The sequence below is a fragment of the Cryptomeria japonica genome, chromosome 5 (assembly GCF_030272615.1).
Source record: "Cryptomeria japonica chromosome 5, Sugi_1.0, whole genome shotgun sequence".
In the NCBI taxonomy this organism is placed as follows: Eukaryota; Viridiplantae; Streptophyta; class Pinopsida; order Cupressales; family Cupressaceae; genus Cryptomeria; species Cryptomeria japonica.
Window position 1 is genome coordinate 514,333,092 of NC_081409.1, and position 144,179 is coordinate 514,477,270.

The following is a 144,179-nucleotide window of genomic DNA, read 5'->3' on the forward strand; positions in this document are numbered from 1 at the left end:
ACCTCCTCTAAGAGTGGTTTCACTGTTATGCTCAGTCAACTTGGACTCTCCTTGATTCCTTTGCTTATTTGCCTTGCTTTGGTAACCACCTCGGTGACTCATTTGATCTCTACCTCTGCCTCTATCCCTATTGTTGGAGTCTCCCTTCCTTTTGTTTCTCTCTTCCACCTTAGCAGCAAGCTGATGACATTTTTGGACAGTGGTAGGAGTCCATAGGCTTATCTCCTCTTGGATGTTCCACTTCAGGCCACTTAGATACCTAGCCACCTTGATAGATTCCTCTTCTTGGACTTTGGATCTAAGACAAAGCTTTTGAAACTCCTCTGTGTAAGAGGCCACATCAAGATCTTTCTGCTTCAATCCCTGTCTCTTCTTATGAAGTTGGACACCATAATCCTCTAGCAAGTAGTTCTCCTTGATCTTACTCACCATGGCCTTCCAGTTTACAATAGGTAGCTTCCACATGCTAATTCTCTCCTCTTGCAAGTATTTCCACCATGTCAAGGTTACTCCCCTTAGTCTTGATTTGGAATCCTTAACCTTTTGGGCTTCTATCACCCCTTCACACTCAAAATGGTTCTCCATACCCTCAATCCATTCCATGACAGTGTCAATATCCATTCTTCTACTGAAAAGTGGTAATCCTTCAAAAGATTTTGTATTCAAAGCCTTAATGGCCTTTACAAAAGGTTCTTCATTGATTAAGGGGTCTGGTTCAGGTATGATGTCATCTAAATCAATAGCTTTCTTGCCTCTGTCATTGGTGTCCACACCCCAGAGTTCTTGTGCTCTCTGATCAACCACTTCTTGCAGCTTGTTCCTTATCTCACTCATAGCATCTTCAAGGAGTCTATTTTTCTCCTTATGTTCTTCTACCTCCCTAGCCAGCTCTGCATTAGTGACCATTATGTTCTCCCCTACTAATTCACTAGAATATAGAGACATGCACGGTCCACCAAATCTTTAACTTGCTCTGATACCAATCTGATGGGAATGGGCTTGGGATAGACTAGCCTAGTCTATGCTCTTTGATCCTCTCCTTGGATCACCAGGTGTTCCAACCACACCCTAGGGTCTCTAGGACTTCCCTTGCTTGTGGGATCCCCTGACCTTGACCTATCCACCCACCAACAACATGTGATTCTTCTCCTAAGCTCTCACCCACTCACAAGCTTCAAAAACCCTTACTTAGGCTAATAAGGGTTTAACTCTTCCTACACCTTCTCAGGTCCTAGCAAGGATAGGATAGGTCTTTGACATGTTTCTACAACCACTCATGTGCCCCCAAGAGGTTTTGACTTTCCTACTTGTTACCGATCTCACTATTTTGCTTTTTTCCTACAAAATAGGGCTACAAGGAATGAGCCCCTATTAGGCCTCCATTCCGGACTTTTAGGGCTTCCTCTTGCAAACAATGCCAAAACTTGTAAAACTTCCCAAAGGGACTACTATTCATTTAGCAAAGGCTCAAGGACTTTCCTGGTTTTGGGCCCCCAAGTGTCCTTACACTGCCCTAGGCAAATTTAAGGGTTTTTAAGGGTTTTTAAGGCCTGCCAGGGTCACATAGTTGGTTTTTTGTCTTCACCACCTTATCTATATTGGTGGAAGATCCTCCTTCTCACCAATTATGCTCCACCCACTCCTCTACAACTCCTCCAAAGGTTTCCTCCTTCCTTGTCATTCCTTGCTCTCATAGACCTCTGCAACCTTGACCCTTCCTAGCCGGGCACAGACTAGTCTCGCCTAGGAGTGGGTCTTTGAAGGGGTTGCCTACATTTTCTAGGGCCCTGCTTCCTTTGAGACATTGTATAGGGTTTTTACTCCTATACCCCATGGTTTCATGGTGTTTCCACAATGGGGATAGGAATTATCAACCCATTTTCACAAAATAGTCCAAAACTGGACAGTGAAAGAGTAACTCAGAAAATATTTACAAAGCACACAAAACCTGCACAATAAACCTAACCTAAATGCTCAAAATGAAATTATAAACACTATACAAGACTCTCAACATAGTTTAGTTTTCATAGCAATCCATTTTCAATCTTTTAATGCTCCATTTGTGCTGACTGGCAACAAAAACACAGTCACGGTCAAGGTCTTTTTCCTTTGGTCATACAATCTGACATCCAACCCCTCATTTTAGGGTTTGTACCAATTTATAATGTCTTTGCCTTGGTTTGTGTGTTAGGGTTAGGGTTCCTAATGCCAAGCTAAGGTTATGGCCAATTTGGTGGAAAAGTTGCATGACAACTTTGAAAAGTTGTCATGCAACTTTTTGCAACTTTTGAGCAACTCTTGCAATGTTGCTTTTCTTGGATTTTAGGCCTTCTTAGGCTATCTCATGGATCAACCATGCCAAAAGGACCCCAAACTCATAAATAGGCTCACATACCCTCTACTCCAAGAGAAAACTCAACCTAGGACCTAAACTAGGACCTAAACAAAACCAATGAGCTCTTGGCTCTTATTACATTACATGGCTTCATGAAGAAGCAAAAGCACAACAAAAAAAATGGTGGGAGCCCTTAGAAGGGTGCTCCTACACCACCACACCCCCCCCCCTCTCATTTGCCTTTGGGACCTAACAATTGGTATCAGAGCCTATACCTCTTTTTGTAGAAGTTTAACAGCTTGAGGAGATCCAATGTCTACTAACTATTTCAAGAAGGATAGTCTGAAGCTTGATGGAACCAACTATGGTATATGGAAGATCAGGATGGAGACACATTTGAATTGCATTGGAAAGGACATATGGGATGTTACAAAGAATGGCTATATTGTTCCTACTCAAGGTCAACCTAATCCACCAACCTTGGCTAAAGATGAGGAAAATGATTGCAAAGCAAGAGAAGCATTTTTGAGTGTATTGTCAGACCAACAAATCATGGGATTATCAGATAGATCTACTGCTAAAGCTATTTGGGATAAATTGAAGACATTGAATGAAGGTGATACCACAGTAAAAATTGTAAAACTGGAATGCTTCCAGGTTAGGTATGAAAATCTGAAAATGGAAGAAGATGAAAGGATTTCTGCTTTTATGAAAAGAATGAAATTGTTTTGGGTATATAATGTTATGGAGGAACCTTAAGTGAAGATGAAATTGTTTCTAAAGTTTTAAGAGCTTTTCCATTGGCATATAAAATGAAAGTAACTGCTATTAATTAATTGATAACAATGCCTAATGCATCAGTATCTAGACACACTTTGGTTGGAAAATTTTCAGCTTTTGAACTTGAGGAATTTGGTCCTGTTACTACCATTAAGACATATTTATCTTTCAAAGCATCATCATCATCTGAAAAATCTGATTGGAAAGCCTTTTATGCAAGAGAACTTGAAGAAATTAGAAAGGAGAATGAAGAAATGGAAGAGCTTGAAGCACTATTTGCAAGGAAAATGCCTAAAGGTCTAGTTGGAAGTAAGTATGAAGGTAAAGCACCATTTAAATGTTTCAACTATAATAAGATTGGTCATATGGCTTCTAGGTGTCCTAATAGACGTGCAAGATTGAAAGAAGAAGCTAAAAGAACATACAAGCCTAACCCTGAATATCAAAGGTACAAATTTAAGAAGAATAGAGACAAATCATGTTACTATGTTGATGAAGGAGTCACTGATGATTCTGATGAGGAACCGACAAACAATGGATGATATTTTGTTGCTATAATAGAAGATCAACCGACACCTACTATTCAACCAGTAGAACAAGCCCTAGTAGCTAAAATTGAAGATAAAGATGAATGGATTATTGATTCCAGATGTTCACATCATATGACTGGTGATAAGAGTAAATTCTTAACCTTTCAGGAATACAATGGAGGTCTAGTAGGATTTGGAGATGACAAATCTTGTTTGATTAGAGGAAAAGGCACTATATCTTTTGATGGTAAGCATAATACTGATAATGTTTACTTTGTTGAAGGTTTGAAGCATAATCTTTTTAGTGTTGGTCAATTAGTTGAAAAGGGATTTCAATTACAATTCAAGAACGGTAAATGCAAAATCATGAACAAAACTGGTTTAGAAATTGCAACCGGTAATCAGACTAGAGGTAATATCTTTCATTTGAATAACAATGAGAAGACATGCTTGATTGCACATATTGATGAAAGTTGGCTATGGCATAAGAGACTATGTCATGTAAATTTTGATTGCATTGTGAAAATCAGTACAACTAAGGCAGTAAGAGACTAACCTAAGATTGTTAAACCTCACAATCCGGTATGTAAGGAATGTCAATTTGGAAAGCAAGTTAGAACAACTTTTAAGAGTATACCAGAAAAATTCAATAATGTTCTTGACTTAATTCATACTTATTTATGTGGTTCAGCAAGAACTAGAAGTTTACAAGGAGATAGATATTTTATGCTAATCATTGATGACTACTCTAGAATGTGTTGGGTTACTTTTCTCAGGGAGAAATCAGAAGCTTTTGGGAAATTCAAACTATTCAAGGTCATGGTAGAGAATGAAACTGGTAAGAAAATCAAATGCTTGAGATCGGATCAAGGAGGTGAATTCACATCTAAGGAATTTATTACATTTTGTGAAGTGAATGGAATTAAAAGACAGTTATCAGCACCTCGAACACCCCAATAGAATGGAGTTGTAGAAAGGAAGAACAAAACTATTTTGGATGCAGCTAGAAGCATGATATCATAAGAAAATATACCTCATGTGTATTGGAGAGAAGCAGTCAATACAGTTGTTTATACATTCAACATAGTTCACATCAAAGGTGAAACCGGTAAGACTCCTCATGAAATATAGTTTGGTAATACTCCTACTCTTAAATATTTCAGAATATTTGGAAGTAAATGCTATATTAGAAGAGATGAGTATATTGGCAAATTTGATCCTAGAAGTGATGAAAGAATATTTCTTGGTTATTCATCTAAGAGAAAGGCATATAGATGTTTTAATAAGAGATTGCAGAAAATCATTGAAAGTGCAAATGTGAAAATTGAAGAACAGTTTAGAAGGTCTATAGACTCTGAACTGGCAGTTGAGATAATCACAAATGAACCTACTATGAGAACAATGGTATAGAATGTTGATCCAGTCACACTGACATCATCTGAGAATTCCACGGTGACTGAAGAACAACAACAAGTAAAGACACCCCGGTATGTAAGATTGAATCACTCTGAAAATCAGATAATTGGGAACAAATATCAAGGAGTTATGACTAGAGGAAGACTGTCAAATGAAGAGGTATGTCTTATTTCTCAAATTGAACTAGCATCTATTAATGAGGCATGTGAAGATAAACACTGGATTAAGGCTATGGAAGATGAATTGGAACAAATTAAAAAGAATAACACATGGACATTAGTTCCCCGACCTAAAGACAAAAATGTAATTGGAACTAAATGGGTATTCAGAAATAAACTTAATGAAGATGGTAAGGTAATCAGAAATAAAGCAAGATTAGTGTGTAAGGGATATTCACAGAAAGAAGGAATTGCTTATAATGAAACCTTTGCACCGGTAGCTAGAATTGAGGCAATCAGATTATTCTTAGCTTTTGCAGCACATAAGAGCTATAAAGTATATCAAATGGATATTAAATGTGCATTTCTGAATGGTGATCTAGAAGAAGAAGTTTACATTGAACAACCTAGTGGATTTTCTTTGACAGATGACAAAGATATGGTTTGCAGGTTAAGGAAAGCTTTATATAGATTGAAGCAAGCTCCTAGAGCTTGGTATGCTGGATTAGACAAATATCTTTTGAAGATTGGTTTTACTAAAGGTAATGCTGACAACAATCTATATTACAAAGTAACTAATGATGACATCTTGGTTATTGAGGTTTTTGTTGATGATATAATCTTTGGAGGAGAAGATGGATTGTGTAAAGACTTTTCTAATAAGATGCAGGAAGAATTTGAAATGTCTATGATTGGGGAGATAAAATTCTTTTTAGGATTGCAGATCTCACAAACTAATAAAGGTATATTCATAAATCAATCAAAGTACTTGAAGGAATTACTAAAGAAATTTGGCGTGGAAACCTCTAAACCGGTAAGCACACCTATGACTACAACTGATAAGCTATCTTTGAAGGATGAATCAACACCTGTTAATCCAACTAGGTACAAGTCTATGATAGGAGGTTTACTGTATTTGACACAAACAAGACCTGATATTATGAATGCAGTATGTATTGTTTCAAGATTTCAGAGTAATCCTAAGGAAAATCATGAATCAGCAGTGAAAAGGATTTTCCGGTATCTACAAGGCACAACAAATCTTGGCTTATGGTATCCTAGAGATGAAAACTTTGATTTATGTGCATACACATATGCAAATTGGGTAGGAGATGTAGATGACAGAAAAAGCACCACCGACGGAGCATTTTTTCTTGGTAGCAGGTTAATCTCTTGGTTGAGCAAGAAACAAAGTTGTACATCTTTATCAATAGCAAAATTAGAATATGTTGCAGCAGCAACAAACTGTACACAGGTATTATGGATTAAGCAAATGTTGAAGGACATAAAGGTAAAATGCAAAGAACCTATAATCATTTACTGTGATAATATGGCAGCAATTGATATATCAAATAATCCGGTATTTCACTCTAAAACTAAACATGTTTCTATCAAATTCAATTTTCTAAAAGAGAATGTTGAAGCAAAAGAAGTGAAATTGGTTTATGTGAATACTAAAGAGCAGATTACAGATATCTTTACTAAACCTTTGCCTAAGGAAACTTTTGAATATCTAAGAGAGCAGCTTGGAGTTATACCCTCACCGGTAGAAACTTAGACAGTTGGAGCATGGCATCATATCGACAGAATCAACAGAGAAATATTTTTTCTGGCTTTAATGAGGAGAGCTACTTCTCAGGGGGGGGTAGTTGGATAAATTGATAAGTTGGTATTTTGTGATAAGTTCTTTTAACTGATTGTATTTGGTTTTGTATTGCTTTGGCATTTGATCTCAAACGGGGAGAGATATCTATGGAAAAACACATTATCTTTTGGGGAGAGATTATTCATTGGGGGAGAGATTGTTACTCTTTGTATCTGTATTTTTGATGATCTCTTTTTGAGATTGATGGTTTTTGGTTTTTGGCATTTCTGCTTTGGCACTTAGATGGTTTTTCCATCTTGTGTTTCCATCAATGCCAAAGGGAGATATTGTTGGTATTTTGAATATGTTGATATGGTTTTGTCATTGATGTCAACACTTGTCAACACTTATCAGCACTTGGAGATCTTTGGTTATGTTCACCGGCATGATCAATGCTTATACACAGTCGCCAGTATCTGGTTAACCGACAGGATTATATTGTTCACCAGCACTGAGGATGATCTGTTATCATCTGGAGATCACTTGGTTATGTCGAAGACATCATTTGGACACTTTGTCTTGGTGATTTGATTATTGATCTAATCGGGTTTGCATATTTGTTGTTACTGGCAAATAGGTCCAGGATATACACTGGCAAGCTTATCTATTCCAGATCAGCACAACACGTCATGAAGATGATTTATTATTATTGTAAATGCATTGATTTGACATCATGCATCGCATATTGATTCATTTTTAATTGATTTTAATGTAATAGCTTTTAGTGAGCTGACCTAAATTTGATCTTAGGTTATGGTATAAATGTAAGATCTCATTTATGAGATTATGGGGAAAAGTGTGAAAAAGGATTGTAATAAGGTATATGTGAATATAAGCAGAGCTATACATGCAGACATCATTCAATATTGAAGGAAGGTTTAAAGAAGGAAAATCAGAGCTTAACCGGTACCGAATCCAGCATATGAAGATGCTATTTTGAGCAGTACATTATCATTAGATTTAACCATCCAATTGTAGTCAGTGTGACTCCCATTTTGTGATTGAGCAGTGAGCTCTAGGGAGTTGGTCTTTCTGCATGTGCAAACTCCATATTGTACACACATACTATCTAAAGTAGTACCATTTGATTGTGGGTAAGGTTTCCCATCGTGGTTTTTCCCCTTACAGGGTTTCCACATACAAATAATTGTGTTATGTGTTGTGTATGTTATTTGTGTTTTTGTTTCATGCATTAAACTTTAATGGTACTGCAATTAACTGTTAAAATGTCTACCGACATTAAAGTTTGGTTTACCGTCACTAAGCATTAAGTTTGATTAAGTTAAGTTTGGTTTTATTAGACAACTGATTCACCCCCCCCCCTCTCAGTTGCCTTTGGGACCTCACAGCTAAAACTACTGGTACTGCACAAGCACTCAAACTTTCTCTAATCAAACCTTTCTTCAATAGATCCTGCACTTGTCTATTCAACTCCTCATTCTCTATCGATGTCATCAGTGTGCAGCTTTGTTAGGAAAAATAGCCCCGGGAATGAGGTCCATGCGATGACTGATACTTCTCATAGGTGGAACACCATTAGGCACATTATCTGAAATGATGTCTTCATATACTATTAGCAACTCTTTTATCTCTTCCAGTTCTTCTTCTTCATGCTTTGGATTCTTAGTCTTCTTAGGAACTATGGCAAAACACACATTCTCATGTCTCATTCCATCCAATAATTTCCTTCCATCCATCAAATAGATTCTAGCATTCGTACATACTTAACTCTTCAAAAGCTCCTCCAAGGGCAAAAAGGTTTGCTTCATCCCATTGGCCACAATAGTGTATGTATTCTTTCTCCCATCCTGTATTGCATGTCTATCAAACTGCCAAGGTCTACCCAACAATTGGTGACAAATATCCATAGGCATAATATCACACAAGACTTCATCATGATAAATTCCAAATTTCAATTTCACCAAACATTGCTCAGTTACCAACAACTTATGTTCATCCTGAATACATGCTATTTGATAAGGCTTAGGGTGTTTCAATCTTTCCAAATTCAACTTATTCACCATCTCTTCTGAAACAAGATTATCTGAACTACCACTATCAATAACAACTTTATAGCACTTACCGAATACCTTACATATGGTCTTGAGAAAATTCTTCCTCTGAAAGGGCTCTTAATCTCCTCCGATATGACACAAATCTCTCCTCATCATCAACAATTCTCCATCTTCTAGTTTATTAGCCGATCTGATGGGGTTTTCTTCCACCACTTTTGTTCTTTCGATATTCTCTATCTTCTTACACTCGAAGGCATGATGTCCTTCTCCTCCACATTTATAGAAAGTTCCGCTAAACACTCTCGTGTCTTGTCTTCTGTCATCTTTTCCAAAATTCTCATTCCGGTAACCATCCAGTTCTCTCCTCTGATAGAAATTTATGTCATCCTTCCGGTATGAATTACCTTCTTTGCTTACTTCCTTGTCCTTGTTCTAATCCATACAGGTTCCTCTACCTTCGGTATATCCTCTTCCTCCTTGAAATCTTCTTCCGGAAAACCTTCCACCTCTACCTCTCTATCTCTTCTCTTGTCTTTTGTTCAACTTCTCTTATGCTTTCAAGGCATACTGGTAAGCTTCTTCAGTGCTCTACAATTTGATCAAACTGAGTTCATCTTGTATAGATATTCGCAATCCATTCAAATATCTTGCAACTTGTTCAACTTCATCATCAACATATTTGGATCTGGTATTCAACTTGTAAAATGCTTCAGTGTACTCTTTCACACTAGATTCCTTCTGCCTCAAATTCTGCAACTTCCAGAACAAATTCACCTGAAAATCAATTGGCATAAATTTTGATTTCAACTTAGCAACCATCTGATCCCATGTCTTGATCTTCTCTTTACTTCTTCTCTTTCTATCAACCTACAAATGCTAGCACCAAAGCAATGTGTGACCTTTCAACCGGGTACAGGCGTATTTCACCCTTCTTTCTTTTGTAGTGTTCTCAAAATCAAAATATTTCTCCATCTCTGAGATCCAATCCATGAATTCATCTGAATCCAACTTTTCATCATATTTCAATGGGGTAAAATAAGGTTTAGTATTCACCTTACTTAAAACCCTCAAAAACCTCTCTTCATCCAAATCAATCACCGATGGGTTTACTTGTTCTATTAGGGATTCTTCTCCTTCATCTTCACTCATATCTTCAATATGTCAGCCTCTTCTTCGGGTTGTCTCAATGGCTTCCAACCAGGCTGAAATTCCTCGCAACATTTCCATCACAATAGGGTTTGCATTCCCATGCACTCCACCATTCATATTTGCTCTTCGCGCCATCTTCACGCTAGTCCTCTGTAGCTGTAGGTTGGATCCATAGTCCGCCACCCTACAACAAAATTCTCAGGACAATGCAATCTCCATAATGAAAACTTTCTCTAATACCACTTGGTGCAGTCATCGGTTAGGAGGGACCTCAAAGAGATCAATCTAGACCTGTCAGCAAAAGTAGACACAATAGAAACACAAGGATATGATGGAGGAAATGTAGAACTAGATGAATTACATCATGAAAACTATTTACAATCAACCCATAACAACCAAGTTGCAGAAACCGACTCACTAGCCTGCTAAAACATACTTAATTACAGAACAGGTCACAACCGGGACCTGAAGTTTTGAGATCTATCTTCTATGTTCTATCTCCAAACTTATCTCTACTTATCTACATTTTAATGCTCAATTACAATAATTTATAAGATCCAAGGGGATCCAGTCCGCCCAAAACGGGATCAAATTTTGAAGAAGAAGACCTAACATGTAAAAAAAACAAGGTCAGCCTCTGCCAAAGAAATTCCTCCGAAAAATCCAAAGGATGAAGTGTAGATCAAAGGGAAGGTCGTCCACATGCCAAATAACATCGGAATCAATGCTCAAGGCTCTGCAAGCTACGTAAGGGATTTGGTAGATCCTAGCAGATTACAAATGCAAATAGGTCTAGGCAACCAGTACCAGAAAACTGTCTCGCAAACTGGTAGCGATAACATCAAAAAATGATCCAAATGCTTCATAGTTTTCGAATAAGGTAGATGATCAAGTCCTCAAGAAAAATCCACCTCCTCAAGATCTAGTGTGCCAATTCCAGAAAATACAGAATGAAATGCTGAAACTGCAAAAGAGAAGGCAAAATAGAAAGGAAATATTTTTGGTTGATGCAAAATTGCCAAGAATCGGAGATGCTCTTGCATCAAAGATTCACAAATAGCAAATAGGTCCAAGCGGTTCCGATTGTAACGACCCACCATAATTAATTCAACAAAATTGAGTATTCTTTTTTTTTGTGAGTTTAATTTAATCATTATGTTTTATTCAATTCCATACTCTGGACATCCATCCATTAGGATTAGGCATTCATCCAACCAGGATGAGCATCTAACCATATAGGTTAGGCAATTGTCCATACGGGACATAAGATTTCATCTATCCAATACGGGATAGGCATCTACCCATACGGGGTAGGCATCTATCCAAACGGGATAGGAGATGCTCTGGCTAGAGACTTAGACTCATCGGGACCATTTGAGTCCTGAGCCACTCACTAAGTACTACACTCTTTTAACAGAAGTGCACCAAGGTCGCCATCCTTAGGAGTAACTAATAACATAATACAAGCCTGAATTCTACCTCAGAATTTGCCTTAAAGCCTCGGGAAGTCAAGCGAATCCATACGGGATTCCTTCCGAGTATGCATTGAATTACTTTTTTCCAATTTAATAATCTTATCTTTCAAAATAGGATTCTTACTCAACCTTTCTATACCAAGCCTAGACCCCACCCACGAATGCCTGAGTATGAGGGACAACTCTGTCCCAAGACTACCTACATACCCGCTTTGGCATGGGATCAAGGCGTAAAGTATGTAGTTCTATTTTCTATTCTATGGTTTAATGTAAACTGATTTGTGGGTACGCAACTCTTTCTAGGGTCAATGTCCCAGACAGTTTCTCTGCGGTTGCTACCCACGATGGTAGCACTTAAACAAAGGCTCAAGATGGCCTATTGCTTGTGGCCTAACAACTACATCCTAACACCTATCATGAGCATCACCCTTGGCCAAATTGCCGATCAACAACAATATCTCTTCAAAAATTAATCCCATAAAAACATTTCACTCATCATCCCTATAGGGGTTTACTATAGTTTAACTCAGTGGATGAAAGTTCATTTAAAAGTTATCTTATTAAATTATCGATCCAAGGGGGATTACCCACCCCTTGGATTTTATCTTCCAAGTGACCCTTATTACTCCCTGACGATTTATAGGGACGATGCCACAGAAGTCGTTGATGTAGCTTTATTAGGCATTAAGTGTAGTAGTTCAACACAACGACATTACCCGTAAGCATGACCCAGATGCACTGTATATACCGAACGCTACTTGGTTTTGGTTTTCCAACTTCCTTTGTTTAATTTTCTAACTTATGATAACATCATGTTTAAAAAATAATTATGAATTTAGACATTGCAAAGCCAAATTAATTGAAATAACTATGGAATAAAAAAAACCATAACTAGAATTATTTATTCAAAACTTGAATATAATTTGCATAATAATGACAGTTAGGTAACTTGTATACTAACAATTAAATGTATAATTTGCATGAAGATGGGAACACCAATAATTCAATCAACGTAAAGACATTTGCATGAAGTGAAGGTAAGGTAAGTTGTATGCGAGAATGTCGCTTATAAAATCACTAACCCCAACATAGAATTTAGCTTAAGTCATTTAATTGCTAAGTGGATCTTGAGAGGACCTAAGTATCACTTAATATAAATTTGTTAAAACTAGTTATAAATTTTAAAAATTACTTAAGTTTAAAAATTTTATTAACTAAAATTTATTTACATATATAAAAGAAGAAATTTTAAATAAACTAAAATTTTAAACATATATATATAAAAGAATTTCAAAAAAAAGTAACATTGCCATCGAACTAAGTTTGATTGGCATTCATAATGGTTAGTGGGAGTGGGACCCCACGGTCCCCTCCACTACCCTGTGGCCACTACCGTAGGCTAGTGGAGGGTACCGTAACGGTACCACTTGCCCTACGGAGTACTATCTCCGTCCTCCACCTGCGAGCCGGTATGCACAATACCATGTCGTGCGATGGAACATTTAAACACTTCGCATACCAATAATATCATATGCATTTATATATATACATACATATATATATATATGTATATATATATATGTATATATATATATATGTATATATATATATATGTATATATATATATATATATTATAGTTCATTTCAAATATTAATTTGTATAAAAGAGAATACATAAATAGGTATGTAAAATTAATATTAATGTAAGAGAGATTATCATATTAAACCTAGGGACGAAATATAATAGAGAAATAAGATAACCAGAGAAGGATTATTTATTCTTTCACAGAGAGATTTGTTCTTTACACAGGGAGATTTATTCACAGAGAAGGGAGATTAATTTATTCATACACACAGAGAGATTTATTCACAGAGAAAGAAATATTAATTTATTCACAGAGAATTTACATAACCAAATAATGAAATCAAATGAGATTATCACAGAGGAAATAATCACAGCGAAAATCTATCCTTTCATTTCAATTAATTTTTACAGAGAAAATATATATATACAAGATAATGGAAAATATGTATAGAATCAAATGAGAAACACAAAGAAATATTCACAGCGAGATCTATGAGATTCAGAATTTTTTTATTAAAAAATCAGAGAAATGAATTAGAGGGATAAAATCTAGTTCTTCAACAAGAAACTGAAATAAAATGATCTAATCTAATATTTTTTTTAACAAGAAACTGAAATAAATTGATCTAAATTAATTCTTCAACAAGAACTGAAATAGATTGATCAAATCTAATTCTTCAACAAGAAACTGAAATAAATTGATCTAATCTAACTCTTCAACAAGAACTGAAATAGATTGATCAAATCTAATTCTTCAACAAGAAACTGAAATAAATCGATCTAATCTAAAAAAAAATTCAACAAGAAACTAAAATAAATTGATCTAATCTAATTCTTCAACAAGAACTAAAATAGATTGATCAAATCTAATTCTTCAACAAGAAACTGAAATAAATTGATTAAATCTAATTCTTCAACAAAAAACTGAATAAATTGATCTAATCTAATTCGCAGCAAGAATAAGATGCATGATTCAAAATAAAATAAACTAAATAAGAAGAACCTAGATACTTGCAATTGATGTAGAATCCCCTATGAATCCTTCAATTAGCCTCCCTTGATCCTTCAAACTTGAAAGAAATCCTCCAAAGCAATCTTAACTATTTTCAAAAGAATGAAATATGACTACAAAAAGAATTTCTTGAGAGAAAAATTTCTCTATGGACTAACCAACTCCTATCCTTGAAAACTTGCATATCATTTATAAGAAAAATCCCTATATTCCACTATCTATAATTTTAATTAAAACCAGATTCTTTCCCAATTTTGGATTTCATACGAATTGATTAGACTTAGTGGAAGGAGTTACATGCAAGGTGGTGGAGAATCCTCTAGAAGCTTCTTATTCTTCCTACAACATGTGCCATAATTGGATGAGGAAAACTAAATAAATAATTAAGAAAAATGTATATTTTACATGTGTGTGTGTGTGTGTTTTATTATTTTATCCCTTTATAATATTCATTCATTCATTTAAATAGTTTATCAAAAAAAATATAATAGAGTTTGTATTTTAAACCCAAAGGTGATAAGGGAGGGTTGTGACATCCTCCCCCCCTTAACTTGTGCATCGTCCCGATGCACTTATTGAATGCATCCAAGAGTCTATAGTTTATGATTAAAACAAAAAAGGAAACAACTGCTGCATCTCCTTAGTATCTTCCCACGTGGCATTCTTTTCATCATACTGGTCCCATTTCACTTTGCACTGATCAACCTCTCTATTGCACAACTGGCACTAGCGCCTCTCCAAGATTCTGAATGGCTCTATCATTATTCCTCCCATTTCCTAGACCTGTAAAGCATCCCAATTCAAAATGTGTTTCTCATCAGGTACATACTTTTTAAGAAGAGATACATGGATTCGGCTCAACTGGGGGGGTAAGGCCAACCGGTATGCAACTGGATTAATCCTTCCCAATATTTCAAAAGGTCCAACATAACGAGGTGCAAGCTTAGTCTTCTTCCCAAATCTTATGGAACTCTTGTGTGGCCTAACCCATAGGAAGACTTTCTCTCCTACCTCAAACTCCCTTGGTGTTCTATTTTTGTCTGCATAACTTTTTTGTCTATTTGAGGCTTCCTTCAATCTTTGCCTAATTTCCTTAGTTTTCCTCTCCATCTCTTTCAACATATCTGGTCCAATACTCACTCTTTCTTCAAGACTATCCCAACTCAAAGGTGTTCGACATGGTCTACCATACAATGCTTCGAAAGGTGTCATTCCCAAAGATGTTTGATATGTAGTATTGTAAGCAAACTCTACCAAAGGTAGGTACTCTTCCCATTTCCTCTGTTGGTCCATGCAATACATGCGAAGGAAGTCTTCCATAATCTAATTTGTCCTTTTTGTCTAACCGTCGGTCTCAGGATGGTATGCGGTGCTAAAATTTAGTTGAGTTCCTAGAGCTGATTGAAGAGTAGTCCAAAACCTTGAAGTGAATCTAGCATCTCTATCTGATATGATTTTCTCTGGTATTCCATGCAACCTAAATATTTCCTTAACAAAGCACCTAGCCAAGGTAGGTGCATCATCCGTCAGATTCCTTGGTATAAAGTGTGCCACCTTAGTGAGTTTGTTAATTACCACCATTATTGCATCATGCCTAGAAGGTGACATGGGTAACCCTTGTACAAAATCCATGCTAATAACTTGCCACTTGTGTTGAGGTACATCGTGCAATTGCAACAATCTAGTTGGATGTCTATGTTCTGCCTTTACTCTTTGACACTCCAAACATTTAGCCACATACTTGACAATGTCATTCTTCATCCCTTGCCAGAAGTATAGCTTCTTTAGATCTACATAAAGTTTGTTAACTCCTAGGTGTCCTGAATAAGGGGCATTGTGAGCCTCTGACAAGGCTACTTGCCTTAAGTTTCCTGAATTAGGAATATAGATTCCATTATTGTATCTGAGCAACCCATCTTCATCTAATGTATACCCTTCAATCTTACGATCGGTTGGATCGTATTCTAAAGTCAATTTGACTTGCTCATACCATGGGTCATGTCCTTGTTCATCCATTACTTGCCTTTTGAAAGAAGTTTTGAATGTTGCTATAGTCATCAAGTGTCTCCTCCTACTTAACGCATCTGCCACCCTATTTTTCCTTCCCCTTAATATATTCAATTTCAAAATAATATTCACTTAGAAACTCTAACCACCTTCTTTGTCTGGCATTTAAGTGGGGTTGGGTAAAAAAGTACTTTAGTCCTTGGTTATCTGATTTTAACTCAAAGGGCTTCCCTAGTAAGAAGTGCCTCCATTTTTGTAGGGCATGCACAATCGCTGCCAACTCTAAGTCGTGGGGTGCATAATTGACTTCATGAGTCTTTAGCTTTTTAGATTTGTAAGCTACTACCCCTTCATTTTGGACAAGTACTCCTCCTAACCCTTCAATAGAAGCATCAGTTACGACTGTGAAGTGTCCATTCGAATCTGGTACCTTTAGAATGGGTGCTGAAGTTAGTTTCCCCTTCAAAATTTGGAATGGCTTATCACTTTGTTCTATCCACACAAACCTTTTACCCTTCTTTTGCAATGAGGTGATGGGGTTTTCTATCTTAGAGAATCCTTCCACAAACCTCCTATAGTAACCTGCTAGCCCCATAAAGCTTCTTACCTCGAAAACATTTTTAGGGATTGGCCATTCTACTATTGCCTTTATTTTATCTAGATCAACTGCTATTCCTTCCTTTGATATTATATGCCCAAGGTAGTGAATCCTTTCCTCAAAGAAGACACATTTTGACAATTTCCCATATAACTTATGTTCTCTCAACCTTTACAAAACAATTTGTAGGTGTACTAAATGTTCCTCTTCATTCCTAGAGTAAATCAATATGTCATCCAGAAATACCAAAACAAATTTATCCAAGTAGTCATGGAGTACACTATTCATTAGGTTCATAAATGCAGCTGGGGTGTTGGTTACACCAAAAGGAACTATTGCGAATTCATAATGCCCATATCTAGTCCTGAAAGCTGTTTTTGGAATGTCTTCCTCCTTAATTCTGAGTTGATGGTACCCTGACCGGAGGTCTATCTTTGAGAAAATTGTTGCTCCTTTCATTTGGTCAAAAAGATCCTCTATGTGAGGTAAGGGATACCTATTCTTTATTGTGACCTTGTTCAACATCCTATAGTCGATGCATAGCCTTAAGGTTCCATCCTTCTTCTTAACAAATAAGACTGGTGCTCCCCATGGTGATACACTTGGCCTTATTAATCCCTTAGCTAAGAGTTCCTCTAATTGCATTTTGAGCTCTTGTAATTCAGTTGTGTTCATTCGGTAAGGTGCCCTTGATACTGGTTCAGCTCCTGGAAGTACTTTGATAGAAAAGTCAAACTTCCTTTTAGAGGGTAAGTCGGGTAATTCTTCTGGAAAAACATCCTTGAATTCCTTTAAGAAGGGGGTATTTTCAAAGGTGGGTGTATTTTCCTCTTTTCCTTCATCAATTTCAACCATATAGATTAAGCCTCCTCTTCTCCTTTCCTTCTTTAATTGCATGGCTGAGATGGTTTCTATATTAATGGGTTTAAACTTTCCTTGGATTTTGACCTTTTCCCCCCCATCATCCAAACATTCAACAACTTTGTTATAGCAATCTACATTAGCTTGATGGTCTATTAACCAACTCATTCCAATAATTATATCATATAATCCTAAGGGTGCCACATAGAGATCTACCCTTATTTCAAACTCAGGAAATTGTACCCTTGCCCTTGGCAAACACTTAGTTACTTCCTTAGTTGCCTTATCCCCATATTGAACCGTCCATGATGACTCCATTTGATTAACTTTTAATGCATATTTGCTTACTAATTCAGGTGAGATGAAACATTCAGATGATCCAGTGTCAATTAGAATTGAAATTGGTTGTTCAAATAGTGTACCTGTAGTTTCCACAGGAACATTCTGGTATCTTCCTCTTCGGTTCCTAACCGCTGTATGAATCCTTTGTTGGGGCCCTTGTTGGGGTTTATTGTCCCTAATTTGTCCTTGCATCCTGGGGCACTCTCTAGCAAAATGGTTTCGCCCACACATGAAGCATCCACCTGGAGGACCCCTCCTACCTTGATTTCTAAGGGGATCATTCCTTGTTTCATTGGCCCTGGGTGGATAAGTTATCATGTTCTGCTGGTCATTCCTGTTATAGTTGCCTCTGTTATTATTGCCCCTATTATTATTATTATTTCCATTTCTCTGATATTGATTAGGGGGTGGCCTTCTTTCGGAAGAATTATTCCTTTGACCCTTGTTGAAATTAGTGTTCCCATTGAATTCCTGCTTCCTTTTAAATGAGTGGTTCCCATTATAGTTCCACCCTGCTAGTGTTTGAATCTTCCTCTCTTGCCTTAGGGACTTTTCAAGTACTTCATTCATGTTTCTGGGTCCATGCATGTCAACCTCTGCCCCTATGTTGGTATTTAGCCCCAAAATGAACTTCCTTGCTTGGCCTTCATCATCTTTCTGGTACATAGGTACATATTTAAGCAACTTAGCAAACTTATCTCAATATTGTTGAATGGATAGGGGCCCTTGACGTAGATTATGGAATTTTGTCACCTTCTCATCAAAGAACAATTGGGGGAGCTACATATCTCGGAAGTGGTGAACAAATTGATCCCATGTGACCGTAACCCTGCTATACCCATTTTGTTCCTTGGTGTTGGTCCACCAACTGGCTGCCTCCCCTGTGAGTTGATAGGAACCCCATAAGGCCTTGGTTGTTTCGCTAAAATATCTTAGCTCAAAATACTTTTCCATCTCATTTAGCAGTTCTCAGCCCCTTCACCAATTTGCCTCCTATCGAACTTAGGAGGGGTGATTTTCTTTAAGTCCTTGGAGAGTTCCAATATGTTATTTTCCTTTCTATTACCCACCATATTCCCTTGATTTCTACCAAGGTTTCCATTTTTGGTACCACTTCTATTTTCAAAGTCATTCTGCCTTTCCCTAAGGTCCTGCATTGATTGTTCCAAGAAGTTGATTTTATCTCTTTGTTTGGTTAGAAGGTCGATTATATCTTGGACCCCATCTTCGTTATTTCTTGGATTGTGTCGATCCTCTTCATGGTCTCCCTCATGGTTTTCTTCATGGTTTTCCTCATGGTTTTCCTCATGGCTTTCCTCATGGTTTTCTTCCCTTTGACTCCTAGTACGTCTTCCATTACCCCTTCCTCTTGCCATTCTAGGTTTTTACATGAAAGTTAAATTATGTAGTTAGTTCTTGATTTAGGATTTTAAAATTTAATTTCTATCATTGCAAAAAATTCCCTCAATTGAATAATTTGAAGTGAGCACAAGGCCTAGATTTGAACCTTTGCTCTGATACCACATGTAACGACCCACCATAATTAATTCAAAAAAATTGAGTATTCTTTTTTTTTTGTGAGTTTAATTTAATCATTATGTTTTATTCAATTGCATACTCTGGGCATCCATCCATTAGGATTAGGCATTCATCCATCCGAGATGAGCATCTAACCATACGGGTTAGGCAATTGTCCATATGGGACATAAGATTTCATCTATCTAATATGGGATAGGCATCTACCCATACGGGGTAGGCATCTATCCAAACGGGATAGGAGATGCTTTGGCCAGAGACTTAGACTCATCGAGACCATTCAGGTTCTGAGCCACTCACTAAGTACTACACTCTTTTAACAGAAGTGCACCAAGGTCGCCATCCTTAGGAGTAATTAATAACATAATACAAGCTTGAATTCCACCTCAGAATTTGGCTTAAAGCCTCGAGAAGTCAAGCGAATCCATACGGGATTCCTTTTGAGTATGCATTGAATTATCTTATCTTTCAAAATAGGATTCTTACTCAACCTTTCTATACCAAGCCTAGACCCCACCCACGAATGCCTGAGTACGAGGGACAAATCTGTCCCAAGACTGCCTACATACTCGCTTCGGCACGGGAACAAGGCGTAAAGTATGTAGTTCTATTTTCTAATCTATGGTTTAATGTAAATTGATTTGTGGGTACGCAACCCTTTCTAGGGTCAATGTCCTAGACAGTTTCCCTGCGGTTTCTACCCACGATGGTAGCACTTAAACAAAGGCTCAAGATGGCCTATTTCTTGTGGCCTAACAACTACATCCTAACACCTATCATGAGTGTCACCCTTGGCCAAATTGCCAATCAACAACAATATCTCTTCGAAAATTAATCCCATAAAAACATTTCACTCATCATCCCTATAGGGGTTTACTATAGTTTAACTCAGCGGATGAAAGTTCGTTTAAAAGTTATCTTATTAAATTATCGATCCAAGGGGGATTACCTGCCCCTTGGATTTTATCTTCCAAGTGACCCTTATTACTCCCCGACGATTTATAGGGACGATGCCACAGACGTCGTTGATGTAGCTTTATTAGGCGTTAAGTGCAGTAGTTCAACACGATGGTATTACCTGTAAGCGTGACCCAGAGGCACTGTATATACCGAATGCTACTTGGTTTTGGTTTTCCAACTTCCTTTGTTTAATTTTCTAACTTATGATAACATCATGTTTGAAAAATAATTATGAATTAAGACATTGCAAAGCCAAATTAATTGAAATAACTATGGAATAAAAAAAACCATAACTAGAATTATTTATTCAAAACTTGAATATAATTTGCATAATAATGACAGTTAGGTAACTTGTATACTAACAATTAAATGTATAATTTGCATGAAGATGGGAACACCAATAATTCAATACACGTAAAGACATTTGCATGAAGCGAAGGTAAGGTAAGTTGTATGCGAGCATGTCCCTTATAAAATCACTAACCCCAACATAGAATTTAGCTTAAGTCATTTAATTGCTAAGTGGATCTTGAGAGGACCTAAGTATCATTTAATATAAATTTGTTAAAACTAGTTATAAATTTTTAAAATTACTTAAGTTTAAAAATTTTATTAACTAAAATTTATTTACATAAATAAAAGAAGAAATTTTAAATAAACTAAAATTTTAAACATATATATATAAAAGAATTTCAAAAAAAAGTAACATTGCCATCGAACTAAGTTTGATTGGCATTCATAATGGTTAGTGGGAGTGGGACCCCACGGTCCCCTCCACTACCCTGCGGCCACTGCCGCAGCAGTGACCGCAGGCTAGTGGAGGGTACCGTAACGGTACCACTCCCCCTCCGGAGTACTATCTCTATCCTCCACCTGCGAGTCGGTACGCACAGTACCATGTCGTGCGATGGAACAATTAAACACTTCGCATATCAATAATATCATATGCATTTATATATATATATATATATTTATTTATTTATTTATTTATTTATTTATTTATACATATATATATATATATATATATATATATATATATATTTATTTATTTATTTATTTATACATATATATATATATATATATATATATATCTATATATATTTATTTTTATTATAGTTCATTTCAAATATTAATTTGTATAAAAGAGAATACATAAACAGGTATGTAAAATTAATATTAATGTAAGAGAGATTATCATATTAAACCCAGGGATGAAATATAATAGAGAAATAAGATAACGAGAGAAGGATTATTTATTCTTTCACAGAGAGATTTGTTCTTTACACAGGGAGATTTATTCACAGAGAAGGGAGATTAATTTATTCATACACACAGAGAGATTTATTCACAGAGAAAGAAATATTAATTTATTCACAGAGAATTTATATAACGAGATAATGAAATCAAATGAGATTATCATAGAGGAAATAATCACAGCGAAAATCTATCCTTTCATTTCAACTAATTTTTACAGAGAAAATATATATATACAAGATAATGGAAAATATGTATAGAATCAAATGAGAAACACAGAGAAATATTCACAGCGAGATCTATGAGATTCAGATTTTTTTATTCGAAAATCAGAGAGATGAATTAGAGGGAGAAAATCTAGTTCTTCAACAAGAAACTGAAATAAAATGATCTAATCTAATATTTTTTTTAACAAGAAACTGAAATAAATTGATCTAAACTAATTCTTCAACAAGAACTGAAATAGATTGATCAAATCTAATTCTTCAACAAGAAACTGAAATAAATTGATCTAATCTAACTCTTCAACAAGAATTGAAATAGATTAATCAAATCTAATTCTTCAACAAGAAACTGAAATAAATCGATCTAATCTAAAAAAATTTCAACAAGAAACTGAAATAAATTGATCTAATCTAATTCTTCAACAAGAACTAAAATAGATTGATCAAATCTAATTCTTCAACAAGAAACTGAAATAAATTGATCAAATCTAATTCTTCAACAAAAAACTGAATAAATTGATCTAATCTAATTCGCAGCAAGAATAAGATGCATGATTCAAAATAAAATAAAATAAATAAGAAGAACGTGGATACTTGCAATTGATGTAGAATCGCCTATGAATCCTTCAATTAGCCTCCCTTGATCCTCCAAAGCAATCTTAACTATTTTCAAAAGAATGAAATATGACTACAAAAAGAATTTCTTGAGAGAAGAATTTCTCTATGGACTAACCAACTCCTATCTTTGAAAACTTGCATATCATTTATAAGAAAAATCCCTATATTCCACTATCTATAATTTTAATTAAAACAAGAGATTCTTTCCCAATTTTGGATTTCATGCGAATTGATTAGACTTAGTGGAAGGAGTTACATGCAAGGTGGTGGAGAATCCTCTAGAAGCTTCTTATTCTTCCTACAACATGTGCCATAATTGGATGAGGAAAACTAAATAAATAATTAAGAAAAATGTATATTTTCCATGTGTGTGTGTGTGTTTTATTATTTTATTCGTTTATAATATCCATTCATTCATTTAAATAGTTTATCAAAAAAAATATAATAGAGTTTGTATTTTAAACCCAAAGGTGATAAGGGAGGGTTGTGACACCGATGTTCTAAGCTAGAAAACTATCTCACAATTCAGAAGCGGTAACTTTCAAGAAAAATATCCAAACATCTTATGGTTCATGAATAATAAAGATAATCATGAATACAAGAAAAATCCATCTCCACAAGATCTGGTGAGCAAATGCAAGAAAATGCAGGAAGAAATGTTAAAACTACAAAACAGAAAACAAACTGAAAAGAAATGTTTTTTTGGTTGATGCAAGATTGCCAAGAACTGGGGATGCTCCTACATCAAATATATGGGGTTGTTGAAAATGTGAGTCCCTCACTTTTTGGGGGTCAAAGGAAAACCAAGGCGGTCCACTGCTACCTGAGAAATCCAAGATGAATCTTCAACTGATCTATCCTTCCATTTACCAAGATACTCCTTGTACTTACTGCTCTAGGTGCTACGCCCAATCCTATTGTCCAAAAGGTCTTCAATCTGATCTGGTTCCTTTCGAGGCAACTATTTCTCCAATTCTGCAATACTATCTTCACTGAGTTCTGATTCATGATACTGATATAGATCTACAATGTTGAATATAGGTGAGATGCCCAAACTATCTGGTAACTCCACTTCATATGCATTTCTGGAATTTAATTTCTTCAAAATCTTGCAAGCTCCAAATTTCCTCATCTGCAACTTGTTATAGCTTCCAAATGGAAATATTTCTTTTCTTAGATACACCATCACTTCATCGCCAACTTCAAATTCCTTATGTCCTCTTCTTATATGCTTTCTCCTTATACTTGTTGTTCATTTCCTCCAAATGTTGTGTAACCTGAATATGTAAGGCCTTCATATGATCTGCAAATTCTTCTGCCTTTGCACTCCTTTTATCTTTATTATTGATATCTCACAATTTTGATATTCCTCTAGGGTGTGCTCTGGTAACAATCTCAAAAGGTGTTCTTCCAGTGCTCTTGTTCACTGAATTATTGTAGGAAAACTCTATGTATGCAAGAATCAAATCTCAACTTTCGGTCTTCTCTCCAACTAAGCATCTCAACAAATTTCCCAAACTCATGTTCACTACCTCTGTCTGTCCATCAGTCTGTGGGTAAAAAGTAGAACTGAATTTCAAATCCACCTTCATCTTCTTCCAAAGTGTTATCCAAAAACAACCAACAAACTTAGTGTCTCTGTCTAAAACTATGCTCTTATGTAATTCATGTAATCTCATCACTTCCTTAAAAAATAAGTCAGCTATATGCATTGCATCTGATGACTTCTTAGAAGGTATGAAATAATCCATCTTTGAGAATCTATCCGCCACCACAAATATAGAATCATTCCCTCTTTGTTTCTTAGGCAATCCAAGTATGAAATCCATGCTTATGTCCTCCCAAGGTCTCTCTGGAACTGTCAAAGGCTTATACGATCCTACATTCTGACTACTACCTTTTGCAACTTGAAAAAATCTATAGCTTTGCACAAATTTCTTGACATCCTTATGAATCTGAGGCCAAAAGTAATGTTCACTTACCAATGCTATTGTTTTGTCAACACCAAAGTGTTCGGCTAATCCTCCACTATGCTTCTCCTTTATTAGATTCTCTATCATAGAACTCTTAGGTATGCACAACTGAACTCCTCTGAATAACATTCCATCTTGAACAAAATAATCCAACCACTTACTTCTATCTACCATAACCGGTGCTCTACATGCTTTCTAAGGTTCTACAAAATCTGGGTCATCATCATACAAGGTATTCAATTCCTCAAAGCCTAACACTGTCACTCTCATCTTTGTTAGAAAACTTCTTCTTCTACTCAATGCATCAATAATTGTGTTTGACCTTCCACTCCTATGATTCAACACAAATGTGTAACTCTGTAAGAACTCTACCCATCTCATATGTCTATGATTCAACTTACTTTGATTGTTCAAATACTGCAATGATTGATGATCCGTATACAACACAAACTCCTTAGGTAATAGGTAATGTCTCCACTTCTTCAAGGCTTGAAATATGGCATAAAATTCCTAATCATACATTGAATATCTCCTTCTTGCATCATTCAACTTTTTGCTGAAATAAGATATTGCTCTCCCTTCCTGGCTTAACATGACTCCAATTGCATTCCCACTTGCATCATAGTCTACTTGAAATACCTGGTTGAAATCTGTTAAAGATAAAACAGGTTGCTCAGTCACCTTCTGCTTCAACAATTCAAAACTATTATTTGCTCTAGCTGTCCATTTGAATTCCTTCCTATCTCCTCTCATTGTTTCAGACATAGGGCTAAAAAATGGAACTAAAATGTTTGATAAACTTCTAGTAGAAACTAGCCAATCCATGAAATTATCTTACCTCTCCAACGCTTTCCAGTGTAGGCCATTCAATAATTGCTTTTACCTTCTCAGGGTCCATCTTGAATCCATCCGCAGATATCACAAATCCCAAATAGACTAACTCTTCCTTCATGAAACTACACTTCTTTAGATTTATCAGCAACTTCTCTTCTCTCAACCTCTACAAAACTTGTCTTAAATGCAATAAATTCTCCTCTTTTGTCTTACTGAAAATCAGAATGTCATCCAAATATACAATAACAAATTTAGCCTAGAATTTCTTCAATACCTCATTCATCACTCATGAAAGTACTCGGTGCATTTGTCAACCCAAAAGGCATCACCAACCATTCATACAATCCTTCATTTGTCTTGAATGTTGTCTTCTACTCATCTCCTTCTCTAATTCTGATCTGATTATATCCACTTTTCAAGTCTATCTTTGTGTAGTATTTGGCTCCACTCAAACAATCCATTATGTCATCCTATTAGGATTCCCACAGATACTGAGAGGGGGGGGTGAATCAGTATCTAACCGGTTATAAGATTTTCTTGACTTAAAACATGTAGAGCATATAATACTGTGTACTAGTAAGCAAAAAGTAATGCAATAAACAAAGACAAAAGCAACCACATGAAAAACACACCATAACACAATATTTTAACGAGGAAACCCGGTGTGGGAAAAACCTCTGTAGGATTTATGACCCACAATATACACTTACTGGCCAATAAGAGAATATTACTGCTACAAGAGGGGCCTACACATGCAGGAAGGCCAATTGCCTAGAGCTCACTGCTCAAATACAAAATAGGAAGTCTCACTGACTTACAAAATGGATTATATAAATCCAATGTCTTGTACTACTTCAAAGTAGCATCTATAATGCCAAATCCAGTACTGGTTTCTGCTCTGCTTCTTACATAAACCCTTAACCTATAATTCGCATAATAGGTCTGCCTTATTTCACCTACTTACATTCTCCTTACTTACACAAAAATTTCTACAATGATCTCTCTTATATAAGAGTCATTTTACAACTTGCCAAGTCGGCTTACAATGATTTTACAAATAATAAACAAAATATATTACAACAAAATTCTTGTCCGCCTCTATGTCGGTATGCTTCCTTTCACTGTCGGTGCCGGTGATCTGAGTGCCAGTGTAGATTCTGATCTTGCTAGTGCTGGTGGAATGCCTTGCCAGTGTCATAGGATTGTAAGGTTGCCATCAATGACAAAACCTTCAATCACCTACAATGTCTCATTGGAGTGTGCATATGCCAACAATCTCCCCCTTTGGCATTGATGGCAACACTCATGAGAAAATTTCAAAAGTGTATCCAAAACTTGTAATCCAAAAAATGTGTACCAAAAATATATGAGCTCCCCCTGAGCAGATAAGTCTTTTGCTGATTATTTTCTCATACTACTACTCCCCCTTTGGCATCAATGACAAAGGTTGTCAAGGTGTCAATAGAGTTGTAGTTTTTCTGTCTCAACCTTGTAACTGGGTGGTTACAATATGAAAAAGATCCGCCAAAACCAAATTGATGCTTTCCATAAGCTTCTTACTATCTTTTATTGATGCCTCTGTTCTTTGAACTATACCGGTGAGGTTTTGCATATGCTCTGCCGGTGTTTTCTGTCCTTGTACTAATGCCTTGGATATTTCCTTCCTCAAGGATGCTAGATAGTCTAGTCTTGGACTTAGTCTTAGTCTCAGATTTTTAGCCTTGTTTATTATTCTCTCCTTTTCTCTCTCTAGCTTTAGTAATTCTTCCTCAAAACTAGTTATCTTTTTCTCAAAAACTGATAATGTATCAGGTGAATTAACAAAATTGTCAGCAAGTTTATTTATTCCTTCTTATACCTTGCTCATTTTCTTATCTATGTCAACTGTTAAAAAGTTTGTCTTGCAAGTATCTTTGTACAGAGTTTTAAATTCCTTCAATGAGTTGCATAGTTCCAATAGAAGTGTGTCAAACTCGCTAGTACACTTCTTTATTTGATCCTCAAAGAATTTTTGTTTTTCAATTTCCAACCTGTCTTTGAATGTTTGTTCCTTTATTTGTTCAATTGTCACTATGTTGTTAGTAATATACTTTGACAAAGTGTCAAGTTGACTCAAAGAATCCTTATTATCTATGTTGCATTTTGGAGCTATCATCTTCGAAATTGGGATTGTGTCATCAATATCTTTATAAGCTTATGAACTACAATCAGTTATTTTCTTCAAAGAATCTAAAAGAACTTCAGTTACATTGGTTGATTTGTAGCCTGTTGAGGAGGAACCAACATTCTGAATTCTGCCGGTGGAGGAAGTAACCATGCTTGTAGTGACCTCTGGTAGGTTAGTCTATGTTCCCATTTCCTTAAGCAAGGGTTTTTGTTTCTCTCCTGTTGTCGGTGGCACTGTTTCCACATGAACCTATTCCTATTTCAGAGCCTGTTGCTCTGCTTGTCTCTCTGTGTGAGTCTCTATCTATTTCCTTGTGCTATCATCTTCCACTTTTCCTTTAGTGTTATCAATGTTGTCAGTTGCCAGTGGCTCACTAACCCTGTCAGTCTTATCGGTTGTGTCTTTATCTACCACAATGTTGACCTTTTGAGTATCAACATCAATTGTGTATAGTATCTCTAAATTAGGATTAGTATCCTCTTGTGACACATCCATACTGTCATCTGTCAATTGGTCTTCTATTTTTGTTACCGGTGGAGTAATCAGAGGCGGTGGGGATAAGTTATCTTTTATTTTGATACTAGGAGGTCCACCAACCTTTCCTTTACCCTTATCTTTGTCCTTTTGATAGACTTTGATAGGCTTGGGGTTCCTGTACTCTTCTTGTTTTTCCTTCTCCACAAGGAATATATCCCATCCATTTTATGTTTCTTCTGTTACCTCATTTACTCTTCCTGCCATTAGTGCAATATGCCGGTGTGCAGTAGAGAATACCAACTGATTGGCTTTTGCAATTAGATCATCTATTTCTTTTGGAGAGTTGACTAGGTAGACAGCAAGTAATTTTTCAATTTTGATTTTCTTGTCAAGTTCTACAACAGATTGTCTTCTTGCTTCCAGTCTCTTGAATAATTCATCTAGTAGTTCATCTACAACTTGCATCAAAAACTTCTTATAGATATCCAGGTGTAAAATGACACTGTTTTCAACTTTCTCTTTCTCATCTGCTAATAGTGTATCATATAATTTTTCTATGTTCTTGAGATTTCCTTCTTCTGTGATTTCATCCAACAGTCTGTCAATCGGAGAAATATTCTATTGATTCCTTTTCTTCTTAGGTGTTAGCTTTTTCTTTGGGGTTGTCTTCTTTACCAGAGACCTCACTGTCTGTTGTTTTTGTCTAGTTCTTCTAGGCAAGGGTGTGGATACCGGTGAAGGTTGTCTTTTCCTCACAACTCTTTTAAATTCAACTAGCTTGTCACTCTCCGAAGAAGTTGTTATCGGTGACAGGTGAGTTTCTGGTTGTTGTTCCTGTAACTCATCTTCAGTGATACCGGTTTGTTTCAGTACATCTTCTTTTATAGCCTTAGCCTGCCTTGAACCTCTCCTTACTATTGCTTCTACTTTCTTTACTCTCTTCTTATATTGAATTTGGCTTTCAATGGTCTCAGCACTACCAAATACCTCTTCCTTAGGTTCATTTGGTGCTTCCAGAAGGGCTTTAGCATATGTTTCAATGATGTGGTCATCAGTCTCATAGCCCATTTCAGTAACCCAAAATGTTCTTGGGATAACTGCTTCCATCCAGATCTCATCCTTTTTAATCACAAAACATATATCATCTTTGTATTTGTTAACAATTTCCTATGACAGTCTGATTCTTTTGTTCATTCTGGCCTTTAGTGCTTGAAAATACTCATTGATATTCTTTTCCTTGTTTTCACCCATGTTGTTGAACAAGTCTGATAACTATTTCCCTACTGGTATGTCAAGTCCAAGGTTCTTGATACCTATACCAGGCACCTGTTTGGTTATGTGTAGCATTAAGCATACAAGTAAGTTACCAAATCTAAATGTTCCTTTCTTATCCTTCTTGATCTTCCCTAAATTGTCAATCAATGCATCCTTTAACCATTCACATACATCAATTTTCACATTTTCTTTTACCATATCATGTGCACTTTTTATGCATAAATTGGAAACTGAGTTAAGTCGGTTTGCATGTGTTGCTTTGTATCCTAAAATCATGCTAACAAATCTCACATTTATGTCGGTTACATCATTAACCCTTAAAGAACTTTTGTCGGATGTTGCACCAATTAGGTTCATTACCAGGTCATTTGAGACCTTCTTTGTCTTGTCTGGTCTGTTACCAGTGGAAGGTAACCCTGTTACAGCTTTCATAGCTTCCTTGGTAATTTTAGAAAAATTCACCATGTACCATGCTCAATACTATCCTAATAACTTCCTTAGGAAAGTCTAGAATGCAGAGGATCTCAGTGAATCCTAGGGTTTCAACAATTTTGTGTTTAGGTTTTACATTTCCAGAGTCATCATAGATAACAGATTTGTACATGTTCTTGATTTCTTCATCTCCTAATTCTTCTATATGGCAATGGATATAAATTCTAGGGTCTTCTGCAAAAACAACTCCTTTGAAAGAACCTACATTGTCATCCTTTTTAGCTATCTCGTGAACTAACTGAAATACGGATCTAGGGCATTTGATTACCTCAACACAGTAGGGTTTGCTATGAATTCAGGTACAGAAGAGGATGCCATGATTATAAATACCTTTTTCTGCCTTTGGAAGGATTGATTGTTGAAATGCTTTGCCTCTTTTCTCAAAATACCTTAGCTCTAGAAATTCCACGCTCTTCGAATGTTTGAAAGCTCGGTGAAGTGAAATGGACCCAAAATCACAAATTTATAATGTCAATCTGCCAACTACCACATTTAATGCTTGTCGGTTAAGTAATCACTTAACATAACTGCTGGTATAGAAGTGATTTCAACTTCTTACCATTAACCAATGGAATAATAGCATATGTTTCATTGATTGCCAAACCCTCAAAGAAATTTCTTCAATTTGATGAAGAGACTCCTGCTGGTGGAGTGCTACTCTGTTCTGTCAGTGGAGTGTTGCTTGGTTCTACCGGTGGAGGAGTATTCCCAACACCATTCAGTTATGATTTCTTGATCCATTGTTTTGAGAATTTCTGCTTTACTTCTTCAACTTTTTCTTTTCCGTTCAAACTAGGACCTTTGTTGTCTACCGGTGAGGACTTGCTTCTACAAAATTTAGCAATATGCCCAATTTTGTTACATGCATAACAAGTCACATTGTTTCTCTGAATAGCCTTTCCATAACCTATGCCGGTTTGTGTTCTGCATTGATTAGATAAGTGTCCAAATATTCCACAAACATAACATCTCACATTCATTCTGCAATTCTTAGAGTTATGACCAACTTTGTTGCATTTTGAACATCGACCGGTGGGTGCATTGATATTCTGATAGTTTCTAGATCTACATTCATTTTCTCTATGACCGTACTTGTTATAGTTAAAGCATTTTCCATTAAATTTATAAGCAGTAGGTTGTCTTACCGGTTTGCTATGATCCTGTGTGTTTGCAGTACCGGAGCTTTCACCAACTTCAAAGCCAATTCCACAAGTGTCACCTTTAGGTTTTTTATTCTTCAACAAGTTACCAAGTTCTTCTGAGCTTTTCTTGAATTTCTCTTTATGTTGATTTGCAGTATCTAGTTCTCTTTCTAAGAATTCTTTCTGCCTCATCAATTCATTTGAGTCATTATGTGTGTGCATCAGATCTATCTTTAACAAATAATTTTCATAGCTAAGTCTTGTGTTTTCATTTGTAGCATCACTTAGTCTTCTAGTCAAATCTTCTTCATTCTTCTTTCTATCTTCAATTTCTTTACAAAATCTCATAGTCATATCCTGCATCTCATTCTTTGTTGTCATGTTCTCTTGCTTCAGCTTGTTTATCATATCATTAAGAGTTTCTTTTTCATCATTCTCATTTTGCATCTTTTCACAAAGTTCTCTTCTCTTGTTTCTTGAAATAGTAAGATTTTCTTGAAGTGCTTGAATGATATCTTGAGCAGCCTTTAGATCATCTTCAAGTTTGATATTTTTCAATTTTTCTGCATCATAGTCTGAGAGAGCTCCTTCAAGTTATTTCATCAAGTTTTCCATCTCTACCAGTGTCAAGATCTTCCTCAAGTTGTTAGGCTTCTCAAAATAGAGGACCAAGCTCTGATACCAATTGTTAGGATTCCCACAGATACTGAGAGGGGGGGTGAATCAGTATCTAACCGGTTATAAGATTTTCTTGACTTAAAACATGTAGAGCATATTAATACTATGTACCGGTAAGCAAAAAGTAATGCAATAAACAAAGACAAAAGCAACCACATGAAAAACACACCATAACACAATATTTTAATGAGGAAACCCAGTGTGGGAAAAACCTCGGTGGGATTTGTGACCCACAATATTCACTTACTGGCCAATAAGAGAATGTTACTGCTACAAGAGGGGCCTGCACATGTAGGAAGGCCAATTGCCTAGAGCTCACTGCTCAAATACAAAATAGGAAGTCTCACTGACTTACAAAATGAATTATATAAATCCAGTGTCTTTTACTGCTTCAAAGTAGCATCTATAATGCTAGATCTAGTACCGGTTTCTACTCTGCTTCTTACATAAACCCTTAACCTATAATTCGCATAATAGGTCTGCCTTATTTTACCTAATTACATTCTCCTTACTTACACAAAAAGTTCTACAATGATCTCTCTTATATAAGAGTCATTTTACAACTTGCCAAGTCGGCTTACAATGATTTTACAAATAATAAACAAAATATATTACAACAAAAATCATGTCCGCCTCTATGCCAGTATGCTTCATTTCACTGTCAGTGCCGGTGATCTGAGTGCCGATGTAGAGTCTGATCTTGCTAGTGCCGGTGGAATGCCTTGCCGATGTCATAGGATTGTAAGGTTGCCATCAATGACAAAACCTTCAATCACCTACAATGTCTTATTGGAGTGTGCATATGCCAACACATCCATCCTAGGCAAAGGAAACCGGTACTTTACTGTGATCTTGTTTATTGCTCTGGAGTCGATACAAATCCTCCATTCTCCATTCTTCTTAGGTGCTAACACAGATGGTACTGCACAAGGACTCAAACTTTCTCTGATCAAACCTTTCTTCAACAATTCCTGCACTTGTCTATTCAACTCTTCATTCTCTATCAGTGTCATTCGGTGTGCAACTTTGTTAGGCAAACAAGCTCTGGGAATCAGATCCATGCAATGGATGATACTCCTCATAGGTGGTAATCCATCAGGAATATTATCTGAAATGATGTCTTCATACTCTGTTAGCAACTCTTTTATCTCCTCTGGTTGTTCTTCATGATTCGGGTTCTCAGTCTTCTTAGGAACTACGGCAAAACACACGTTCTCATGTCTCATCGCATCCAGGATTTTCCTCCCATCCACCAAATAAATTCTATAATTTATACAGACTTCAGTCTTCAAGGGCTCCTCCAAGGGCAACAAGGTTTGTTTCATCCCATTTGCTATAATAGTGTATATGTTCTTTCTCCCATCATGTATTGCCTGTCTATCAAACTGCCATGGTCTTCCTAACAAGATGCGACAAATATCTATAGGCATAATATCACACATAAATTCATCATGATAATCTCCAATTTCTAATTTTACCAAGCATTTCTCACTTACTAACAAATTATGATCATCCTGAATCCATGCTATTTGGTAAGGCTTAGGGTGTTTCAATATTTTAAACTTCAATTTATTCACCATTTCTTTTGAAACAAGATTATCTAAACTACCACTATCAATAACTACTTTGCAACACTTACCAGATACCTTACACCTGGTCTTGATCAAATTTCTCCTCTACAAGGGTTCTTCATCCTCTCTGGTATGACATAAGGCTCTCCTCATCATCAACAGTTCTCCATCTTCTGTTTTGTTAGCTAATCTGGTGGGGCTTTCTTCTATCAATGTTGTTCTCCTAGTATTCTCTATCTTCTTACATTCAAAATAACGATGTCCTTCTCCTCCACACTTAAAGCAAGTTCCTCTAAATGCTCTCTTATCTTGTCTTATGTCATCTTTTTCAAAATCCTTATTCCGGTAACTATCAAGTTCTCTTCTTCGATAGAAATTTCTATCATACTTCTAATATGAACTACCATATTTGCTTACTTCCTTGTCCTTGTTCTAATTTGTATAGGTTCCTCTTCCTCTGGAATATCCTCTTCCTCCTTGAAATCTTCCTCCGAAAAACCTTCCGCCTCTACCTCTCTGTCTTTGCTCATGTCTTTTGTTCAACTTCTCTTCTACTTTCAAGGCATATTGGTAAGATTCTTCGACACTCTACAACTTGGTCAAACTAAGTTCATCCTATATAGACATTCGCAATCCATTCAAATATCTTGCAACTTGTTTAATCTCATCATCGACATGTCTGGATTTGATATTCAACTTGTAGAATGCTTCGGTATACTCCTTCACACTAGATTCATTCTGTTTCAAGTTCGGTAACTTTTAGAACAGATTTACTTGGTAATCAGTCGGCATAAACTTCAATTTCAACTTGGCAACCATCTGCTCCCATGTTTTGATCTTCTCTTTGCCTCTTCTCTATCTATCAAGCTGCAAATTTTCCTGCCAAAGAGATGCATGACCTTTTAACCAAGTGCAGGCATATTTCACCTTTCTTTCTTCTGCGGTGTTCTCAAAACAAAAATTCTTCTCCATCTCTAAGATCCAATCTACTAATTCATCTAAATCCCACTTTTCATCATACTCCGGTGGGGTAAAATGTGGTTTGGTGTTTGCCCTACTCAAAACCCTCAAGAACCTCTCTTCCTCTAGGTCAATCGTCGGTGGGTTTGCTACTTGTTCTGACAGTGCTTCTTCTTCATCATCTTCGCTCACATCTTCAATATGTTGACCTCTTGTTTGGGTTGTTTCAACAACTTCTAACTGGGTTGCAATTCCTCTCAACATTTCCATCAAAGAAGGGTCTGCATTCCCAAGCACTCCACCATTCCTATTTCCTCTTCATGTCATCTTCACGCCAGTCCTTTGCGGCTGTAGGTCGGATTCACAATCCGCCACCCTACAACAAAATATTTAGGACAACGCAATCTCCAAAATGAAATCTTGCTCTGATACCACTTGGTGCAGTCACGGTTAGGAGGGACCTAAATGAGATCTATCCAAACCATGTAGCAAGAGTAAACACAATGAAAGAAAGACAAGATGATGGAGGAAATGCTAAACCAAATGAATTAGATCATGAAAACTAATTACAAATGGCCGGTAACATCCAGACTACAAGATTTGACTCACTAGCCTGCTACATACATGCTCAATTATAGAATCGGTCAACTTCGGACCTCTAATTCTTAAGGTATATCTTCTATATTCTCTGGAATGAATTATGATGCTTAATTACATTGATTTATATGCTCAAGAGAGATCTATGTTGACCCAAGAGGGATCAAATGCTGAAGAACAAGATCAAACGTGTAAAACCACCAGGTCAGCCTCCACCAATGAAAATCCTCCAAAAAATCCAAAAGAAGAAGTGCGGATCAGAAGGAAGGTCGGCCAAATGCCAAGGAACATTGGAATCAATGAACTGAATCTCCACAAGCTATGGAAAGGATCCACAATATTCGCCAATAGCAAATAGGTCCAAGCGGTTCTGGTATTCTAACCCAGAAAATTGTCTCGAAATCCAGAAGCGATAAATTGTCGGAAAAAGATCCAAATGTCTCATGGTTCATAAATAAGGAAGATAATCATGATTACAAGAAAAATCCAGCTCCGCAAGATCCGGTGAGCAAATGCAAGAAAATGCAGGAAGAAATGCTAAAACTGCAAAAGTGCAAAACAAATTGAAAAGAAATATTTTTTTGGTTGATGCAAGATTGCCAAGAACTGGGGATGCTCCTGCATTACAAAGTCCATAGGATTATAAAAGTAGTTGAAGTTATCATGCAACAAACAAGAATAGTTTGAGGCCAAAGGTTGAGTTTTGATGACTCATGCATCAGTTTAAGCCCAGTTAATGACCCCACATGGTTAAAACATCATTTAAGGAGAGTTTTCAACCTACTTTCACTCAATTTGGAGTAGTTTTGACCCTTTTTGAATAATTTTTCCTCTTGCATGACCAAAGAAGAGATTTAACATGCAAATTGAGGAGAAATCGAGGTCAGGTCACCATTAGTTGGAGTAGATTTCAAAACCTTCATGCAGATTAGAGGTGGATTTAGCATCAGTTCCATCTTCAATTTAAGAAAGAAGACTTGTTGCATAAAATCATTCATTGTACTCTTCTTTTCTTAGTTTTATCTTCTTTCTTTATACAATCAACAAAAGCATGATAGCATAGTAACTCGTTTTTAAGAGATTTTCATTTTTAGAAGCATTATTTTAGATTGTAATAGTAAAAACTCTTTTCATTTGAATAAAAGCAACAACATTCTTTCTCAATGTCTCTTGTCTTATTTTATGAATGAATAATTTGATGTACTTTATGTGATTTGCAGTTGAATCCTCTAAATTCTATCTTATCCAAACAAAAATGATGCGAACAACATGATTTGTGTAGGTTATAGATTGTATTGATTGTTTTTAACAAGTTGAAGCTCTGAAAACTCAATTTTCCTTCAAGCAAATGTTAAATTCAAAGCCTTCTTATGAAAAATTTATGCATTGCATGTCTCAAATTGATTTGAGAATAGATCATAAGTCTTTATCAAAGTTTATTGTGAGTTAGGAAAGCTATTAAATATTCATAAATTTGGTGCATCACCTCCTAGATCCGTAGGATTTTTATTCCAAGTTGTATCTCTATCCCTTTTGCCATCAATGCAGTAGTTTTTATCCCCTCTTTGGAGGTTCATCCTCATCATAGGTTACCAATAGCCTAATAATTATCCTAGGTTGCATAAGATAGTTAAATTTTACACTCGAATTGGGTGCAATTATTCGTGACAACAAATATTTGGGTAGGATAAGCAAGAAAAAAAGTGGTAATGGATGATGGAAATGAGAAATGGAAAAGGTAAAGATATGGGTTGAATTGTGTGCAAGGTGGAAAAGGGGAGATCGATGTAGGAAAGATGATGGATAGGGGATGAGGGATAATGGAGATGTGGTAGGTAGGATAGCATGGATGAAACTTTCCCCCAAGTGTAGAATGCAAGAGGATTATAGATTACGCATGTTTGCTAGGTTTTCATCATGGTATTTGTCCAAGGCACCACAAGAAGTAGTTTTCATTAGTGGATGAATTATTTATCCTTAACTTTTTTCTCATTTTTCTCTTTTTCCTTTTTCCATTTTTTTCTTTTCTTTTATTTTTTTAAAATATTTTTGAAATAGTTTGGATGGAGACAAATGAGGATAAGGACGTGCATAAGTGGATTTGGAAGATAGTGGGTGCTTGATAGGAGATGGATGAAGGACCCAAGCATCAAGTTCCTTGGATGGTACCCATGGAAGAAGTGTTACAATGGATCATGGCTATTGTAGGTATGCTCAAAGATGTTTGTAGAGTGATAGTAAAGGGAGATGAATTGGATGATAAGATGAAAAGGGGTAAGAACTTATGCAAAGGAGTGGATGGGAGGTATGAGAGGATGAAAAATATGTTTTTGATAATTGATGGGGTATTGGAAGATTTGTTAATGAGTGGATGAAAATCTTGGCAAGATCAACATTGGAATACATCTTGAGGGGTGGTGGAGTGATGGAGGAAAAGTGGATTTTTAATTTTGAGATATTGGTGGAGGAATGAGTGTGGAATTTGGAACATAAGGAAACAAAATGGATGAAGGAGATGGAGGATTTAAGATAGTGGATTTTTCAAACATAGGGAATCAAAATATATTTGGAAGATGCGATATTTTTATACATAGGAATGAAAGAATATTTTAGAATAATAATTTTCAATGCCAATTTTGATTTTTCTGTGGGATGTGATGCTTCTATGAGCAATTTAGGAATCCATACGGTTTTTCTTTTTCTTTTTCTTAATGGGTCTTTGTGGCCTTTTGGATGTTTCTTTTTGTTTTTTGATCAAAATTTTCTATGTTTTTACATGTAACTTAGAAGGGACATGTTGATCTTTGGATGCATGTGTATCTTGGGGCATATGGATTTTATGCTTGGCATCCAAATTACATCTAAAAGAAATGAGATTCATCGATGGATAGGAGTAATGTGAAGGTTTTTCAGTTGAGTTGATGTAGATGGATGGTTGGAAGGTTCTCAAATATGTGTGTCTTTGTTGATCTTGATTACAATAGGGTAAATGGATTATGAGCTAGGGGTGATATGGATAGTGGATGGGGGGATATAAGGATCTAAGATAGATGGAAGGAATTAAGGTTTTGTTTTTTAGATATAGGGACCCATAATGGATTTGGAGGATGGAGAATGTGTATGTTTGGTTTAAATGGAGGGACATGGGATCTAGCAGGGAAACCAATGTCTTGAGAGTGAGCTATGTAGTGAATGCCATGATAATTGGGATTTGATTTGATATGAAGGGTTTCTAATATACCTTGTTTATGGAGGCCTAACACTTTTACTTTATAAAGCATGTTTTGACAAAAAAAATTACTATTGGGATACTTGTTACTTATAAAACAAGGTGCGTGTCCATTTTAAGGAGGATATGGTATGGAAGAAATGATAAGCTTATGGAGTAAAATGGATTGGATGAAAGTGGAGGGACTCATGTGATATTTAAGGGGTCCATGAATAGCTTGGATATGGCCAATGGGATCTTAAGGTGGCTTAGGATCATGAGGGGTATTATGATGGATGAGAGGATCTTGAGGTAGATATGGAGGTTTATTGCATGGAGATGAAGGGATACTTTGATCTTGACTTGTAAGGGGATAACTAGATGGAGTTGAAAGGGTGTGTTTCTCTTTATTTTGAATGGGATCATTGGATGGAATGGAAGGTGGTATATCATGATCTTTCGTAGGAAGTGGATTATGAATGGGACTCTTTGGGGTGGGTTTGATTGGCAATAGAGCGCATGATGGTATTGGATCTAGAATTTTTGAATCATAGATTTATATCAAGAAATGGATTAGCTTGGACTTCATGATTATCTATTATGGATAGCCCTTGAGGAGAAACTTGAAAGGTTTCAAATTTTCAAGTAAGTTATTTGATGGAGATGGTGTGGATTGTTGTTGTAAATATTTTGGGGATGAAAGAATGGTGAGAGAAATAAAGTCATATGAGGTGGACATGTCGTCATTGCTAAACATAGGTAGATGATTTGGATCATGCTCAAAAAAAATATGATGAAGTTTGATTTCTCATCAAGTGAATTATTGGGATAGTAATGTCATATTATAAGGTCTTGAATGAGGATTTTCAATTTTGTACCAATGCGATCTTTGGTCTTATGGTATTCACAAAAGTATGTATCTTTCCACCATGTGGGTTTGATTTGAAGTTCATGATGAACAATTTTAGGTAATGTAATGATGTCTGACTGGACCAATTTTCTTAAGAAAGATTCAACTGATTCTCTAAGATTAGTGTATTTTTGTGTTGGTGTTTAGAAAGCATTTTCTATGGGTTTGTTGTTTGGGAGAGCATGTGAGTGGTTTTGAGGATTCATCATGGGAGTAAATGTAGTGATATGACTAGGTGATGTGGTTTGTTGGTAGAAGGGATAATTTGTGAATTGCAAGTTATGTGGTTGTGATTAGGGAGGTTGTCATGCCAATTGTGAAGACATCCTATGGTAATATAAGCTTGTAGGATTAAACATGGGGTTTTGTTGTGTGGGATCTATTTTTGTTTTCTCACTCTGAAATCTAGTCAAAATCAACATGTAAGAGACCTAAAGACTTGTGAGATGCTATGGATATGGATAGATGTTGTGGGTGTTCAAATGAATCTACGATAATTGGTTTTTCCAAGTTATTGGTTTTTTTGGTTTTTTTGTTTTATTTTATTTTTGGGATATTTGATGTTTTTGGATTTTTGGATGCTTTTGAATTTTTGAAATACTTGGATGAAGAATAAGATGTGATCTAAAGGTAGATCCAATACTACTAAAGACTATGCCTAGACCTTGAGTTGTGATCATCAAGATTATGACTGATGTGTCAAATTTGTACTAGATTGATGAGTACATGCCTAACATATAAAAGGATGTTGATAAACTAATATGACCCTGGACAAAGGCCAAATAAATGAAATGTAAAATGCAAGGTCCAAGTATTCAATAAATAATCTTGGGTTAATCTAAAGTAGTTTGATTTTGAATGTTTAACCTAACATGAAAAATATAAGCTCTAAGGATGCAAGTAAAGTGTAGATGTAGGATAAAAATGTAGTCTAGTAAGTCTCAATTGCAATCTCAATTATGTCTGTGTGTAAGCATAATGGTAAGTAAATTTTAAACTATTTTTGGTTTAGACACATGCACAACAAGTGACAATAGCATAAGATTCAATGACAATTTTATTTTTGGACTAATTTCAACAAGGCAATTATGAAAATTTTGGCAAAGTCTAATTGTTTTGGATTGTTTAACAAGACTCAACAAAAAATTAAGACACAATGGTTGACTAACATTTTCTAGGGTAAAAGGAAAATGGTTTCACTGGTATAGCACAAGAGAAGACACTCTTAAAATAAGCACAACCTAATTATTCAGGTGGGTGTGTTTCTGATAGTGCATGCCTAAACAATAAAATACCATATGATTATGTAAGCATGCTCCACTCTCAAGAGTCGATGGATCCTAGACCTCTAAAAACAATGGTTCTTAGTGGGGGATACTATGTGAACACCAATCCGTCTACAAGCGTGAGGCCTAAGAATAAGTGAAGGTCCCTTCACCTTGTATCCTAAATTACTAGAGGACCCAAGGATGCACCAAACACAATGTGATTGGATTGAGGTATAATTTTCATTCTCACTCCTTAATATAGCCCACCAAAAACTATGTTTGAAGTCAAAGCAATGGGAGATGAGGCCCCAAAGAAAGCCTCTCCACTGAGAAAAAAGAAGAAGAATGTTGTGGTTTCTCTTACATCCAAGTTTGCACTAACACATGAGGAGAGAAGATACACCACAACACCCTTGGGATTGGAAAAATGTGCAAGTGCACAAAACACTTCAAACAAGGTTCATTCCATTAATAAAAATGAAGTACGAGATAATTTAGAAATCACAAACACATAAAACCCTACAACACTTTAAGTAGTTCCATTTTTTTGGCTTCAACCAACAATCACCAACCTACAAAGATATGTCAATAGTTTTATTTTTTGGTTTTCTACAAATGAATAACAAACTACATTAGTTTAATTAGTGGCCAAAACATAGATAAATGTCAATTTCAAAAATTGAATTCTTGTATACGTTTGGATTGAACATCTACTCTATTAAAACCATGATAACTTTCTCAAGGTGTAACAAAAAATAAAACTTTAAAATGTTCTAGAAATCTTAATTTGAGATCTACAAAACCAAAAAATTATTTTACAAAATATTGCGTAAAATTTACTATTGATGAAAGGACAACACAAATTTTTTAAGAGAAAAAATGGTATTATAATTGTGATAAATTTCTCAAATCTAAATTAAATTTAGAACTATAAATGTCTTGGAAAACTGAGACTGAGATCTAGGAAACCCATAAACTGTTTTATAAAATACTATGCATAAAATTTTCTATTGATGAAAGAATAATGCAAATTCTATTAAAATTGTAATAAATTTCTCAAATTGAAACAAAATTTAGAATTGTGATTTTTTTTAGAAATTTTGAATTGAGATCTGCAAAACCCAAAAACCATTTTACAAAATACTATGTGCAGTTTTTTTATTGATGAAATAACAATATGGCCTTCTAAAAGAAAACTTCAAAATCCACTACAACTTGCTAAAATGAAAAATCTCATAAAACATTAAATTTCAAGAATGTGAGTCCCATTGGGCATGCCTAAATGTAAGACTAGAAATCTTAGATGCATAAATTTATCAAGGGGCGACCACAAAATCCTAAGATCTAGTCTACCAATGAAGAACTTGAAAACAAGTGCTAGAAACAATAAATCAACAACAAAATATCCCTTCTAATGCACTCATAATAATTTCACCTTTATCTTTTAGTCTTCTTTGAAGTGTTGTTATATTGCTCTTCAAAGTTTGCAAACACAAGTTTGATAGATAAAAGAAGATCTCAAATATTCATGGTTAAAGAGAAAATGGAGATGGAGATTTGAATTTATAGAAACAGAGGAAGATAGATCAATAGTTAAGTTTGAATTCAACCAAGAAGAAATCTACAATTGAGACTCTATAGGAGAAAGTGGTGGCTAAAGATGAAAGAGGGAGTGAGGTGAAATGGAGAAGAGGTGGAAGAGAAGAATGGAGAAGTGGATACGGAGTGGAAGGAATAAAATTAAATAAATTATTTAATTTCATGTGCAAGAGGTAAACAAATCAATGAGTACTTTAGTTATTTTTAGAAGAATAAGAGAGGGTGAATAAAAGAATAAATTAAATAATTTGTTTAACTATAGGAAATGTTAGCTAAACAAATAATTGAAATAATCATTTAATTATAATTAATCAAGAGAAGATAAATTTGATTAATTAATTAATTAATTAATAGGTGAGAATGATAAATCAATTAAACAATTAAAATTATTTAATTAATGTTAGAAGAATGAGATGGGTAGTAAAATAATTAAAAATATTTAATTAATCATGAAGAAGGGATGTCGAGAAATGATGATGAAGAAAAGGTTAATTTTTAACACCTACATATCCCACTACAACCAATTAGGTGGCCAACCCACACAACTACATAACTCATAGATATTCAGTCAATGCAACATGCAAACTCACCATCACATTGGTAACCTCCAAACTAAGATAACTCATAATATAATTTGTAAATATCAAGACTTGAACACTAAATCACATACAAATATGATTTGCCAAATAAATAAATAATCAAGTACCCTAGTCAAGGAATTAAACAAGTATTCAAGAGACGAGAACAACCTCTTAATATTGAACCATGCCACCATCTCTCAACTGCATACATGTTAATGCCATATCAATGTTCAAATGCACATGAACATCCATGTCATCATAATCATCATCATTTTATGTGTAATCAACTCTCACTAAACCAATACTCCAAGTCTCACACATGTGTCAACATTGTTCTCAAAGAAAAAAACAAATTGTGTATATATGTTTCCATGAAATTTAAAACTTTAAAAATACTTGTAAACTTATCTCAAGAAGCAGCAAATCTAGTAATCAGTCATACCATCATATAGATCTCTTAAATATATGTACTCCCTCATTTTTTCCCCTCCAATTCATCTAGACAATCATGTAAGAACACCTTGAATCTCAAGCTCTTACGAGTTTCCAAAAATGTACAATCTTCTCTCACGAATTCTCTTCGTCTTTTTAAAATTGAAAATTTGATTTCGTATGAAAAAGATATGACCTATTAACTATTCTAGAACAATTTTTTATTTCATGGCACTAACAAAATTAGAAAAAACAAACATTCAAACCTATACCACTACATAGTACTCAAAGAAATCTTTTTGATAACTATTGAAAATTAGACACCATGGGTGAGAGTTACATCCCCTAAAAGAAAACATCTTATTAGAGTGTAAGGGATCAAAGAATGCATCCATATGATGCTAAGGTTTGCATGACATAATCACTGACGCAAGAAGAGTTGTGTAAGGGTGTCACTTGAGTGACCACAATTCACAATGGCATGGGTTGGATAGAAAAATAATTTTAAATTTGTTTTATTTTTAATTTCCTAGTTTTTAAATGCTCACATGGAGGTTTGATGGAGCAAACCTCATTTCCCTTTTTAAACCCAATTTGCCCTAAATGAGGAAAAAACAACCTCATTTCTATTCTAACTTCTCTTTTTTTTGGCAAAAAATTGCAACTAGAAAGGAGGGACAAAATAGCAAGGTTGAAAGAGCAACTAAAAGAGAAGTTGAATCTAAGTCATTATTTATAGTGAAACAACAAAAATAATGAAAGAGGTAAGTCATTCTATCATTTTATTTTATATTTCTAAATTAAAATAATAAATGCCTTTTTTTACTTTAAACTTGTCTAATACCTCATAAAAAAATATGAATAATAATGGAAATGAAAGTAGCAAAATTGTAAGAAAATGAAATAAATATAGAAGTTTTAACCTCATCAAGGTTTGGAAGTGTAGGGAGCGAAGGAGAACAACTACTAAATCTATTTGGTTGCCTTTCTCTTGTCTTGAAACCTTTATGTAAAGGTCTCTTTTAACTCAAAAAAACCTCTTCTCCAACTTGTCACAATCATATATGCCAAAAGAATCAAGGAGTAATCGATGGTTGTGTCACATTTGCAATAAAGGTTTTAGGAGAAGCTACACAAGGGTATGGTCTTGTTTCTTCGGTTTACAAGACATAGAGTTAAGGCTTGTCTAGACATAAATTGTGATGTCCCCATCTATGACCTAATAAGGATTAGCTCGATTAAGGATCCAAGGTGGTAGCCTCGATAGCATCCTCAATTAGTTAGAAGTTAGAAGATAACAATTTGTACATTTGTATATTTATAACATGAAAAAATATATGAAATCATCTTATTCATAAGAATTCACGATTTTCCTATCAAAGATCCAACAAGAGCATAGAAGATAAGATGTAATGAATACAAGAGATGGGATATGTCATTCTCATAATCAAGGAATGCAAATATAAGAACATTCATTTCTGATGATAGCATCTATTCGTGAAGAAATCTTATGTGCATCAATCATATATCACTATCACTTGAAAAAGAAGATAATGGAGTTAGCAAGTAATTGGATCAAACAATCATCATAATCCTCCACCAATTATTATCAGTGTAGAAGAATCATATCGCTATGTTCATCATGAAGTAACAAGGGAAGCGATCCATTTTATTATCCTCATACTTGATCATGTTGAGACAACATATTATCCTCACAATGGAAGGACTAGTAGATTGATGTTTATACTATTCCTTAAGTGAGTTCGATCAACAATTGATTAATCAAGAGGATTAAAATTAACTAATTACAAGTAACACAAACAAATAAGTAAACAATGATTACACTTAGGTAGTGATTTGACATACAAATTGATTTGTGCTAATAACCAATATTCATGGAAATGGTGCAATTAGAACAAGTAACTAATATTCAAGTACAAGTGCAATTAGACAATAATAATTACTTGTGAAGAGATACGATCAAGGAGGGGCATGACTTTACAAACTAAAGGATGCATTCCATCAATCTTGCAATCAACATAATAGAAATCGATCACACTCTCATGAAATCGTCAGATTACTTCTTATTTTATTTATATCCTTATCGGATCACTCAATTGAGCAGGTGTCATTAGCATTAACCGGTTGCATATACATGAAGTACGAAATCAGGAAGAGCACCATTGTTGCAAGTTTACAAAGACATATTAGAAATAACACTATATCGTTGTAAGCAATATCATACACATTTTCATATTCATAAAGACATTAGGAGTGACAGATTACCCATCGCTATAAGCGATAAGAATGTGTGTGTGATGTATATGTATATGTATATGTATATATGTATATGTATATGTATATGTATATGTATGTGTATATGTATATGTATATGTATATGTATATATGTGTGTGTGTATGTATGTATGTATGTATGTATGTATGTATGTATGTATGTATGTATGTATATGTATATGTATATACATGTATATACATGTATATATTTATATATATAATGTATGTATGTATGTATGTATGTATATGTATATGTATATGTATATGTATATGTATATGTATATGTATATGTATATACATATACATATACATATAGTAGAGACTATTGGAAAACCAATAACACTGAGAGGGGGGGAGTGGGGGTGAATCAGTGTTATACTGGAGAAATCAATTTTAACCTTATTAAAACATGTATACACCAACCAATATACCCGTACATACAGAATTGAAAGAAGTATAGCAACCAATAAGCCAATCACATAAATGAGAACCATAACACACAGAATTGTACGTGGAAAACCTCAAAGAGGAAAAACCACAGTGGGATTTGTCACCCACAATATCAATCCACTGGCCATATGAAGAGATATTACAAAATATAGGGGTCTTCACTTGTAGGAAGGCTTACAACCTAGAGCACACTGCTCAATCACAAAAGGAGCCTGACTGACTACATATAAATCCATACTACAATTCGGAGAAGTGATTGAACTGCTAAGATAGCATCTTCTATGCCAGAATACAATTCCGATTTAAGCTCTGTCTGTTCTGGTCTAAAACCCTAAACCCTTTTCTGGAATAACCCTTACATAAATATCCTCACATACATAATCTCTCTGATATATTTCACATCATATCACATCCACATCTTCATTACATTTTCATTACCATACCAATATCAAAATAATCTAATCCAACTGACCTATATACCCTATACAACTTATCATGCCTTATGTCGGCCTACAAAGATAATTACAATATCAATATACATGTTGGCTAGATAACATTAATACATCAATATCAAAAACAATTGTCAATGCCGGATCCAAGAGATGTCGGCCTCCAGTACCGCTAACCTTATTCTAAACCTTTTCGGTTTGCATTGTCGGTAACCAAAGAAATCCTTCTATCCTATCGGTGCCGATGTCGGTGTAGTGTCTATGAAGTGTCTATCGGTACACAACTGAACCAAAACATGAATCCAGAACAAGATACCATGTTGTCATCAATGAAAACATAATGAAACCAACCAATTGAGTGTAAATTGCCAACAATCTCCCCCTTTGGCATTGATGGCAACACTCATGTGAAAAATGGTCATGGTTTCATCTGTCGGTTTCATCCTGCCCGCTCCCCCTGAGCCGAATATTCATCAATGCAAAATACTCCATACACCATGTATCCCCCTAGTGTATACAACTCCCCTTTTTCTTTTTCACATCTATATGACTCCCTCTTTGACATCAATGCCATCAAAAATTCTATAAAGAATGTCAAAGATCCCAAAAAAATGTACAATGAATATCCCAAAAATATCTTACCGAAGCTTAACAAATTTAAAAATTTTCGGATATGCCTTCTCCAATAGCTCAAGATAAGTATCCCAATTAGATTTGAAAGTGCCAGAAATAGATACAAGTCCATTTAGTATATGAGCAAATTATTCTTTCTCACTTATCTCTGTCGGTGTGGTCTTTCCAACCATATCCATACACTCCTTCTTATGTACACTGAGTGAATCCAACCGGGGACTCACCAAGCCTCTCAGACTTCTGTCTCTTCTTATGATTTTGTCTTTTTCCTTCTCAAGAACATAAATTTGGGCTTCCAAAAATAAAATTTGACCATCAATGGATGTAGTCAATGAAGTCAATCCATCAAAAGAATTTGCTATACTTGCAATTTTCTCCTGAAATTCCTTTATCTTCTTATCCACATTAACTGTAAGTATATATGTGTTACAACATACCCTATAAATATTTGTACACTGCTTTAAAGAATTGTCTATCAGTTTCAAATTTCATCAATCTTTTTCTTCTCAGATTCAATCATCTGATCAAATGCAGCTCGTTTAGCTTGTGTGAACCTCTCCAGTGCTTGCTTGTTTGAAATTTGTTGCAAGGATTGAAAATTCTTGAAATGTTCTCAGTAATTGTCTTAAGCTTGTCGGATGGGCTCGCTTTCCTGTCAATCTTACACTCTAGGAATAGTCTATGTAAAACAGTGATTGACTGGTCAATAATCCCTTTATCTGTAGATCCCTCCTTCATCAATTTCTGTGCAGACATCATCATGAGTTCAGTAAGACTCATCTCAGTTATGTTTTTTCTTTACAACCTATGAGGTGTCAATTGACAACAATGATGGACCTACTACTGGTTCCCTACCGGATTCCCTTTTCTTCTCCTCTGATGATTTATCCTTTATAACTTTCTCACTTGCACCGGTGGCTTCGCCACTTGGTGCAGTCTCTGTAACTGTCAGTTCCCCTATAGGAACTATAACCTCAACCTGTACATTTGTATCTAGAGGACTATTATCCTCAACATTAGTATCATGTACATTATCAATCTTTTCACTCTTTGTATTTGTCGGTATCTCAACATTTATTTGTACACTTGTATCTACCGAGGGCTTAATTTTCACTATCTTAATATTTTTGAAAATTGAGGGTGAAGTACCCATAATACCCTTTCCTTTTCCTTCAACCGGTGTGTCTGCAGTGTTTGTCTTTGATTCCGATGAAGTAAAGAAACCTTGGTTCTCTTCAAAGAACTTAACCCATGCCTTGTGGGTCTCCTTTATTATCTCATTTACCCTTCCTAGCATCAAACTGGTTATTCTATGTTTGTTGTTAAAGACTTTTCTATCTGCCACCTCAAGTGTTCTATCCATTTCCTTTGGAGTAATAGAAACACAAATAGATAACAATTCTTGAATTTTTATGTGTTTGTCTTCTTGCATTGCCGATAGTCTTCTAGAATCTAACATATCATACAATTATGCCGGTATTTGATCTTCAATTTCTGTTGAGGCTTTCTTATAAATATCTAAATATAACAATATCACTTCCTCTACCTCTCTTTGTTCATCATTCTCTAAAATATCATAGTAAAACTGTACATTTTTTAACATGCCATCCTTAGTTATTTCATCTACTAACTCTGCATAAGTTTTTGGTGGAACATTACTAGATTGAATAGTCGTATCAATGTCATTCTTCTTCTTTCTTTTTGCAGTATCGGATGGAGCTGAAGGTGTTTCTTTTGGTTCTTGCTTCTATGTCGGTATCTTGAATGTAACTTTCCTAACCAGTTGCTTTTTAGCCTCTATCTTGGTTTCCTCTGTTTTCTTCCTTACAACCCTTTTGAATGCCAGGGGTGTATCATCCTCAGATTCAGACTCAGTTGTGATAGACTCAATGAACACTTCTGGTTCTTTCCTCTTCCTTCCTTTCTCTAGGACAACATCAATCAATGCTTTTATGTCCCATGAAACCTTCTCAACAAACTTGCTTGCCTTTCCTTCCTGCTTCTCTCTCTTCTTCCAGTTGAACTCTGTTTCAACCTCTTGTGTTTTCTGTTTTGCAGTACCACAGGGCTTCTCAGCCTCATCAACAGGTGCATCAATCAACATTTTTGCATAAGCCTCAAGGATCTATGCATCAACTTCATAGCCCATTTCTTCAATCCAAATCTTTTGGGGCTTAACCGCTTCCATAAGTGTTTCATCTTTCTTTACCATGAAGCATATGTCAGTTGAATATTTCTCAACAATATGCTTAGGAACCCTTTCCCTAGATTTCATAGACTTCTGGAATCCCTTAAAATATCCCCGTACTTTATCATCTCTCTGATTGCCTAAAGTAGCAATTGACTGTTTCAATTGTCTCCCTATCGGGATATCAAATGCTCACTGCCTCTTCCCAAAACCGGGAGTGTCATTCATGAAAAATAACATTAAGTAGACAATTAAGTTTCCATACTGGAAATTCCCTTTATTTTCACCTTTAATCTTTCCTAGGTTTATTAATAACTCGTCTAACATCCAACCACATAGATCCAATTTCTCATTTTCTCTCATCATTTTGTAAGTTGCGAAAATGTAGGAGCTAGAAACAGAATTCAGTCAGTTTGACTGAGTTACCTTATAACCAATGATCATGCTACCGAATCTAATGTTTGTGTCGGTGATAGTGCTTATTCTCAGAGATCTCCTGTCGGATGTTGCGCCAATAATTTTGTTGACATAATCATTAGAGACCTTCTTATCTAGACGTTGCCCAACCTATGGTAAACCAGTGATTGCCCTGATGGCTTCCTTGGTGATCTTGTAAGGTCTATCCAACCAGATAAACTCTCCATGTACACTTCTCAAAACATACCTAATGATTTCATCTTTGTATTCCAGAATGTCTAGAATGTCGGTAAACCCTAAGTCTTCAATGTGCTTGTATGTCGGTTTGATCTTTCCAAAATCTCCCATAAGCTCGCTCATGTACATGCTTTTTATATCAGATGTCCCCAAATACTCAATGTGACAGTGTATGTATTCCCTAACATCTTCGACATAAACAACTCCCTCCAGAAAACGAGAAAATGCTCCAACCGAATCTTCCAGGGTAGCCACATGTGGATACCACTTGAAAATTGGCCTGGGGCGGTCCTTGACCTCTACAACAGTCAAATTTGCAACAAAGATAGGAATAGATGATGATCTCACTTCCATGATTAAACAAAAATACCTGTTGATTGCTTCTGGTGAAACCCTTAATAAATTCTTCCAGTCACCGGTGAAATCGCTCAAGAAGAAATCTAATCGCATTGAATAGAATTTGATCACTCTGAATCACTCTTAATCACATTGAATCGCTCTGAATGCAAGGTGATAAAAAATGAAGTGAATGCGACCTTATATCTTCTAATAAAAACCCTAATCTTTCATTGACATCAATGACTTTCGATGAAAGATACCGGATCTTGAACAAAACATATCCATGCCGGATAAGCATCTCCAATTTCTGGAACATCTTCCAAAACCTCTTCTCGGGGCATATGCAGCATCTTCATGAATTTTGCCTACCCCTAAGGCATCTGCCTCAGTTACCAGATGAGCTACCTGTCGATGCAAGAGCAACCTCCTCTGTCGAATAAGTAACTGGTGCATTCCCATCTGTTTATTGTTCTTCTATCTTCCTAACCTATCTCTGAGTATGATCTTGTCGGATTTCATTTACCTTGTCTTTCCCTTTCTCATTTGATCCTCCATTACCAGTCGGTGGATTTATGCTTCTACATAATTTAGCAATATGTCCAACCTCATTACATGCATAACATGTAACATTGTTCCTTTGAATTGCTTTGCTAAAACTGGTATAATTGCTTGACCTGCACTGATTAGCCATATGTCTGAATTTTCCACATGCATAGCATTTAACATTCATTCTGCAATCTTTTGTCTTATGACCATACTTATTACATTTAGAACATTGATCGGGAGCTGAATCAGGGTTCTGATTTGCTCTTTTTCTACATTGCCTAGCCATGTGACCAAATCTATTGCAAATAAAACATCTACCATTAAATTTATAAGCATTAAATTGCCTTATGGTTTTAATCTTCATTAGCAGTACCAAAACTCTGTCCTTGCTCAAATCCAAGTCCACTGGAATCTCCAATCTGCCTTTGTCTCTTCAAAAACTCATCTAGTTGTGCTGAACTTATCTTGATTTTTTCTTTATACTCACTTGCACTGGTTAGATCTTCTCTCAGAATTATCATTTGTCTTTCAAGCTCTTGTTCATTACTCTGGGATTGTACTAAATCAGTTCTCAACATATCATTCTCATGAACCAACCTACCACAATCTTCAAATTTGTTCTTCAGGGATACAACAAGATTTTCTTCCTTTTTCTTTCGGTCTTCAATCTCCTTAGACATCCTCATAGTTATAGCTTGCATTTCATTTATCATAATCATGTTCTCCTTACTCAATTTCTGGAATTGTTCTTTAAGTGCATCTTTCTCTTCATCACCCTAATTTTGCAAAAGTTCCTTCCTCCTAGCTTGAACAGATGATAACCTCTCCTATAGGACAAGAATGAATTCCTTAGCAAAATTAAATTCATCTTGTAGCTTTAAGTTCTTCAACCTTTCAACATCATAATCTTCAAATGCCATCTCAAGTTGCTTTTCCAAACCCATGTCCATGGATTCCAGATTCAAGATCCTCCTCAAGCTTTTAAACTTCCTCCAAGGCACAAGGCTCTCATACCAATTGTTGGAAACCAATAACACTAAGAGGGGGGGTGAATCAGTTTTATATCGGAGATATCAATTTTAACCTTATTAAAATATGTATACACCAACCGGTATACTGGTACATACAGAATTGAAAGAAGTAAAGCAACCAATAAGCCAATCACATAAATGACAACCATAACACATAATTATACATGGAAAACCTCAAAGAGAAAAAACTATGGTAGGATTTGTGACCCACAATATCAATCCACTGGCCATATGAAGAGATATTAAAAAATATAGAGGCATGCACTTGCAGGAAGGCTTACAGCTTAGAGCACACTGCTCAATCACAAAAGGAGCCTCATTGACTACATATAAATCTGGACTACAATCCGGAGAAATGAGTGAACTACTAAGATAGCATCTTCTATGCCAGAATACAGTTCCAGTTTAATCTTTGTCTGTTCCGGTCTGAAACCCTAAACCCTTTGTCGGAATAACCCTTACATAAATATCCTCACATACATAATCTCTCTGATATATATCGCATCATATCACATCCACGTCTCCATTACATTTTCATTACCATACTAATATCAAAATGATCTAATCCAACTGGCCTAAATACCCTATACAACTTATCATGCCTTATGTCGGCTTACAAAGATAATTACAATATCAATATACATGTCGGCTAGATAACATAAATACATGAATATCAAAAACAAAAACAATTGTTGATGCCGGATCCAAGAGATGTTGGCCTCCAGTACCGATAACCTTATTCTAAACGTTGTCGGCCTGCATTGCTGGTAACCAAAGAAATCCTTCTATCCTACCAGTGTCGGTGTCGGTGTAGTGTCTGTGAAGTGCCTGTTGGTACACAACAGAACCAAAACATGAAGTTGGAACAAGATATCACATTTCCATCAATGACAACATAGTGAAACCAACCAATTGAGTGTCAATTGCCAACAGAGACGGCTACTAATCACATTGATTGCATAATTCTAATTGCACAAATTCGATTGCATAATACATATTGTTTAGCAGAAGCAAAGATTGGATATTAAGATCATCCTTGCACAATTGACATAAATCATATCAGAGATTGCATAGATAATGTTAACGTTGATTGCATTGCACTAAGTGCAAATATATAAATCAAAATCATGTTGCATATACCCAAGTGTTGAAACAAAGATAGCAGTGGTATTGTTCTCATATATCATATATCATTAGATTATAAATTATATCAATTGTATAAGGATAAATCTTTTAGAAGTGGTATCATCGACTATTATTCTTACCTCAATCATTATCATTTTAATTGTTATTAGAGACTTTAAGGAAATAAGTCTCTTGCAATTGATTTTTGAAAGGTAATTGTCCCTATTTCCTAAGTTTTAACATATGGGGACATTACAATGGTATTAGAGCATTGCATTTTATAGAACTATATTCTGTTGTTCCTAAAACGAGACATACATAAATGAGGATGAAAAGATAAAGACTCAAATTGCATATGGAAGGAAAAGTGAGGTCTAAAGGTGTGTCAATGCCAACAAATTCGTTTAGACAACGATCTATTCTTATGTCATCCATGGTTGGTATTAGTAAAGGTGTTATTGCCATAGGAGGAAAAAGGTAGATTAATATAATTGGGAGGTTAGAGATAGTTGCAAGTATGTTCAGTGTAGGCATGCGATGGGACAAAGTCTTCCATTGCCAAAACATTATGTCCATGCCATCCCATTTCATTTGGGTTGTTCCTCTTATTTCAAACAAATGATAAAAAAATGTAGCCTCTATTGGTCCCTCATTTGTCCCTCTTGGAGATCATAAACTACACACTACCCTCTTAGATAAAGAATATTCTAAGATTAGTTTATTAAAGAAGGATATTGAGCAAACTTGGATCAAGATAGGTTATTCTATTGGGATAGACGGGTGAACCGATATTACATGTCAACAACTCATTAATATTAGTCACATGCACAAACTTTTATTTCTTAGAGTCGATGATTGTTCAAAAAACGTAAAGATGCAAACTTCCAACTTAGCATTTTGAAAGAGACCATAAAGGAGATTGGGGCCTAAAATGTTGTACGTGTGTACAAATTGGCTAGTATGAAAATGGAGGATGTTTACAAGAACATCTTTTGCACCCCATGTTGTGTTCATGCATTGAACAATGTATTGGTAAACATAGTTAACATTGATTGGGTGGAGCAAGTGGTGGCAAAAGATAAAGGTATCCAGATGTTCATTCACAACAACCACATCTCGCTTGCTCTTAACATTGATTGGGTGGAGCAAGTGGTGGCAAAAGATAAAGGTATCCAGATGTTCATTCACAACAACCACATCTCGCTTGCTCTCTTTAGGACTTCTCAAAGAAGGAATTCCTAAAACTTGTAGAGGCAAGATATGCCAATTATTTCATTTTTTAGAGATGATTCTTGTGGTGCATGAGCCTCTACAATTGATGATGGTTAATTGAAAGTGCAATAGATGGCCTAATTCAAGCTCTACTAAAAGAAAATATCGTCAAAACAAAATATCCTTAATGATAATTGGTGGTCCACTTGAAGTAAGATGTTGAAATTATTAATAAATTGTTGGTTTTATTAAATATTAAATCTTAGAGATTGTTTTTATTATTAAATTTTTATTTTAATATTTTAATTTTACTATTCAATATTTCTACTTTCCAAGTTTCTAACTTGTCAATTAACAATTTTTAAAAAATTGTTTGCATTTTACAGATATGTTTGCTCCTTCATCCCACCTATTGTAAATGTCATTAGATATGGAGATACAATATCTCCTAGTCTTGCAAAGAGATATAATATGTTTGATGACATGCTTGAAAAGATGAAGCAAATAATTTTGGCTAAGGATCCTAGTTTGGGATTATATAAGCAATATATTAAGCCCATTATGATGTGGAGGTGGAACACCATGACCACCCTACTTCATATGATAGTCTTTGCTCTAAATCCCAAATGGTATGCACCAAAGTTGAAAGGATGCCTCCTTGTCCTGATGAAGAGGTTAACACAAGGTTAATGAAGGTCTTTTGAGAGATGTATTCAAATACTTCACTCATAATGGCGTGCCTTGACAACTCTTTGTGGTCCAACATTTAGTAAATCAAAGACATACATAAATAGAGTTACATAAGCTCAAATTGACCCTATTGGATGGTGGGCACAAAAAGACACCAAAGTTGAGGAAACTTAGCATTTGCCTTCTTTCACAAGTTGTTAGTCCCTCTACTACATAGAGGAATTGGTCCATATACAACTTTAACCATTCTTTCAAGATGAATAAACATGCCTCTAGAAAAGAAAATAAGCTAGTGATCATGCATAGCGCTCTCTAACTTCAAGATCGTCAAACTCTGAAGTATCAACAAACACCAATTTTATAGAGTCTCAACAAACACTAAATTTACAATGAGATGTTGTACTTGAAGATGCCACCCAAGTTAAAGAGGAGGCATTGGGGGATTGGTTGTGATTCCATTGGATGAAGCAAACCCTCATAGTGGCAATGACTCAAATGAGAACTTTGATTTTGGCATGTTGGCAAATGCAAATTAGGGGTAGCAACATAGTTTCTTTTCTTTTGTATTTTTATATTGTAGTTGAAAGTGAGACTTATTGCCTTTGGGCATTTTGTTGTATACTATTTTTTAATATTACATGCATACTGACAAGGAATTGTGAAAGCAATTAAGTTTTCACATTTGCTAATTTTTTTACTATGTGAATTCTCAATTCAACACAAATGTTGTGTATTAAAGATCTATAATGTATATGATGCATGCTTTATCAATGTTATTGTATGAATATTTGAGATTTCCCTATATATTTAAAAAAAATCTACTTTTATACAGTTCATTCCCTTTGTTGTCCCCTATCATGCCCATTTGAAAAAAAAAATGTCCTTGAAACTTGTTCCCATTGGACCCAAAAGTGCCCCCAAACAAGGTCATCATGCAACTTGTCCCTTGTCCCTTGTTCCCTTTTTGTCCCCATCGAGAAACTTGGGAACATAGCAGAAAACCCTTAAAACATTATTATATTATTAAAGACTTCCAAAATTGTCTAGAAAATTACAGAAAGAACTTGGAATATCACTTCTCACTTCCACGTGGCCAACAACAAATCTCCTATGCAAAGTGATAAGGTCATTATTTTATTGTATCTCCTTAAATTGAATATCTTCTCAGTGAGAGAGAAGCACCTTGAATATAGTGGGGTGGCAATAATACCTAAAATGATACTTGCCACACCTATTTAAAATTACTATGGATAACAAATTAATAGTCCAATTAACTGTCAGATTATTAATTATTAAATAGTATAAGCAAAGAGAGATAGATACTCAAATTTCTACAAGTTAATGGACAGCAGTATAGCATCAACAATATAGCATGGCCATGTTTAAATGATGTTGGATGATGTCTGCAAAAGCCTACATGCCGACCACATTCCAAAAAGAAATTGTTTGCATTTCTTACACAATACCACATTGTACCAAACTATAGCTAATGCACCTTTAATGTCTTTTGTAACTGATAACAATAATCAACTCTAATACCAATATTGAAAATTTTGAAGTTTGTTTGTGACCAACAAAATAATCAACTCTAATACCATACTGAAAATTTTTAAGTTTGAGACTTTTAAACAATGAAATCAGAAATCCAAATCATTGCTGTTAGCGTTACTGGTATATGCCTTACATCACTTGCTATGCATCTGAATCATGATATTTGACAGTCTTTAATGTTATAAATGATTTTCTTTTTTAAGCATTGTAAAGATTTGCCTTGCCATCAGGGACATCTGGTCATCTCCAAGACAGTCAGGACAGCCAAATGTCCCAAGCTGTCTCGGCCATGGCCAAACGTTCCCACGGCATTCCCTATTTCTGCAACACGTTTCAGAAATGTTTTGATGATTTAAATTTTTGGCCTACCTAAAACACCATTGGGGTTGGGGTTGGGGATTTGAGGGCTGGGGACGGGTCCCCATGGAACAAAATTTAAAAGTTCCTCATTTTTCAGTTATATGACTGCCAAGTGAATCTATTTGCTGTAGCATAAGTTCCGCGCTGAATAAGGGTGGATTTAATCCTTCCAAACCAAGGATTTTGCACATTCATTTCAAAATTTTGATAGCAGGAAAATTATGTTGCTGTAATAGTCCTTTTTCCTTCATAATTTCAACAATGAGATGCAAATGTTTCGAACCTTTTCCTCAGGAATTTGTCTCCCACCAACAGTGTCCAGTAATTTTAAGCCCTGGATGAAATCTTATCATGGAATGAAAAAAACTAGTTTTTTTTTCTGTAATCATTCAAACTTTTAATGCATTCTTAAATTAGAACAAGCTATATAAAAGCTTCGTTGAATTTTCATCAATCATTATTATGAGGCAATGACAGTGTCTTGAAGCAGTGCTTTGACGTCTTCCAAACTGCACAAGAACAATTTACAGAAAAAAAATTGATGAATTGATTGCAACATAAATCCTGTATGTTAATTATTTACTGATAGCCAAAGTACACAGTGATTCTCATCTATTTGAAGGAATTATGAACTTGTTAAGTAAGAATGAAGTTTAACACTACGGAAACTTACTGCACATTTCCCATATCAGGGTAGATTGCTTTTGCAGATGCAAAATCCTACATTGGTAAGAATTTTGAACCAAATTCAGCCGTCTGATGTTTTTTCTTTGCACAGCTTTCATAAACATATACTTCAAAAGAGGAAAAATTAAAATGACTGGAGCAGACCTGATCCTTTGTTGAAGAGGTGTACGATATGACACACGCCATTCCTGCTCCTACTGCTGCCTGATAAATAAAAATGAATCAATATTTCTTGTTACAAAACTGACAACATATTTGAGGCAACCCAAAATAATAACCAGAATATTCATTCGCATTGCCAAGTTAGTCAAAACAAATTCGATTTGGGGATTATCACTATCCTGATGAGTTCCATACCTGTAGACCAATGACACTGTCCTCTATAACAAGACAGTTTTTGACTGAAACTCCCAATCTCTGGAGGGGAACAAGATTAAGAAAGTTCAAGTCTTGATCTAGCAAAAATCTTATGTAATATACATCCAAATTCAAGACACGATCAAATACATGACAGGCTTATTCTGAAAACTTGGTTAGACATGATTTTTTGAAGATGACTTACTTTGGCAGCTTCTAAGTAAATTGTAGGTGCAGGCTTTTTTGTTTGTACATCATCACCTACCAGTAAATATTGAAGCATCAAACTTAGAATCAATACACAAAATCAGCAAACATCAATTCACATGCATAACAACTATAATATGGAATTCTGTTAACATCCACTCAAAGATAGAAATTGATTAGCATGCATATTGATCAGCGAATCTGAATGATTTTCCTTCAATATCAAATAGGTCCCGTATTTTATTAAATAACTTAATAAACCAGAGATATTATTATTGAATTGCCACTGATGGAACCAGATAGTGGAAAGAGACCTGCAAGAAAACAATCTAGCTGTTGAAAACGCTCCTGTGCATTATGAAGACTTTGAAACGTCAGACTGCATGCTAGAGCTCAGGAAATCAATAAGTTATGTGTAACCTACATACTTTTAGAGTCTTAAATTAGTACCAGCCCAAGTAGACTTTCGAGACACAGTACTACTGAGCTTTTTGTAGCTGCAGAACAAACCGCCAGCTTAACTCCCTACATCACAAAACAAAAGGAAATGCAGAAAGCCAAAATTCCTAGTTAGCTGAAGCCTGAATTTGGGATATGTTTGTTGCCCATTGCTGTCATTGGACTGCAGATTAATGTACCGTCTTACAACTACTAGTAGTAAATGTGATTCCCATTTCAGCAGCATTTCCATATATAACAGTTAATAAATAAAATAAGTTGCACAGTCAGTCTGCCTTGATTCAGAGAGATGTTTGCAATAAAAAATAAATGACAAGTGTCATACAGAAGCTCTGCCTTCATCCATTAACTGCAATACCCCTGGCCTCGGTTTTATCTGGTATAACCAAAGATATATTTCAGATTATTTTTTTGGCATCCTATATAAAAATTTGGCTCGTTGATAAGGATGTTGATGGCAGAAAATTGAGAAATTGGCAACTTACTTCTCCAGATCGTATGATTTCTTTATATTTCTCTGTCTTCCAGTCCTGTCATCAGAAGCAAATCAAAAACCTTGGCAAGCATTTGGGCCCCAACTGAGACATAATCAAAATCAAAAATCAAAAGCATAGGCAAACAAGCAGCCCTAGTTGTGTAATTTTGGAAGCCTAGTCCCTATCAGCATAAAACTTTTTTGGCCTGGGATTAATATGTCGTGGACAAAACTATTCCATGTTTTATCCTACAAGTTACAGTAGCGGCTTAAGCGAGTATAAGAAAATCATTTTAGTGACCTGAATGAGTAGAAAGAGTTTTCAAAATATTTTAAGAATACAACTAATATATGAGTTCTAATATTTATACACCCAAAAAAATTGATGGAAAGAATTATAAATATTAACAATTGAAAAAGTAAGAATTTACCAAGAGTTATGCTATAGTTATTTGGACTGGACTATTAATTATTTATTAATTTTTTAATATTATAAAAAAGTAAAAATTCCACGAGCAAGCATTTTATAGTAAATCATGTTATGCTGAACAGTTCTAATCTTCTCAGCCGTAATTCATTGCTAGATAAATATAACAATTTTCCGCAGGTAATAGTTAGTTTCTGATTCATAGGCAGTTAAACAATATCTAGACACTGAAGTTTTCATCTCTAATGCTGATCAGAAATATGACCAAACCTTGTCTAACATTATTGTTGGGAACAATAACTATGATATCCAGTGTCTCCCCAAGTTTCAGGAACACGGGGATGCAGTTTAAAGAATGGTTAAAAAGAATTCCAGATTCTGGAGTTGGCTGGACATCAGCATGGTGATGTCTATTGAAATAATGTATGAATATTTATATTTGAATTTCTTTGATACAAAGTAAATAAAAATTAAACTAACTTAGACTAAAAGAAGATTTTTTTTAAAGTAAATACAATTTGCTGAATTTGCAATGACAATCCATTGATCCGATAATCCATGCTAGGAGTCACATGGGACAAACATCAAAATGCCAAAACAAGAAATGCTTAAACACAATGAGCAACAAGCTCAAAAATTAAGATACAAAAGAGTAGATGAAAATCTCAGGAACTGCTCCTCATCACTAGAACTAGTAGACTCAACTTCCACATGCACAGAAACTCCAACTAATCCTGACCACACATCCTAGTCTTCAGCAATCTTCTTCAACTCCTCAAGCTCAACATCCAATTGTGCTGCCTGATTCTCCTTGTACTTTGGTTTTTTGCAATCAATCAAACAAAAGGCACTACTGTATACAACAACAAGCTTCTCTGCTCTCCAAAGGGTAAATTTGTTTTTCTTAGGAAAGTGGATAACACTTTATGTTAGTCAATTCCTCTCTGTGGTAAACAAATTAAAAATCTACAAGATGAGGCAAATGTCAAGTGTATGCAGCAATCCTCGAGGCCCATTTAGTCACCACCAACCAACTTTTCCTATGCTGAAGTGTCTTACTCTTGGATCCATTGAGTTCAATAAAAGCTTTGACAAATGAAGTTTACTCTAGACCAAGAATACCATCTATCCACCAAATAGATGGCAACTTTGATCATGTTATCCGATAATGATGAAAACGGAAGATAATAAATGTAATGCATCTCACACCTAACCAAGATGTATCATTGACCGTCACCTCCTTCCCCCTCTTCCCTTGCTCTATCTTGGACTCACCCCACCTATTACACTCCTATGTGATGGTCATTAGTTGCAAGCGCCTACAACTAAAGCATCCTCTCAAATGAAATGAATTAAGACACAAACATGATTCTCCACCGGCTTGAGGAATTCCTTGCTTGAAAAGGAACAAAAGAGGACCAATGCCATATGGCGTTTGTGTAATGCCCCTTCCTCAAAATTAAACTCAGATTAAATAGTCAGAAATATTATTAAGGGATTTTGAAATGATATGCAACTGTAAATAGTCACTACGAGACAAACTGTCATGTTCCCATTCAAGACCTAAGCTAACATCACATCACATTCACTGGGACGAGAGGCTTCCATAGAGCTCAAAGATAGCATTCAGAATTGCCGTTAATAATAATACATATCGTAGCTATGTTGCTGCCAACTCTTCTCTAACCGCTGACTACTATGGAGTAATCAATGGGAAGGAGGGATAGTATGCAGAGATAGAGATCGGCAAACAATGACTTGATACCATTATTCTGAAGTAATACGATAAGTTGAGGCGGAATCCCATAATACAATTTGGTCAAAGACAACGGAAATGTACGATTCATGAGTTTGTTGAAGAATTATTATTATCCATAGGGTGTGGTCACATACTCTTTAATTAGAGAAAGGGTGCAATGGGTTTAAGAGAGCCTACCTATTGTGAAGAGACGTGCCCCAAGAGATGTTACCAATCAAAGGTATATAATGGATATCAAATCCTCTAGAAGGGAAGGAAAAAATGGATATATATCTTGTTCCTATTCTTGGTGGGAAGGATTTTGGTCTGGCTCTAGTATTTTGTATCCAGTATTGGGTCCACTTAAACCAAGGTTTGTCGTTGACATAATCAGATTGCATACTTCACAGATTAGATCAGAAATAGAACCATTGGTCATTGTTGCAGGCATATAGTTTCATAATTATGGAGAGCAATGTATCACGATATAGCGGAGTTGCAGATCAGAAATCATCTTGCATGAACATCATCAAATATACTAGTAAGAGCAGAGATAATCCATTGATTGCATTGCATATACATATGTCTATCTATTGATCAAAGATCATTCTGCATACACCTAATTACTAAATCAGAGATAGCCTTCATATTGAGCTCCCATCATCATATTATGAATGCAAAGCATTGTGCATCAAATCATTATCGCGTTGATTACCCAAATTTACAAGTATTTATCATGAAATTGAGGAAAGAAGTCTCTTGCAATTGATTTTCATAAGTTAAATGTTCCTATTTCATATGTCATCACTTAAAGGGACATTACAGTGGTATCAGAGCATAATCCTGCTAGCCTGTAAAGGAATTAACACTCTAAAGATCGACCATAAAACCTAACAAAAAGTCTCAAAATCCAAAAATAAAGATCAACTCTATATTGAAGAAAAAGAAACTACTTGTACGGAAATCGTACGAAATTATTAACAAATCGAGAATTCCTACATCGCTTCCGTAATTTTGCACAGGGCAACAACAATATTTTCACGACAAGACAACAACGTATAGAAGCATTCTTGCAGAGAGAATTCCTATCGTATACAATGATCTAATACATTGCATTCTTCCCAAAAAAAAAAAAAAAGAGAAAAAGAATATGGAGAGCAGATCTGGAGAAAAGATGTACGTTAATATAAAAAGAAATCTTAGACATATGAAAACTAAGATAAAACTAAATTGAAGAATAAAGATATAAAATGAAGTATGAATTGTGAAGTAATATGTATGATTTGAAGTAAAACAAACAAATCTCATATGCACCAGCAGTCTTGTATGAGGAAAAAATATATATGACCATGACAGATTTATAAGAATAGTATATACATTCAAGGCAGATTTGCATAAAATGATTTATGGAAAAAAAAAAAAGGAGTTATCTTGTATAGACAAGCAAATTTATAAAAGGACTATATAATAGAGGATCCTTCAAAGGCAAATTTTTTGAAAGAATAGAGTAGATTTGTGAAAGCTTTCTGAAGATTCTATGGTCTGAGTCACGAATAATTTTCGAGTAGACATATGAAAGAATTTTGAGTAGACTGAAAGAAAAAAACAATGCAGAGAAGAAATGAAAATGACAGCTCATTTGTGAAGAATCCGTTTTACTCTAATCTAAAGGTTCAGTGGAGCAGCAACAATTAATAACATTGTCATAATTTTCAAGTATACAACCTAGAGAAATTTATCAAGGACTAAGCTAAGGCAGATCCCTAAGGGGACATTGTAAGGAGGTTAGCAATAAAGAAGGAAGAGAGAATGAAGGTTAAGCTAAGGGCCGCCAAGTAGATGATTGATGTAGTAATAGCTCAATAAAGACCCCATTCTTTCCCAAATAATAGAAAGAGGAAAGTTAGAATGTGGAAGGCTAACCAGAGCCGCCAAGTAGAGCAAGTAAGTCTCTTAGGCTTGGTGTAGAAATGGCTCAAAATAGACTTTCCAACTTTCCAAAAGAAGAGGATGAGAATGGCACAAAGGCTAACCTGAGCCACCAAGCAGAGCAAGTAGGTCTCTTAGGCTTGGTGTAGAAATGGCTCAAGGGAAGTCCCCATTCCTTCCAAGACTAAAGAAATGTAGAGGAATTATGACACAAAGAAGGTCAATCCTCTCTAAGAATAAGGGCTCAAGGAAGCCAAAGGTGGGCAGCTTGGCTCAAGGAAGTCAGCACCATCAGTAAGAATAAGGGCTCAAAGAAGCCAAAGATGGGCAGCTTGACTCAAGGAAGCCAAATGTGGGCAGCTTGACTCAAGGAAGTCAGCACCCTTAGTAAGAAGGATGACTCAAAGAAAGTCAGTCCATTTTAGTTAGACAGAGATGGCTCAAGGAAGTCAGACTCTCTCAAGATTGGATAGAGATTGCTCAAGGAAGTCAATCTCCCTCAAGTGGACTGAATGGCTCAAGGAAGCCAGTCCATCTCAAGTTTGGACAAAGTGCTCAAGGAAGCCAGTCCCTCCAAGTTGCAATAGAGACTAAGTAGTAATTTTTCTAACATTTATCATTACTTTGATTTATATGATTACATGTTTGGTACTATTAATCTATGTGCAGGTTCGTCCAAGAAAGAAGACAAGGAGGACAAGAATTGCTTGAGGACAAGCAAATTCAAGAGGGGGAGACTGTCAGGTCCCTATTCAAGACCTAAGGTAACATCACATCACATTCACCGGGACGAGAGGCTTCCATAGAGCTCAAAGATAGCATTCAGAATTGCCGTTAATAATAATACATATCGTAGCTATGTTGCTGCCAACTCTTCTCTAACCGCTGAATACTATGGAGTAATCAATGGGAATGAGGAATAGTATCGGCAAACAATGACTTGATACCATTATTCTGAAGTGATACGATAAGTTGAGGCGGAATCCCATAATACGATTTGGTCAAAGACAACGGAAATGTACGATTCATGAGTTTGTTGAAGAATTATTATTATCCATAGGGTGTGGTCACATACTCTTTAATTAGAGAAAGGGTGCAATGGGTTTAAGAGAGCCTATCTATTGTGAAGAGACGTGCCCCAAGAGATGTTACCAATCAAAGGTATATAATGGATATCAAATCCATTCTAGAAGGGAAGGAAAAAATGGATATATATCTTGTTCCTATTCTTGGTGGGAAGGATTTTGGTCTGGCTCTAGTATTTTTGTAGCCAGTATCGGGTCTGCTTAAACCAAGGTTTGTCGTTGACATAATCAGATTGCATACTTCACAGATTAGATCAGAAATAGAACCATTGGTCATTGTTGCGAGCATATAGTTTCATAATTAGGGAGAGCAATGTATCACGATAGAGTGGAGTTGCAGATCAGAAATCATCTTGCATGAACATCATCATATATACTAGTAAGAGCAGAGATTATCCATTGATTGCATTACATATACATATGTCTATCTATTGATCAAAGATCATTCTGCATACACCTAATTACTAAATCAGAGATAGCCTTCATATTGAGCTCCCATCATCATATTATGAATGCAAAGCATTGTGCATCAAATCATTATTGCGTTGATTACCCGTATTTACAAGTATTTATCATGAAATTGAGGAAAGAAGTCTCTTGCAATTGATTTTCATAAGTTAAATGTTCCTATTTCATATGTCATCACTTAAAGGGCCATTACAATAACAATATGTTAGTTGATTCCTCTCTGTGGTAAACAAACTAAACATCTACAAGATGAGGCAAATGTCAAGTGTATGCAGCAATCCTCGAGGCCCATTTAGTCACCACCAACCAACGTTTCCTATGCTGAAGTGTCTTACTCTTGGATCCATTGAGTTCAATAAAAGCTTTGACGAATGAAGTTTACTCTAGACCAAGAATACCATCTATCCACCTCATAGATGGCAACTTTGATCATGTTATCCGATAATGATGAAAATGGAAGATAATAAATGTGATGCATCTCACACCTAACCAAGATGTATCATTGACCGTCACCTCCTTCCCCCTCTTCCCTTGCTCTATCTTGGACTCACCCCACCTATTACACTCCTATGTGATGGTCATTAGTTGTAAGAGCCTACAACTAAAGCATCCTCTCGAATGAAATGAATTAAGACACAAACATGATTCTCCACCGGCTTGAGGAATTCCTTGCTTGAAAAGGAACAAAAGAGGACCAATGCCATATGGCGTTTGTGTAATGCCCCTTCCTCAAAATTAAACTCAAATTAAATGGTCAGAAATATTATTAAGGGATTTTGAAATGATATGCAACTGTAAATAGTCACTATGAGACAAAAAATAAGACAATATCAAAATCAGCCTGACATTTGACAACAAAAAGTAATAACAAAAGTAATCATAGACCTTTGTCTCAGAAGATTAAAGAGGACACCAAATAGAAAAGTAAAGGGCATCACTTAATTAATTAATATTATGGAATCATAATTAAAACTTAATTTTATCAAAAGTCAAAGGGCATTATGAAGAAGGTATGTAAGAGAAATCAAAAGGAAGAGGGAAGCATTATCATTCGAATACATTTTATTTCTAATTACTCCATCTTAAGTGTGGACTCTGGTTCAATTGCCTGAGGACGAAACACCTCAAGGCCTGAAATTAGAAGACACAGACTCCCTAAGTTCCATTGCTGAGTTATGGATGAAAACTCCTAATTCAGGCAGATTTGGAAACAATTGAAAGACATTTTAGTGAAGAGAGATCACTGCAGATTTGGGAGAATTAATAGCAGATACAAAGGATCAATGAAGCAATAGTCTGCAAAAAATCACGATTATACCCGGTTAATCTTGAATCCTGGAGCTAGCCGATTTATTCCCCAAAAAAATCCCGATTCATGAAAAAATCGTTGACCAAATGTTGACCCAATTTTCAAAGATTTTTTTTCATTTAAATCACGTTAAAATAATGTTAAAAACCCAAAAAATGGCAAAAAAGTGAAAAAAATCATTGTAAAAACTTGCAAAATCCTAGAAAAAGCATGAAATTACTGAATTGCTTAGAAATAGGGTTGGTCTGAGACAAAATCAAAGTCAATGTGGAATCAATGTTGAAAAAGTTTGTTATTTTGTCCATTTTCGGGGGGTTCATCATTCCCCACACTTGTTCAACCCCACGAGCTCAACAACCCAACAAAGGTAGAAAGCCCACAAGCTCAATGGCCCAGTAGGGGATTGAACCTTGGTGGCTACCTCACCAATAGAGTTTTTATATCACAACACTAAACGTTCAAAGACATATTTCATATATGTAGATATAGATATATGATTTTTAATTTATAATTGATATAGTTAATTTTTGCTCAAACAAAGACATACAATTCATTATGTGAGCAATATATCTAAAGTGCTCCACAAAATAAATCTGAATGACAACAAACAAGCTTACATAGTTGTAATAAAAGAGCCTCCAACACACAATCATTAAAATTTGTCTCTACCTAAAATAGTAGTTGCAAGCCTTTTGTTGAATTCTACCACGTATAAAAGACTTACCAATTGCCATCAGGGAATATAAAGCATTGCAACTATGGAATATGATTTGATAAGCTTTCTCAAATATTGAACTACCCCTAGAAAACTCCTTGCCTCAATCACAATGAAAGTCTTGGATCACTTCAAAATGGCTTCCACTTTTACTAAACTCCTAACGGTTGTTGGATCTCTGTCTAATAAATTTTGATCTCAGCTACTTCATAGATTTAGCTAATCTTTGATTTCAGACTTAGACAACTATTTGGTGTATTTGGTGACTACCTGTTGTGACGTTTTCACACATCGCCCCATTGCAAATGGGGACCCATGTTTTTTGCTCGTTTTGCTCGTTTTCGCTTTGCTTTTTCTAGGGTTTTGTTAGTCGGTTAGTCGTTTGGATTTAGGGTCAAGCCTTAGGGTTCTAATTACCGTCTTTTCGGGCCAAAATCTAGTCACTTTTGAGAGCTTTTTGAATTTCCTTTTCTAGAATGCAAATTTTGAATGAAATGAATTCGCCAGAATGGTCTAATTTTCAATTGGAATGTTGATGCAGAGCTTAAATTTGTCTAAGTGTTGAAGATGAAATGTGAATTTTTGTCCAATTGAATATTTTTGACCAAATTTTGACATTTTTGATTTTTGATCCTAGGCATCTCAAATGATTTGTTTTCGCCTTGTGAAGTGTTAAAATGTGAAAAATCATGTTATTTTGGCCTGTAGGAGCAAAATCGCTCCTATCCCTCAGTGAAGGACGGGAGCTCGTTTTCAAATATCTTACTATTCCTGCAGGGTCAAGATGAATTACGAATTGGAAGTGATGGAGAAAGGCGAGATCTTTCCATTGAATATAAATTGAAGATTTTCATGAACACAGAAATGCCTCCAGGGGAAACATCGCTCCTGTCCCTCAGTGAAGGACCGGAGCTACAAATCCAATTTTGCTTTGTCCTTGCAAGATTTTAACGTCTTGACAATGTGAAAAGGTCCAAAGAGGTGCATTTTATCAAATGAATATAACTTGAAGCACTGTCGGGGAGATCAACAGGATAACAAGTCCGGCTTGAGCAAGGTCCTGATCCTGAAATTTGGCTAAGTCTGGAATGTCCTGATCCTGAAATTTGACTAAGTCTGGAAACTGAAAAAACCTCCAAAAACTAGATTGTGCAATATAACTCCTGGAGGTCTGAAACCACTCTCAAACATCCTGAAAGTATATATGGAATATAACTTAAAGTATACTTCTATCTTTCTTCTTTCTTATACTTAAATGTTATATTCCATTAAAATTATCCTGATAAAGAGTGCGAAAAGTCAAATTGCGCTCGTGTCCTTCTCCAAGGGTCCAGAGCGAAAAGCGCTCCTGTCCCTCTCCAAGGGACCAAGGCGAATCGAGACATCAAAGGCATGGTGAAGGACGAAATGAGCATGATAGAGCATCCAGACTTGATCAAAAACAATGAAATGATGAAGTTTTTGCCTAGAGGGTCAAATTCGCTCCTGTCCCTCACTGAAGGACCAGAGCGAAATTCTTCATAAGGTACGATCTGGGCAAAGATCAAGCAAATTTTATGTTCGAAGGCAAGAAAGGAGGTCAATCGAACCCGTTGAAGACAAATTGAAGATTATCAAACGTCAACAAAGGACCAAAATGCTTAAGTTCGCTCCTGTCCCTCAGGAAGGGACCAGAGCGATTTTTGTTGTAGATGATTTTCTCGCCAAATTTCAACCGATCTCAAGGCATGAATGAATGAAAGGAGGCATTGCGAATCCGTTGAATATAATTTTCGAAGGTGATGAAGTGAAATGAGGCCCACAAGAGCAAATTCGCTCCTGTCCCTCTCCAAGGGACCAGGGCGATATGATGATTATATTGCCGTCCCTCCAAGATCAGGACACTCCAAGGCGAAGAACAAGGTACCAAGGACGTTTCGAAGCATCTCCATCAAGCACAAAGTTACAAGGATCGCCACATTGAGGGATTTGCTCTAAAATATCCTAATTCGCTCCTGTCCCTCAGGAAGGGACCAGAGCGAAATTTCCATAAAGACCAAGATTTTGAAAGTTTAACAAGTATCAAGCCACCAAGAGGAATCAAGGGACGTCATTTCACGCATTGAAGGTAATGGCAAGTTGAAGAACGCAAGGACAAGCTCAAAAACTTGAAGTTCGCTCCTGTCCCTCAGGAAGGGACCAGAGCGATATTGATTATATTGGCCAAGTCTCTCAAAATTTACGTCAAGCCAAGGTTTTGCAAGATGGTAAAAGGTCTAAGGCGTCTTTTGAAGGTGATATACCAAAGTGTTGAACGTTAAAATGCTACCAATTTGCACAAAGAGCCTATATCGCTCCTGTCCTTTGGACAAGGACCAAAGCGATTTTTACTAAAATACTCATGTTCTGTCAAAACCAAGACAAGGCAAAGATAGGCATGGTCAAGGACGTCCTTTGGAAGACAATGAATGAAGAACAAAGATCAAAAGTTTGCAAATTTGAGCCAGGACACTAGGATCGCTCCTGTCCCTCAGGAAGGGACCAGGGCGATATTACATCCAAAGGCACTCATTCACACATGCAAGTCAATCTAACTCAAAGGACCCAGCTAAAATGGCGATTTGGACGTAAGGATGAAGACCTTGGACGTAAAAATTGCAAGAATCATGACCAAATTGATGGATCGCTCCTGTCCCTCAGTCAGGGACCAGGGCGATGAGGTACGTATCTTCTCACTTTTTCATTTTGGCGCTTAAAACACATTTTTTAAATTTATTTAAATGCTAACAAAATCGATATTTTATTAAAAATAGCATTTAAATATTGCGCTTAATGTTAATTAATTATTTTGCCTTGTAAAAATCGAATTTGTCAATTTAAATGATAAAGGCATTTAATTAATTATTTATTAATTAATAAAAATCAAGAGGAGCGCTTAGATAGGGAGGTCGGCCTTTATTATTTAATTAAAATCGTTTAAAAATTGCTTTATTTCACAAAAGTCGGCCTTAGGGTGGATGATGAGAGGCGCTTATATAAGGGAGGTGAAAGATTTTTATTTTCACATTATCATTTTTATCATCTCAAGTGCGATTTAAGGAAGACAAAGGGAGAAGTGCGAAGTTGTGTTCAAGGTGGTGCGAATTTCATTTCAAGCTAGGAGGTGCGAATTTATATCCAAAGGAAGGCGTTAGTACTATCCAAGGAAGTGCGAACTTGTCCAAGGCATTGGAGATCACGTCAAGGATATACTAAAGGTGGCGAAATTGCTATTTTGAAGAGGAGATCACGTTGAAGACCATCTTACGTCAATTTTGCCTAGGCAATTTTATTCATTTTGCATTCTAGAGTTAGCTCTCTAGTGAGGTATGGCGATATTGGTTTTATTGTCTTGATTTTGAATTGTTCATCGTCATTTCCTTAATTTTGATTTTTGGAATTTTGTTTTGCCTTAGCTCAGTTTTTTTTTAGGAAATGATTAATAAAGGACTTATCTTTAAGTTTCCTAAAATTTGCTCTCTAATTTATGTTATGTATTGCAAAATCATGGTACTAATTTTGAAATGTTGTGTAGGCATCAAATGGAGGTCTCTTCAAGGAAAATCAAGGACGGTCTTCGCCAGGACGATCAAGCCAGGACATGGGCGACCTCTTTCAATCCAGCGTTCCAAGGCGAGGTACATCATCTTCCTGCACATCAAGGACACAAGGAGTTAGAACAAAGGGCTCGTTGAAGAAGTAAATAGTTCCAGATGGATTATTTAAAGCAAGCTTCTCAACAACATCAAGTTGAATATCTACCAAGTTACAAGTGTCAAATGAGGTGGCGTCCTAGTCATCACTTCTCCAATCAGTGAAGTCCATCTCAGCATGTCCAGATTCAATGTACTTAACTCATGGAAGGTGGCACAAACTCCGATGTACCTACCCCGGCTATCCATTGGTCGATTTTTCTAGAAGGGACATGTGTCCAAGCAATACAATTTTGTCATTGGTCAAGCATTAAATGTTATGTAATGGTTGTAACAAACCCTAATTAGGGTTTTCATTGTAAAATCTTGGCCATTGATCTTGAATTGATCTAAGCCATTAAATTGTATTGTGGGTACTATATAAGCCCAGGCATTTCATTTGTAGAGGGCTAATTAGCAATAGCTAGAGAGTTAGAATATAGTTGATAGAATAGTAGATAGAGAGTAGAATAGGAGGACAAGGCAAGAAATTGTTGCCATTGATTGTAAACAAACTCCATTTTCATTGAAGTAATGGTGAAATATGTCGTTTTCTTGCAATTTGCATGGTTTCTTGTTGAGTCTTCAATCTTAGATGGTAGATGATTAAATGAATGGAGGGAATGTGATTGATTGATGGTGGAATTCGTACATCCATACTACTAGCAGTTTGTTGATTGCAAACTTGCCTTGTGTAGTCAACTGGAATCATTCAGCCTAAGCTCAATTTCAATTTGTTGCCTCTTCATTGATATGCATCAACTTGGATGGTATCTATGCCTGCGGTGATGATTTGAACATCATAAAGCTTCCCTAGAAGATCGCACTAGCCTTGTGTAGATGTTCCATTGATGTCAAAACAAGATCTAGTTAGAGTTTCATCAAAAATCAATCATTGCTCCTACATTCTTAGTATTAGGATTAGATCCTCTCTTCGCCCTTATCCTTTTTCCATTTTTTTAATCTAAGTTAGTCAGAGCCTGTGTCCAGCAAAGCAGATCGGAAGTTCAATGTAAGTCCCCTTGTGATTCCAGCAAATCACATCGTACCACGAAGAGCTTATCCACACGTAGAGACCCTACATTAAGGAACCTTGGAGTCATCCTAACTGATCCTTCATGCGAATCTTCAGCAGTTAGAGACTTTATTCAAGAGAGGATAAGATGCCCTTAGGTATTTTATTCTGTGTATGATGGTGTACAAAATACACGTCAACACTACCCTTTTAAAAAGTTAAATGAATATTTGCCTATGTAATCAGCAATATGAATCTAAACAACAAAAATATATTTTCTACAATTCATGGGTTAAACTCCTTGTCTCAATCACAATGAAAGTCTTAGATCACTTCAAAATGGCTTCCACTTTTACTAAATTCCTAGCAATAGTTGGATCTCTGTCTGATAAATTTTGATCTCAGCTACTTCATAGACTTAGCTAATACCCCTAGAAAACTCCTTGCCTCAATCACAATGAAAGTCTTGGATCACTTCAAAATGGCTTCCACTTTTACTAAATTCCTAACAATAGTTGGATCTCAGTCTGATAAATTTTGGTCTTAGATACTTCATAGACTTAGCTAATCTTTGATCTCGTACTTAGACAGCTATTTGGTGTGTTTGGTGACTGCCCTTTTAAAAATTAAATGAATATTTGCCCATGTAATTAGCAACATGAATATAAACAACAAAATCTATTTTCTACGATTCATGGGTTAAACTCTATTTTATTTACTCTCTATATCTCTATGCTATGGAAATACCTTTAAGTTTTAAAAAAAAAAGTAGTTTGTGTCTATTTTTCTACAAATTTTTATAATATTTTAAAATCCAATTTCTTACCCATTTTTTCAAAAAATCTTAATACTTTTGGTTTGCCGATTTTTTCCCCAAATGCTTTTTGTTACTATGATAAAAAACATTGTAATTGTGGAATATGATTTGATAAGCTTTCTAAAATATTGAATTAACCCTACAAAACTCCTTGCCTCAATCACAATGAAATTATTGGATCACTTCAAAATGACTTTTACTTTTACTATTTGTCTATTAACTTTTGATCTCAGTTACTTCGTAGACTTAGTTAATACTTAGACAACTATTTGGTGTATTTGGTGACTGCCCTCTTAAAAAGTTAACTGATTATTTGCCTATGTAATCAGTAATATGAATATAAACAACAAAAAATTATTTTCTACAATTCACAGGTTAAACTCTATTTTATTTGCTCTTTATATCTCTATGCTATGGAAATGCCCTGAAATTATTTTTAAAAATAGTTTGTCTCTTTTTCTACAATTTTTAATGTTTTTTTTTAAATCCGATTTTTTCCTGATTTTTTGCCGATTTTTTCAAAAAATCTTATACTTTTGGTTTGCCGATTTTTTCCCTAAACGATTTTTGCTACGATAAGTTCACTCTATTCTGAAATATATTTTAAATGTTACATCTAATAATCTGTTAAAACTGCAGTATTACGAAGTTGATATCATATTTATCATGGTTCGTAAACTTTGTGAGTACTCGCCGAGTTGCCGAGTATTCTCAATTTTATTAACTTCGTGAGTTTTTTATAACTTATAAGTTTAACTCACGAGTTTTTACAAACGTAGGAAAAACAATGTAAAAACACTGATGCAGATAAAACATTGGTTAAAACACATTTTGCACACTTTTTTTTGCTATAAACCATGCATTTTTCTTTGCACCCCTTCCCCCCCCCATTGTTAAGGTTCTTCAAAATCTGCCAGCCCTTCCTCATGGTTCAAGTTGCCGAGTTTTTTTTTCTGAGTCAAAAATTTTGGGCTTATTGAGCACTCTCCGAGTCCCAAGTCTGTGAACTATGATATTTATAATTGATTGTGCTGCTATAATTATGAGTCAGGTTTTATTATTTAAAGAAAAATAAGAAAAATTTGAAGGGGACACAAATTTGAACACTTGGACCTCCCTATCATCTACAATGGCCTATCCGTTGTCCTTCAATGCAAAATTTTATTTCAGCCATGCAATATAGGGTCCAATAGATATTCCTATAGGTCCTTGCACTTTCCAAAACAATAAACTCCCATAAGAAAAGTAAGGACCTTACATGTAACTATGACATTGATAAGGAGGTAGTGTCTAATGTCTAATGTCCATCAACACATCCATATAAGGTCCAAATTTAATTGGTTGGTTCCCAAAAAGAGTTGTATGGCATGATCATGATCCTTGCATAGAGTAAGTCCTTTAGGCATATAATGGAAGACAAGGCAAATTTTTCAAGATAGCCTAGCTACCCACTAGTCCCGATGCATGTGACAACTGATGTTCTAGTAAAAAACAATGTGTCATAAATCCTGAAGATACTTGTTTTTAGGAGTTTGTACATTTGGCGAGAACTAACCATCTACAAAGACCTTTCTTGCAAGCTCTGAAGTTCATTTGCCTTTCCTCCTCAAAGAAATAAAGCCATAGGACCCCAAATAGCATAGCTACTCTACCCATGAAAATGGCTAACATAAGGCTATCCAATAGATAATTATTCACTATTATTTTAATTCTATGGCATTTCCTTAAACAACTGTCTATACCTCCATCCGCAATCATGACTTAAAACCTGAATTAATTAACACTACTACTAGCCCTTTACTTCTTTAGAAAACCCATGACCTCAAGAATTGAAGGACTGCAATGCCCTACAATGACGACAGGTGGTTGGCAATGGATTGACATATTCTTCCTCATGTACATCTTTTGGTTCAAATTCCTTCTCCTACAACTCTCCTTCACTAGAGGACAGTAACTCTTCTGCATATTTATCCCCTTTACTTTATTTTCTATCACAATTAAAGCATAATCCTTCTGACCATTTTTCTTCTATTAATTGAATTGTCAATCTAATTCATTAGGGAATAAAATGTACTAGAGTGCTTTACACCTTGAAATTTTGGTGATTGACAATCCTAAAATGGCCAAATACTTCTCTTCTACTCTGTTTTCCCTGATGAATGCAGTAGACATCCTTGTATTTATTATTGTATGAGAAAGTTACATTGGTGGTTGTAACTTGCATCGTTAGTTACTTTTTAAACATAACTACTGTTGTTTTAGTGAATCATTAACATAAGAAATAAAATCATATATATACAGTGTACTCTAGCATTATAACTACCATTATATTCTACCTAATACCCCCTTTAATGACTAATGAAAGAACTCCAAATTTGTCCCAGAATTTGACACAGAATAATACCAAGAGCTTTTGTCATTAGATTAGTAGAACTATTGCTAAATGTGCAATAGTGGAGAAAAATAAAAAATATCATAACTTTCAACCAATTGCAGAATATAGTGGTGATGAACCTTAATGTGTTTGATAATAAATTGGGTTCTTCACAACTTTGAGAATCTCTGATTTTCACAAGAGGAAACTGTGTAGTCTCAAAATATTGCAAATCACTCAAAAATCTATGTAACCATAGAGCTTTGCAACTAGCATTGACAATTGCTCCGTACTCTACAATGAAGATAAAGCTACAACGAATTGAAGCTCACTCTACCACAAAACAGCTCTTGAACCCAAGAACAAGATATAGCTAGTAGTTCCAATCAAAGTCCATATATCCAATCAACCTAAAACCACATTTTCTTTGATAAAGAATGGCATAGTCAACACTAGCTTTGACATATTGCAACACTTAGTTAGCTACATGCCAATGAAGGAGCTTTTGTTGGGCTAAAAACTAAGAGATAACTAATAGAAAAACAAAGATCCATTTATATGGATGTAAGATATATCAAACTACCCACTTTAAGTGATGAAAAATAATAGACCAACAACTTCAACCCAACCTACATAGGTGTAGCAGAAGCATTGCAATTGCATACCCAAAACCATGTTAGTCTCTCTCCTTAACCCACAACATAAAAATCTTTACATAATTTATAGTCTCCCATGGCTATGTTGAGTTGTTAGATAATTTTGATGCACCGCATGGTGAATCCATCAACAACAATGCTATTGAATCCTTCAAAATCCTCAGTTTCAATCATCTTCTAATCACAAAACCTTCATCAATGACATTGTGGGTCGCCTCACTATCAATAAGCACCATCATCCTCTATTCAAACAAAACTCCTCAAACTTTGAATAAATGACATCTAGGCACCATTGAAAGAGTTGCAAGTGTACCATTGTTTGTGCTTTCATCCTCCATGTTTTTAGGCTCATGTTTCTCTATGGCTATTGTGGCTCAGATTCTTATAGAAGTGAATCATTATCAAATATTACTTCAACATAGTGGACTTGGCCTTGCCAAGACATCTATGGCTAGCTTCCCATGGCTCCTTACAAGAAAAGCATAGCTTCTTTTGTCTAAGTTCATTTTTGTTGTAATCACCTACCTTCTACACTGGAGGTGGTAGGGGCTTGATCTTCCTTGATTGTGAATATGATCCTCCTTTTGAAAGTGGGTGCAAAATCCTGAATACATTTGGGGGGTTCAAACAATCCTTCCACAAACAGAGAAGTGATTCTTTTTTCAAAATGTAAGGTACCAGTGCTACAACTCGTTAAAACTTAACCACATAGAATTCTAGAAAGTGTTGTTGTTTGATATTATAAGTTCTTTGAAAAACTCATCCTCATCCCTATGCTCAAAGCAGTCCAAGATCATCTGACTAAAATCATCAAATTTTGTACAAGGTTATGTCCTTGTGTGAGGAAATTGTGTTCCCACCAACTACAAGCAAGTGGAATGTAGCAAATTGAATGCCATCTTCCTCCACGGGATTAAGAGTAAAATATGTTTGCAATTTTCACAACCAAGCCCTAGCAAACATCCTGCCCTTGCCATCAAAGGTGGGAGCATTCAACTTGCCTAATTTTTGGTGCAGCATTATCTTTCCATTGTTTTTATTGCCATCCAAGATTCTTAGAAGTTCTTCTATTAATGATGTCTAGGTAACTAAAAAATGATATCATATTTTTCAAACCTTCAGATTTACCTTGGCATTCCTCAAAAACCTTGTCACCTCTACAAGGCCGCATTCAAGCACTTGTTCTTCCTTTGTTTTTACAAAAAAAAGGGTTTTGATGGTTTTGGCAGGTAACCCAAAAATTTGTTCTTTGCATATGTACTCCCTTCCCCTTGAGATGCCTTAGTAAGCTCTGAAATTTTCAAATCTTTTATAGCATGCAATATCTGCACCGTTAGATTTGTTAATCCATCTTATCTTTGGTGTAATCCAATAATGTTCTCATGGAAGAAGTCTACTTTTTCTTCAATGTTAACTTGTACTTTTCTCTTCCCCCTTCAACCATATCTTCTCCTGGATTTAGTGCCTGCAATTCCTTTTGCTTCTTTCTTTGATATTTGATTTCTCTTTCACTAGGACGCTTTTATTCACCCTGATTTCTCTTTCACTAAGACACATTTATTCACCCTAAAAGCTAGCAAGATTAAAGCTTTAATACCACTATAATGACCCTTAGCAATGCAAGGAAATCAACCAAAACATTCATATTAAATACATTGATCTAAGATGCTCACATAAAAAATATAATAAACAAGTCTACACATATAAACTGGCTAAAACAAAGTGTTTCATTCACACATTTCAATCAAATGATTACATAGACATGCTATTATAAATATTTGTTGATAACAAAGATTAATAATTATAAAGATATTCTGAAAAACACCCCCAATGTTGAAGTATCCAAAATGTTGCTTAAATCCAACTTCCATGAGGTAACCCTTTAGATCCAATAGTTAAACACAAGCACTCAAAGCAGGGTTTGGGTGTGTCGATGCGATTGATAAAAGATGATCCAAACTCATGAAACTACTCGATATAAGGGGTTGAAGGCCTAGCCTAGGCCCACTAATGCTAAGAGCGGTTTGAAAGTTTTTCACCATTTTATATTCAAATTTGGGCCCATTAACGACCTCCCTAGTCAGCAATGATGATCAATGAAATATTTTAATGATATCAGATTTCGACAATCCATAATCTCTCTCAGCTCTCTTTTATCCTAATGATGGACCATGGAGACATTGATACAAAAACTTACAGAGAGTCAAAACCAGAAACAATAGCAATTATATAAATGAAATATTTTGTTCAGATAGCAAAGGTCCCAAAAAAAGGCATGTTGAAATGTGAGTGTTTGAGGAAACATGTACTAGGAGATTATAATGGTTGGAAGGAGCCAGGATTGAGAGTTGGTGATATCGAATACATGGGGAAGCGAAAACCCATGGGTTCACAAACATTGTTAGATCACCTTATTGGTGACAAATGGTGAATACCCTTTGCAATACACTTCTTGGTTATGTCAGTCCCGGGTGTTTAAAGGTGTGAACCACCTTATTGGTGAAAGAGAATGTTTCAGTAGAGACATCATTGAGAGTGATCAAGGATACATGATCCAAAATAGATGTGTCCATCATTTATGATGGATGGAAAGATTGCAAAAATCGACCATTAATCAATGTTATAGCAATGTCCCCTAAAGAGGTGATATTTTTGAAACCAGTGCATTATGAAAGGCAAGTAAAAAGATGCAAGTTTCATTGCCACTATCCTCATAGAATCCATTGACATGGTGAGGCCTAGAAATTTTGTCCAAGTTATAATAGATAACACTAAAATTTGTAGGGCAGATAGGTCTATAGTGGAGGCTACATATAGTCACATTTTTTGGACACCATGTGTAGTCCACTCACTCAATTTAATATTGCAAGAGATTGGCACACAAATTGAATCGGTCAAACGTGTCTACACAGAGGCCGAGTAGATTAAAATGTTTGTGACTAATCATCATATGTCACAAGCCATATTCAAGACCTTCCCCAACTTGGAATTGTTTTTTACTAGATAAGAAGGGATTTTGAAAGGGCCCTAAACCCTTGTACAAAGATAAAGATAAAGAATTAATCCCAACAAAACACTAAACAACAACAAGACCACTAGATTAAGGCAAAACAAAACATTACAGCTTGCCAAAAGACAGGGTAGAAAGCCACCCAAAGTCAAGGTGGTTTAAAAAAATGTTCCAAGGAGCTTTTCTTTATCTCAGAACAAGGGTCCTTCTCCCCAAATTGAGATTTATTCAAACAGAGAGGAGTCATAAACTCATTGGTAGGACCTTCCTCCAACTCCAAAGTGGCATCCTTTATTATTATAGAACAATCCATAGGGGATTCCTTTTTGTATCTACTTTTTGAACCTTCTGAACAAAAGAAGAAGACTCCTTAGAAACCGGGATTTGATCCTTTATTTTCAAACAAAGTGTTATTTCATATTTTTCAAGCAAGGGTGCCATGGCCCACTTTGCCACAAGAATGACAAATAATTTGTGAATCCTCAAACTCAATCTACTGCACCCACATACCAAATTTGGAAGCAATGGTAAAATGAGTAGGGAGCACCTAGTTTTTCTCCACATAAACACAAAATCTACTGAACAACAACCGCTTCTTGAATTTGGTGACCTTATCCGTAGCACAATATTGCCCAAAAGTAATCATAAAAATATCTTCATTCCAGATCTCCAAAGGCAGCCCTGGCAATTGAACCTGTTGTCATTTTATGAAACCCTTGGTCCATCAGTGAGAACCTATCATAGATATGTTCCATGGACCAGTGCTGCCCCAATTTGATCCAAGAGAAGACGATGGAATCATAAAGTATGAAGTGTTGTCTTGTTGGAAGTTCCTTTCCCAAGCCTTCTCTTCCTCTCTCTTTCTCGGAACTCCGGAACCCTAAGGTTCTGAAGTTCCCTTCCTTGGTCTCTTGTTCTCTTGCCCCGGAACTCCAAAATATCTTCATTCCAGATCTCCAAAGGCAGCCCTGGCAATTGAACCTGTTGTCATTTTATGACACCCTTGGTCCATCAGTGAGAACCGATCATAGATATGTTCCATGGGCCAGCGCTGCCCCAGTTTGATCCAAGAGAAGACGATGGAATCATAAAGTATGAAGTGTTGTCTTGTCGGAAGTTCCTTTCCCAAGCCTTCTCTTTCTCTCTCTTTCCCGAAACTCCGAAACCCCGAGGTTCCGAAGTTCCCTTCCTTGGTCTCTTGTTCTCTTGTCCTGGAACTCCCGAAGTTCCCAAGTTGCTAGTCTTCCCAACTTTGGTGACCCAGGACTCTGAAGTTCCCCCAACTTTGGTGACCCAGGTTTCTGAAGTTCCTAAGTCCTCTCTTCCTCAACCCCGGAATTCCGGAACCCCCAGGTTCCCAAGTTCCTACATCTTCTACCCCGAAACCCCCAGGTTCCCAAGTTCCTACATCTTCTACCCCGAAACCCCCAGGTTCCCAAGTCTTCCCAACTTCGGTGACCCCAGTCTCCGAAGTTCCCGCAACTTCGATGGCCCAGGTCTTCGAAGTTCCTAGGTCTTCTCTTCCTCAACCCCGGAACTCTGAAACCCCCAGGTTCCCAAGTTCCTAAGTCTTCCCAACTTTGGTGACCCAGGTCTCCAAAGTTTCCCCAACTTCGGTGACCCACATCCCCGAAGTTTTCCAAACTCCTAGCTTGCAACACTTCCGGATGGCATGATCGACACTCAAAGATTTAAATGCTTCGATGACTTTTGTGACTTGTGCGCCTTCTTTTTTGGAGCCACAGGGGTGCATTTAATGTTTTTGGCAGAATTTCCATCAAAAGAGGTACGAGGCCATGCTTGTTGTGGTGACTTATGTCATGTCTGCATGCTCTGACTTTAGAAGGTCAGTCAATCCACCCTTCTCAAGGTTGCTTTTTGTCAGGGTATGGCTAGGTTGCTTGCATGTACAGAAGTCAAGTGCATGCACTTCCCTGCACTCCCAGACTAACACATAGGGGTCATGATCACTCTTGTAACCATTTTTCTATATAAAGGTTGTTAAGCCTCATTGTAAAGGGTTCTCTCCCTACTGCCTTGAGCTTTCCTATGCTCTTTCTCTTCTCTTGAAGATTTGTAATTATTTTTGCATTTCTACAACTGTAAATTTGGCCTTTGGCCTTTGAAGAATTGAAATTACATTCTTGCCTTCCTTCAACTTATGCATGTTGTGTATGTTTCCTTACCTTCATCATAAGTGTATGTTTTGTGGCTCTTCTCTCCATATATGTTGTGTTAACTTGTTTTAATGAGTGTGACTTGTGGGAATCCTTCTCCCCTCTTGACACTTAGCAAATTCTAACCTCCATACATGCGTTTGGGTCACTCATGCAACTGAAGTTTGTGCATCTCTTAGGTATTTCGGTTGATTCCTCGTGCCATTTCGGGTGGGGAGAGGAACAATCTCTTATCTTGGTGCATCACCTCCTTTCATTTTTAGCATTTCTCTCTTCCCTTTTCCTCTGTAAGTTGTTAGGATAGGCTTAGGAGTATATTTTGAAGTTTTGAGTTGGCTCAACACCTGCACCTAGATTGAGAAGGAAGACGGCCTTCTCCGGAGATTCAACCCCTTGCGCAAGGTCCCACACTTCGGGGTTGTTTCCATGTTTCACAAGGTTGTTGAGTTGATAGCTCAGCAAGGGTGCGAGCTTTTGTGATAACAGAACCCAAACAGGAAACTTGATAGTTTCCTTCAATGGGTTGAAACTAGGAGACCAACTTTAAATAAAAAGACCATTCATGCCTAAAAGCCAAGGGCCATCAAGAAAGATCCTAGAGTAATCCTCCTCAGTGGAAAAGGAAAAAAGAAAGAAGCCATTCAACATTGCAATTACCTCAACTTGTCCATTTAGCTTCCAAATCCGATGATCCATCTTCGCACAGTATAAATATTGGGGCTATTGCCAGAAAATCTCCCAAAAAGTGAGCTCCTCAACTAAGTCATCGACTCATCTAGAAGGGAATCAAGAGCAGTGAATTCAACTTGCCCCTTTTTCATAACCTTAGAAGGTTCACTAAAACCAGAGCAACTAGTTTGTCCCAAAGAAGCGAGGGGTAGAGCAGCATCAACGAAATCCACATTTGCCAACAAACGAGGGTCCTTCGAACCTTTTAGAGAAGGGACAGCAACAGCGACATGAGTTGGGACATAAGGAGGAAAACAAATAGCCTCATCCATAGAAGAAGAACAAGCAACAACCTCCTTCAAAACCCTCACACACTCCAAGAAGAAGAAGCATCCAACTCCAAAACCCTTTGGCCCACAATAGAAGGAGATTGTTAGAATATTTAATCTTTACTTGGCTTAGGTTTATTTGTATTTAGTTTAGAATATTCCTTTGGAATTCCTACATGTAATTTGTCCTCTAGTACATGTGTGAGGACAAGTCATTTCTTTAATTTCCTTTATTAAGGAATATTAGATTTCCTCCATAAGAGGATGTGGACACATGGCACACACATTTTATGAATAGTGGCATTCATAGATTTGGGACTTACTTTGTAACTCCTCTCCTCATCTCTATTTAAGAAATGTCTCCTCTCTCATTTCTTCTTAATGAAATTATTGTAAAGAGCTTCTTGCTCTCTCTCTCTCTCTCTCATTTTAGGCATTGCCTCATTCATAATATCACAAGGGGTTTTTCTTTGTTTTTCCCCTTTCAAAAGTTCTTGTGCCTCCTTCTTCACATTTGGGTGATTGCTCCAAAGTTTTTGCATTTCTCTTGGTAACATTACTCCATCAATAAACTTACTTGGATTTCATTTTTCTTTCCTTGCTCTTGCATTTCCTTTCAGAGATAAAACATCATCCTTAGAATTGTTAGCCTACAACCCCTAGCCCTTTATAGCTAAAGAAAGCACCAAAGAGTTATGTTTCATTATGGTGGACAAAAAACATTTTTTTAGACCCAAAAAAGGAGCACCAACACCCTTGTCCATGTCCACTTCAGCTAACATATCCACCTCAACCTCTCTATCCATTTTCTCTACCTCAACAAACATCCTTTGCTTCAAACAGGATTCCAAAAGGATATCTAGGAGTTCGTCATCCTCATCTTCATAATAAACCTCTGGATGCACCTCTTCATCACCACTGAAAGGAGAGAGAACTCCAATAGAGGGATATGAAGGAAAAACACCAACCATTTCATGCCAATTGAAAGAAACAACAGCAACAGGGCCACCATAACCAACTTCGGCCTCACTGTCATCTTCCACGGCAGAAACTCTTGCGTTCTCATTATCTTCAGCCTCCACATCCTCTTACACGACTAAACCTGATCCAGTTGTCATGGATGCCCTTCTCTCTTGGTAGAACAAGCAGCAGGGAAAACTCTAGCTGCTTCACAATCTCTGCTTTCCCTTTCCGCTTCTGCATCGCTCCAATCATATATCCCAACTTGAAGTTGTTGAAGGTAATTTAGTTTTTTTTTTTTTTTAATTTTAACTTTTTTATTGTTGATATGTGACGTGTATTTTTTTATGCCATATTAGGTTGCTAAAATACGACTTGCATCTCACACAATCATCTTAAGACGACTTGTGAAGGTGCATGAGGCCTTGAGTTCTATGGTAATCAACAACTTGTGGAGTGTATGGAGGCAGTCAAGCACAAAACGATCCTAAAAAGTAAAAGCATTGATCCTAGATGATGAGTGGTGGACTCATGTGGAATATAATTTGAATTTCACTGATCCCATCATGAGAATGATTAGGTATGCTAATATTGATCGCCCATGTTTGGGTGAAATTTATGATGGCATGGACTCCATGCTGGAGAAAATAAAAACAATAATAGAAGTGAATTGAATTTCATTGAGCCCATCATGAGAAGGATTAGCTATGCTAATTTTGATCGCCCATGTTTGGGTGAAATTTATGATGGCATGGACTCCATGCTGGAGAAAATAAAAACAATAATAGAAGCGAAGGAACATGATCCAACAGAAACATTTTTCAAAAGTGTGCAACAAATTATCATTGATTGTTGGAACAACATGACCACCCCATTACACCTCTTAGCATTTGCATTGTTGCCAAAGTATTATAATAAAAAAGATAATTCATTGCTAAGGAGGGTGGCACCGTATAGAGATGGAGAGGTTGTTGTTGGCTACAAGGTTACCTTTAGAAAAATATATACAGATGATGAAATTCAAAATATTCACTTGAGAGAGTTTGGCCAATTCATATCTTCAAAAAAATCATGATGTTTCCACTCTTTATGACAAATATAGGATAAGTGTTGATGAGTGGTGGTATCTACATGGTCAAGGCTCCATTTTTTGCAGCCTCTTGCAATTAAAATTCTCTCACAAGTATGTATCTTTTTATTTTTTATTTTAATCTTTTTTAGTCGATGCCATCATGCTATATATTATATCAAGATGTTTTTATTTTATTATTTGTGTTTAAGGTTTTGATTCTTGAACATTAAATTAAATACTAATTGTTGTATGAAAACTCAATAGGTTGCCAATTCTTCTTCAGCTGAGCGAAATTGGTGTACATAGTCCTTCATCCACTCAATCAAGAGTAGTCATTTGGGTGCAAAAAAGTAGAGGATTTGGTCTACATACACTTCAACCTTCATCTATTGTCATATAAGAAACCTGAATACAATGAGAACAGGACAAAGAATTGGGATCTAGCCCCTAAATGTGCTGATTTAGATGCTACAATTGCACAGCTTGCCCAATTCTCTATAGATAGGAAACTCTTGCACTTGACACAACTGGTGGGAGTGGCAATCTAATGGACTATGGTTCAAATGAAGTTGAATCCAATGTTCACCTTGATGCTTTTGGTGAAGAAGAATATGGATATTAAATATCGATTGTAATTGTAATTGTAATTTTCATTGTGTGATGACATCTTGAGACTTGAGTTTTATCATTTGCAAATTATGAATAAGATATTATGAGGTATTTAAAAAATCTATTTGTTGGCAATTGTGGATTTATGAGTGTAAGAATTTGTCTAATATAGCCAAGATCTAGAGCACAATCAAAACACCTAAAAAGTAGATGAGGCTACAGGTCATTAGACAGCTGAAATAGCTATATTAGCACTTGCTCACCATATCTTCCATGGGGATTGTGATTGGGACAACACTGCGTTTTTTCCCAATGGAAGCCCCTAACCATCGCGGAGTGCTTGAAGTGTCTTTGGACGGAGGGGTTGTCTGAGCACTCGGGTAATCAACAATAGTTAGGGTGTTCATTGGATTCGGCTCACCTTCTGGTTCTTTACCTGTATCTACATCTTGCACTAGAGGATCATTCAATTCGTGTTGATCCATTATCACTTCAATTTCCTCACTCGGATCTAGGTCTACAACAATTTGGCTCAATGTTGGCTCTCTGCCCTTCTTTTTGCTTCTTGAACGAGTCACTCGGACTGGTGAAGAACTCAGCAGGGACCTTTTTGATCTTCTGGGTTGAATTTCTTCAACAACTGGCTTTGTATCACCTGCAACATCAACAATCTTGTCAGCAGTAGAAATAGGAAGTTGAGTTGCAGCATGCGAACCAACTGTTAGTTCATGGGAAGGCATGAATGATCCTTTTCTAAATTTCTGATCTCTTAACCATTTTTCAGTCCTCCTTAAAACATTGAAGGTCCTAGCCTGAATGTTTTCATCTTCCTTTTTGTCCCAGTCAATCTCAAGAATCGACTGCCCTTGAACCTTCTTGTTAAATTCAGGATCTAAAACATTCTCCCCTACTTCCTCCTGTACCCCAGATACAATGATGGGAATTCTCATGGTAATTACATGTTGTAGAGTAAATCTCGACCATAATCTCTTCCTTACTTCGTACTCATCACTACAATTTTCCCAGTAATCTTCCAACTGGGGTTCTGTTGATGTGTTTTTCATGCACATGCGAACGCGGAATAAAATACCAAGGTATCTTATCCTCTCTTGAACAAAGTTTCCCCGACTGCTGAAGATCTCGCCAAAGGATCAATCGGAGCAACTCCAAGGTTCTGATATGTAGGGTCTCTACGTGTGGATAAGCTCTTGGGGTATGATGTGATTTTGCTGGAATCACAAGGGGACTTACATTTGATGACCTGAGCGTCTGATTTACTTTGGATATCATTGGAACGTGGGTCTTTACCAATCCTTGATTTTTAGAAGAAGGGAAAAAAGGATAAGGGTTGGAGAGGAATCTAATTCTAACACTAAGAATGTAGGAGCAATGGATGACCTTTGATGAAACTCTAAGTCTTGCTTTGACATGTTATGATCATCTCCACAAGGTTAGTGCGATCTTCTAAGGATAGCTTTATGATGCTCAGATCACCGCTACAAGCATAGACACCGTCAGGTTGATGCATATCAATGAAGAAGCGATAATTGAAGTTAAGTTTAAGTTGAATGATTCCAGTTGACTACGCAAGGGAAGTTTGTAATCAACAAACCGCTAGTAGTATGGATATACAAATTTCACCATTTATCATACAAATTTCTTCCATTCATCTAATAACATGAAATTAAATTTGAGAAGTATAGAGACCATGCAAATTGTAGAATCGACACATAGAATTCACCATTCCTTCAATGAAGTTTACATGTCTTTTGCAACAATGTCTTGACAACAATTTTTGTCTTCTCTTTCTACTCTACTCTAAAATGCTATCTACTATTGAGCTACTAATTATTGACTATCTCTCTTTTGCTAACTCCTAACTATTCTCTAACTATTCACTATTAACCTTTACAAATGAGGAGCCAGGGCTTTATATAGAGAACCCTTAACAAACAGACAGCTCTGATTGACTTTGAACCAATGGCTAGGATTACAAGATAGAAACCCTAATTAGGGTTTGTTACAAAAAACTTCCTTAGCCAATAAGAAAATTACATTCCCAGAGCGAGGACCAATAGGAAGCAAGGGTAGGTACACCGAAGTTTGTGCCGCCTCCGATAAATTAGGTACATTGAATCTGGTCATGCTGAGGTGGACCAATCTGACTGGAGGAACAGTGACTGGGATGCCACCTTGTCTGGTACTTCCTCTGTGATGACTTTTGTCGATCCTCCATCATCCTTGATATACTTGATGAACGATGTACCCTTCCTTGACTCTCTTGTGTTTGCCTATGAGATCCTCTTGAAGAGGTCTTCCTTTGACCTTGATGTTGAAATATTCTTCTTGAGATCCTCATTCCGATCTTCCTCCAACCTAGTCTTTCTGATTTCTTTCTTTTCCTGCTGCAAAACAAACAAATGAGCATCAAACACATGATATATAGCTTATACAATCTCTGATTTTATGTGATTTGCAGGTCTGATAGGTGCAGGTTTAGGGGAGATTGTCCTTTGCTGAGCAAATTTGCTCTTGCTATGATGAATTCAATCCTTCCTTTATTGAATTTTGTTGTTGTTAGGATGTACTCTACGCCTTAAAGTGACTGATCTCTATAAGACCTGAAATTTGCCTCCTCAATCACCAATCTGTCTAATGAAATCTGCTTTTGAAATTCGCCTTGATGAATTCAGTTGCTCCTCAAATTCGCTCTTGTTGAATTCGGCTTGTGAAGATTGTTGACAAATCTGGAATTTGCTTCTTAACTGCTGAAGGATTTCGCTCTTTGAAGAAGAATGTTTGAAATGAATGATGAATAATTTAAGAATCAACCTCCCTTATATAGGCGCCTTTATGGGAAAATGCACTTCTTTGATGAAAGCCGACTTTGTTTGGATGAATAAATCAATTGTATTTCCCTTTAGCTGGCCGACTTCTATTTAAAAATTTGAATTTGCTTTTGCCGCCAAAGTGAGATTGGTTTATTAATGCATCAAATGTTTCTAGGTTGACTTGCACTTAGCCTTCTCTTGATCTTTTCGGTTTTTTACCATAATGCAATTGCCTTTAATAGAATTTCACCTTGGTACCTTAGAGAGGGACATGAGCGAGCTAGGATATAAGTCAAATTTTCGTCAATATTTGATGAAGGCAAGCTTAGTTTTCACGATCTGCATGAAGTTTACGATGCTTGAACACTTGAAACCACCATGAAGAAGACTTACAACACACCATCATTAGCATATTACTCATCCTCAATGCATTTCGCTCCTGTACCTTTGGAAGGTACCTGAGCGAACTAAGGGCTGATCTTAGTTTTCTCACTCACATACTCAATTTTCATTATCATTAGAAGGCTCATGCTGCAACAAAGGCTTAAATTACCTTCAAGAAGGCTTGTCTTGATATCTTGATTAACAAAACATTCTTCTTCAAGAGATTTTGCTCCTGTACCTTTGGAAGGTACATGAGCGAATCTCTTCCTCTTGACTCAATTCACGCTTCATTCCTATCACTTTGCCTTAGACTTGATTTTTGAAATTCTCTTCTCATCGTGCTCAAGTCAATCTGCTCCCAACTTTGCTTAAAACAAGATCTTCTTAGTGTTTTAGGTGAGATAGGAGGTCCTTCCAAGAGATTTTGCTTGTGTACCTTAGAGAGGTACAGGACCCTTAGGAAAATTTGCTGCTGTACCTTTGGAAGGGTCAGGAGCGAATTTTGCTTGATAGCTCAAATCCTTAACCTTTTGCCATTCAACTTCATTTCAATGTACTTCAAAGGCATAAAAGAATCATCTCCCCTTCACTCAAGGCCTAAAAGCATGAATTTGATCCAAATGAGAAGGAAGAGGGGAGGTCTAGTAAAATTCGCTCCTGTACCTTTGGAAGGGTCAAGAGCGAAATTGACAATGCTGCTCAAATTCTCCATACTTCATCGTTCAACTTGGTTTGAATTCTCTTTTAAAGGCACGCATAACTCAACTTTCTTTCAATCAAGCCCTAAAGGCGTGAGTTTGGATCCAAGTAAGGCGCAAGAAGGTGTTTTTAAGAAAATTCGCTCCTGTACCTTTGGAAGGGTCAGGAGCGAATTTTATGCTTGTGCTCAAATTCTTAACTTCTTCTCCAAATTTCTAAGTTCAAGCTTGTTTAAATTCATCCCATCCCCAAAGGTAAGTTCAATTTGATTCCTTTCCAATCAACACTCTAAAGTGAGATTTCCATCCAAATTAGAAGCACAAACAGAGCCTAAAAAGAATTTTGCTCCTGTACCTTTGGAAGGGTCAGGAGCGAATTTGATGTTCTAGCTCAAATTCTCATCTCTTTCTTCAAATCTTCACGTCTAAACCTCATGACCTTGCTCCTCAAAGGGAAATGAATGGAATTCGTATCAAACAAAGCCTTAAAGTGAAGTCTTCGATCCAAATAGGGGGGCAAAGGGAGCCTAAAGAGAATTCGCTCTTGTACCCTTGGAAGGGACATGAGCGAAATTTGATAATCTAGCCCAGGGTCTCCAATTTTACACGCTCAAGTCTCAAGAAAACCGGTGATTTTGTCCTCATTTGCCCAAGCAATTGTGCTTAATGAAATTGTCCTAGATTGTGTTGAATTCACTTCTTCCTTGTAAAATTCAGGTTTCCTTTTCCCATAAATCTGTCACTTTCAGATTGATGAAATCCAACCTGAATCTAATATGGACCAGGTCTGTAGAAATACCCCAATCTGCTCTTCTTTATTCAAATTAAGATCCTTCTGCCTCAACCTTGAATTAAGCACAAAACTAGGCTTCAAACGAGTTGCTTTTGCTTCATCTCAAGCAGAAATTGACCTCAAATCAGGTCTGATTGTAAATTTAGTGTTGGATGATAATGATGGCTTGCACCTAATGAGGTCTGCTCCTTTTGAATCCTGCTTCCTGAATTCATTTAGGTCTAATCTGCTCTGATTTGCCCGAGTCTTTTATTTTTTCACCTGAAAGTTAAAAAAAAGACAATTTCAATTAAGAAGAATCAAACAAAACTTAACAACATTATTAGCTTTATCAATCTGGAAATGAATTATCTCTCGGTATTACTGTCTTGAAATCTAATATTCTTCACCTTCCATCAGATTGGACTCTGAAAGATGACACTTGGTGAAATTCACATCAACATGATTGAGATTACCTTCAAAATAAGTCTGATTCACCTTTCCCCCATGCTGGAAGTTAACTACCTTGATCTCTGCCTTGTTCAAATTGAGAGTTTTATGCTCTTCTGCTGTAGATCATATTCGGGCCTGCCCTGCTCTTCTTATGATTTGATTTTGAATTTAAATCCCCCCCCAATGTTTTGTTTATGTGACACATCTTCCACTTCAGAGGCCAGCTTGTTTATTTCCTAAGTGCCACACCTTACATTGTGTTTCATCATGGCATGTGTTGGGATTATTAGGAGCCAAATAAAATGATGAGGTGGCTGCTTTCCTTTTAAACAAATAAAAATAAAAAATGTCTTAAAAACTTTTCCCTTCACCTTAGAGTTTGGTGGGGCCCAATCAAGGCTACGGTGGTAAAGGAAGTCAAAGGAAATACTATGCCTTAAAACAAGCTTTTAAAATCTCCATTTCAGATTTGGTGGGGCCCAAGCAATATGTGGCATGGTAATTAAAAACACTTAAAATCCCCAGGCTAAAGCTCGGTGGGTCCCAGCAAGGAAGGTCCTAAAAAATCATATTTGATTCTCCATTTTTTAGTGTGTGGAGCCCAAAAGGATGATATGATACGGTGGAGAGAAATATGAGGGGGGAGTGGTAGGAAATGTTAAGGGTAGCTGCTACGTGGAGAAAGAGTGGGGAATGGGATGTTGGAGGAAAGGGGGACATAAGGGATATAAATGATGGAAGTAGGAGATACGTGGGGGGGAATGAGGTTTAGGATGTGGAAGGTAAAATGGGTTGGAGTTAGGATATGTTGGGGAATAAAGTGGAGTGGGAGGTATAAGGGGATAATGAAAGGGTAAAGGGGATGTAGGTTATAATGGGAGTTATAAGGGGCTAAGGAAAAAGGGTAAGGGAGGTAGGGTGGTAGGTTAGGATAGGGATAGGATATGGGTAGGCTAGGATGGGGGTAGGTGATAAGATGGAAAGGGTAGGTTAATAGGTGTGGGGTAGAGGTAAGCTTAGGGAAATAAAGGAAGTAAGACTTATGGGATGTGGGTTAGAATAGGTGATTTTAGGGGAATAAAGGGGTAGGTAGTTTGGATGGCAAGTTAAAGGGAGTGTGAGATAGAAGGTATGAGGGGAAGGGAGATGTTAGGATAGAATAGGGGTAGGGGTAAGTTAAAGGGAGTGTGAGATAGAAGGTATGAGGGGAAGGGAGATGTTAGGATAGAATAGGGGTAGGGGTAAGGTGGAAAGGAAGTTAGTGGAGGGAGGTGAGGGTGTAAGATGGAAGGGTAGGTTTAAGTTAAGATGTGAAGGAGGTTAAGGCATGGGGTATTGTTGTGATGTATTCACACATCGCCCCATTGCAAATGGGAACCCCTACTTTTTGCTTTCTGGGGTTTGTTTTTCTAGGCTTTAGAGTTTTGTCTGTTAGCCTTTGCTTTTCGAGTGTCGTCAGGGGGATCGCTAGGATAGCAGGCTCTGCTAGAGCTAGGTCAAGTTGGTGAGTGATGAAGTCTGGAATGTCATCCTGATCTTCAAATGCCCTGAAATTTGGCTAAGTTTGGAATGTCTTGACCCTGAAATTTGGCTAAGTCTGGAGTGTCCTGATCCTGAAATTTGACTAAGTCTGGAAAACTGAAGAATCCTCCAAAAACTAGATTTTGCAATATAACTCCTGGAGGTCTGAAACCACTCTCAAACATCCTAACAGTATATATGGAATATAACTTAAAGTATACTTGAATGTTATATTCCATAAAATGATCCTGACGGAGAGACCAAAATGTCGAATTTCGCTCCTGACCCTTCCAAAGGGTCCAGAGCGAAATTCTCCATAAGACATTCTACTTTGACCAAAACCTAGAACTAATGCATTCCCAAGCTTGAATGAAGGTAAAAACACTTGTTTGAATGAAGAAATGTGAAAATGAAGTCAGGATCTTGGCCAAGAATAGGGATTTCACTCCTGACCCTTCCAAAGGGTCCAGAGCGAAAATCCTTGAAGACCTCAAATTCTCACTTATCAAGGCCAAATTTCTAGTTCCTAAGGCATGTTTGAAGGTATTTTTGAATGTTCTAGCCTTGTCAAGATTGAAAGATGAAGGATTCTAGCCAAGAAGGTGAATTTCGCTCCTGACCCTTCCAAAAGGTCCAGAGCGAAATTCCTTGCAAGCCTATTCTTTTGACCTTGTTTTGGCTTAAGACCTTATCCCTTGGGTGAAGAATGATGTCTAGTTGTCTTCTAGAGTGGATTGGAGTTGAAGAAATGGAGAATCAAGCCTAGAAAGAGATTTTCGCCCCTGATCCTTCCAAAGGGTCCAGAGCGAAAATCTTAAAATCACCTTATTTTCCTTACAAAATCAAGTCAACTTTGAGTCTTTATAGTTTGGATGAGTGTGAGGAGAGGTGTTCTTGCCCTGTTGAAGTTGATTGAGGTCAAATGATGGAGGAGATAGCTCAAACCAAGGATTTCGCTCCTGACCCTTCCAAAGGGTCCAGAGCGAAATTCCTAGAAACGCCTTTTTTTTTCCATTGGAGGAGGTCAAGTCCTTGTTTTTTTATGGCGTGGATGGAAGTGAGATAGCATGTCTTTGCCTCTTAAGGTGATTTTGAGTTGGAGAAGTGAAGAATCAAGCCCAAATCATGATTTTCACTCCTGACCCTTCCAAAGGGTCCAGAGCGAAAATCCTCCTAGACCTCATTTCCTTCCCTATTTGACCAAATTATGATGTCCAAAGCATGTTGAAAGGGAAAATGGACATGATCTTTCCTTTGAGAGTGTTTGCTAGCATTGAGGAATGAGGGTTTTAGCCAAGAAAGTAATTTTCGCTCCTGACCCTTCCAAAGGGTCCAGGGCGAAATTCCTTACAAACCTACTTTTTGACCTTTCTTGGGCTTAAAACCTTGTTCCTAGGGCGAAGAGAGATGAGATTTTAACTTGCAATGAAGTTTCAAGTTGAAAGAATGATGATTTTTGGTCAAGAATGAGATTTTCGCTCCTAACCCTTCCAAAGGGTCCAGAGCGAATTTTCTCAAAACTTATCTTTTCCCTCAAATTTATGCCAAGTCTAGTGTGGGTCAAGATTAGAGGTGTCTTTAGGCATGTCCTTGAATGGTCAATAATTATCAAGTTTGAAGGAATTGAGCCAAATGATGAAAATCGCTCCTGACCCTTCCAAAGGGTCTAGGGCGAAAATTCTTCAACCACCTATTTCCCCTTGCAAAATCATGTCAAACTTGGGTTGGATGTGAGGGGAGAAGTGTTTTCTAGCCTTTTGAGGTGAATTCAACTTGAAATGATGGAGGAATAAGCCTAAATTAAGAAATTCACTCCTGACCCTTCCAAAGGGTCTAGAGCGAATTTTCTCTAAATCACCTTTTTTCCCAATTTTGTGCCAAGCCAAGTGCTGACTAGGGCGAGTTTTGATGGGAGAGGTCCTCAGGAATGACTTTGACTTAGCAATGATTATCAAATTTGAAGGGATTGAGCCAAAAAGTGATTTTCGCTCTTGACCCTTCCAAAGGGTCCAGAGCGAAAATCCTAAAACCCATCATTTTCTCCAAAATTTGTGCCAAGCTAAGCCTAGACCTAGGTAAGATAAGCCTTAAGATTGCCCTTGAATGGATTTTGGTCACCAAAAATGTAGATTTTGAGCTAAAATGAGAATTTCACTCCTAACCCTTCCAAAGGGTCCAGAGCGAAATCCTAGAGAGGTCCTGTCCCTGGCCATGGTTTTGAGCGAATTTTCTCTTTTAGGCCTTCCGGGGATCAAGCAAATGTTGTCAAGTTGAGAGATAGATCCAATTGAGGGATTCAAGGGGAGACAAAGTGAGAAGAAAGGAATTGAGTGAGGGAAGACAAGCTAAGAATGAATTTCGCTCCTGACCCTTCCAAAGGGTCCAGAGCGAAATTCTTCAAATCAACTATTTTTTCCCTTGTATGAGGCCAAGACTTTGATTCTTAGGGCGTGGTTGAGGATGGAAGGATGTTATTTAGCCTTGCAAGATAGATTGGAGTGAAGAAGATGAAGGATCAAGCTTAAAACTTGAATTTCGCTCCTGACCCTTCCAAAGGGTCCAAGGCGAAATTCACAAAATGTCCTTTTCCCCTCAAGATTGAGCTAAGCCAAGACGATGATCAAGGCAAATTGGACCTAAAGATGGCCATAGGCATGTGTTTCAATAGGTTTTGAGTCCAAGAGGTAAGGATTTTAAGCTAAAGAGTGGATTTCGCTCCTGACCCTTCCAAAGGGTCTAGAGCGAAATTCCCAAAATCACCTAGTTTGCCCATGAGGAAGGTCAAGTTGTAGATTCCTAGCCTTTGGTGAGAGGAAGGATAGCATATGCTTGCCTTGGAAGGCATTTTGGAGTAGAGACATGATGGGATTTGTCCAAAAGTGCAAAATTCGCTCCTGACCCTTCCAGAGGGTCCAGGGCGAAATCCTTTGAAACTGCTATTTTTCACCTTGTTGGGGCCAGGCGAGGAGCCAGGAATGCAAAATTCGCTCTTGACCCTTCCAAAGGGTCCAGAGCGAAATTCTGGATAGGGCCTGTCCCTGGAAAGAGTCTTGAACTAACTTCATTTTAATATCTTTTGTTGATGATTTAAGGTGTGAAATACTATGTTGAAATGAATTTATTATGTGTCCTTAATCATCTTTTGATTTGTTTTTGCAGATGAAAGAAGATCAAGCCAGGACAGGAACGACCTCTTCCAGTCCAGCATCATCAGGGATGACCTTCTCCAGTCCAGCATCATCGAGGACGACCTCTTCCAGACCAGCATTTGAAGGAAAGGTACACCATCCATCCTGCACATCAAAGACAAAGGAGGTTAAAGCAAGGGTCCGTTGAAGAAGCCAATAGTTTCAAAAGAGTTAATTAAAGCTAGCTTCTCGACATCATCAAATTGAACATCAACCAAGTTACAAGTGTCAAGCAAGGTGGCGTCCCAGTCATCACTCCTCCATGTCGGATTGGTCCGCCTCAGCGTGTCCAGATTCAATGTACCTGGCTCATCAAAATGGCACAAACTTCGATGTACCTACCCTGGTTATCTATTGGTCGAATATTCTAGAGAAGACATGTGTCCAAATAATGCAATTATTTCATTGGTCAGAATTGAGATTGTTGTAACAAACCCTAATTAGGGTTTTCATTGTAAGATCTTGGCCATTGATTTCAAGTTGATCTGAGCCATTGAATTGTATTGTGGGCACTATATAAGCCTTGGCTCCTCATTTGTAAAGGATAATAGTTAGTCAGGAGTTAGAAGGTGAATAGTTAGTTAATAGTGAATAGTCAATCGATAGAATAGCAATTAGAGTAGAATAGAAAGAGAAGGCAAGGATTGTTGCCAAGATGTTGTTGTAAAAGACTTGTAAACTTCATTGAAGAAATGGTGAAATCTATGGGTCGATTCAACAATTTGCATGGTCTTTATACTTCTCAGATTTGATTTCATGTTATTAGATGAATGGAAGAAATGTGTTTGATTGATGGTGAAATTTGTTTATCCATACTACTAGCAGTTTGTTGATTGCAGACTTGCCTTGTGTAGTCAATTGGAATCATTCAGCTTAAGCTTAACTTCAATTGTCGCTTCTTCACTGATATGCATCAGCCTAATGGTGTCTATGCATGTAGCGATGATCTGAACATCATAAAGCTTTCCTCCGAAGATCGCACTAATCTTGTGGAGATGGTCCTGGGGATGTCAAAACAAGACTTAGTTAGAATTTCATCAAAGGTTATTCATTGCTCCTACATTCTTAGTGTCAGAATTAGATCCTTTCCTCGCCCTCATCCTTTTCCTTTTTTTTTCAAAATCTAGAGTAGAGAAATCCTATGTTCCAGTAATATTCAAAGCGAATCAGACGTTCAGTCATCAAGTGTAAGTCCCCTTGTGATTCCAACAAAATCACATCATACCACAGAGAGCTTATCCGCGAGTAGAGAACCTACATACAAGAACCTTGGAGTTGCCTCGACTGATCCTTCGGCGAGATCTTCAGCAGTCGGGAAACTTTTCTCAAGAGAGGATAAGGTACCTTTAGGTATTTTATTCTGTGTTCGCATGTGCATGAAAAACACGTCAACAGGTATGAAAGGTGGATGGAGGATAGAGGATAGGAAGGTAGGTGAGTTAGAAGGTATGGTAAATGGAAGTGAAGAGTGTTAGGGGAGGTGGAAATGGAAGGAAATGGAAATGGGAGTGATTGGGTTTGGGCACCCACTGACAAGATCGGGAGAAGTGGAAGGGATTATGCCTTGGCTGGGCAAAGGGAATGTTAAACCTCACTTCATCTCAAAGAGAAAGACTTGGCCAGCTCTTGAGCAACTACGAACAAAAGGATAATAGCAAAGACTCGACAACAACTAACTAAGCTAAGACAACTAGCCTAGAAAGCGAAAAAGTGGGGGTCCCCATTTGCAATGGGGCAATGTGTGAATACATTACAACAGGTTCATGACAGAAATGATCATCTACGTTTAGATTCTCCATAGCATATCCCCTATTATCAAACTTTCGTCTAGCAACATAAGGCTCCAAATTCATCTTCTTAAATTCTAGCTCCAAGTTCAAAGCATCAGACACGGACTTACAGCTGTAATAGCCAAGTTCAATTGGAAAAGCAACCCCAGATTCACCCTTTGTTCCTAACTTTTTATCAATATGAACCAATTGTTTGCTCACTTCAATGAGTACATAGCTATCAAAGGCGTATCTGGGTAGCTTAGACGGTTCACCCTCAAAACCACCTACGCGAAGATAGGTAAACCCGGGAAATTGAATGAAAAAGCTGCCATATATACTAATTAATTCCATGGCTTCAACTGACATCATTTTATTAACATCACCCTGTAATTCAAATGCAAGTCTTCCCGCAAAGACACCATTTCATCTGGTGATATGCTCTACATATTTTTGTTGTTGTAGTAAAGGATAGTAATCATAGACTTTCATACCATCCACCCATGGTTCGCTATGCAGTCCGTGCCAATCTCTGGTACAGCCTAATATGTGGAATAAATAAGAAGACATGTAAAAGCTACACATACCCACAAAATTACTTAATCCCTCATGAAGCCTTTCTGCAATCACTTGCGCCCAGTCAAGATATTTTTCACCTGATAGAAGCACCTGAATATAAAAATACATCTAGTCCTCCCAATAAAAGGAGTGTGAATTCCCCTTCAGCCTATTTAACAATATCACAATATCTTGCACTTCTGTAATGAAGTGCTCCCTGGTAAGGGGCTTCAACAACCGTGACCTACCCTTTTGAACTTTTAGAAGCCAATTTCTTGCAATAACACTTCTGCATAATCTTTTCTTCTCAGAGAAGAATGCGTATGAGGTCCCAATTGACCAGTCTTCATATGGCTCCTTATGCGGGAAGCCCATTGTAGCCATTACTGTTTCTCTGTTAATATCAACTAACAACTCGCCACTACTGGTTCTTATGCACCTATTTTCAGCATTGTATCTATTCATACATGCTATTACCAAATTTGGGCATGGAGCAGCAACTGGAAATGCGGCAGCTTCAACCAGGCCACTTCTTACTATTCTCTCCATTATTGAGTCAGCTTCAGGGTTTCTGGCCCTTTCTAAGAAATTCCCTAGGTCAGCTTGAGCTAAAGAAGTATCATCTAATTCTAGAAGTATGGTCACCAAGCATGATGTCTGACCAAGTTTCGGAAGTATCGGCCTCATAATGTCTACTTATACTTCTACCAAACAATCCTAAAGCAGAATAGAATTCTATTCCAACAAACCAAAGATTTCTTCTACACTGACAAACCTTCTGAACTAAAGAAATACAGTATAGGGAAATTGTCTGAACTCACCTGTTACCACCATGAATATGTGAAACCCTCTCAGGAAAGTGAAGCTGAAATTACCTTCGGCATCTCCAGTTCATTCAGTTATAACAGCTACAACCTTTACAATTTTGCTTATGAATTCACATGTCTTTTTAAGCAAACGGGAAAAAACCGAGAAAAATCTACACACGCTTCATAATGATTCATTCAAACGTGTGAAGTAGCAGTGATATGACTGAAAACCTGACACTTTCTTAATTGCCCATCACCTCCACACAAATAGTTAATGTCCTCATGATTTCTTTCCAGATTAAGAATTTTAAACTATTAGATACTGGGAATATTCCCTTTTTCCACGCCCTCTAGTGTTATTAAAATCTTTAGAGTCAACTTGGGGTGAACCTTTTGAACCTTGAACCAACTCACAAGGAGTTCAATGGTTCAAGTTCATTCAGAGAGAACAAAAGAAAACTTTCAAACTGGCAGCTCGAAACAATACCGGGAACGAGCAATAACCACACAAACAAGCGAAAGGACTTTGAACTTTGAACCGTTGAACCAAAATACAAATGGTTCAAAGTTCAAGTTCAATACCGTCTTAAACATATTTACGCTTGCTCGTTAAATAACATTACACAGCCACGACTCACGCAAAGGAAACTTTTAAACTTTGAACCAAACAGGTTCACGGGTACAAAGTTCAAAACACATTACAACGCTTGCTTTTAATTAAGACAAAGCCGCTAAGGACATTACCTAAAGCGTGCTTTGAACCTTGAACCTTTGAACTGTTTAAAGGTTCAACGACTTAGGTTCAAAGCGAGGAGATACAAAGACCGAAAAGGAAGAAACACCAAAAGGCAACCCACGAACTTGAAATTTTAATGGAAAATTGAGGGGACGCTAACAAACTGGATCATTAAAATTACATACAATGAAGATGATCCTGCTTATAAAGGCAATGCCATATGGATATGTGAGCACACAAACATGACATGTGGCTCAATGAGAAACAAGGGTATGTAAGGGAAATAATAAAATATTCCACAAGAGGTGGATCACCCACCAAAGGTGGAATTTCTCCTACATGCATCATCCCTATGTGCACACTTCCCTAAGTGTCTCATATCTAAACTACTATGAAATGCATTACCCTAAGTCAACTTAAGTAAAGTCTAATTATGAGACATAATTTACACCAACAATGAGTATCACTCTTCTTATAATTTTTTAGGTTTGAACATATATGTATATAGTCATACCCATGCCCATACCCAAGCGAAAAAATTGTTGTACCCACGCCCGTATCCCTTACCCACACCCGTACTTGAATTGGCAACTTAGAGGAAATAACTTAATAATTTAAATTAAATTTGCACAAAAAGGTAACTTTATAAAAAATCAACTTATAAAGTACCTCAAAATGATTTAATAATGTGTTTTTTTAAAAGGGGCTTTAGTGAAGATTCTGAGATTTTGCATTTCCATTATACAGAGGACTTTATTGAAGATTCTGAGATTTTGCATTTCCATTTTTTTATGAAACAAATATTTACCTGCAGAAGTGCAACAGTTCACTTGTGAAAGCCATGGAGGCATTTGTGCAGGTGATGATAGCATCTAGGGTTACAAAGCAAGTTGAGACAAAAAGGCTCTTCCAGTGAGAGGGAGCATACTGCAAGAAGATTTTGTTCTAAATCTCAAGATGGTCATATTCCTGCCTAGGGCTCGATCTTATGACAGTAGATCCATGGTGGTTTTTTTTTGATCTAGCACTTCCAACCGTATGAGGATCATACCAGATGATGAGAGTCTCCTGAAGCAAGATATCTTCCATGATTGGGACCATGTGAGCAGGGGATGCTTCCATGACAGAGGGAACAGCTAAAAGGATGTGCCTCGATTGATATCCGAGGATCTTGGTCATATTGGTTCAGAGGGAGTGGACCATCTCTCTAGTGATCAATCAAAGGACTGTGATTCATGAGATGGAGCCCCATGTATGTAGGCTAGAAGGCCTTTATGTTGACTCCTAAGTCAAGATATTCCTAAACAGATGAATACTTGATGAGCTTAAAATACACCAAGAGTGATGCAAACTCCAACCTTGTATTTCATGAAAGGGCAAAGCATGTGGAGATCAAGTATCACTATGTTAGAGACGTGGTGGAAAGGTATGTTATTCAGTTAAGATACATTGGTACTAATGAGCAAACGGCAGACATTCTCACCAAGCCTCTCTTCAAAATAAAGTTTGTGTACTTTTGAGGTAAACTTGGTATGGTGGAAAATGAAGCCCTAGTTGAGATTGAGTCTCAGCATCATTGATTTGTTTATATTTTTTGTACTAATGTATTCTTCTCTTTATAAGATGTTTAAAGTGTAAACTCTTGTTATTGCATTTCTCTTTGAGAGAGACTTGAGGTGAAAGCCCTTATCTACACCCTCTGATATGGTTCATGGTGGATGTCATGCGTGTGATACCATGACAAACATCACGTGAGAGAGTTCATGATGATTTTATTGTACTTGTGTGTTTACCCTCTGGATGAGCCATGGTGAATACCATTGAGAGGTGATGATCTCACAATGATGAACACTTGTACATCTCACCATTATTGTGAGGTGACGATCTCACAATAATGGTTGATATCACACGAAGTGATATCTATATATAAACCGTAATGGTGGATGTCACGTGAGATGATGTCTATGGATATGCAATAATGGTTGATATCACGTGAGGGAGTGTTGATGATAGAATAGCTACGGTCGGACTCCATTAGGGCCGACAAAGACAACATAATTGTCCAATTGGCCTATCGGCATTAGACAATTACTTATGCCGGCTATTAATGAAAACGCTATTAAATGTTCATATGTGACGTTTAATAAATATGCAATTAGTTAATGATTACTATCAATTTTTACATAACCGATTCTATTGTTATCGGGTTGGTTAATATCAATTATGTTGTGTTTGTTATTGGTTGCACATAACCAATGGTATTTGAATCGGTTTGGTTTATTATCGGGTTATACCATATAATCGATTTGTTTTATTATCGGTTCTACATAACCGTTTGTTTTTGTAAATCGGTTTGTTTATAAAATCAATCATATGTGTGAATCGGATTGTAACCGATGATGGAGAGCCATCGGGTGTGATAGTATAGAGTCACGACTTTATGTAGAACTCTCGATGGTTGTATATCAGTAGTCTGCGTTTTCCTTGGAGTGATGATAACAGCGATAAAAGTAAGAAATCAATATACAGCAGTCGGTGATCACATAGTTTGTGGCATATAGAAATAGTTAGCAGTTCGAAATTATCTTCAACTGGAAGGAAGTCAATAACCTACAGCAATCAGTGATCAGTAAGATCGAATTACACACATACACTGCAGATCGGACTACATATATGTTGGATTACCTACAACCTGTAGCATTCAGCAATTCATGATATTCACTCACAGTGAATTCAACATGTATTCTGCAGAAAAAATTTGTAACTTTCATAGTTCAAATTGATATCAGACTGAGATTAAGTTCAAATAAAATTTAAAATTACCTTCTATTCAAATCTGATCGAAACTCAACAGCTAAAAGTAGCAAACATGTGATTACAAAAGGAGTTGAGCTTGAGGAAAATCATCCACTGTTTGTTGCAAAAAGAACCTTTCTTAAATGTTTGAACATCTAGTGTTCAACTTTCAGTTGAAGGACGAAAACTCTCTTGGTATTAAAATTGGAGGATGAAAACCCTCTTGGATTCCAGATTGGATTTGGAGACAAAAACCCTCTTACTCAACAAAGGCGATTCCATCCAAGGATTACATTTGTGTGGAAAGATCAGTTTGAAGAGCATATTGAAGAACTTTTAGATTTCAGTTGGTTTGTGGATTTCAATTTTGATATTTTATAGTTATTCAAGTCACAACATTTGTTCTTATATTAAAAAATAGCTATTGTATTGGATTATTACCAAAATTTTATCCTGGGCACCATATTATTCAGGAAGACAAATTGTTTGTATTTTTTTTAATTGCTATTAACATACAATTTTCACCCTATATTATTTTGTTTGGTGGCCTCCATACCTTGGAAGGAGGCATATCTATCAAATAGGAATTGAAGACTTATTAATATTGAAGCTGCTTCTATGTATGAAGAGAGCTGTACCATATTATGGGTATACTATCCATTGTTATCTACTAATTGGTTAATCTTTTGAGTGGCCGATAGGCCAAACTCAAACCTGCTTTTAGCCATAAATCTTATTAGATTTCTAATTCAATCTACCGAACATATTAAAATCTGCCATACAACATGTAAAGTGGAAAATCGCGATCGAACCCTAGTTGCTCTCCCCTCTTCCAACTCCAAGGAGAGAGAAGGGAGATTCACTAGGGTTGATGGTTTTCACTTAGGGGAGAGACTTTACATTCAAAAGAGGGGTTGAAACCCACAAGATCCAATCCCACACAATGCAAGATTGGATGCTAAATGGGTTTCAAGGGTTAAGAAAGCAAGGCTACCCTCTTTTGTAAAGAATGTTGATAGAAAAATTAAGCTAGGAATGCATAGAAAGTGACAAAGATTCGCTTATAAACTGAGATAGGGATATAGGATGAAGCTGCGGACCTGGAATTAGCAATAAAATGTCGATACGGCGGTGTCCTGCAAATTTGAGCAAAAGTTGTCGGGACGATGGCGCCCAGCGTGCACACGGTTCTCCGAAAAATCAGCGAAACGAAGGGGGATCTGTTTGTCTCTGCACAAGGATTCCAGATCTTCAATTTCAGCCGCGTACCTGCAACCTACACACAGGAAAGCGAAGACGATTGGGGGGTTAGGGATTAGGGGTTTGCCTTTAGGTCAAACCCCGGTTTTGGAATTAACCAAGAAATGAGAAATTGCTGTAAATGTAAATGTCTGTAATGTAAAACAAGTACTAATACCTTGTTGTAAGGATGTTTGTATCCTTATGTGTGAAGGTATAGATGTTGTTGTATGTTGTATGTAGCATGTAGTATGTGATCTCCTCTTCAATGGTTGAATCCTTGTCTTGAATGCAACACTTAGCCTTGAATGGAGACTTAGAATGATCAATTGCTTGAAAGAATGCTTGAATGCTTGAATGCTTGAGTATAGTTTCCACGCTTTTTCCCTCATATCGAATGAAAGAGGAAAATGTAGTTTATATACTTGCCAATTAGATTTAATAGACTGATTTTCCCGACCTTAGGCCGACTAGGAAAGATAATTTCCAATTTGCAAACAAAAAGACCCGAGACCCCATAGGAGACCGGGCCCAAAATAAGACCCAGGGACCAGGGCGCTGGGCGCTCTGGTCCCACCTCCCGGGACAGCAGGGTGCAAAGGAGGTTCAGGCCAGGGTGCAAGAAAATGCAGTTTTCAATGTCATAATCAGGTTTCGGGGTCTCCATTCAGGTTGCGTGTTGCGTCGCCATCGTGAAGACCGAAATGCAGTCGAAATTGCAAGTGTCGCAATTTTAGGACGCTACATTTAGCCCCCACTTTAGCGGGAGTATAAGCGTACGCCAATACTTCCGGTAAAGTACAAGGAAACAACATTGAAAAACTTTCACCACGTCAAGGAGGCAAGATACACCAAGCCCCCAGTGGACTAAGGATCTTACGACTTCGATTGACAAAGTAAAAGGGAAGATCACGAGGGAGAACCATGACTGTCAGTAGTAAGGTTCCCTCACTATGAGTCATGCAAGAAAGATATCAAAAATTTTCAAGGCAAGGTTAAATTTGTCAAGAAATTTTCAAGTATCTTGAAAAGATGTGAACGGGATGTATGCCCCCCTACGTTAAAGCGATTGCACACGCCTCACCGGGGGTGATTGCTTTAAGGTAGTGATACATATAAGAATGAGAAGGGAAAGGAGCACGTTATCGCAAGGATTTAGCCCCCAAGTGTGAGATAAACCCAAGGATAATAGACACAAAACACAAAGCACAAGGTGACTTCGCTTTCCTCGGGGTCAGTATGCTGTATGATAATTCATGTATATCATATGTATGTATGCATAATTGTTCTTCATTCCCCAATCAAGGAAGGTCACCTAGAAGAAGGGAACACATGTGTCTTTTGAGTCAACATGAGAGAGATCGAGAGATCTCAATGCTTTGCATCGTCGTCAAGTAGACAACACTAAGGACAACAAATAGAAGAATGAGAATAACATATAGAAGAAGTAACAAAAGAGAGGGAGAGAGAATCTGCTATGCTAATGAAACTAGTCTAGCACGTCATCTACCCCCCGATCTTGCTGATCAATGTTTCGGGACGGTAGGGAACACGCTAGAGGAGGAACATCCAACACAGCAGATGGAGCTATCACAAGATCCAAACAAGGGCTATGTTCATATCCCAAGCCACAGTGTTCTTGTCTAGGAGCTAGGATAAGTGCTTTAGAAAATTCATTAGATAAATGGTTATCAATATCAACAAGTTCATATTCACTATCAGAATGAACAGGAGTAGTAGCATTTTCATCATGAATAACATTTTCATCTATATCATCATCAAGATTTATAAAAATAGGATCTTTAACTCGCATAGGATCAAGACCATCATGCATCTTATGTTTAGGAGATTTCGGCTCAATCGTCGGCTGAGGAGAAAATGGAATAATGCTTGTTGAAGGTGTTTTTGGGGATTGCAAAGTTTGAGAGGCAGCTGCCTGAGCTCTAAGACGACGCTTTCGTCGGCGTTCACGTGTAGAACGATTTCGTCTAGTCTTAGTAGGAAGATTAGGAGATTGAGGAGGAGGAATGTTCTCATCCTTATCACTTGGGTGTTTAGGTTGTGGTCTCTTAGGTTGAACAATAGGAGAAGAGGAAGGTCTCTTCTCTCCATAAGAGGAAGGAGGAGGAACTGCTCCATATAAGGGAGGAATATTTGGTTTAGGAAGGAGACCAAGCCCATCATGACGAGGGGGTATAGGTCTACTTTTAGATATAGGCATAGTCACATCCATAGGAATGGGTTGGGAATCTTCTTGAGGAAAGACATTAGTTTTATCTTTCAAAGGAAGAACTTCCTTCTCAAGAACGATAGGAATATCAAGTTTGGGTGTTCTAGGTTCACTTAGAGAAAGGATCATATCTTTTTTCCACTTTTGATAAGATTTGAAAAGATGATCACTTCGCGGAGGAAGAGATTGGAATTGTTTAGGCCAAAAATAATCAATAGGAACACTAGAAGTTCTTTCAGCTGGTTTAAAGAGACTATGATTGACAGTAACAACTTCACCATTATGGGGAAATTTCAGACACTTGTGAATAGGAGAAGCAATAGCTTTCATGGAAGATAGCCAAGGATAGCCAAGCTTCACACGAAATTGTTCGGAAGATGGAATAATAGCAAAGTTCACATCAAGGGATTTGTTACGGACCTCAATAGGTAATGTAATAGAACCAATTGCAGGAGAAGAAAATGCATCAAATAGTTTCACAATCACATCTGTTTTGTCATAGATCACTTGATTCAATTGCAAAGTAAAAAGAAATTCTTCAGTAATGACATTAACCATACAAGAAGGATCAATAAGCACTCCACGGCAAGGTGTGTTCTTGACTTTTGCAACTATATATAAAGGACCATCAGGTGCCCTGATAGTTTCACTAGAATCAAATGTGATGGAAGGTTCTTTAGGGATTTTCTGTTGCTCCACAAAGTTAATCACATTCGGAGTCATAGACACGAGATCATCAGGTGAGACAGAAGAATCAGTAGTATCAATTGCATTAGAGGTATGAGAAGGTAATGGATCAGTGAAAAACTGAAGATTTTGGTTAGGAGGAGCTACAGATGTGTTGCCTTTATCATTCACACCAGAAACAGAGATAGTATTATTATCAATCAAATCTTGAATTTTCCCCTTTAAAGCAAAACATTTTTCAGTATCATGCCCAGGTTGACGATGAAATTGACAAAAAGATTTGTTATCAAAATAGGGTGAACTAATCTTTGCAGGATCAATTTGCCTTATAGGAGGAAGAGTAAGCACATTTTGTTCCAATAACTTATTCATAATACTATGCAATGATTCATTCAAAGGAGTAAACTTTCTTTCTTTCTTGAAAAACTTAGAAATAGGAGACACACCTGATGCTGCATTCACATTGTTGTTGATGATGTTTTCATTGAATTTAATGGACTCTCTGTTCGGTTTAAACTTCCCAAATGGTTGTTGACTACTATCACCCTTATCACTCGGAGCCATAGGATGTGATTGTTCCATTTGACTCACAGTCAGTTGATAATTGTGAAGAGTTGCACACAACTGTTGGAAAGAAGTAAACTCAGAAAACAAAAGTTTTTCTCTAATGTCTTTTTGTAAATTAGAAATGAAGATTCTTTGAATATCATTGTCAAGCACTGGAAAAGAAATTTGAGCATACAAATGCTTATATCTACCAATGAAATCAATCACTTTTTCTTTAACACCTTGTTTACAATGCATTAAATCAATCAAAGTAACTTTAGGACTTATATTGTTTTGAAATTGTTGAATGAAAGCATTTGCAAGTTGTTCGAAAGAAGTAATAGAATAAGAAGGCAACGAGCAATACCATTGTAGGGCTTTGTCTCTTAATGTTCTAGTAAACAGTTTTGCAAGCAACCTTTGGTCATAAGCAAAATCGGTACATATTGTTTGAAAGGTCTTAACATGTGTTAGAGGATCACCCTTACCATTATAAAGCTCCAAATGTGGAATTTCAACATGTTTAGGGGGAATAGCTCGAACAATATCAAGAGAAAGTGGGCTTGCAACATCAAATGTGGGCACACTAAACTTAGATTGATTCATAGAGGCAATTTGTTGCTGTAAAGAAGAGACAGTTTGTGCAAGATTGTTAATGGTCGCTTCAGTCGAAGAGTTCATATTAGACGTGTTAGATTGTGACGGAGGTGTTATGTTATTGAAAGAAGGTAGAGAGTAAGGTGGTGGGACACTATGATAGTTAGTCATAGGAGATGATTGGACAGGAGGAACACTACAAGGAGGAATGGAATGGTTAAATGAATTGCCCCCTTGCGTCATGTTCATTTGTGGAGATATAAGAGGAACACTCACTGAAGGAATGAATGAAGAAGTTGGATTGAATGAAGGAAGGGGGTTGATTGAAGAAGAGGGATTGATTGAAGAAGAGGGATTGCCCCCATGATTAGTGATCATAGGAGGAATGTCTTGTATTGAAGTAGTCATTATGTTTGATGTAAAAGTAGCTATACTAGCAATAGGAGTCATCAAAGGAATAGAATGATTGTCTTGAGTAGGAGGTTGTGTATAACCTAAGGTTTCAGCACAACTCTTCATAGGCATCACATTTGAATCCACAATGTGTGCAATACCACACAAAATATCAATTCCATTCTTATCACTTTGAAGCATACGTTTTAGACCCTCAATTAAAGGAAGAGCTTGACTATCAGGGTATTCTTGAGACATCCATTGTCGAAAATCGTCAAATTGGTTATCCAATTTTGAAAGTTGTTCTACAGAAACCTCATGGAGAGCTTCTTCATCATTAAGAGGATTAGAGGAATTACCCATGTCCTCGTTAAAAAGACCATTCAAATTAGGTTCCATCTCCTCAGTAATTAAACCTTGGAAGGACTTAATTCTAAGGCTTCGTCTAACGGGAATAGTGTAAGTAGGGCTTATTGTTGTAAAACTCATGCACTAAAGAAAGAGAGAAGATTTTGAATTTTAGAGGTAGCAAATTTCAGTAAAACCAGCCAATCTTCCAGATTTAAGCTGTTAAATACAATCAGGACAATCTCCCGAAATTTCGGAAAAAATATCCGGGACCGTGGCGCTCGGAGTGCACACGGTCCTTGCAACTTTCTTCGAAATTTGCAGGGATGAAAGTTATGATGATTTTACAGCTAACCTGAAAAAATTGAGTGATTTTACGATCTGTAGATAGGCCAAATTAAAGTTGCAATCTCAAAATTGAACCCTACCAAGATTGTCGAAAAATGCAAAATTTGAATTTTGAAAAAGAGAGGGAAACTAAAATTTTGAATTTTATGATTTTAGAGGGAATGTTAAGAGCAATGCAAGTTTTGAAATTCAAAAGTTGACTCAATTTCACGCAAAATTCAATTTTGAAAGCGGAAATCAAAGTTGTTGTAATTAAGCACTTAATTTCAAAAGTCACAAATTGCAAAAATTTGAATGAAGCATTGAAATTTCGAATGAATGCTAACACACTTTTCAGATTTAGGACTATAAGAAACACAATTTTGACACAAATTTCAATTTCGATGATTTTTGAATGATTAGAAGCCCTAAACCAAGCAATCACAAGACCAACTTTGACTGTAATTTTGAAGGTGTTAAAATTGATAAAATCAGCCAAAATTCTAGATTTTAGCAGAAAAATACAGTAAGATCTCGCTCCCGAAATTTCGGAAAAAATGTCGGGGACGATGGCGCTCGGAGTGCACACGGTCCTCGCAACTTTTTTCCAAATTTTTCAGGGATGAAAGATATTGTGATTTTATTGCGGAATCCAAAGTTACAGCTGATTTGGGAATGTTTTGATCAGTGAAATTGTCGGACAAAGGTTGAATCAAGAGGGTTTCAAAAATTAGGGTTTTGACACTTAACCACTTAATTTTTAAAATCAAAGCACAAATATGAATTGATAATTTGTAATAGAAGGGCAGATCTGAAACAAGCATTAACAATTAAACATTTCACAAGTTTAATTTCTTAAAAAGAAAATTTAGGGTTTTTATGCAATTAACCTCTAAAATTTTACAAAAGATCAAACATGGAAATGTAATCAAGGAATCCAATTTTCAGATCTAACTATGAATAATCAGAAAGGATGTTCACGTCGGGTTCACCAAAATGTAAAGCGGAAAATCGCGATCGAACCCTAGTTGCTCTCCCCTCTTCCAACTCCGAGGAGAGAAAAGGGAGAGTCTCTAGGGTTGATGGTTTTCACTTAGGGGAGAGACTTTACATTCAAAAGAGGGGTTGAAACCCACAAGATCCAATCCCACACAATGCAAGATTGGATGCTAAATGCGTTTCAAGGGTTAAGAAAGCAAGGCTACCCTCTTTTGTAAAGAATGTTGATAGAAGAATTAAGCTAGGAATGCATAGAAAGTGACAAAGATTCGCTTATAAACTGAGATAGGGATATAGGATGAAGCTGCGGACCTGGAATTAGCAGTAAAATGTCGATACGGCGCTGTCCTGCAAATTTGAGCAAAAGTTGTCGGGACAATGGCGCCCGGCGTGCACACGGTCCTCCGAAAAATCCACGAAACGAAGGGGGATCTATTCGTCTCTGCACAAGGATTCCAGATCTTCAATTTCAGCCGCGTACCTGCAACCTACACACAGAAAAGCGAAGACGATTGGGGGGTTAGGGATCAGGGGTTTGCCTTTAGGTCAAACCCCGGTTTTGGAATTAACCAAGAAATGAAAAATGCTGTAAATGTAATGTAAAACAAGTACTAATACCTTGTTGTAAGGATGTTTGTATCCTTATGTGCGAAGGTATAGATGTTGTTGTTTGTTGTATGTTGTATGTTGTATGTAGCATGTAGTATGTGATCTCCTCTTCAATGATTGAATCCTTGTCTTGAATGCAACACTTAGCCTTGAATGGAGACTTGAAATGATCAATTACTTGAAGGAATGCTTGAATGCTTGAATGCTTGAGTATAGTTTCCACGCCTTTTCCATCATATCGAATGAAAGAGGAAAATGTAGTTTATATACTTGCCAATTAGGGTTAATAGACTAATTTTCCCGACCTTAGGCCGACCAGGAAAGATAATTTCCAATTTGCAAACAAAAAGACCCGAGACCCCATAGGAGACCGGGCCCAAAATAGGACCCAGGGACCAGGGCGCTGGGCGCCCTGGTCCCACCTCTCGGGACAGCAGGGTGCAAAGGAGGTTCAGGCAGGGTGCAAGAAAATGCAGTTTTCAATGTCATAATCAGGTTTCGGGGTCTCCATTCAGGTTGCGTGTTGCGTCGCCATCGTGAAGACCGAAATGCAGTCGAAATTGCAAGTGTCGCAATTTTAGGATGCTACACAACAATACCTGTTAGGGTTAGATTTGTGGCATTGACTTCTAAGTATTTAGCTTGCAGATTTTGGAGTTTGTGTACAAAGGGTCAATATCATCTCTATATCATCTATATACATCTAGGCATTTATTTTGTGTTTTCAATTTACACTCCAAATGTTTGACAAAATGCCTACTTTCAGACTATTGGCCAATTATTTGTCATAATTCCAGGATTTGAATATCGAAGTGTAATCATTGCTAATCATCCATAATTAGGATCATTTGTGCCATCACCACCAAATTTACTTGAATTTGCGAGTTTGGATGGCTATGCCACCAAGACATTAATTATATATCTTTCTATAACATTGAAAATTGCATATCCTTGCAATTTCACATTGTTTTGCACTCACTTTGCTGTATTAGTTTGAAATGCGCTAATGCTAGAATGCTAACCCCTTTTTGTTATGTTTTCTTGTGATCCTTCTGATGATTGTGGACCTTTAGATGCTTCCTGAGTCCGAATTGTCCGAGCATGTAATGTCCCCTACTAGGTTTAGGTATGTTTTAACCATAATTAACCTATTCCAATGTACTTATGACTTAAACTAAATTGATTAGGAGACAGTTCTATCTTGACATGAATCAAATCAGTGATATTCCATTTATTTCTTAATAAGTAACTTGCTCATCTATCATACATCCATAATTCTTAATGCAAGTGTCAAACTTTGTTACTACTTCAGTTTTAAGGAAGAAGAGGATGTGAATGTTACCCAAGTGCTTAGATACCAAATACAATAGGTTCCCTCAAAGTTTACAGATCCAAGCCCTTACCCTATCTTGGGACCCTGTCCCTCAGGGTTCTCAGGATGTTGATCCCCACCCTCTCTTGGGAATCATCCTATTGTCTGGATTTATACTGCCCCTCTTGGAAACAACTCGATCCCATCTCCTTAAATACTCACAGTAATAGCATGATTTAGACTATAAGTATACTAACTTCTTATGTATTATGAATATATATGAAATTAAGTATGACTGTCATACATATTGCAGTCCATATTAATATTACTATTAATTCTGCATAAGAACATTATCAGGCTTTATATATTAAGCATACTTATTAAACACATCCCCATCCATACCACCAAGAACAAGGATGTTTCTGCCTGTAACTTAATAATAGTTCTGATCTGATCTGATCGATAATATATATCGGTCTTCTGTAGTTTTAAACTTATATCTTTTGTGATGGATATCTCCCATAATCCTTAATGAGTATGCGATTCTTATTAAATATATATTCAAATGGTTGAATGGTTGCACCCTTTTGTTTGGTGATGGATACAACCTTTCCTTGATCGCACCTTTCCCTTTAGACAAATCGTGCCTCTTCATTAATGTGTTGACTAACAACTAATATTTTCAACACTCACATTGCTGCATAAATTAGTGATCTATTTAATTGTTGCAAAGGCAGACAGATCTGACATGCGTCAGATCTGGTCTGCCACTACTAATACCTGTTTATTACTTTATGACAATTAATCCAATTTATCTTTCAAATGGATGATTTAAAAGAATATTAAATACTACTGTTGTCAGGTTTGCATATACATTATCACCTTAGGATGTGTATGGTTTTGTTTATTAATCTAATTTGTTAATACAAAATCGGGGCATGACAGTCCGCCCTTCCTAAATTTGCTTGTCCTCAAGCAACTCATACTAATATGATCTTACTCAATGATGGTTAGTATACTTGCCTCGGTAAACTACTATGAGGTTGATCATCGTCTAAGATATGAGGACAAAATTTTTTTATTTTTTTTGTCTAATGTTCTCAACTCAGATTTGGTAATGGCAAGGCCTATGATTCAAGACAAGATTTCTCATTGGATTTTGGATTGACAAATGTTTGCACAATAGCATGACTTATGTCTATGACCTCAAACGTAATAAATTTGTATCTTTTGAATTACTAATATTAAGTAAAAATATAGAGCCAAACATGAAGCATACACTTGAAAACACAGAGTATACACATGGATATATGCAGGCACGAAGCATACACTCAAATACTCATATTGTTAGATTCCTTCTTATGCACTGGGATGATTCATTGATTCATCTTTACCCTACAGGATGGTAGGATCAAAGCTCTGATACCATTTGTAATGTCCCCTACTCGGTTTAGGCTTGTTTTAACCATAATTAACCTATTCCAATGTACTTATGACTAAAACTAAATTGATTAGGAGACAGTTCTATCTTGACATGAATCAAATCAGTGATATTCCATTAATTTATTAATAAGTAACTTGCTCATCTATCATACATCCATAATTCTTAATGCAAGTGTCAAACTTTGTTACTACTTCAATTTTAAGGAAGAAGAGGATGTGAATGTTACCCAAGCGCTTAGATACCAAATACAATAGGTTCCCTCAAAGTTTACAGATCCAAGCCCTTACCCTATCTTAGGACCCTGTCACTCAAGGTTCTCGGGATGCTGATCCCCACCCTCTCTTGGGAATCATCCTATTGTCTCGATTTAGACTGCCCCTCTTGGAAACAACTCAATCCCATCTCCTTGAATACTCACAGTAATAGCATGATTTAGACTATAAGTATACTAACTTCTTATGTATTATGAATATATATGAAATTAAGTATGACTGTCATACATATTACAGTCCATATTAATATTACTATTAATTCTGCATAAAAACATTATCAGGCTTTATATATTAAGCATACTTATTAAACACATCCCCATGCATACCACCAAGAACAAGGATGTTTCTGCCTGTAACTTAATAACAGTTCTGATCTGATCTGATCGATAATATATATCGGTCTTCTGTAGTTTTAAACTTATATCTTTTGTGATGGATATCTCCCATAATCCTTAATGAGTATGCGATTCTTATTAAATATATATTCGAATGGTTGAATGGTTGCACCCTTTTGTTTGGTGATGGATACAACCTTTCCTTGATCGCACCTTTCCCTTTAGACAAATCGTGCCTCTTCATTAATGTGTTGACTAACAACTAATATTTTCAACATTCACATCGCTGTATAAATTAGTGATCTATTTAATTGTTGCAAAGACAGACAGATCTGACATGCGTCAGATCTGGTTTGCCACTACTAATACCTGTTTATTACTTTATGACAATTAATCCAATTTATCTTTCAAATGGTTGATTTAAAAGAATATTAAATACTACTGTTGTCAGGTTTGCATATACATTATCACCTTAGGATGTGTATGGTTTTGTTTATTAAGCTACTTTGTTAATACAAAATCGGGGCATGACAGAGCATCCATATGACATGCTAACACCCTATGATAATTCATGATTTTAATGGTTGTTTGTGCATTACATTGTCCCTATCACGACTAGCACTTTAAAAGATAACGGCTCTAGCATATTCCGAGTCATTATCCATCCCTTGTGCCTTTTCTGGTTTGCATATTCTGAATCTCTAGCAAATTCATTCTCGATTTTTCACTTTATGAACTCTACTAGCAAACCAACCTCCATTGTTATTCTATGAAATTCTATTCAATTGTTGGTGCATGTGAAGATTTTTAGCTCATTTCTGGTTTCATGAAGTTATGGTAGCAAATTGTGCAAGCTAATAGCATTATTTTCAGTTGTTTCAAGCCTTTGAGGTGACATTGTTCTTGTTTATTGTTCCCTCCCCTTTATTTTGTTCATTGTCTCTATTTGTGATTCCTCGTGCTCACAATTCTTGCATTTTGGATAGCATCCATTACTGCTTTCGTGATCATCATTTTATTTTTTATATTACATTGTACTTGTCATTTTCATTTCAAAATCTATTCAAAAATTTGGCTATCCATGGAGATAGAAATACCTATGAGAGGTTTGACTGAAGCAAGCCCTTAAACCACCACCCAAAACTTTTCCTTTTTCTTCTCTTGTATTGCAGGTTCCTTGAAGAAGAATTTCTCATTTTACAACTTCTCCAGTGATATTTTCTCGTTACTTTTCTCTCCAGTGATATCTTCACATTTTCCTTTTTCTTGTAATTTTATAATTTCTATCAATAAATCAGTCAATTAATCTATTAATTGTATTATTTTATTTTCTGGAATCTTGTCATACTTCCTTGTTCCTTTCGCTATGTCTGCAGGTGTAAATTTTCTTAGCAGAGCTGTGCATATTTTTTTCAGCCATACCAAATGACAGTGCATTGCAAAACACCCTCGTAACGTGCCGGTGTCCATGCAGTGAATTCCAAATTCCAATTACATGTTCCTCTGTTCTTGCATATTTTATTTCTATAATTAAAAAGTCATTTCACTAGTTTAGGTCTGCAATTGTTTTAGCTTAGCTTTAGACAACGTTCTTTCCGTTTGAAAGTTACAACACTTCAGCATAATCTAAACTGTAGATTAGTTTAACAGAAAATAGATTGGTTAACTCTAGTGTAATAGTCTGGGACCATTCTCAAAGGAGTATAAGCTTTTTTTAGCCGAGTTGAATTTCACCTATTACACTTTCTAGCATTGCATATATTGTAGCACTATGCAACTTGTCACCAATAAGTTAGTGTCCCAATCACTGTATACTCTCACCTTACCCACATTTGGATCTTGGTGGTCAGAAAGTGTGAGGATTTATTCATTTCATTATAAATTTGTAAAAATCTAAAAATTTCAGTTACAAGACATTACACAATATACAATAGTACAATATAAACACAAAAAGGTGTTGTAAGTAAGTTGTAACCACCTAAGTAACACTTAGTTGGGTGTGATTAACTTTAACAAATATGAGACATAAAACATAGGAGGAAAATGAGGAATCTAGGTAGCCTTTTAGATTTAGTGAAATCCATTTGAACCAAAATGTATTCACTAACTAAATGATAAACATCAACTCCTCAGCATCCATTTTGCTTTACAAAAGAAAGAACATAGCAAGAGGGCATAACTAGTTAGAAACAGGGAATAAAACACACGGCCATTAATAAAAGTGAGGAACTATTGAATGGAAAACAAACTCATAATTTCATCTTATTGGTGGTGGGCAAAGGTTCATTCAAATGCCAGCTAAGAGCCCTGTTCTAGATAGAGTTTAAGTTGACAGTAAACTACACAACCCTGCAGGACTGCCCAGAAGAAGAGATTCTTATTCTATGCTTTCCAAAGGAAAGCCATTGGACCATTCAAACTTACAACCAGCAAGATAAATTGACTGACATTGTAATTGAATCCATTTTGGAGTGACATTCTTTCAATTGTAGAGAAGTTTCAAAAGTTATATTTGTATTGGCTAATGCTTTTATTTAATAGATATAATGAAATGTTAACTTTTTCAAAAATTTAGGTTCTTTTAGTTTGTTTAAGCTATTTTTAGGTCATTCCAAAAATCAAATTGTTTGGTCATTCCTAGAACTCAAAGAAACACTGCTTTCAGTAGTCCATTTCTAATTTATCTCAGGCCCTGGCTCTTTTACAATATCTTTCTAGATCTCTTGGGCATATACACCTCTGGTAACATAACTTTCCTTCTGCCCAAAAACTCGGTTCCATATTTATGTCAATTTCTATATGTCAGGGGTTCAAGACTTATAATAAATACAAACTTCCATTTACCCTAGCATAAATAAAAAACATTTGTAAGCAAGTTTGACAAATCAGGGATAAAAACACAGAAAAAGAAAAGAAAAAGAAAAAGTGATGGTAAAGGAGACAGAACCTGGAAATGAGAGATAAAAAAAACGAGTCAAGCTGTTGCAACGCAGAACTTGGCGGATGGAGGAAGCAATTACCGCTATAAACCAGAAACAGGACTTGGCAGGTCTTGCAGGTTACCCTAAACTAAGGATAAAGTGATTTTTTTGTTAATTAAATCAGTTGATCTTCGAGGTTCTCGTGGAGGTCCCGATAGGTCAGTTACACATAATCGATAAAAAGCTTGTACATGCCTAACATGAAGGTTGTTTCCTCCTTCCCTTTTTGAGTCTGAGCTGGTGAGGACCCTGGCTCAGCCGCTAACCCACAATTTTTGAGACACCTGAGTTCTAAGTTGGGCTGCTATTAACTTTGCTGACAAGCAGTACGTATTAATTAACGTCGGCAGTAAATGGTCATCAGAACACACCTAATTACAAATGAAACCACACCAGCCCTACTAACGGTTAAATAACAATAGTCTTGACTCTTGCCTCTGCATCCTCAGCTAGAGGACTTGCACCATCTGACTGGGTATCGAGACGAAGATTGAGCATCAAGCAACCATGAATATTGATGATGGTATGTTTAAAAATTTAATTTGACATTCAATGCTGTCATTTATTTGCTTCTTTGTATCATTCTCTTATTTACACTACAATTATTTTATAATCTACCTGTCTAATACTACCATTACAGGTTTGCAGCAGGGATATAGCCTTTTTGAAAAATATGCAATTATGTATAATATTCAATAATAATTACAACATCACATCTGGATGTTGTTTATCAAATAGATGCAGCTGCCATAATTACGATTTAAGTGGGTGATTGTTCCCTTAAGTTTAAGCAGTGACGGTGTCAATAAAGACGGCTAGAAGTGGCTAAGGCAGTGTCTTTCAATGTATCCACTAGCACTGATCCAAAGGCAATAAAGGTGACATTTTAGATTTCACTATAACAAGCACACTTCTTCGGCATATTAGAGGTCCATTGTGGAAACAATGGGCTGTTTTACCCTGACGTTTTATATTGTTAACAGGTTGTTTAGTGTGTGATGAGATATGATATGATGTTAGTCGCAGAAGTAATTCTAAGATTGCGTAATGTTTAGAAAAAGGTAAATATTTTAGAAGGGAGAACTGCTCTTCCACACTAATTAAAAGGAATCTAAATTACCCTGTAAAATTTCCGTTGGTGATAATTCATACCTGTATCGTATCAATAAGCATAGATTTTTCAGAATCATTAGATGGAGGATTTTTTAAAATAGTTGAAGAAGGCCAACCATTTTTATTGAAGTACCTGCAAAACGAGGTAGGGGATATATTTTGAAGGCCAGTGACCATAATATAATATGAGGCAAAATAATCCGTAAAAGCAACCCAATAAATAATATAGTGCGATATAATAATAACCCACCAGCGCATTTTGGGCTTTCCACCACCAATCTGATTCTGCAATTGATCATAGAACTCTTCATCCCACACCACCAAATTCGAGGAAGTTGGGCAGCATACATTGAAGAAAGCAAAAGCCGCATTGTAAGCATTTCTGTGAATATATTCGGACTCCAAAATAACACCATCACAGTCAAAAATCAGAGCCTCTAATTCGCTGCGGTCATTTGAATTAGCAGACAATGAAGAAGTTGATACTGCAAGTACTTGCTGTTTTCTTAAAAAATTATTATTCGGAAGTGCTATACATGTGGAAAGTGGCGAGAGACTTGTATTTACGTTGGGAGTTTTGAAGGTGATTGGAATCACAGGCTGTTGTCGACTGGGGCTGATAAAATTGGACAACTTCAAATTCGGCATTGGTAGGACACCCATTTCTTCAGATAAGGGGATGTCCCAACAAAGAATTTTGATTGAGAAGTTATGGGGCTCTGGATCATTATATGCCTTATCAGTTATAGACGAGTCTACAAAATTGAAGGGGAAAAAGTGTCTTTCCTTCATTTTTACTTTGATATGGCTTGAGTATAGAATTTTGATTTACTTATATCTTTAATATTTTTAATGTTTGGATGAATATTTAAAATAGAATTTAATGTTTGTTTGCATAATATTTAGGTCTTAGATTATCAATTTTTATTTATAAGTTAAATATGGGAGTATTTAGGGTAAGAATTTGATTCTCACGTTCAAAATTAAAATTTCATTTTAAGATCAAATCTATTTAAGTTAACTAGTAATTATGTGTTGATTCATGTGTCAAAACTTTCAAATAGTGTACAAGTCATGTATAAAAAGAAATCACCCTTATTTCATCATCCACCTATCACGTAGCATCAATTATCATTCAAAATTGCCCTCTTCTAACATTGTGCCTCTCAAAATCACTCTTGCCCCTTCATAGTAGCACCTTTCATCAATTATTATTATTACATCACCTCTTTGTAAATAGATTAAAAAATCCTAGTTCTTGCACAGTCATTGCATCACACTTTTTGCACATTGTTCAAGTATCAATTTTCACACACTATCATTTGTATTATTGATTGTTGTCTTCTATACTTGCCACTAAAAGGGGTTGTACTAATAAATACAATTGAATTTGGTATAGGCTAGAGAGAAGACCTTGGATTTCTTCACTGTTAGTCAAACCCATTAAGAATTATTGTACAAGTTCTACAAACATGTCAAGCAATCATACAATATTTAAGATGTTGAAGGAATGCAATCAAATATTCTTTAGATTTTCTTTTGTGCTCTAATTTTCATGAATGTATATTAGTGTTGGTGTGAACAAGGGTATTTCATGTTCATTTCCTCCTTTGTAGAGGGAACAAGGTTTATTATCTAACTAGTTTGTTCACATGGTAAGTTTACTTAGTGGGTTAGGAATATTTCTAGAAGTCTCTTGTAGACATGTGATCTTATCCCCTAATTGCTACATGGCATAGGATTAAGACACTTGTCATCATCCTAGTTAGTCATATCTCTCAACCTTATCTATATAAACAAGGTCTCATATGCACATATCATTGTATTGCATAGATTCCATGTGCACATCATTGATCATATTAATCTAATATATTTTGCATCTATTATTGCAAATTTAAGCTCTTGTTTCTCTCCCTTGTAGAAGGTTATATTGGTTTTTGCAAGTGATCTTGGGATCTTGAGTGACTCTAACATGATATCAAAGCTTTAGATCTACAAGTGCCTTCTCAAATCTAGGACGTAATCAAGCATGATTTATTGCTAGCATGCAAATCTTGGTTGATCTTGAAAAGTTGAGTATGATCTTCTCTTGCATCATGTGATAACTTGGAGAATCAAAAAATCTTAATAGAAATACCAAATTTGGGGTTTTACCTTTGTGGCTTTGTATTGAGGATTCATTTTGGAGCATTTTGGGTCAAAATAGACCCTTATGTTGAATTCAGAAAGCCCCAAAACCCCTATTTTCATTTCTTATTTCTGTGACAAAATTTTTTTAGCATTTTTCATGCAACTATCTTAAATTTGATAATTAAATGATCGCTACTGGGACACTATTTTGCATTTGACAGACAAATGACTACCAAAAGGCACTATGTTAAATTTTAAAACCAAGTGACCATTAGAAAGTTACTCCAATCTACCCCCTTCTCCATAAACAATTTATTATTTTTTTGTTCAATGTCAAACAACCATATCTTACTCATCTAAACTCTTTTTTTCGAGAATTTTTTCTATTTGGGGGAGAATTTCATGATCTCTATAGTGGTGCAATCATATTTTAATTTTGGTGTCTGATATTTTTAGAAATTTTAGATTTTCATAGTTGTTAATGAGTAGTTGTAATTTTGGGAACTTTCAAGGCTCCATTCTTACTCTTATGATAACATTTTTGGGTGTCATTTCATAAAGTGCATGATTTTTATTTTTTTTTGTAATGTGATCAGATTAATCTCATATTGTGTAAAAACTATACTTTTAGCTTGTGGCTAAATTTACCATCTACACGCACTAAGATTAAGTCTAGTTTGTTGTTTTTGGTGTCTAGCATATATGATTGTGCCGATTATAAAGTGCCAAACTTCTATATTGTTGGGGAGATCTTTGATTGGGTAAGTTTAAGGGGTACTCTCCTTGTGATTGTGGTTTCATTCCTCTTGATTTGTGTTTGTTTCATAATGGAGCAATCTCCAACTCCACTTCTAACACCTTACAAATATCCTAAATGAAAACCATACATGAACAAATTGTTAAGAGTAGAAAGATTATATAGGATAGTGCATGGGCTTGATGGTGAACCAAAAGATGATGAATCTAAACAAATAAGTTTTTGAGTAGTTGTAAAGAAGCAATTAGATATTTGTGCTTGTATGTCTCTCATGAGTTATTGTTTCACATTGAAGGCTTGGATAAACCGATGACTATGTGGAACAAATTATCTTTTTTATGGGCAAATAGATAAAATTCATGGACATTTGTTGGAGAATGAATCAATAAGTCTCAATCCATGCATTTTTATAATATACAATACTTCATCACCAAATTCATGTCACTAAGAACAAAATTGAAGGAGTGTAAAATTGAAAAAATAGATACACAATTGGTGTTTAAGTGTTCTTTCAAAGCTAGAACTTGAATATTCAATGTTTGTGTCTACTTTCTATGCTACAAAACATGCCTTTGGGAGTAAGTTTGTTATCCCTTATTTTGAGGATTTTGTTATGCGACTCACAAGGGAGCAATATAAGCTTATTCAAATGGGTGTCTTGAAGTCTTTAAAATCTCAAGCCTTGATTTGAAAGATGAGAAGTCTTCTAATGACAAAGATAAGAAAAGAACAAACTTAAGAAGAACGCACAATCCACATCTAATTCCATAGAAGAACATAAATATCCCTCTCCTAAGGGGGAATCATATAAGTAGGAGAATTCTACTTGTACATATTGCAAGGAGATAGGGCATGTATATGAAGGATATTGATGAATTGAAACATCTTTTTCAGAAGAATCAAATCATTTAATCTTCCAGAATGTTAGCTTCTGCTTCTTCTAATTCAAAATAAATAGAATTTGATAAGGAAAACAGTCACACTTTTGGAACAAGTAAGAAACAAAGGTGTCACGTCTTATCGTTTTTGCTTGAATAATTAATGAAATAAACATGATTTTGATATTATTTAATTATATCTATTTAATTAAAAATGGTTAAATATGTTAGAAATAATGGTGTATTTTAAATGAAAAAGAAAAGAGGAAAATTAAATTATGATATTACTATATTTTTCTTACGATGTGCATGCTTTGGCTATGATTTTGAGAACTAATCTTTTAGCATATGATTGAGTGTGATTGAGTGCAAGCATAAGTCAAAAGTGGGAACATGGTTGACGAGAGGAATCTAGCCATTTGGTAAAGAATGGATGGAATGGATACCCTATTACACACACCATGTAGTTTCATGTAGAACTTGCATTTGAATGACATAATTGATGCTTTTGAATGACTTGATGGTGCATACATATACAATTGTTATCACATTGTTTCAATTAATTTGAAAATGAAAATAAATTTGTGTACCTTGTTTGTATCCATGTATTTATACATGTATGCTTTTGATTTGATATTAGGTACATGTTGACTTTCTTTGGAAATGAAATTTTCTATCTTTGATTACGTAAATATGTTCAAGTTTCATATATGCTCATGCTTGAAAAATAGTACTTTGATATCAAGTGTATGATTCTCCCTTTCTATAACTATATATATATGACTATATATATCCATTTACGTATGTAATAATATGGATATACATGCATACATAAACAATAGAAAATTTTCACGCCAACCTGTAGTGTAATGCCAATAATAAGGAAATTATTCTTCTGACTGCTACAACAATATGCTTGAGAAAATCAATTATATTCATTGGTCAAGTCTTGTAAACCTAGACCATTCTTGGCAAAGCCATCTCCATAATGGAGTCACCTTCCAAAATGGGTGGCAACTACGTTATGAAAGCTAGCCCCTCATTCTAAAAAATAGTAAAAAAATTAGTATTCATGTGATATATGCATATCAAAGGGGTCGACCAAGACACAAAGATCTAAATATAAAAAAAAACCATCTTCTTAGAATTTATATTTTCTAGTCATTGCATGAAAACTATAACATTTTCAAAGGGATATCTCAATTAGAGGAGTAATAAATAAAAGTTTAGGCTATCTCATGGAGTTATTCTTCTCAAATAATAGAGAGTCATCCATTCACAGATCGAAGGGGTATTTGGAAGATTATTCTACCTCATTTTGAGATCACACCACAAGATTTAAACATCAACTCTCATGGACTTCCAAGTAGGATTTTACTTCATGTTATCATTGAATCTGGTTTTTTGTATTGAAATTCTTTTGCGCTAAATCATTATTTGTATTTTCTCTATAAAACATAAGACTTTTATATGTGTGTGCACATACATACATGTATGTGTGTATGTATGTATGTATGCATACGTGTGTGTGCACGTGTGCATATATATGTATGTATGTATGTATGTATATGTATGTATGTATGTATGTATGTGTAATTTTGTATATGTATGTGTAAGTTTGTATAAGTATGTGTATGTATATATATGTATGTTTGTGTTGGTGTATGTATACATATTGTTAGAGAATTTTAGCTATTTGTTATTTGTTTACAACTAGTTATATTTTTTTGTTTAAGTTAACTCAGGAGTGCTTGCTTCTAGTTTAGCTTCTGTGCATCTAGTTTAGCAAGAGTTGTTTTTTTTTAGCTCCTTATGTTTGTACTTTAGTTCTCCTAAATTTAACTTACATGTTTGTGCTTTCTTTATAAGTACCTCATTGTACAATTGTAATTCATCCTGTAATCTTTTCTTTTGAAGAATATGGCATATTTTTCTTGCTACTCTCATTTGTGGAAGGTGTTCTATTTTGTTGTTTGATTTTGTAGGCTTGTGTTGCAAAATTCAACATAGTATTAGAGCTCAATCTTTACTTCAACATGGTATCAAAGCTTAATCTTTGCTCCAACATGGTATCAAAGCGTAGATTTGGCAAACCCCTTCTCAAGGTTTGAGGGTTTATTTTCTCAGAAGCATTGTAGGGTCACCAAATTTGCTTTCATGTGTGGATTTGGAGGTGGGCAATTTTTTATCAGCTTTTGGAGTAAAACGACCAGTTGTTTTTTTTGGTAATTTTTCATTTTCAAAATCTTACTACTTTTGGAAAGTTGTTATTTTCAGAAATTTTCTATTTTCAAAACTTCTTATTTTTGAAAACTTTCTATTTTTAGAAAGTTGCTATTTTCAAAAAGTTTATATTTTCAAAAAGTTTCTATTTTTGAAAAAATTATATTTTTGGAAAGTTTCTAATTTTTGAAAACTTTCTATTTTTGGAAACCCTTTCAAGCCTCTAGGCCCATTTTGGCATGCAATTGGTTTGTTTATCATAACTTGCCCATACAACATTTGTTTTCCAACTTCTACATATCGTTGGAAAACTAGTTCAGAGGGTTATTCGAATTTGCAGGTATTTTTTCTTGATTTTGCTCCTAGTGACTACTATAGGTTGTTGAAGTTAGCTTTTTTTATTGCTTATGGACCATAACTTGGGCAAATGGACTCCATTTTTTGACTTTCGCATATCATAAAAAATCTCTTGAAGTCCTTTATTTAGATCTGCTACTATTGTTTCTATATTTTAACTCATGTAGTTTTTATTCAATCTTTTATGTATTTAACTTCATGACTAATTACTTGGTTAAATTTGGCTCCTGGAAACTTTCTCTTTGCATTATATGGCTTCGCTCAAGTTGGTCTACACAACTTCGCTCTAGTTGGGCATTTTGAGCATCTTTTCATGCACTTCTTTGTCTATAGATGCACTAAGATAAAGTCCTACCTTTGTGTATGGTTTTTGGGGATTTTTCACATTATATTGTGCCTTATTTTGTACATGCACTATATTATAAAGTATCATGGAGATTATGTAGTGCCTTTTGTTTTGCCACCATATCTTTGTCTAGTGAGTGTCCTTCCATGACATCATCGAATCCTAGAGATTCATGTTCCATGCATCTCTCCATTGCTTGCATACCCTTTTTCAATTGCAGGTACTTTCTTGTGAATATTCAGATTCTCCTTCATGCATTACTTGGTCAAACACGGTTTTAGTGGATCTGTCACGGCTCTCCTTTGTCAGGATTACGGGGGGCATTCCATTGTTGGTGCTAATGGTTCCTTGGTTTTTCTTCGGAGTTAGACACTCTTGTATTCTAGTTTTGTTAAGGTGACCTTCCATCTTCTATTGAACAGTGTTCTTCAAACTATTGGCTCTTGTATTTTTTACTAGCAATTTATTCTTGCATGGTTGAGTACTGTCATTGGGGTCACTCATGAAAATTCATTCGTCATCTATATTTTCGATTGACAGATGTTTTGCCTTTGTTTTCCATTTGATTGTTTGACTAGTATTGTTGGGGGTACTCATGTAGATTGTTGTCTTCTTGATCCTAATCATAATCTTGGTTCCAAAGGAGGTTCTTCATTTAGCACTATAGTATTCATTGTTTGATAGTTATCTACAATTTCTTTGTGCTTTAGAGGATGTTCTTCATGTCCTTATTCTTTTGGGACATCATTTTTTAGAGGCTTCTTAGTCCTTCATTTTCTTTTCTCTCTTTTGGAGAGGAGTTTTATCCCACTAGATTTTTCTCTTTTTCTTCTTTTGTGAGTGGTTGCATTGCATTAGTTTGTACATGGGAACCCCATCAAAGCCTTTAGTTGTTAAGACCCATTTTGCATTCATGGATTTAGAGGTTTTCTACTTCACCCTAAGTTTCACTTAAGCAGGGGGAGGGGGGTTTTAGAGCATTTTAGTGATTTTTTTATTTTTGTTTTACAACTAGTTATGCTTTTTTGCTTAAGTTCACTTAGAAGTGCATGCTTCTAGTTAGCTTATGTGCATCTAGTTTAGCTAGAGTTGACCTTTTTTATCTCCCCATGCTTGCACTTTAGTTCTCTTAAATTTAACTTAAGGCATGCTTGTGTTTTATTTATAAGCACCTTATCATACAATTGTAATTCATCTTGTAATCTTTTCTTTTGATGAGTATGGCATATTTTTCTTGCTACTCTCATTTGTGGAAGGCGTTCTAGTTTGTTGTTTGATCTTGCAGGCTTGTGTTGCAAAATTACACACACACACACATGTAGTATGTGTATGTATAGATATACATATTGTTGGTTGAAAATTTTGTAAACTGGGGAAGCTCACAAAATTGTGGTTTCAACCACAGTACATGTGAAATTAAATCTCTCCTAATTATAAGAGAAGGCTCTCCCTTTCGCTTACTACTCTCTTTTATTTTGAACAGAACAATAATTATGAATCCTAATCTAAAATTGGGCAATACACCATCTTGTTCTCTCTTTTAGAATAGATGTTATTCTTTTCTCTTTTTTTTTTTCAGAAAAAGAAGTTACAATTTGGAGCAGTAATGCTTAATACAACTTCTAAATTTTTATGTAATAACTCAAAGTATGCTAATGAACTATCCAAATAACAAGAAGAAAAGTTTCCATGAAATCATAGTCTTTTGTTGCTTCCTTGGGACAAGAAGATAGTACTTAAGCACAAAGTCTTATAACTACTATAATCTTATCAACCTTTGTCAAATAACTTTTGTAACCCAACATATTTTCCCAAGATAACAAGACAAAGCGCAAGTCTTCGTATTGATATCTAATTATAATTTTAACAATCTTTACTTGAAATAACAATATGAAGCTCAAAGTCTTCAAATAGTTATCCCTTGTACTAATTCTATTTCACAAATGATGAAATGTAACACAAAGTTTACAAGACAAAATTTGTTCTACTCTTTAATAATATTTCTCCACAATTCTTTTACTTGATCAAAACAAGATTTTATAACAAGAATGGTATAAGAACACTCTCACCACAAACCACAATGTATTCAACACAAAGTCTGAATACCAAAGCTTCCTTCTTATTTGATCAAATTTGTAAAATAACAATATGAACTCAAAGTTTAACTTTGCTCTTCACTTCGGCAGTTTTGTTGCATAAAATTAAAGATGATAATTACAATGAGAAACCTCATATATATAGGTGAGGTGCAATGAGCTAATATAGGGAATCTGCAACAAACTATGACTAAGTAAAAAATGAGTCCTACTTGACTTAGAACTTGTGCATATCATAGATGCAAAAACATGAATACAAAATGACACTTGAAGTGTCGAATTCTAACTGCAAAAATGTACCTACAACTTGAAAAAAATTAAAACTACTAAGTGTCACCATACACTCCATTATGATCTTGCTTCATGAATTCCTTGAACTTCTAAAGAGAAATCTTCATTTGTTCTTCATCAGGTCCTTGAGTATGGCTTGTAACAACTTTAACTCGAGTGGTAGAATCTCCAAGGTTGATATAACATCTTTTGTGTTTCTTTAAAAGAGAAGCCAAGTTATCCAGATTAACTTGAATATCTATTAGCTTATCAATGGAAGATATTGAGAAAACTTCTTTGTCAACCTCCTCTCCAACGAGCAAGCTAAACTCTTTGACGATAACATCTTCATGATGAGGCTTTTGATTTTCATTAAGGACTGTACACATGTCAATAACTTTTCAATGATTTCCTTCCCTTTTTCATTACATTCCTTTTGGGCCTTTCTCATATCCTTGATAAACTTTTCCAAGGTGTTGATTTGATGTTCTAATGCTTCTCTTTGTTCAATGTGCATGTCCCTTGACGGAATCACTACATTATCAACCAAAACATCTAATTGAAAATCTTCTAACTTCAACCATGACTCAAATTTCTTCTCTCTTGCTTCTAATTCATGTGAATAGATCCAATGTTTAATCTATCTCAGACTTGACACCCTCTAGATTTTTTATTAGAGAAAATGTAGAACATAGGAGATGTGTTCCTTGGCTCAATATCCTATCCATCTGTTGGTTCCCAAATCAATAGATCCCCAAACCCTAAAGGATTAGCCACTTTCTAATAAAAAAGTTCAAGGTTGGATTTGGCCAACAAACGAGATTCAATCACAAAACTAAAATATCCAGCACTTTTGGCTCTGCAAGAACAAGTTGGGTGTACCTTAACAATGCCTAAATAACCTACTTCATTTCATGCTTGGACATTGTGAGCTATAGTGGATATACCAATGATAATATGCCAAGGAAATTTTATAAACTTCATATTTGGCTACAACCCTGTCTTCTTAACATTTCACTCAACACTTGAGATTATTTTCTACACTAAAACTAACCCTACACCTACTCCTATAATAGAATAAAAATGACATTTTTGAAAATTGGATACAAACCCCATGACTAGTACCTTCCTTAGGGCAACAAAGTCAACCTAAAAAATGAATAAATTCTACCCAAATAGATTAAAACCCAACCAATGAGATCGCAATATTAGCGCATTGTACACATCCTTCATTTTGATTTTATTGTAGCCATTCTTTATAATCCTACATGCACACAACACTATTTCTTTGACTTGTTAAAAGCATTTTAATCTCTTCCTTGAAGAGACAAAATAAAAGATCCTTGATCATTCATTTCATAAAATACTGATCATACATGTTGGAGACAGCTACAAAAAACACATAAAACTTTATTGTAATTTGGTTAAGAACTATTTAACACAGTAAAATGATTATATGCTGAAAAATAACATCTTAAACTACTCTAATTGTAGGACTATACATGGAAGTCTTGCTTCCAAAAAAAATTCAAAATTTTACATTAGAATCACCAAAAATGAGGAGAAGAGAAAATAAATAGACATAAGAGAAACCCTAAAGAAAGCCTGGAGGAAACTAAAGAATGACAATTGACTTTCTTTTGAATTTTGAAATTGTCATTCTTTTCCCTCTATGATCTACATCATTCATGTGCCTGTGACACTTGGCAATCTCAAAAAAATTCCAACACTTTCCTACTTTTTTCTCTCCCATGCTTGCACACAAAAATCTGGCCTATTTTGCTCACACATTTGCTATGACAAATAAATTTGTCTTTGATGCTTCATGCCATTTTTATTTGTCTGAATTTCTTTTTTATGTTGTTCCTTTTGGCTCTTTTTATAGCTTGCAATTTCTTTCTACCAAATTTAGAAAATCCCCTTTTTAAATGGTTGTTTCCTTGTTACTTTCAACACATTCTTTCTCTCTAATAAAAAACACACCCCAAGTGTGATCACAACTATACATTATATTTTTGAATTCAATAAATTTCTAGTTTTGAAGTTGCAATCACTTTTCTCTACACACTTTCAACCTCCTTTGTGAAAACATTCACTTCCTAAAAAAATTATTTTTTGCCTTATTTTGTTGTATTTCACCCCTTTGTGAGAATATTTGCATTTTAGTAACAAATATTTTTTTTTGTTTTATTTTTGTTTTTAATGTCTTTTACCTTTAGGCTGAGAACATTTCACTTGATAAAGTGAACTGATATCCCTGTATCATATTTTTTTACTTTTGAGTAACTTAATTTCTCTACATGTTCTTTTTTGGGAAAAATATTTCATCTTCTTGGTGAAACACTTACCTGGCAACCATATAAATCTTCATAAAAGTGAAGAATTAATAGATTAACTATGTAATTTTTTGTATTGGCTCTTTTAACATCAATTTAATATTCTCCTGTAAAATAATTTACTTATCACACCTTATCTTTTTGCCAATGAAATAGTAACCTCACTTACAACACAGGATTCTATTCTATCTTTAATAATTTCACATACTGCATTAAAACATTGCACACCAAGTAAAAGCATCCAACACACAACTCTCTTTTACTGTTAGAGTCTTTTGAGATTAAAATCTCACCACTGAAGTTCCTTTCATAGGATTTGCATTTTAACCTATCATATTATACAACTATTAGTTGCAAACTTTCCATCACAACTCCACCTAGCTCCTTATTCATCACAATAATCGTTTTGCCCACCTCTTCATGCCAATGCGTTCTACTTCAAAATTACCTCACTTGTGTGCTTTATAAAATTTATATACTTACAAATATTTTTGAGCACTCTATATTTGAGAAAAACAACACACCAATCATAGGAGATATGAGACTTGTAATCTTCCTTAGTGCCCTAGTGATTGCAAACAGTCACACAACAAATTAGTAAAACACTATCTTTGCATAAATATCGTTTATGTTCATGCTCTCAAGATTTGAAAATAATTTCTAGCACAAAGCCTTTTGTTATTTTATTTATTGTTTCATATGAACCAAATATTCTGCCTCTGCTCTCTTTTGAATGCTATGCTTCTACAATTTTGAGTTTCAGTAATTTGACTTTTGACCATGATTCAATGCATTCACTGGTGGCTTTTAAGGAATCCGTTCATTATATTATAACTTCTAAAATATGGATTCACAAGTACCCAGAAGACACAGAATGGCATTGGAGCTGTGAAAGATAATTTTAAAGGAACCCATGCATTCTTCCTTCACACAACTAGCAATGAAAAACTTTATGGTGTATTTGATTCCTTCATGCCATAACGATCAATAAAAATCCCCAAAGCATTGGCTACTCCAAACAATAACTTTAATCCATATCGTGCCAAATTAATCCTCATTGCTTTGACATATTTATGGTTGCCAAAGCCATGCCTTGTTTCTCCTCATGCAACATGTGGTCATTCTATTTAGATTTTCAAAATCATCTATGCATATTCTATTTGTATCTTCTCTCATTCTGTTATTAAAATTTATATTGTGTTCATTCTATAGGCTAGACACATCCACATCATCACAACTTCAAACCCAGAGTGCATAAAAATCTATTTACAATGCGAAAGATGGAGACACCTGCGAGCACAATCAAAGAAACACATTTGCAACCAACGGTTGCAATAATTAGATTTGTGGTCTAACACATTGGATGCTTTCTTTCAAGATGTTCGCAACAATAATATTTCAGCACAAGTTTTAGCTAAACTCAATCCACGCAGAGAATTAATTCACTCACTACTTAAAATCTTTAACAAGATCGTCATTTGCAATGCATGGGAATAAGATCCCCGTTGAGTCTCAATTAGTTCCCATCAAATTTTATAAAAAAATTTGAGGACAAAGCAAAATATGTAAGCCAATGTAGATTGCAATCATCACTGCAACAAAGACACAATTTGAATACCAACAAGCTATTTCATAGAGTGACATATCTCACATGATAGCTAGCAATTGTACTAGAGAAATCAAGCATAATGGTGACTGATGTTGTTTTCATTGTATTCTTTTCCTAACTGCACTAGGGAATACACTCTACACCTCATATATTGAGATCCATTAGATGATCATACCAATACCATAGGACCGTGTCGTCATAACAGGGACAAACCCATGACGCAGCCTCTTTGACATAATCAACACAAGGCACAACTCCTCTATAAACACCCATGTATCTTTGGAAAAGTCATCCATCCTTTGTTATTACCAATGCAAACATTCTTACATATTTTCTATTCACAAAGCCTGCCAAACACATTCATCTGCATTTTGATTTTAGCCAGTCGTCTTTTCAATTTGGCAATATTCATGAATCATACCACAAACCCTAAGAACACACCCAAAAGCATATTTGTTCGGTTATCCTAATCTTTGTTCTTATTTGGCCCCACACTGCATTTTGGCTTACCTCGATTACCTTACGAGGGTGTCAGGGAGATGATGCCTCTCTCCTGCAGGCCAACACCCTCGCTTTTCATGTTGGAACTATGACATAGGGTTGAGGGAAGATCAATTTCTCTTTCTACAAGCTCGCACTCTCCATTTTATTTCCCTATTTTCCTAGCGAGGCAATGAGGATGTCTCTTTCTACAAGGAGATCATTATTTGTTGAATTTATTAGTCCTCCTTATGTGGACATCTAAAACATTGAAGGATGTGTTTAATTATTCTTCATAAATTTGCACCACACCTCATGGGGCCCATCTTTTCAACTTAATTATGAGGTAATATTATAATTCCATATTATGCCCTGATCATACAATATAATTCAATAATTTTAATTTTCTTGGCATGTTCGAACAACTTTAATTCTTTTCACTTTTTTGAAAATCAATTGGGATATTTGTGGGGCTAGTTATCATGATGCTATTTAAACCATAAATTGATTTAAATAATCAAATATTTCAACTTGTTTGTGTTGGTATTTTGGTATGGTTTTGTCATTGATGTCAACACCTACTGAATACACCTACTTTGGAGATCCAACAATATTCACCGGTACCTAGAATGATATGGAAGACACTTGGTAATATCGAAGACATCATGTGGACACTTTATTTTGAAGAAATAATCATTGGTATATTCATATTTGCATATTTGTTTTTACCAGCAAATAGGTCCAAGTTATCTAGGGTTACACCGGCAGGTTTATCTTTTCCAGATCAGCATGGCACGCTATGGAGATGATTTATTATTGTTGTAAATGCATTAAGCCGACATGTTTAATCGGTTATTGCATTGGATATTATATTATTTGTAAAATGTTTTTATTGTAATATCTTGTAGAGCCGACCTACTAAAATTGGTCTTAGGGTATGGTATAAATGTAAGATCTTATTTGTAAGATCAAGTGTGGAATGTAAAAAAAGAATTGAGTGAAGGTCTATGCGAGATCAAGCAGAGGTATACACGAAGATATCATTTGAAGGTGAAGTTAGGTTTTTGTAGAAGCATATCAGCATTACACCGGTACTGAATCCAACATATGAAGATGCTATTTTGAGCAGTACATTCTTATTGGATTTAACCATCCAACTGTAGTTAGTGTGACTCCCATTTGTGATTGAGCAGTGAGCTCTAGGCTATTGGCCTTTCTGCATGTGCAGAACCCTTTTTGTACACTTACTATCTGTAGTAGTATCATCTGATTATGGGTAAGGTTTCCCACCATGGTTTTTCCCCTTACAGGGTTTCCACATACAAATATTGGTGTCATGTGCTGTGGATGACTTTATGTTTATGTTTGATGCATTAATCTTTATCGGTATAGCAATTTACTGTTAACACTGTCTACCGACATACTTAACTGGTTTATCGGTATTAAGCATTAAATTGGTTAATAAGTTTTGGTTTGAATTTATGAGACAACTGATTCACCCCCCCCTCCTCAGTTATCTCTGAGACCTAACAATTGGTATCAGAGCTTAGTCCTCTTCTGCAGAAGTTTAACAACTTGAGGAGATCCAATGTCTACTAATTATTTCAGGAAGGACAGTCCTAAACTTGATGGAACCAACTATGGGATATGGAAGATCAGAATGGAGACACATCTGAATCGCATCGGTAAAGACATCTGGGAAGTTACTAAGAATGGTTATACTGCTGCGGTAGCTATCCAGACTGCTCCAACTACCTTAGCCAAAGATGAAGAGAATGATTGCAAAGGAAGAGAAGCACTTTTGAGCGCATTATCAGATCAACAAATCATGGGATTATCAAATAGGTCTATTGCTAAAGCTATTTGGGATCATTTGGAAACACTGAATGAAGGAGATTCCACAGTCAAAATTGCAAAACTTGAAAGCTTCCGAGTCAGGTATGAACATCTGAAAATGGAAGAAGATGAAAGGATTTATGCTTTTATGGAAAAAGTAAATGAAATTGTTTTGGGTATTAAACGTTGTGGAGGAACTTTGAGTGAGGATGAAATTATTTCTAAAATCTTAAGAGGTTTGCCACCGGCATACAAAATGAAGGTTAATGCTATAAATGAATTGAGAACAATGCCTAATACATCAGTGACTAGGGATACATTGATTGGAAAACTTTCAGCTTTTGAAATTGAGGAATTTGGTCCTATTGCTACTATAAAAACTGATTTGGCCTTTAAAGCATCAACATCATCCGCTCCATCATTTGACAAATCAGACTGGAGAGCCTTTTATGCAAGAGAACTTGAAGAAACCAGAAAGGAGAATGAAGAGCTTGAAGCACTATTTGCAAGGAAAATGCCAAAAGGTCCAATTGGAAGTAAGTATGAAGGTAAAGCACCCTTTAAATGTTTTAACTGCAATAAAATTGGTCATATGGCTTCAAGATGCCCTAATAGACATGCTAGACTAAGAGAAGAAGCTAGAAGAACATACAAGCCTAATCCTGAATATCGGAAATACAGATTTAAGAAGAACAAAGATAAATCTTGTTACATTGTTGATGAAGGTGTGACTGATGATTCTGATGAGGATCCAACAGACAATGGATGGGTTTTTGTTGCTATAACAAAAGATCAACCGACACCTATTGCTCAACCGGTAGAACAAGCCCTAGCAGCTAAAGTTGAATCAAAGGATGAATGGATTATTGACTCGGGATGCTCACATCATATGACTGGAGACAAAGGTAAATTCTTGAACTTTCAAGAATACAATGGAGGTTTAGTAAGATTTGGAGATGACAAAGCCTGTTCAATCAAAGGTAAGGGTTCAATATCTCTTGATGGTAAACATAACACTGACAATGTCTACTATGTTGAAGGATTAAAGCATAATCTTTTAAGTGTTGGTCAATTAGTTGAGAAGGGTTTTCAGTTACAATTTAAAAATGGAAAATGCAAAATCATGAATAGAACTGGTTTGGAAATTGCAACCAATAATCAGACTAGAGTGAATATCTTTCATTTGAATAACAGTGAAAAGGCATGCTTAATTGCACATATAGATGAAAGTTGGTTATGACACAAGAGACTATGTCATGTAAACTTTGATTGCATGGTAAAAATCAGTACTTCTAAGGCAGTTAGAGATCTACCTAAAATTGTGAAACCTCATAATACAATTTGTAAGGAATGTCAATTTGGAAAATAAGTTAGAGCTAGTTTCAAAAGTATTCTAGAAAAATCCAATAATGCTCTTGATTTAATTCACACTGATTTATGTGGTCCAGCTAGAACTAAAAGCTTACAAGGTGATAGATATTTCATGCTAATTATTGATGATTATTCTAGAATGTGTTGGGTTTCTTTTCTCAGAGAAAAATCAGAAGTACTTGGGAAGTTCAAACTATTCAAAGCAATGGTTGAAAATGAAACCGGTAAGAAAATCAAATGTTTAAGATCAGATCAAGGAGGAGAATTCACATCTAAGGACTTTAATACATTCTGTGAAGTGAATGGAATCAAAAGACAGTTATCAGCACCTCGGACACCACAACAGAATGGAGTTGTTGAAAGGAAAAACAAAACTATCTTGGATGTAGCAAGAAGTATGTTATCAGAAGCAAATATACCACATGTGTACTGGAGAGAGGTAGTAAGCACTACTGTCTATACATTCAACAAAGTTCACATCAAAGGTGAAACCGGTAAGACCCCTCATGAACTATGGTTTGGTAATATTCCTACTCTCAAGTATTTCAGAATTTTTGGAAGTAAATGTTATAATAGAAGAGATGAGTATATTGGCAAATTTGATCCTAGAAGTGATGAAGGAATATTTCTTGGTTATTCATCTAAGAGCAAGGCATATAGATGTTTTAATAAAAGATTGCAGAAAATTATTGAAAGTACAAATGTAAAGATTGATGAACAATTCAGAGGAACTTCAAGGTATATAGACTCTGAACCGGTAACATAAATTGTGAAAAATGAACCTACACTGAATCCACCAGTACAGAATGAAGATCCAGTTACCTCGGTATCATCAGAGGATTCCACAGTAATTGAAGAACAACAACAAACTAAGACACCCCAGTATGTAAGACTGAATCATTCTAAAGATCAGATAATTGGAAACAAATTTAAAGGAGTTATGACAAGAGGAAGATTGGCAAATGAAGAGGTATGTCTTATTTCTCAAATTGAACCATCATCTATCAATGAGGCATGTGAAGATAAATTTTGGATCAAAGCTATGGAAGAAGAATTAGGACAAATTGAGAAAAATAATACTTGGACATTAGTTCCCCGGCCTAAAGATAAAAATGTAATTGGAACCAAATGGGTATTTAGAAACAAACTTAGTGAAGATGGTAAGGTTGTCAGAAATAAAGCAAGACTAGTGTGTAAGGGATATTCTCAGAAAGAAGGAGTTGATTACAATGAAACCTTTGCACCGGTAGCCAGAATTGAGGCAGTTAGATTATTCTTGGCTTTTGCAGCTCACAAGGATTACAAAGTTTATCAAATGGATATTAAATGTGCATTTTTTAATGGAGATCTTAAGGAGGAAGTTTATATTGAACAACCCGATGGATTTTCTTTGACAGATGACAATGATATGGTTTGCAGGTTAAGAAAAGCTCTGTATGGATTGAAACAAGCTCGAAGAGCTTGGTATGCAAGATTGGATAAGTATCTTTTAAAGATTGGTTTTACTAAAGGAAATGCAGATAGCAATTTATATTACAAAATAACTAATGATGACATCTTGATTATTGAAGTATTTGTTGATGATATAATCTTTGGAGGAGAAGATGGATTATGTAAAGAATTTTCTCTTAAAATGCAGCAAGAATTTGAAATGTCTATGATTGGAGAAATAAAATTCTTTTTAGGATTGCAAATTTCACAGACTGATAAAGGTATATTTTTGAGTCAATCCAAGTATTTGAAAGAACTACTAAAGAAATTTGGGATGGAGAACTCTAAACCGGTAAGCACACCTATGACTACAAATGGCAAATTATCTCAAAGGGATGAATCTACACCTGTTAATCCAACTAGATACAAATCTATGATAGGAGGTTTACTGTATTTGACACAAACCAGGCCTGATATTATGAATGCAGTATGTATTGTTTCTAGATTTCAGAGTAATCCTAGGGAAAATCATGAATTGGCAATAAAAAGGATTTTCCAGTACTTACAAGGCACAACAAATCTTGGATTATGGTATCCTAAAGATGAAAATTTTGATCTATGTGCATACACAGATGCAAATTGGGCAAGAGATGTGGATGATAGAAAAAGCACCACTGGAGGAGCATTCTTTCTTGGAAAGAGATTAGTTTCTTGGTTGAGTAAGAAATAGAGTTGTACATCTTTATCAATAGCAGAGTCAGAATATGTTGCAGCAGCAACAAACTATACACAGGTACTTTGGCTTAAGCAAATGTTGAAAGACATAAAGGTAAAATGCAAGGTACCTATTACTATATATTGTGATAACACTGCAGCAATTGATATGTCTAAAAATCTGGTATTACATTCTAAAACAAAACATGTTTCTATCAAACTGAATTTTCTAAGGGAAAAAGTTGAAGAAAAAGAGATAAAACTGGTTTATGTGAATACTAAAGAACAGCTTACAGATATTTTCACAAAACCTTTGCCTAAGGAGACTTTTGAGTATCTCAGGGATCATCTTGGAGTCATACCACCACCGGTAGAGACTTAGATAGTTGATGATTGTCATCAACCGACAGAATTAAATGGACAAATCTTTTATTCCGGTATTTGATGAGGAAGCTACTTCTCAGGGGGAGTAGTTGGTATATTGAATTGATTGGTATGAACTTGATTTTTGTAACTTTGGCATTTGATGTCAAAGGGGGAGAGATATCTATGGAAAAACACATTATCCTTTTGGTGAGAGATTTTGAAAAACACATCTAAAGAGAAATTGGTATGAGAGATTGGTATTGTTACTCCCAAGGGGAGAAATGGAGATTATTGGTTTTTGTATTTGACATTTCTGTTTTGGCACTTTGATGGTTTTTCCATCTTGTGTTGCCATCAATGCCAAAGGGGGAGATTGTTGGTATTTTGGTATGGTTTTGTCATTGATGTCAACACCTACTGAATACACCTACTTTGGAGATCCAGCAACATTCATCGACAAGCAGTAATCTGTGCAACAGTTACTGGTATATGGTTCACCGGCAGGATATATTGTTCACCGGTACCTGGAATGATATGGAAGACACTTGGTAATATCGAAGACATCATGTGGACACTTTATTTTGAAGAAATAATCATTGGTATATTCATATTTGCATATTTGCTTTTACCGACAAATAGGTCTAGGTTATCTAGGGTTACACCGGCAGGTTTATCTTTTCCAGATCAACATGGCACGCTATGGAGATGATTTATTATTGTTGTAAATGCATTAAGCCGACATGTTTAATCGGTTATTGCATTGGATATTATATTATTTGTAAAATGTTTTTATTGTAATATCTTGTAGAGCCGACCTACTAAAATTGGTCTTAGGGTATGGTATAAATGTAAGATCTTATTTGTAAGATCAAGTGTGGAATGTAAAAAAGGAATTGAGTGAAGGTCTATGCGAGATCAAGCAGAGGTATACGCGAAGATATCATTTGAAGGTGAAGTTAGGTTTTTGTAGAAGCATATCAGCATTACACCGGTATTGAATCCAGCATATGAAGATGGTATTTTGAGCAGTACATTCTTATTGGATTTAACCATCCAACTGTAGTTAGTGTGACTCCCATTTGTTATTGAGCAGTGAGCTCTAGGCTGTTGGCCTTTCTGCATGTGCAGACCCCTTTTTGTACACTTACTATCTGCAGTAGTATCATCTGATTGTGGGTAAGGTTTCCCACCATGGTTTTTCCCCTTACAGGGTTTCCATGTACAAATATTGGTGTCATGTGTTGTGGATGACTTTATGTTTATGTTTGATGCATTAATCTTTACCGGTATAGCAATTTATTGTTAACACTGTCTACCGGCATACTTAACTGGTTTACCGGTATTAAGCATTAAATTGGTTAATAAGTTTTGGTTTGAATTTATGAGACAACTGATTCACCCCCCCCCCCCCCCCCCCTCTCAGTTGTCTCCGGGACCTAACAGTTTGAGCTACCCTTTATACCTCTATGATGGTTGCTAGATCACAACATTAGTCAGGTCCTTGGTGAGCCTGGATAATTTTTTTTTATTTCTGAACAACTAACCCTTGAAAATGATCTGGAACCTCAACTAGATTCTTTTGGGGCTCAAAAATTTGAGTGGACGATGATTTAACTTGATGCTTGATAGTTTCTGAATTTTGACCAAAACAACCCGAGTAGCCTCTGGAACTGGCTTCAAAAATTGACCAAATCACCTCCCCAAGTCTTGAAAAATAGCACACTTACAGAATGTTATATTGGGAATCCACAAATGCTCATGATGATGCCTGAAGTGAAATATTTTAATCCTCAAATTTGCCTACTCGGGCATTTTTTAAAACTGCACCTTATAAACCTTTATAAAATCCATCCAAACACCAATTTTGAAAAAATACCAAACCTCAGTTTCAAGGGCCACCACTTGGTAAACTAATACATCTAGATACCATGAGCATGTGTGCAAAGGGGTTTGGTTTAATTCCATCACATGTGCAAAATATTCATACCCAAACTTGCATTCTTTGAAAATTTCTAGACTCTGATTTTCAACCCTCATAAAGTCCATTTGGATTTAACTTTGAAAAAATATCAAATGAGGTGTTGGGGTGCTACAAATTGGCAAAATGGTAGATAAGTCACATACAGAGAATCATGGGGAACATTCACTTTTATGTGTAGGTCATTAGGCCATTAAATAAAATTCAATATGTTGGGCTACTTTAGCAAATTTTACACTATGCAATCTGCAAATCTAAACAAATTGCAAACAGATTTGACCTTGGAAACATGTCAAATGGATCCATAGGGCTATGAAAATTGACATGGGGCTTCATTAAGATGCAAGCAATCATAAAAAATTATTGGTATGGCATAGCATTCAACCAACACAAAAATTAAACTCTCCAAAGATGGATACTTGGGAATACTTGATAGTTGCAATCAACAAACTTACCTCAAGACCCCAAAACAAGGACTTCAAGAACATATCAATTCTAATCCAAGGAGGTTGCAAATGGTCATATTCCATCTCTGACAAGAGGTAAACAAGATCTTGAAGTGGTTTGACATGAAAATCAAAGGATGTCAAAATACTGACCCTCTGTGTAGTGTACATATTATTTGTAATGTCCTGGAGGTTGCTTGGAAGTCATTTGCCGTCATATCCTAGGCGAGCTCTGTCATAGCTCGGCTAGGGATATGACTATCATTTTTGTCATTTCTTGCAGGGAAGATAAAATGTGGATGTGCGAAGTCTTTGGAATGAAAGAAAGAAGCCATTTGGAGTCTCAGTAGAAGCAGAGAGGCATGACAGGGTGTAGAAGACAATAAACCCTATTGGAGAAGACTATTAACTCTCAAACCCTCAAAAAGAGCCATTTTTGGGGTCCGTACCTGTACGGACGTACCAGATAGCCTACCCTACAAAATCTAAAAGTTTGTCCAAAAGGGTATCCGGATCACTAAATCTCTTGGGAGGTTCTTTGGAAGGTTTCTAAGAAATTGAACAAAAACCGTGAAGGTAGGGCTAATAGGGGCTCTAGGGCTACTAGGCCTAGAAAATAGGAATAAGAGAAAGCGATGGGAAAATGGAGAGAAACCAATCAAAGAACCACATGAATGGAATTGAAACATCTTCCCTACACCCCCTGAGACCCCTGCAAGTGTATGTTGGAGTTTTTGACAACTTGATGGTTGGATTTACTCTAGTGAATCCCAACCATGCTTATGATTAATATGAACAATCAAGTTGATAGGTAGCACTCTAAAGGAGTTTAGTTGTTTGACTTGATATTGGAAAAGAGCAGGGTGTGAACAAGGATGGAACCCCACTAAAACATCTTTTACCTACCTATTAAACAAGGTGCAACTCTTTTGTGAGATCCTCCCCATCAAAGTGGTATCAGAGCAAGTTAAGATTTGGGAAGAAACTAGTTGATGTCAAAGACTGAGTCAGTAGGTGAAAATAGCCTCAGGATGGTGACCAAAGCAGAGTTAGCCAAAAAGGTAGAAGACCAAGAGGAAGAGAATAGACTCCTTGGGGTAAGATTGCAACAATTGAAGAACAAACTAGGTGAAGTAGAGGATAAGAATGAGAAGGTAACTATCAAAATCAATGAAGGGAAGGGTAAATAAGTGGTGGAAGAGGATGGCACACCTGAACCAGATCCTATGCTACCTGAAGAACCTTTCCTTAGAGCCATCAAAGCCTTAGGAGGTAAGTCCCTAGAAGGAGTGCCACTTTTTTGTGGAATAATGGAACCAAAAGTGGTCATGGAGTGGATTGAAGGGTTGGAGAATCACTTTGAATGTGACGTAATTAGTGAGCACAAAAGGTGAAGGTAGCCAAATCTAGATTGAGAGGAGCAACCTTGACTTGGTGGAAGTTCATCCAAGAGGAGAGGCAAAAGGAGGGTAAGAACCCAATTTCCACTTGGAAAGGAATGCTAGCCAAGGTGAGAGAAGCCTATATCCCTGAAGACTATGAAATTCAATTACACAGAGAGAAGACAAAATTTGAGACAAAGAGAACTAGATGTGAGCAGCTACATTGAAGAATTTCAGAAGTTGTGTTTGAGATCTAAGATGGTGGAAGATGAAAGTATCAAGGTAGCCAGGTACTTGAATGGTTTGTGGTGGAATATCCAAGAAGAGATGAGTTTGTTGTATCCTAGTACTATCCATAAGTGCTATCAATTGGCACTCAAGGTGGAAGAGAAGAGTAAAAAGAAACAAGAGCAAAGCAATAGAGGTAGAGGTAGGGGAAGAAACAGTAGAGGTCATAGAGGCATCTATGTTGGAAGAAGTGTAAACCAAAGATCCCAAGGGGAATCCAAGTTTGTAGAGTAGAGTGGGGATTCCAATAGCAAGAGAAGCTATAGAGGAAGGGGATCTAGAAACTCTAGTAGAGGAAGGTATAGTGGATCAGGAAAAGGGTCCAATTTTGCCACAATGAAGTGCTACAATTGCTATCAACTTGGACACCTAGCCTATAGATGTCTTGAGAAGTCTTCTTCATCACAAGGAGGTGAAAGGAGAGTAAATTATATTTAGGAAGATACAACAAATGTGAAGACATCAGAAGTAAGATTAGATTCTGAGGTTGGAGAGAATCTCAAGATAAGAAGAGTTTTGATCAAAGAACCGGTTAAGGAGGAACCTAGTCAAAGGAGATCCTTGTGTAGGATAAAGTGAAAGATCATAGGTAAAGTGTGTAGAGTGGTGGTGGATTCAGGTTCCATTGATAACATAGTGTCAGAAGAAGCAGTAAGCAAACTCAACCTGCAAAGAATTCCACATAGTGATCCTTATAGGGTTACTTGGCTCAACAAGGGGTAGCATGTTTTGGTGAATGAACAAACTTGGGTGGAGTTCACTATAGGAGGCTAGAAGGACAAAATCTTGTGTGACATCTTGCCAATGGATGCATGCCTTCTACTCCTAGGTAGGCCTTGGCAATTTGATAGGAAAGCAATACACCATGGGGAAAATAATTCCTATACTTTTCAAAAAGATGGAGTTACCTATAAAATTCAGTCCATAGGAGATCTAGAAGAGAGCAGATCTAAGGGTTCCAATGTGCTACTATTTAGGGAGAAGGAGTTCATAAACACTCTCAAGGAAGGAGGAGTGGGGTTTGCCCTTGTTGTGAAACCAAAAGAGGAAAACAAGGACAAGAAAGTATGTATTCCTAATGAAGTGCAACAAATACTAAATCAGTTCAAGGACATCATAAGTGATGGAACACCTACAACCTTACATCCTCAATGTGCAATAAGTCACCAAATTGACTTCATACCCAGAGCCTCATTGCCTAATAAGGCAGCTTACAAAATAACACCGGAGTAGAATAAAGAGGTAGCTAAACAAATCCAAGAACTCTTGGACAATGGTCTGATAAGGAAGAGCATTAGCCCATGTGCAGTTCCCACCATTTTGGCACCAAAGAAGGGAGCTACTTGGAGAATTTGCACTGATTCAAGAGCCATCAACTGGATTACAATCAGGTATAGGTTTCCCATTCCAAGAATTGAAGATTTGATGGATTGTTTAGGGGGTGCTAAGTATTTTACCAAGATATACCTCAAGAGTGGCTACCACCAAATCAGAATCAAGGAGGGAGATGAATGGAAGACAACATTCAAGACCACAAAAGGACTTTATGAATGGCCTATTATGCCATTTGGACTCACAAATGCCCCTAGCACATTCATGAGACTCACGAATGAAGTACTCAAGGATTACATTATTAAATTTGTTGTTGTTTATTTAGATGACATCTTGATTTTTAGTAAGTTTAAAGATGAAAATCTTAAGCATATTGAGATTGTATTAAGGAAATTATGTGATGAGTAGCTAATTATCAATTTGGAGAAATGTGAGTTCATGAAATAGGAGTTGGTATATCTTGGGTTTGTAATCTCAAGTGGTGATTTGAAGATGGATACCTCAAAGGTGGAAGCCATAATTAGTTGGCCTACACCTAAAACAATAAGTGAAGTGAGGAGTTTTCATGGTTTGGCATAATTTTACAGGAAGTTCATCAAAGGGTTCAGTGAGATATGTGCACCTATGCTTGATATAATCAAAGGAGGTGTAAATACTAAGTTTCAATGGACAGAAGAGGCACAAAAAAGGATTTGATCTCTTGAAGACAAAGGTGGCTACTCAACCTGTCCTTGTTCTTTCAAGCTTTGACAAGCTCTTCACCATAGAATGTGATGCAAACAATATAGCAGTTGGAGCGGTCCTAAGTCAAGACAATAGACCGGTAGCATTTTTTAGTGAAAAGCTCAATGAAGCCAAGAAAATGTATTCTTCCTATGATTTGGAGTTATATGCACTTGTATAATCAATTAGGAAGTGAGCCATTATCTATTACCTAAGGAATTTGTGGTTTATATAGATAACCAAGCTCTTAGTTTTCTCAACTCACAAGAAAAGTTGAATCATAGGCATATTAAATGGGTAGAGTATTTGTAGTCCTATACTTTTAGCATTAAACATAAGAAAGGTCAATGAAATAAAGTTATTGATGCATTAAGTAGAAGGTTGCTAATAGTTCAAGAAGTGCAGCTCAAAAGCATTGGAGTGGATAGTTTCAAAGGGTTGTACCAAGATGATGAAGACTTTGCTACCATCTACAAGGTTTGTCAAGAGTTTAGAAATCATTTTCATGGTGAATATGCAGATTTTACCTTACAAGATGGTCTTTTGTTTAAAGGAGGACAACTTTGTGTACCTAGAGGGTTCATGAGAGAAAATTTGATGCAAGAGTAACACAATGGTTGTTTAAGTGGAAATTTTGGGTTGAATAAGACTTTGGAACTTGTCCAAAGATTCTACTATTGGCCAAAGATGCAAAGGGATATCAGAAAATATGTGGAGCAATGTGTGGTTTGTCAAAAGGCAAAGGGGACCTCTTCTAATGCTGGACTTTATCAGCCTTTACCTATCCCAAACCGGCCATGGGAATGTGTAAGTATGGACTTTGTTCTTAGTTTACCCAAGACCAAATTAGGATTTGATAGTATCTATGTTGTGGTAGATAGATTTAGCAAAATGGCCCATTTCATTCCATGTAAGGTGACTCATGATGCTAGTCATATTGCTCATTTATTTTTTAAGGAAGTCATTAGGATTCATGGCTTACCCATTAGTATAGTATCAAATAGAGATGAAAAATTCATTGGTCATTTTTGGAAAACTTTATGGTAGAGATTAGGTACTAACTTATCTTTCAACTCAGCCTACCATCCCCAAACAGATGGCCAAACAGAGGTGGTAAATAGGACACTTGGAAAACTTCTTAGGTGTTTGACAAAGGAGTATGGACAAGCTTGGGATCAAATCATCCATCAAGCTGAATTTGCCTATAATGACAGTGTGAATAGATCAACCGATAAGAGTCCTTTTGAAGTAGTTTATGGCCTTCATCCAAGAGGTGTGTTGGAGCTTAGAGATATTAAGAAGATGGAACAAAAGAGTGGACATGTTGTTGACATGGCTCATTCCATGAAAGAGATTCATGAGCAGGTTAGGCAGGCTTTACTAGAGAACTCTCAAAGAATCAAGGACAAAGTGGATGAAAAGAGGAGGGATGTTCAATTTGTTGTTGGTGAATTAGTAATGGTACATTTGAGAAAATAAAGGCTTCAGAAAGGTGTCCCTACCAAGCTTAAAATGAGGAGGATTGGACCATGTAAGGTCTTAGCTAAGTATGGGCAAAATGCCTACAAACTAGATCTACCTGGGGACATGACTTTATCTCCTATTTTTAATGTTGCAGACTTGGTGCAATACAAAGGAACACTTCTAGATGAATGAAATAGATTATTAGAGGTCTCTCAATCACTTTCAAACCTGCATTTACCACCTACATTTATGCTACAAGCCAAGAAGTAATTGGATTCAAGAATCCTCAAGAAGACTAGGCATATCGCCTATATGGAACATTTGGTCAAGTGGCAGCATCTTCTAGACTCTGAGGCCACTTGGGTACTTGAATTAGACTTTCCTAAGCTTGTAATTTCCCTCTCTTTGTTTCCTAAAGGAGTCACTTGACTTCTTTCTCATTGGGGGAGTATGGTGCATGAGCACCTAGTTTTAACTAGTTTTATTGATGCAGTTTTCAAAATTTTGGAGTGAGTGATCATGTTTGGGATTAATAAATGAATAATGGACTATCCACAAGTGTGTTTTGGAGTTATTTGAAGTATGTTTGTCAACAAAGTTTGTTTGTTTTCTCAGTTTTGGCCAATGTGCCCTTGTAAGCCAAAAATGGCATTATTTTGCAAAATAATGTAAAACTCTTTGTAAGGCATCATTAAGAATTTGGTCATGTTAGTTTGATGTTAGGGAACCATCCTAGGGGGTTTAGAGTGAATAGAAGTGCATAAGTTGCAAAAATGCAAAATGGAGCAAAAGTTGTCATTTTTTTTTATTAAGGTAAAAACAAGTTTTGAAGGGGCCCCGAAACCCTTTACAAACAAAGCTTAATAGAAAAAGCAACAAGAGACAAAAAGGAACAGGCCAATGAAAAGCCAATAGAAAACCATAGAAAACCGACTAAAGCCCCACAAAGCCAACAAAACTAGCCAGACTTAAGAAGAGAACCTAAGTGATTTTTTCAGGGCATTGGCCAGGGTGTTGCTAATCCCATGCAGATCTTTGATGTTATCCTTGAGATTTGGGAGATCCTTAGCAAAAACAGCCACAAATTTCTTGACACTCACCCTGGTCCTCTTAGTAGCACCACCAACTGGAGTAGATTCACCATTGCCAATCTGTATAGTCTCATCATCCATGTCAAGTTCCACCACCGGTTTAGGAGAGTTGGTATGATCAAAGACCTTAGCAATATCCTCCAAGTTTTTAGTGACAGCTGATAGGATATTCGAGATAATGCCCAGCAAATTTTCCATGGCCTCTCTCCCTTCTCCTCCATATCCTGCTTCCTTTTTATCTGCTCCCTGTCGTCATTCTCCCTCTTCTCATCCATATTTTTCCCCTCTTTTTCCAGGTTCTTCAAGAGTTCATAGGTCCATCTGTCATAATCTAATCTCGCCTCAGTGAGTTTTTTAAGGTTATCCAGGAATAACCCTTTATCCACACTTTCCTTGTCCTCGCTTAAACCGTCCTTAGTCATATCCTTCTCAGGTTCCTTGTTCCTTTCCCTCTCAGAATTCGCATCTATTTCCTCATTATCCTTGTAATCCACATCCTCCATAGGATGGCTGTTGTCCTTGCCAGGGCAGTCACTGTGGATAGGGCTTTCATTGTCAGACTCATTATCACCACTTTCTTCCTCAATACCCACCTCCTCATCTTTCCAGCTGTCTTCACCATCAGAATCATCTGTCTTCATTTCACTGCCTTCCTTTTCAATTTCCTCTATTTCCATCCCAGGGGCACTCTTTCTTTTTTTTCTAGAAGACGCCTTCTCCTTACCGAAATCGCCTCCCTCCATCTTTCTCTTCCTTAGAGAGGCAGATAACCTCTTGTTTTCCAGCAAGGTGAGGGTTTTACAGTGCTCATAAATGAGCAGCAAAATCTCGCAATGGAGAACCGGACTTGAGGGATTCTTACTGTGTTTATTGAGGGACCTGAAAAG

General features: G+C 36.1%; 1 protein-coding gene across 1 annotated transcript; it reads right to left on the reverse strand.

Annotated features, from left to right (window-relative positions):
* Positions 1 to 56,261: 56,261 nt before the first annotated feature.
* Positions 56,262 to 116,175, reverse strand: LOC131064870 (haloacid dehalogenase-like hydrolase domain-containing protein At4g39970). Its single transcript, XM_057999169.2, has 11 exons — positions 115,639 to 116,175; positions 115,428 to 115,521; positions 58,383 to 58,427; positions 58,223 to 58,273; positions 57,889 to 57,963; positions 57,753 to 57,786; positions 57,437 to 57,492; positions 57,232 to 57,291; positions 57,019 to 57,078; positions 56,861 to 56,907; positions 56,262 to 56,696 (listed from the first exon to the last, which is right to left on the reverse strand). Exons 1-11 carry the CDS (start codon positions 116,049 to 116,051, stop codon positions 56,648 to 56,650), a joined length of 984 nt encoding a protein of 327 aa, XP_057855152.1. The 5' UTR covers positions 116,052 to 116,175; the 3' UTR covers positions 56,262 to 56,647.
* Between the last annotated feature and the right edge of the window lie 28,004 nt (positions 116,176 to 144,179).

Bases quoted from the DNA above. Each gene is read 5' to 3' on its own strand.
- LOC131064870 (XM_057999169.2), bottom strand. From the start codon at position 116,051: ATGGGTGTCCTACCAATGCCGAATTTGAAGTTGTCCAATTTTATCAGC. The intron at 115,522-115,638 runs GTGGGTTATTAT...CTCGTTTTGCAG, and splicing joins GGAAAGCCCAAAATGCGCTG to GTACTTCAATAAAAATGGTT. The intron at 57,964-58,222 runs GTATGACACTTG...TTTGTGATGTAG, and splicing joins TGGATGAAGGCAGAGCTTCT to GGAGTTAAGCTGGCGGTTTG.